At 47.4% G+C, this 144179-nt stretch overlaps 1 protein-coding gene across 6 annotated transcripts; it reads left to right on the top strand.

Annotated features, from left to right (window-relative positions):
• The first annotated feature begins 84106 nt into the window (after positions 1–84106).
• LOC134945009 (ras guanine nucleotide exchange factor F-like) lies at positions 84107–138778 on the top strand. 6 transcript variants are annotated; one of them, XM_063933989.1, is made up of 10 exons: positions 84107–84337; positions 84969–85193; positions 86403–86520; positions 105928–106168; positions 114189–114268; positions 119705–119783; positions 126165–126205; positions 126299–126419; positions 128919–129105; positions 136442–138778. In XM_063933989.1, exons 4-10 carry the CDS (start codon positions 106006–106008, stop codon positions 137049–137051), a joined length of 1281 nt encoding a protein of 426 aa, XP_063790059.1. In that variant the 5' UTR covers positions 84107–84337; positions 84969–85193; positions 86403–86520; positions 105928–106005; the 3' UTR covers positions 137052–138778. The 6 variants fall into 6 exon arrangements, with proteins under 6 accessions (XP_063790059.1, XP_063790063.1, XP_063790058.1 ...); XM_063933993.1 differs by having other exon boundaries at positions 86400–86520; positions 126302–126419; XM_063933988.1 differs by having other exon boundaries at positions 86400–86520.
• Positions 138779–144179: the final 5401 nt, after the last annotated feature.

Genomic DNA, 144179 nt, shown 5'->3' with positions numbered 1-144179 from the left:
GAGGTGGAGGAGGGAGCCACAGCAGCGCTGTGTTATTGGGGAGAAGTCGCATAAGTTTTACTTTGAACCGCCTGGCAGCTTCCTGGGTGGCAGGTTCGAATATGATACATCGTATGCGGTCCTTTTGCATACGATATATGGTATGCGATCCCAGCCATGCCCACGGGATCCGGCATATCTATAGTGCAGTACTTCCTATCTAAGGGCTCCGATCCGATGCTCACGGGACTGAACATCGGATCGGAAGTAAAACACATGCGATTTGCCCGTGTTCATCTGATTTATAGTCCTGAAAGGTCGGAATCGGATGAAATCGGGCAAAATCACACTAGTGTATGGGCACCTTTAGTTACATATATTTGTAAATATATGGCAAGCCACCAGGCACCTGACAAGGCTCCTGTGATTACTGGTGGTCCCTAATAATTAAAAGACGAAAACAGTGGCCCAACACCGCTGGCCCGCCCCCTCTTGCCCAGCGAACGCCTCTGCCTGTCAATCAGGCAGAGGCGATCGCTGGGCTGAGCTGCCGATCGCATCTCTGGCATGCGCCGGCACACTGTGTTGCCTGCACATGCGCAGTTCAGATCTGATCACCCACTGTGCGAAAACACACAGCAGCGATCAGGTCTGAATTAGCCCCAATGTTGGACTCATCAACCCAAGAGGTTAGTCTCTCAGATAACAAAATATAATCAATGCGAGACAGCGTGGCATGAGCTGCAGATAAGCATGTACTGTATATTTTCTATCAACTGGATGAAAAGACCTACAAACACTAATCAAACGAAGGTCAGAGGCTAAACGGGGAATACCAATAGATAGGGAGCAATAGGATTTAGCTGACGGACGCTGATGGTCCATATAATCGAAGGCAACAATATTGAAATCCTCCCCACCACAAGTAACGAGGAATCCATGAAGGGACTAAGCTTGAAGAAAGGGTTTGTCAGTTCCGCACTAGCTGTGTACTGTAAAGCCACAAATAAATATAGTAGAATCTGAAAATAACCAATATAAATAGTGCTAATGCCCAATTCTTTAGATAGCACCTTATCTATTGGTGGTGCTCCCAAAAAAACTTTTGTAGTTTAACTACACATAAAGAGGAAAGGACAAGACAAAAGAAATCCTTTTTGGGAGCACTCTTATTGAAATTAGTAATGATAATCAATCAGTATACAGTGAGATAATGTAATGATGGATGATCTAAAACTTAACTTTTATTCTGTTCCATTAAAATATCGACCTATATGGTCCAAAGTATATTTAAAATGTCTAATTAATTATTCAAATTAGAAATAGAAAAAACTGTGAAATATAGGATGGGTTGAGAGTAAGCAGAATAGAACTGCTCCACCAGTGTTTAACACATGAAAATGTAGGTGATCATCTCGATGATATCCACAGTGCCTGGTATTCCTAAGCGGTGCCCCTTCAAAGTACTAGCCAGGTCTATCCTATCAGCTTCCGGGGTATAGGATCGGGCTACTCTCAGGATAGTACGACCTTGAATGGTAAAGATGATATATGAAGGAAGAGAGAACCCACTTCTGCTATCTGTACTCTGCCTGTTATACGTCACTAGATGAATTGGCCCCAGGCTTTTCCAGATGAGAGAGTGTTGGAAAGGAGAACTGTTACCAGTTTCTAAGTGGAGTAGATCAGAAATTAATTATTCTACTTCCACTTAAGATAAGGCAGAAAAGAGAAAGAAAACACTTCTGCTTTCTGTTGTGACAGCCAAATGTACGCTGATAAGGGCAAAACCCTTGCCAGCACAGCTGTCAGCCAGACGAGAGAGTGCTGAGAAGAGATAAAGTTCCAGTAAAATATGGAAATAAACAGGAATTTAATCTCCTCCTATGCTCCTCTATCAATATGCATAGGGGTATTGAAAATCAATTAGAGTTCACATACTTTAGGTGTGTTAATATCCTGAGTATTATTTAATTAATCAACATATGCTAATATTTTGGTTGAGAAATAATTAAACAGGAATGGTATACTGTAATGATTAAATATACAAAAAAATCTAATAAAGTTCACACACTTTGGTTATGTTTTACCCTGAGTATTAATTAATCAATCAACATGTACTAGTGATTATATTGAGACAGAGATGGCACATTGTGGTAGTTTTCACACGATTATTATCACCTAAAACATCTAAGATAAGTGTAAGCAGACATATTTCTGATCTCTCACATTGGAACTATTAAAAGAAACAATGTTGCAGAAAAATTCTCCCGTAGTAAATCTACAAATTCAGTTAGTGAGTATATTAGATTTGTAACAATTCAGCAGTGGGGCAAAAAAAGAGAGAGAACTACATCCTAAACTTGTAACAAAAGGAGAGGTCCCAAGTGTGAATAGTTATGTAAGCTCTTTTAATAGCACACTATAATACACTAATTAATTCAAAAATAGTTCACTTATATTCATTATATCGCCAGATATTGCAATAAAAGTATCATCAAACTTTGTTATACTAATTGGTACCCAAAATTTTTTTTTTATCCTTTGCTAACACAAGAAATACAAGAAATCAGCAAGTTCAATTTAATTTAAACAGTTATAAAAGGTAAAGAATCCACATATATATAGAAAAGTCATGCAGCATGAATATCAGGTGTAGCAAAGTCTTTTGATAGCATAAGCGTGCAAGGTGTCTGCCAATTCACTTATAAAATCTCATTGATTAATATATTGAACCTGTGGCTGTTCAAACATGAAAATAAACCACATAGCTGAAAATAATATACATCACATGAATCAAGTGCAACAATGTATCTCATAAGCATACAAAGATTATTATGCAGTAAATGCACCTTTTTAATGCTTTCGTTTTTATGCATTAAATGAAGACAACAGTGAGTAATTTAGAATAATGAGGATGCTGAACAAAACATGTTAATGAGATATTTTAACTCATGCACCTCAATGGTTTATCATATAAGGTGGGGGAAGAGAAGGGAGAGAGGGGGAGATGTGATGAATAGGGCTGTGGAAAAAATCTGTTTAAAGGTATAATACAAGATTAATCAGTCATATATCCAGCCCGATTTCAATGCCGGCATCACTCAATCCCCTCCAAAATTCTGACCCGGCCTGCTCCCACCTCCCCTCGCGTACCGTTCACCCTGTAGCGGGACACAAGGTACACAGGAATCCCCGTTGGTAATCCCCAAGCGTCAATGCACAGCGCACGGCAAGGGGAAAAGGTGGGGGGGGGGCTTGGGGGGGAGAAGGGAAAGTGGAGACCGTGGGTATTTTGTTTAGATATAAACCAAAGTGTAATCAAACGCCGCTCCAGCAGTTTATGGATGCCGGCGTTACTCTTTCATCTCCGTACATCCTACCCAGCCCGTTCCTGCTTTCCCCACACAACTCATACGTGTCTCACTGTTAGGTGCTACGGCCACCCGAAATCGAAGCGGGGAGCGTGGCCGTACGACGTCCCTTGATGACGTCAGTCCGGGTCCCTACGTACGTTTCACCGACAGGCTTGTTCACGGGAGCCTCAATCATACTAGCCCAGCCACAGCTTTATATAGGGCTAAGTAAATGAATAATGATTATCAAAGTTAGAACAATTTTACTGTTGGAGTTTAGTCTATTCTAAAATAATGGGCAGTCCTCCCAATACCGGAGTAATACAATTAATAAACACTGAATCTAAACTATTAATTTGGTATGTAGGTCTAAATAATTTCCTTAATGAGTTAATAAATTAATAATTTAAATTATGCTTGGCAGGTGAGTCTAGGTGTAGTAGACCCAGAAACCGAACAAAAAAGGAGATCACGCAATTAGGTAGATCTACTACCATATATTGTTGAAAATAAATTAAGAGGTTATAAAAAGGGTTTTTTTTAAAATATGGAAAATGTATATGCGGAAAATACACCAGCAGATGAGTTAATAATAAAGAGAGTATTTGCTGATAGAACTGTATGGATATATGCATGACCATCTGTACAAATGGCAATCTCCACATAGTTGCATCTGTAAATATATCAATTTCATATTTATCCAAATAATTTGAGAAATTATTTAAACAATTTAATATTTTAATAAATAATGATATATTGTTAACTGAGTAATTATATATTTAATTGGTGACTAAGGACATACGTGAAAATTGATATCATTCAAAAGGAATGTGTTAGTGAATATAAAGGGAAAATGATGATATAATAATATATATTAATTGTGGGTGATTTCACCCAAAATGAAATTCATTACCAAGGTAGTGGCTAGGTGATGTGAAAAGATGGTAGGTAATGGATAGAAGTAGAAATATATATATGATAATAATACTGTGAGAACATTGCTATTAGGACTGTGTAAAAATGTATGTAAAAAATATATGCAAGTGTGGCTTAATAAGTGCATAAATAATACCGATACCAAAATGAGAAAGAGTATAAGGGAGAAAAAAAAAAAAGAAAAAAAATATATATATATATGAAAATACATATGTGAAAGTGATAAAATTGGAAAAAGGAGGAAAGAAATAGAGAGGGTGTAAGTGAAAAAGGTGTAGATGTTGATAGTCATTTAAAGAGATATCAGAATGAATCAACGTGAAGTAGGAGTAATCATTAGAATGGGAGCATCATCAATCACGTGGTGCGCATCGGCCAATAGAACTGACTCAAACTACTACAGTCACATGTCCCATCATAATGCATAATGAGGATCTGATTAAGATATTAGTATATGGATATTGGAAAAGAAACTTATTTCTCAGAATTGGCTGGGTATATTATGGGAACGTATTGAGTGTATGGGTAACCATGACGATAGCAGTGAATTGTGGGACTTTAAAATAACAAACAATTATGTGTATGGGACGCTTTTTGTCCAATAGGAACGATTTACTAAGAGCCTATTGGATGAATGACCTGAGGACATGTGATCGCCGGCCACGTGATCGCAAGTTAAAGACTGGAGATGCCAGTCATGTGGTCGCGGGTCGCGTGATCTCCGGTCACGTGATCGCGGCACAGACTGGGAATACTGATGATGGGACATGTGACTGTAGTAGTTTGAGTCAGTTCTATTGGGCGGTGCGCACCACGTGATGGATGATGCTTTGGTAACGTGACCGCACTGACTGATGGGACATATGACTGTAGTAGTTGGAGTCATCTGAAACAGCTCTATTGGCCGGTGCGTGCCACGTGACGGATGATGTTTTTGTCACGTGACCGCACTGACCTTGGCCACTAGAGCCTATACAGCATCTAACAGGAAGTTGAGACAAAGAAGCTTGCTGGATATTGATATGTCTATTCCCCTACCTTCTAAGAAGGGTAATTATACTTTTAGGTAAAAAATAATATACATCTAAAATACTATTAAAACCACTCATTTTTTTAGTAATAAAGATATGGATTTAAATAGGTTTGCCTCCTCTATTGAAATATGTTTTTGAAATTGGATTTTGATTCAACTTATATGTAAGTAAGATTGCAGACAGGTGATGTAAGACAAATCAATCATGAGCCCTATATAAGGGGTAACTGTGGTAGAGAGTATCCACCTTTGATAAAGCTGCCCCTGGGAGACAGCGAAACGCGTAAGAACCTACCCGTTGGACCTGTGGACACTATACCAGACCATTTGGACGGTGGACTCTTTACAGCCAGAGACTCTTTCTACATATCCATCCTATTGCTTTACGGAGGACTTTTACATTTCCCACAACTGGTGCGCTGGAAACTGTGCCTTGCTGGACCATCACCAGGGAATCCTTCAATACCACCTCCAGGACTGGTAACTATTTGTGGAAAGACAGTCGCTTGCATTTGGCTTAGGAAAATTAAGATCCACCAACCACTGGATATATAAATATTGTGTCCTTACCAGGTCTCTACTTGGATACTTTACAGTCAGCATTGTTTTTAATATTTTTAATATGTGGATTTTACTATTCTGATTGCTTCCATTTTTTAGCATTTTTATTATTTTTTATTGTATTAAATTACTGATTGATCTTCACACCTGCCTGCATAGATTAATCAATAGCGCTGTTAGCAGTACTTCTGGTACAACTGTTTTCTGTTTAGTTTGGATTGACTATCCAATTTTAGACAGCTGCTTAGGTAAAACAGCTCTATCGAGCACGAGGTACACCCACTCCTTCGAGTGAGGGGAATTTGTTAACCAATTGCTACAATACACATAGTCCATACCACGCTGCTGCTATGAGCTGCTTTTGAAAATAGGACCACTAGGAGGCAAACCTATCTTTCCAAGTGGGGGGGAGGGGATAAAGAATGTTCAAATATGACTAAAGATGAAAATCCAGAATTAAAAGGAGATTTTTACAAACTGGAAGATCTTATAAAAATGGAAACAAAAAACTGGTTAGATGCTGTTAATTTACAGAAATATTCAGATGCTAAAATGATCCCTAGAGGGCTGCGTATTACTAAACCATCTATCTTTGGTGATAATAAAGATTACCAAGATAAATGGGAGAATATTCTAGATGAGTGCTCATATGCATTAATAGAACTGGTGATCAAATATAGGGATGAGAAAGTAAAAGCATTAGAAAAAGATATTGAACTAGTAAAGCATAAAATAGAACCATTAAGTGCTACTACAGAGTTTAAAATGAGAGATCAATATATAACAGATAGAATATTAAAATTTGAGTGTGAGGTCACTGATAATAAATCCAAAAAATTTAAAAGGGATTTGGAAGACTATCAAAGAGGTGAGGTTTACACTTATAATAAGAAGAAAACCACTAGACGTTTTAATGAGCAAGTTCCATCCAGGCCCATTACAGACACCAATAGATATCAGTCCCAGAGACAACAATATCAGTCAGAATCTTTTAATGATGATAATAGAAGGAATACGAGATGGAGAAATATTGATAAATCTCCATCAAAGACTGAAATGGAAACCCATACACAGGTGACCAGTAGAAGACCAGTTGGAAGTGAAGAAAACTTCACCGATCCTGGAGCAAGACCTAAAACTGACTTAAGATCAGGACCATTAAAAAGAACAGATAGACAGGAATCTTTTTTAGAACAACGGACAAACAGATATCGAGACTGGGGAACAAATACAGACGAACAACGCCACCCCCCCAAAAGAAGTCGCTATTTAAGTGCCGCGGAAAAAGAGGAGGGAAAAAGGAGAAATACAAAGTTTTAAATAAACAGAAAATAGACAAGTTAGCATCATCTATACATAATTTATCATCAAAAAAGTTATCCAAAAATGATACTCTGTTGTTAATTAAAGGGTTAAAATTTTCCTCCTCGACAGGGCCAAATTTGTTCGATCTATTTGTCGAACTCAATAGATGTGTACGTTCCTTGTGTAGGAAAAGGTATTTCGCTAAAAAGAGATTGAATAGATTAGGAGATGATGCGGAACAGATTCTGTTAGACTCCTTGGATGAGCCATTCATCCAGATGCTTAAAGAACTAGAAGTAGAGGGCGCTGTAGAGGACCCTCACACAACACAAAAAATATTTGATATCAATTTAGATAGAAGTAAATTCAAGTTAAAATCAGAATTTTTTTCAATTTCATCAAAGAGTAGTTCCATCGAAAGTTTCTATTAGACAACTCTAGATAGTTTCAGGTCAATGTGCACGACTGATGCCAATAAAACTGTTAAGACAGGTAATCTTAATAAATGGGAGAGAAAGGCACTCCATAAACTAAGTAAAGATACCTCACTGATCATTAAGCAGGCCGACAAAGGCGGCGGCCTGGTTATTCAGGATCGAAGTGATTATATTAAGGAAGCCTTAAGGCAATTGGAGGATGAAAATTTAAATATAAAATTAAGCAAGGATCCCACGTTAGATTTTAAATTAGAACTTAAACATTTATTAGAGAGAGCAGAATCTGCAGGCACAATCTCCAAGGAAGAGTATTGGTTTTTGTTTCCCTTATTTCCGGTTACTCCTATTTATTATCATCTTCCAAAAATCCATAAATCTCTCATCTATCCCCCAGGTTGCCCTATCATATCCGGTATTCAATCACTTACATCCAAGTTATCTTTTTTTGTAGATAGTTTTCTCCAACCACGAGTGTCTCGGCTACGATCTCATATCCGAGACACTACGCATTTTCTGCAGTTAGTTCATAAAATAAAGTGGAAACCTACATATTCGTTTTTGACACTTGATGTCCAAAGTTTATATACAAACATTTCCCATTCGATGGGGTTGCAAGTCATAGAGGACAAATTGAGAACGGATGGTGATCTGACTGAGACGCAAGTTCAGTTACTTTTAGACTCCATCTCTTTCATTTTGAAACATAATTATTTTCTCTTTTCAAAAACGTATTATCTCCAAATGATGGGGACGGCCATGGGGACCAGGTTCGCGCCGAGCTATGCCAATCTCTACATGGGTCAGGTCGAGGACCGACTAGTGTGGGGGAACCCGTTTGGCGCGAACTTGGTCCTCTATGGCCGTTTCATTTATGATCTTTTTTCCATCTGGGATGGATATTATAACTCGGCTGCTCAATTTGTGTCCTATCTTAATATGAATTCATTTAATTTGCAGTTTACTTTTAATTTTCATCAATCTATCATAAACTATCTGGATATCACCTTGGAGATTGTGAATGGAGAATTACAAACCTCCAATCATGTGAAAGAAGTAGGGAAGAATGCCTACCTGAATTATACCAGTGCTCATTATGCCCCTTGGAAAAGAAATATTCCAAGGGGACAGTTACAACGATTAAGACGTAACTGGTCAGAACATACAGTATTTTTTAAACAGGCATCGGAGATGGTAGAGTCCTTTAAAATGCGCAATTACCCTGAAGATTTGTTACAGGACGCATTGAGAGACGTAGAAAAGATGAATAGGAAAGATTTGCTGCAGAAAAATATAGTAATGGTGAAGGAGAATCGAGATAGGGAGTTAACAGATATCCTCTTTATTTCTAAATATAATAATAAATCAAATGAGATAAAGAAAATAATTCAACATAACTATCCAATACTAAAACAAGATCCGATCTTACGAGAGATCATCCCGAATAATCCTAGGGTGGTCTTTAAGAAGAATAGATCTCTAAAAGTCACCCTTGCTCCGAGCCTTATGAAAGAAGTCCCATTGACAATAAATACTAATAAGAAGATGTGGTTACCATCAAGACCACAGGGCTTCTATAAGTGTAATAAGGCAAGATGTTTGACATGTGGGCATGTGATGAATCGAACAAAGAATGCGAAATGTTCACTTGACGGAACAAGTTTCACACTGAAGGAGTTTATGAACTGTGAAACTAGTTGGGTCATCTATTTATTGCAATGTCAATGCAATTTATGTTATGTAGGGAGAACAACCCATAAAATTAAATTAAGATTTTTAGAACATCGAAGAAACATCATAAATAAAAAAAATAATCACAGTGTTTTAAGACACTTCTTCGAATGCCATCTGAGTAATCCAGATTCATTAAAACTAATGTAATAGAAACAAATGGATGTGGCACCACGTGGCGCTAGTTTATACCCTCAAATTAAAAGACCTTACACAATGGAGTCTGATTTGTTCTCATAGATGGTAAGGTTCATATGATGCATACAGATTTCTAAAATGCAAAAGAACACACAACCATAGTGCAACTCTGTTTTAACACCAAACACGCTTAAATTTGTATGGTCCCTTAATGGATGGCTTAAAAAGAAACAAGGCAATAGTGCAGATTTAATAAAAAATGCACTCACAAACATTGAATAAAAATCAACATGTAGAGGATCAGATAGACGTTAGTGCACTATTGCCTTGTTTCTTTTTAAGCCATCCATTAAGGAGTCTTGTTCCATTGAGTGATAGCGGCTATCTCAACACCTCTGATTATCTACATGCAATATCAAAACCGCCTTATGTGAGTGGGATCATACAAATTGAAGCGTGTTTGGTGTTAAAACAGAGTTGCACTATGGTTGTGTGTTCTTTTGCATTTTAGAAATCTGTATGCATCATATGAACCTTACCATCTATGAGAACAAATCAGACTCCATTGTGTAAGGTCTTTTAATTTGAGGGTATAAACTAGCGCCACGTGGTGCCACATCCATTTGTTTCTATTACATTTTTGTGAATCACGGTGAAAGGTTCCTTTGGTATCCAAGGGCTGCTATTAGTATTTAAGCGCACAAAGGGTCTATTTTTCTTTGTTCAATTAAAACTAATGTGTTTAGAACACATCAAAGAAACACAAAGGGGAGGGGATAGATTTAATAGGTTACAAAGACAAGAGATCCATTGGATTTTTAAAATGAATACACTCCATCCATATGGACTAAATGAAGGAATGGAATTAAACGCAGTGATCTAATAGTTAGAAATATTGAAGGGTGATTAATTATATACATACTCCCTACTGATATAATTGATACTGGAAGAACGAAATACAAATTATTGTGTGCAATACTATCTAACAGCTAAGAGAATTGTTTAAAGGTGTATTATATGAGGGAATTATGTCTGATATGGGATACAGAATGAGTTGAGAAGGATCCTGTGATCATTGTGATATAAAGATTCTTTTGAAATATAAACATGTGTATAACATCTGAGAAATATTGAGTTAAAATGTTATTGATATATACATGATAGCATTAATAATGTTATAACCTCTCAAATTCTATTTGAAACTGTATGATAAAAATGTATCTCTGTTTATTAGACTGTATGCATAATGAGGATCTGATTAAGATATTAGTATATGGATATTGGAAAAGAAACGTATTTCTCAGAATTGGCTGGGTACATTATGGGAACGTATTGAGTGTATGGGTAACCATGACGATAGCAGTGAATTGTGGGACTTTAAAATAACAAACAATTATGTGTATGGGACGCTTTTTGTCCAATAGGAACGATTTACTAAGCCTATTGGATGAATGACCTGAGGACATGTGATCGCCGGCCACGTGATCGCAAGTCAGAGACTGGAGATGCCGGTCATGTGGTCACGTGATCGCGGGACAGACTGGGAATACTGATGATGGGACATGTAACTGTAGTAGTTTGAGTCAGTTCTATTGGCCGGTGCGCACCACGTGACAGATGATGCTTAGGTCACGTGACCGCACTGACTGATGGGACATATGACTGTAGTAGTTGGAGTCATCTGAAACAGCTCTATTGGCCGGTGCGTGCCACGTGACGGATGATGTTTTTGTAACGTGACCGCGCTGACCTTGGCCACTAGAGCCAATACAGCATCTAACAGGAAGTTGAGACAAAGAAGCTTGCTGGATATTGATATGTCTATTCCCCTACCTTCTAAGAAGGGTAATTATACTTTTAGGTAAAAAATAATATACATCTAAAATACTATTAAAAACACTCGTTTTTTAGTAATAAAGATATGGATTTAAATAGGTTTGCCTCCTCTATTGAAATATGTTTTTGAAATTGGATTTTGATTCAACTTATATGTAAGTAAGATTGCAGACAGGTGATGTAAGACAAATCAATCATGAGCCCTATATAAGGGGTAACTGTGGTAGAGAGTATCCACCTTTGATAAAGCTGCCCCTGGAAGACAGCGAAACGCGTAAGAACCTACCCGTTGGACCTGTGGACACTATACCAGACCATTTGGACGGTGGACTCTTTACAGCCAGAGACTCTTTCTACATATTCATCCTATTGCTTTATGGAGGACTTTTACATTTCCTACAACTGGTGCGCTGGAAACTGTGCCTTGCTGGACCATCGCCAGGGAATCCTTCAATACCACCTCCAGGACTGGTAACTATATGTGGAAAGACAGTCGCTTGCATTTGGCTGTTAGGAGTACTTCTGGTACAACTATTAGAATGAGTTGGCCTGACTCATTAAATGCTGCCCGGCTCTGCGTAGTGCGCCGGCGCATGCCTGACGGCCGAAGGCCATTGCAGGGCTGCGATCGCTTCTGCCTGATTGACAGGCAGAGGCGATCGCTGGGCGGGAGGGGGCGGAACGGCGGCATTTGGCCGTCATCTCGTAGTCGCGGTCCGACCAACGCAGGTTTGCCCGGACCAAACGGGGGGTGGGCCGAAGCGGCTGCGTGACGTCACACGCAGCCGCTGCGGACCGGGGAACGAGGAGTAGCTCCCGGCCAGCACGCTAAAGCTGCGCTGGTTGGGAGCTACTCTTGAAGTGCAAAGGCATCGCCGCTGTGCGATGCCTTGGCACTTCTGCGGGGGAGGGCCGGCACTGACATGCGGAGCGGAATAGCCCTGTGCAAGGCGTCCCCCGCATGTCAGGGAAGATGATCGGAATGACCCCCCATAGTTACATATACTCTGTAGTGTGCAGGAGAGGAGTCCTCACTCCCCCCCCCCCCTTTCCATTTTATACTCCTCTCACCATGCTGCAGACCCCACTTGGAGGAGAGACTGTGCTCCTGCTGGTAATTGAAGGTGTGTTTCCCTTCCGGACCAACTGTTATCTGTGTGTAGCCAGCCCAGGTCAGTCCATGCAGGGCATTGTGGAGTCAGGGATGTAGTGTAGGCTATAGCGGGGTCAGGAATGCAGTGTAGGCTACAGTGGGTTCCAGGATGTAGTGCAGGCTAAAGTGGGTTCCAGGATGTAGTGTAGGCTACAGTGGGGTCTAGAATGTATTGTAGGCTACAATGGGATCAGGGATGTATTGAAGGGTACAGTGGGGTCAGGGATGTAGTGTAGGATACAATGGGATCAGGGATGTATTGAAGGGTACAGTGGGGTCAGGGATGTAGTGTAGGCTATAGTGGGATCAGGGATATAGAGTAGGCTATAGTGGAGTCAGGGATGCAGTGTAGGATACAATGGGGTCAGGGATGTAGTGTAGGATACAGTGGGATCAGGGATATAGGGGGTGTAGGTTACAGTGGAATCACCGGGGTGCAGTGTAGGATACAGTGTGGTCAGGTATGGTGTGTAGGATACAGTGGGGGTTACAGGGGTGTAGTGTAGGCTATAGTGTGATCAGGGACATAGAGTAGGCTATAGTAGAGTCAGAGATGTAGTGTTGGATTCAATGGGGTCAGGGATGTAGTGTAGGCTACAGTGGGATCAGGGATGTAGTGAAGGGTACAGTGGGGTCACGGATGTAGTGTAGGCTGTAGTGGGATCAGAGATGTAGAGTAGGCTATAGTGGGGTCAGGAATGTAGTGTAGGTTACAGTGGAGTCAGAGATGTAGTGTAGGCTACAGTGGGATCAGGGATGTAAGGTAAGAGACATTGGGGTCAGGGATGTAGTGTAGGTTACGATGGGGTCCGGGATGTAGTGTAGGATACAGTGGGGTAAGGGATCTAGTGAAGGGTACATTGGGGTCAGGGATGCAGTGCAGGCTATAGTGGAGTCAGGGATGCAGTGCAGGCTACAGTGGGTTCCAGGATGTAGTGTAAGCTAAAGTGGGTTCAGGGATATAGTGCAGGATATAGTGGGGTCAGTGATGCAGTGTAGGCTATAGTGGGGCCAGGGATGCAGTGCAGGATATAGTTGGGTCAGGGATGCAGTGTAGGCTATAGTGGGGTCAGGGATGAGGTGTAGGGAATAGAGGGGTCTAGGATGTGGTGTATGGTATAGTGGGGTCAGGGATGTGGTGTAGGGTATAGTGGGTCAGGGATGTAGTGTAGGATATAGTGGGGTCTGGGATGCAGTGTAGGCTACAGTGGTGTCAGGGATGAGGTGTAGGGAATAGAGGGGTCTATTTAGAATAGGAACATAAGTAAATACAAACCTTGACAGACAAATCCAAATCAGGGATAGAGGACCCCTGCAACCCATCATGCAAGTAAGCAAACAAACGTCCAGTTGCATGAGTGAATATAATAAAATAAAAAATAAAGAAACATTAAAAGTGTAGTGGCACAACAAAAATGTAACGGAAAGATGGACACCAGGGAGCCACAGCAACCAATGAACATCCCACAGTAGCAACCCATATGGGGAAAGAGTGACATGAAAAACTGATACCGTCAGATGTGTATATACTGGAAATAGTCCGACCAGCGCCACCAAGAAAAATGCGAACAAACAGTAAAGAAATAAAACAGCAACCTAAAAAGTGAATGGATTAAGATGTACTTTATTCCTCTCTGAGCTTAAATAAATATCCCCTAAATGCGTTTAGAATTGTGAAAAATGAGAAGAGTTGGAAGCATCATATCAGTATACTGTAGGTATATGCTAAAGATTCTTCTGTTTCCTATAGAAATCTCTATTACTGTAGGTCACAGAATAAATATCTCCATGCTTACCAAACTGCTTGAGTCATTGGGCCTAATTCAGACATGATCATAGCACCAAATTTGTTAGCAGATGGGCAAAACCATGTCGGTCATTCCGAGTTGATCGCTCGCTGCCAATTTTCGCAGCGCAGCGATCAGGTTAAAAAATGGAAAAACTGCGCATGCATATGCACCGCAATGCGCACGCGCGTCGTATGGGTACAAACAGCATTGGTGCTGTGCAATGCTTCTAGCGACGAGTCCATTCGCACAGCCGATTGCAAAGAGATTGACAGGAAGAGGGCGTTTATGGGTGTCAACTGACCGTTTTCTGGGAGTGGTAGGGAAAATGCAGGCATGACCAGGCATTTGCAGGGTGGGTATCTGATGTCAATTCCGGGACCTCCGACGCTAGAATCATCGCACAGGATAAGTAACTACAGGGCTGGTCTTGTTTTGCACAAGATGTGTTTGTGTCGCTCGGCTGCACATGCGATCACACACTTGCAAAGCGAAAATACACTCCCCCGTGGGCGGCGACAATGTGTTTGCACGGCTGCTGAAAGTAGCTAGTGAGCGATCAACTCGGAATGAGGGCCCATGTGCACTGCAGGTGGGGCAGATATAAAATGTGCAGAGAGAGTTTTGGGTGGGTTATATTGTTTCTGTGCAGGATAAATACTGCCTGCTTTATTTTCTCTAATGTCCTAGTGGATACTGGGGAATAGCATATCACCATGGGGTATAGATCGGGTCCATTGGAGCCTGGCACTTTAAGAAATCAATAGTGCTGGCTCCTCCCCTCTATGCCCCTTCTAGCAGACTCAGTTTAGAAAATGCGCCCAAAACGTCGAGTGCATTCTGTTGCTCTCCAGAGAGTTTTCTAAAGAAATTTCTTTTCGTTTGTTATTTTCAGGCCGCACTGGTTGGCAACCAGTCTGCCTGCATCGTGGGACTTGTGGGGAGGGGGGAGGGGGGGGGGGGGGGACACCGAACCAACTTCCTAAAGAGTTATCCCTGCTGACATGACATTGAGCTCTTGACGTGATGTTTCTCATACCCCTCGGGTGTGAGCCCACGCCGGCAGCTTGTCGCCACCCCTAACAGATGCCGAAGATACACGGTGCGGTGTGTTTCACCGGGGACCCGGTTAGCGGGTCCCTGGTGCAAATTGGTGGCATGAAGGGACAGTAATCACCCAACTACAGGTCGCGGTGCCCAGACTGGCAGCATAGTAAACGAGGGTTGCGTGCTCTCATTTTACACACTTAATGGAGAAAGCCAGTATAAAAATATAATGCAGGGACCGCGCCATTATGGGGACGGGGCATCCTGGAGAGTGGGACCAGAGGCTAAATGGCGCCATTTCCTGCCACTGCGCCTGCTGATACAGGCTGCATGCAGAGACTGCTCCTCCACAGGACCCACTGGATCACCACTGTAACTTGTGCCAGGGGGGTTATAGTGAAGGGGGGAGCTCATAATCAGCGGTTCTACCGCTGTGTGGAAAATGACACATAGAAGACACCCAGTAGGGTGCTGCTTGGTCTCTCTGTGTCACTCCATTCAGGGTAGTCTGGGATGTGTGCATATCTCACTAATACTGCACTGAGTTATCATACTAACTGTGGCCCTCCTTCTGAGTTGTTCGATCGCTAGCTGCTTTTATCAGCAGTGCAAACGCTAAGCCGCCACCCTCTGGGAGTGTATCTTAGCTTAGCGGAAGTACGAACGAAAGGATCGCAGCGCTGCTACAAAAAAAAATTGTGCAGCTTCAGAGTAGCTGCAGACCTACTCCTACCTTGCGATCACTTCAGACTATTTAGTTCCTGTTTTGACGTCAGAAACACGCCCTGCGTTCGGCCAGCCACTCCCCCTTTTCCCCAGCCACTCCTGCGTTTTTATCTGGCACGCCTGCCTTTTTTTACACACTCCCCGAAAACGGTCAGTTACCACCCAGAAACACCCACTTCCTGTCAATCACTCAACGATCAGCAGTGCGACTGTAAAGCGTCGCTAGAGCTTGTGTAAAACTGCACCAGCTTTTGTGAAAGTACCTTGCACGTGCGCAGTGCGCACCATACGCATACCCAGAAGTGCCGATTTTCAGCCTGATTGCTGTGCTGTGAACAACGGCAGCTAGCGATCAACTCGGAATGACCCCCCGTGTGTTTTCTGCTCAAGCATGTCTGCAAATAAGTCTGTGTGTACTTTATGCAAGGCTAGGTTTTCACCTACCTCACAGGAGTCCCTTATGTGTACCCAATACTCAATTCCTTCACAGGGTAATAATGTGCAGGAACCTGAGTGGATGGAATTATTTAAAACTATGATTTTCCAGTTTTAATTCAGAGTTAGCTACGGCTAAACAAGAAAGACAGACCCTGAAACAAACTATGGACATGTTTATGGTAGCTGCTGCAGACCACAGACAGGCTCTTCAGCCCCCCCTGTTGGTGTCTCATAAAAACACCCTCAATTATTACAATCTGACTCTGATTCTGAACTACTAGAGTTTGAGGAAGGAGAGGCTGAGGTGGACGAGGATAATTCCCTGTTCCCAGATGTTGAGGCCCTCATTTATGCCATTAGAGTGGTGCTCAATATCCCTGATAAGGAGGAAGAACAGAGGAATTGTTTTTTAATGTGATACCAAAGTCCTCTGCAACCTTCCCGGTTTCTAAGGAATTAGATTCCCTGGCTAAGGCCGCATGGATAAATCCTGACAAAAAATGTATTACCCCTAAACGGGTGTTAAATTCAAATTCTGGGAAACCCCACCGATAGTGGATACTTCTGTGTCCATGCTGTCACGCAAGACTGTTTTACCTGTATCTGGGGCTGTTTCCCTTAAAGACCCAGCTGATCGCAAGATTGAAACCACTCTTAAATCAAGTTACTCTGCAGCGGGTGTAGCCCAACGCCCTATGTGTATGTGGCTGGATTTCTAGAGCCATGGTAAAATGGTCTGATGAGATTCTGAAGGGGCTGCTTACCTTGCCTCAGGAAGAGATAGTTACATTACTACAACACATCCAAGATGCTGCAAACTTTAGGAGTGAGGCTGTTAAGGAACTTGGTTTCATTAATGGCCGTACCACCGCAATGGCAGTATCGGCTCGTAGAGCCCTGTGGCTGCGACACTGGTCAAAATATGCTGATTCTAAAAAAGGGGTTGAGAACCTTCCTTTTACAGGTGATGCCTTGTTTGGGGGAAGAGCTGAATAAGTGGATATCTCAGGCAACTGCAGGTAAATCTACATATCTGCCCCTAACTTGGACCCTCCTTGCAGTCCTTTCGGGTGGCCAGATTCAGAGGCAAAGCCAGAGGTGCCTCCAATGCTGCTAGAGGATCTCATGGTAAGTCACGTAAACCAGCAGCTCCTGGACCTGTGGACTAGGCCTCAGGATCCTCTTCCACAAATCACTCCGCGTGATGGTTGGCCCCAGCAGGAAGGCGACTTTCAGGTAGGTGCGCGCCTTCAACATTTTGCCCACATTTGGGCAGAGTCCTGCCGGGGTCCTTGGGTGAGGTACCTTATATCCCAAGGATACCGGCTGGAATTCCAGGAACTCCCTCCTCTCAGATTCTTCAGGTCAGGCTTACCTGCTTCACAGGAAGCAAGGGTTACCTTACAGCAGGCAGTGCAAAAGCTGCTTTCTACAGGAGTTACTGTTCCAGTGCCTCCTCAACTGCACACAAAGGGGTTTTACTCAAGTCTCTTTGTGGTTTTGAAGCCGGATGGCTCTGTACAACCGATCTTGAACCTCAATTCCCTGAACCTGTATCTTCGGGTGTTCAAATTCAAGATGGAAACTCTAAGAGCAGTGAAAAAGAATCTGGAGGAGGGGGTTTCTGGTCTCCACACAGAGTGAAGGAGGGGGGAACGCAGGCTGAGAGACACAGAGTAGAGGAGGGAGGGATGCAGGCTGAGAGACACAGAGTGAAAGAGGGGGGATGCAGGCTGAGAGACACAGACTGAAGGAGGGGGAGACTCAGGTTGAGAGACACAGAGTGAATGGGGGGGATTGCAGGCTGAGAGACAGAGTGAAGGAGGGGGCACAGGCTGAGAAACACAGAGTGATGGAGAGGCACAGGCTGAGAGACACAGAGTGACGGAGAGGCACAGGCTGAGAGACAGAGTGAAAAAGGGGGGACGCAGGCAGAGAGACACAGTGAGGGGGGGGGGTCAAGCTGAAAGATGCTGAGTGAATGGGGGGCAGGCTGAGAGTAGCAGGGGGAGATGACGGTGTGACTGAGAGACGCTGGGGGGAGATGGCGTTGTGGCTGAGAGTAGCAGGGGGAGATGATGGTGTGGCTGGGAGACAGCGGGAAGAACATGATGTTGTGGCTGGGAGCCGCAGGGGCGAAGATAATGGTGTGACTGAGAGATGCAGAGCAAAGATAATGGTGTAGCTGAGAGACACAGGGTGTAGAAGGTAACACAGCATGAATCTGGTTGAATCTCTGTTGTATGATGATGACTTTGGTTACATTCCTACACAAACAGGCATCTTCCATGTGATTTCCTACAGTACGGATGGTGTAATGGTTAGCATTACTGCCTCACAGCAATGAGGTCATGGGTTCGATTCCCACCATGGCCCTAACTGTGTGGAGTTTGTATATTCTCCCCGTACTTGCGTGGGTTTCCTCCTGGTACTCCGGTTTCCTCCCACAATCCAAAAATAAACTGGTAGGTTAATTAGCCCAACAAATTAACCCTAGCGTGACGGTGTGTGTACATGTGGTAGGGAATATAGATTGTAAGCTCCACTAGGGCAGGGACTGATGTGAGTAGCCAAATATTCTCTGTAAAGCGCTACGGAATATGTGTGCGCTATATAAATAACTAGTAATAAATAAATAATAAATTAATAGTGAATACCGACTGAAGACGCTGTATGACCAGGGAGGATAAATTTCTTCAGAAGTTCCCCCTTGCGAGAAACCATCATATAGGTAAGGTGCATATGAAATGTTCTCATAGTGACGATAAAGGTTGCATGTCATGGTGACATGCCCCATTTTCAGCGGCCATGCCTCTTCTGACGTACACGCGCTGACACCTATACGTACACCAACATACACACGCTGACACCTATAAATACACAATGACATACACACGCTGACACCTATACATACACTGACATACACATGCTAACATCTATACATACATGCTGACACCCATCCATACACTGACATAAATTGACACCTATATGTTCACTTACATACACATGCTGACATCTATATGTACACTGACATACGCACATTGACTGACACCTATACATACACATGCTGACACCTATACATACACACTGACACCTATACATACACTGTTATACACACGCTACCAGCTATACATACACCGACGTACACTAGCTGACACCTATACGTACACTGAAGTAAACACACTGACACCTATACATACACATGCTGACACCTCTACACTGACATGTACACGCTGACACCTATACATACACACTGACATCCACACGCTAACACCTATACATATACACTGACATCCACACGCTAACACCTATACATATACACTGACATACACATGCTGGCACCTATACATACACTGACATAAGTTGACACCTATACGTACACTGATGTACACACGCTGACACCTATAAGTACACATTGACATATACCCGCTGACACCTATACGCACACACTGACATACACCCACTGCCAACTATACGTACACACTGACATATACCCACTGCCAACTATACGTACACACTGACATACACCCGCTGGCACCTATACGTAGACACTGACATCCACCAGCTGACACCTATACATACCCACTGACATACACACAATGGCACCTATACATACACTGACATAAGTTGACACCTATATGTACACTGATGTACGCACACTGACACCTATACATACACTGACATACGCATGCTGACACCTATATGTACACCGAAATACGCACGCTGACACATATACATACACACTGACACACACCTGCTGACATCTATACGTGCACACTGACATACACCCGCTGACACTTATATGTAAACACTGACATACACCTGCTGACACCTATACATACACACGCTGACACCTATACGTACACCGATGTACACACACTGACACCTATATGTACACCAGCTGACACCTATACGTACACACTGACATCCACACTAACACCTATACATACACACTGACATTAACACGTTGAAACCTATACATACACACTGACATCCACACGCTGGCACCTATACATACACTGACATAAGTTGACACCTATATGTACACTGAGACCCATATGTACACTGACGTATGCATGCTGACACCTATACATACACTGACATACGCAAGCTGACACCTATACGTAGACACCGACATACACCCGCTGACACCTATACGTACACACTGACATCCACCCGCTGACACCTATACATAGACACTGACATCCACACGCTGACACCTATACATACACTGACATACACCCGCTGACACCTATACATACACACTGACATACACCCTCTGACACCTATACATTGACATCCACCCGCTGACACCTATACGTACACTCTGACATCCACCCGCTGACACCTATCCGTAGACACTGACATCCACCCGCTGACACCTATACGTAGACATTGACATCCACCCGCTGACACTATATGTACACACTGAAATCCAGCCGCTGACACCTATACGTAGACACTGACATCCACCCACTGAGACCTACATGTACACACTGACAGCGACCCACTGACACCTATACGTACACACTGACATCCACCCGCTGACACCTATACGTACACTAACATACTCGCGCAACCACCTGTACGTACGCGCTGATCTATATGGACAAACATTGCATGGTGATAAAGTACCAACCAATCAGCTCCTGTCATTTATCAAACACAGGGCAGATGTATTAACCTGGTGAAGGGATAAAAGCAAATTATACTTACCGATAATTTAATTTCTTTAAAATACTTCATGGCAACCATTACTCTGGGATTGTATCCCATCCTCCTAATATTAGACAGGTAGTTTTTTCAACAGCTAGGTACCGCCCTCTCTGGGTATAAAGTGCCACTCCTCCTCTTCCTCCCTAGTCTTTTGAGTGTCTCCTTACCGATAATTCCTATGAATAAACTTAAGGGAGGGAATATTGTAGGCTACCATGAAGTATCTTGAAGAAATGAAATTATCGGTAAGTATAATTTGCTTTTTTCTTCTGCGGTACTTCATGGCAGCCATTACTCTGGGATATACCAACGCTCAATATAGGGAGGCTAACAAATCAGAAAAGAAACCACGGTTTAATGCTGAATAGTAATAACTATTTATTCCAAAGCCCCCTTAAGGATCTGCTTCCCAAAATGGGCGTCTACAACATCCAACGCATAATGAATAGAAAACGTATGTATGGATAACCAGGTAGCTGCTGCACATATGTCTTTTGCCAATACTCGAGCCTTCTTAGCCCATGAAGCTGCCATAGCCCTGGTAGAGTGCGCCTCTAGTTCTCCCGCAACTGCACAACCACTTTCCTCATATACAAATGTTAACAGTTCTCTAATTCATCTGGAAATGGTCTGCTTAGTGGGTGTGTCACCTCTCTTTGGTCCTGAATATAGCACAAACAGATGTTTGGTCTTCTGAAACTCCTTCACTCTTTCAAGACAGCTCGGGTTAAATTTAAATTGTGCATCCTTTCCTCTTCCTTGTTCTGTGGTTCTGGATAAAAAGGATGGTAACACAATTTCCTGATTCAAATGAAATTCTGATACAGGTTGAGTCTCCCTTATCCAAAATGCTTGGGACCAGAGGTATTTTGGATATCGGATTTTTCCGTATTTTGGAATAATTGCATACCACAATGAGATATCATGGTGATGGGACCTCAAGCTAAGCACAGGATGCATTTATGTTACATATACACCTTATACACACAGCCTGATGGTAATTTTAGCCAATATTTTTTATAACTTCTGTGCATTAAACAAAGTGTGTGTACATTCACACAATTCATTTATGTTTCATATACACCTTAAACACAAAGCCTGAAGGTCATTTAATACAATATTTTTAATAACTTTATGTATTAAACAAAGTTTGTGTACATTGAGCCATCAAAAAACAAAGGTTTCACTATCTCACTCTCACTCAAAAAAATAAGATTTTAAACCTACCGGTAAATCTATTTCTCCTAGTCCGTAGAGGATGCTGGGGACTCCGTAAGGACCATGGGGTATAGACGGGCTCCACAGGAGATAGGGCACCTAAAAAGAACTTTGACTATGGGTGTGCACTGGCTCCTCCCTCTATGCCCCTCCTCCAGACCTCAGTTAGAGAACTGTGCCCAGAGGAGATGGACAATACAAGGCAGGATTTAGCAATCCAAGGGCAAGATTCATACCAGCCCACACCAATCATACCATGTAACCTGGAACATACATAACCAGTTAACAGTATGAACAAACGACAGTAACGGTCCAAGACCTATTCCAACTGTAACATAACCCTTATGTAAGCAACAACTATATACAAGCCTTGCAGAGTTTCCGCACTGGGACGGGCGCCCAGCATCCTCTACGGACTAGGAGAAATAGATTTACCGGTAGGTTTAAAATCTTATTTTCTCTTACGTCCTAGAGGATGCTGGGGACTCCGTAAGGACCATGGGGTTTATACCAAAGCATCCAATCGGGCGGGAGAGTGCGTATGACTCTGCAGCACGGACTGAGCAAACGCTAGGTCCTCATCAGCCAGGGTATCAAACTTGTAGAATTTAGCAAAAGTGTTTGACCCCGACCAAGTCGCAGCTCGGCAAAGCTGTAATGCCGAGACGCCTCGGGCAGCCGCCCAAAAAGAGCCCACCTTCCTAGTGGAATGGGCCTTAACCGAATTTGGTACCGGCAATCCAGACGGAGAATGAGCCTGCTGAATCGTATTACAGATCCAGCGAGCAATAGTCGGCTTCGAAGCAGGTGCGCCAATCTTATTAGCAGCATACAGGACAAACAGAGCCTCTGTTTTACTAATTTTAGCCGTTCTGGCTACATAAATCTTTAAGGCCCTGACTACATCCAGGGATCTGGAATCCTCCAGGTCACTTGTAGCCACAGGCACCACAATAGGTTGATTCATATGGAACGAAAAAACCACTTTAGGCAAAAATTGCGGACGTGTCCTCAATTCAGCTCGATCCACATGAAAAATCAAGTAGGGGCTCTTGTGTGACAAAGCAGCCAATTCAGACACTCGCCTTGCAGATGCCAAGGCCAACAGCATGACCACCTTCCAGGTAAGAAATTTCAACTCAACCTTGTTAAGCGGTTCAAACCAGTGTGATTTTAGGAACTGCAACACCACGTTCAGGTCCCATGGTGCCACTGGAGGCACAAAAGGGGGCTGAATATGCAGCACTCCCTTTACAAACGTCTGGACTTCTGGAAGAGAAGCCAATTCCTTCTGAAAGAAAATCGAGAGGGCCGAAATCTGTACCTTAACAGAGCCTAATTTCAGGCCTATATCCACTCCTGTCTGTAGGAAGTGGAGAAAACGACCCAGATGAAAATCTTCCGTAGGTGCATTCTTGGTCTCACACCAAAACACATACTTTCGCCAGATACGGTGATAATGCTTAACCGTCACCTCCTTCCTAGCCTTTATTAAAGTAGGGATGACCTCTTCCGGAATCCCCTTTTTCGCTAGGATTCAGCGTTCAACCGCCATGCCGTCAAACGTAGCCGCGGTAAGTCTTGAAATACACAGGGCCCCTGTTGCAACAGGTCTTCCCTCAGGGGAAGAGGCCAGGGATCTCCTGTAGCATCTCTTGTAGATCTGAGTACCAGGCCCTTCGAGCCCGGCCAGGCTCGGACAACGAGTATTGTCTGTACGTTTCTTTGCCTTATGATCCTCAACACTTTTGTGATGAGAGGAAGAGGAGGAAACACGTAGACCGATTTGAACCCCCAAGGTGTTATCAGAGCATCTACTGCCACTGCCTGAGGGTCCCGAGACCTGGCACAGTACCTCCAAAGTTTTTTGTTGAGGCGTGACGCCATCATGTCTATTTGAGGAGTTCCCCAAAGACGTGTTATGTCTGCAAAGACTTCTTGATGAAGACCCCACTTTCCTGGATAGAGATCGTGTCTGCTGAGGAAGTCTGCTTCCCAGTTGTCCACTCCCGGAATGAAGACAGCCGACAGAGCGCTTACATGATTTTCCGCCCAGCGAAGAATCCTTGTGGCTTCCGCCATCGCGACTCTGCCTTGGCAGTACACATGAGCCACTGCTGTGACATTGTCTGATTGAATCAGAACCAGTAGGTTTCGAAGAAGACTCTCCGCTTGTCGAAGGCCGTAGTAAATGGCCCTGAGTTCCAACACATTGATGTGTAGACAGGACTCGTGGTCTGACCAAAGACCCTGAAAATTTTTTCCCTGTGTGACCGCTCCCCATCCTCGGAGGCTCGCGTCCATGTTAACCAGGATCCAATCCTGAATTCCGAACCTGCGACCCTCCAGCAGGTGAGCACTTTGCAACCACCACAGGAGAGACACTCTGGCCCCTGGGGACAGAGTTATTTTCCGATGTAAGTGCAGATGGGACCCGGACCACTTGTCCAGAAGGTCCCATTGAAAAGTCCTTGCATGGAACCTTCCGAAGGGAATGGCCTCGTAGGCCGCCAACATTTTTCCCAGAACTCGCGTGCATTGGTGAACTGACACCCTTTTCGGTTTTAGCAGGTCTCTGACCATATTCTGGATGTCCTGGGCTTTCTCTATTGGGAGGAAGACCTTCATTTGTTCCGTATCCAGTATCATACCTAGGAACGGTAGTCGGGTTGTCGGAATCAACTGTGACTTCGGTAGATTTAGAATCCAACCGTGTTCCTGAAGCACTCTCAGATAGAGCGCCACACTGCTCAGCAATTTCTCCCTTGATCTCGCTTTTATCAGGAGATCGTCCAAGTATGGGATAATTGTGACTCCATGCTTGCGCAGGACCACCATCATTTTTGCCATTATCTTGGTGAAAATCCTCGGGGCCGTGGAAAGTCCAAACAGCAACGTCTGAAATTGGTAATGACAATCCTGTACAGCGAATCTCAGGTATTCCTGATGGGGGGCATAAATGGGGACATGAAGGTACACATCCTTTATGTCCAGAGACACCATAAACTCCCCCTCCTCCATGTTGGCTATTATCGCTCTGAGTGATTCCATTTTGAATTTGAATCTTTTTATGTACAGGTTTAGGGATTTCAGATTCAAAATAGGTCTGACTGAACCGTCCGGTTTCGGGACCACAAATATTGTTGAGTAGTAACCTCTTCCCTGCTGGTGCAGGGGAACCTTGATTATCACTTGCTGTATACACAGCGTTTGAATTGCAGCTAACACTACATCCCTTTCCGATGTGGAAGCTGGTAGGGCCGATTTGAAAAATCGGCGCAGGGGCACCTCCTCGAATTCCAATTTGTAACCCTGGGAAACTATTTCCAACACCCAGGGATTCAGGTCTGAACTGACCCAGGCCTGACTGAAAAGTCGAAGACGTGCCCCCACCGGTGCAGACTCCCTCAGGGGAGCCCCAGCGTCATGCTGTGGGTTTTGGAGCAGCTGGGGAGGACTTTTGTTCCTGGGCACCTGCCGAAGCAGGTGCTCTTTTGCCTCTGCCCTTACCTCTGGCGAGGAAAGAGGATCCCCGACCTCTTCTGGACTTGTGCGACCGAAAGGACTGCATCTGATAGGGTGTTACTTTCTTTTGCTGTTGGGGAATATATGGTAAAAAATTTGATTTACCTGCTGTAGCTGTGGAAACCAGGTCCGTCAGCCCATCCCCAAACAATACATCACCCTTATAGGGTAGTACTTCCATATGTTTTTTGGAATCCGCATCACCCGTCCATTGGCGAGTCCATAAGGATCTTCTCGCTGAGATAGATATGGCATTGGCCCTAGAAGCTAGCAATCCAATGTCCCTTTGAGCATCCCTCATAAATAAGACTGCGTCTTTTATGTGGGCTAGAGTTAAGAACATAGTATCCTTATCCATATTATCAAATTGATCTGTCAGCTCATCTGTCCAAGCTGCAATTGCGCTACACACCCATGCCGACGCAATTGTCGGTCTTAGCACAGCACCCGTATGAGAATAAATACACTTTTAGGTAGTTTCTTGCCTGCGATCTGCAGGGTCCTTAAGGGCCGCTGTGTCAGGAGACAGTAGCGCCACTTTCTTGGACAAGCGCGTCAGGGCCTTGTCCACAGTGGGGGATGATTCCCAAATCTCCCTGTCCTGCTTAGGGAAGGGGTATGCCATATAAATTCTTTTGGGGATCTGCGGTCTCTTTTCCGGAGTCTCCCAAGCTTTTCCAAAGAAATCATTTAATTCATGAGATGCGGGAAAATTAATAATCTGTTTCTTTCCCCTAAACATGTGTACCCTTTTGTCGGGGACCGAGGGTTCATCCTCAATATGTAACACATCCCTTATTGCCACAATCATACACTGAATGGTTTTGGTCACCCTAGGGTGCAATTTTACTTCGTCGTAGTCGACACTGGAGTCAGAATCCGTGTCGGTAGTAGTGTCTTGTGTTAAGGGACGCTTTTGAGACCCCGATGGGCCCTGTGAGTCGGTCCAATCCGAGGATTGACCCCCTGATGTCCCCCCATATTCAGCCTTATCAAGCCTTTTATGTAAAGATGCCACACTTGCATTCAACATATGCCACATGTCCATCCAATCCGGAGTCGGCACAACCGACGGGGACACACCACTCATTTGCTCCACCTCCTCCTTGGAGAAGCCTTCCGCCTCAGACATGTCGACACACACGTACCGACACCCCCCACACACACAGGGATTAACCTATAAGGGGACAAAACCCCAACCAGGCCCTTAGGAGAGACAGAGGGAGAGTATGCCAGCACACACCAGCGCTTAAAAAACACTGGAAAAAATATGACCAGATAGCGCTTTTTTATATATAATATACCAATTCCCACTCACTGCGTCGCTAATGTGCCCCCCTCCTCTCTTTTCCAGCCTGTGAAGTTCAGCAGGGGAGAGACCAGGGAGCCAGCGTTCATGCATGCAGCTTCTGTGGAGAAAATGGCGCTGGTTAGTGCTGAGGATCAAGCCCCGCCCACCCGACGGCGGGCTTCGGTCCCAGTGACTTTTCTATTAAAATGGCGGGGGATCTTAGATTTACTGCCTCCGCAGCCTAATCTATCTGAATTTGCCCAAAAGTGAGGAATATTGCTGCCCAGGGCGCCCCCCCTGCGCCTTGCACCCTTCAGTGCTGCTCTGTGTGTGTGACTGGGAGCAATGGCGCGCAGCTTACCGCTGCGCGCCTTACCTCATGAAGATCTGATGTCTTCTGCCTTCTCATCCGGCTTCTATCTTCGGCATCTGTGAGGAGGACGGCGGCGCGGCTCCGGGACGAACCCCAGGTGAGACCTGTGTTCCGACTCCCTCTGGAGCTAATGGTGTCCAGTAGCCTTAGAAGCAGTGCCCAACTTGACAAGCCAGCTCTGCTTCTCTCTCCTCGGTCCCACGATGCAGGGAGCCTGTTGCCAACAGGACTCCTTGAAAATAAAAAACCTAACAAAATTCTTTTTCAACAGAAAACTCTGGAGAGCTCTCTGCAGTGCACCCATTCTCCTCTGGGCACAAGATCTAACTGAGGTCTGGAGGAGGGGCATAGAGGGAGGAGCCAGTGCACACCCATAGTCAAAGTTCTTTTTAGGTGCCCTATCTCCTGCGGAGCCCGTCTATACCCCATGGTCCTTACGGAGTCCCCAGCATCCTCTAGGACGTAAGAGAAAAGTCCGTATTTCGGAATATTCCGTATTTCGGAATATTTGGATATGGGATACTCAACCTGTACTACTTTAGGTAGGAAACTCGAATTGGTTCTAAGAAAGATTCTGTCCGGATAGAAATTTAAATACGGTTCTTCTAACCATAGGGCCTGTAACTCACCAACTCTCCTGGCTGACGTAATAGCCAGCAGAAAAACCACTTTCCATGTTAATAATTTCATTGAAATCTCCGGTAATGGCTCAAAAGGTGGTGCCATTAAGGCATTTAACACCAAATTCAGGTCCCATGGCGCAAGGATTGATCTAACTCGAGGACATATCCTTTTTATCGCCTGAAAAAATTTCTTTATGAAATGATCTTCTGCAATCTCTGCTCTAGGAACACACTGAGCGCTGCTATTTGGACTTTGATAGTTGATACCGCCAGACCTCTTTCAAAGCCCTCGAACAGGAACTGCAGGACTTGAGACGTATCTGCTTTTTGAGCGTCGAACTTCGAATTAGACCAGGAAATAAAAGTTCTCCAAACTCTATAATACACATCTGATGATACCTTCTTTCTTGCTTGAATTAATAAATTAATGACTTGCTCAGACAGGCCCTTTTTCTTGAGCAATTGCCGTTCAATTTCCAAATGAAGCTGCTGAAGATTTGGATGTATCAACGGTCCTTGGTGTAGCAGATCCTTCCTCAGAGGCAGTCTCCAAGGTCCCTGTACCGCCATCCTCATTACTGAGGGAAACCAGACTCTCTTTGGCCAGAAAGGAAGAACTATTATGACCTTTGCCTTCTCTTCCCTGATCTGCTTTATAACATGGGCAATCATAGGGAATGGAGGAAACACATAAGCCAGCTTGAAATTCCATGGAAGAGAGAAGGCATCTACTCCCCCTGTTCTTGGTAGATAATATCGGGAGAAAAACAGGGGCACCTTTGCATTGATATGTGTGGCCATCAGATCCACTTGAGGTTGCCCAAACCTCTGAACAATGTCCTGGAACACTACACTGTTTAACTCCCATTCTCCTGCTAGCACCTGTTGTCTGCTGAGGAAATCTGCTACCACATTGTTTGCTCCTGGAACATGCAGGACTGACAAAGTTTGGAGATGCCTTTCTGCCCATTGAAGTATTCTTGACACTTTCGTCATTAGCACCTGACTCCTGGTGCCTACTTGTTGATTCAGGTAGGCCACTACTGTTACATTGTCCGAAAATACCTTGAGATGGTTCCCACGTAATTGATCCTGGAAATATATTATTGCATTCCATACCGCCCTCATCTCTCTGTGATTTGAAGACAGTCTTCTCTCCTTCTGATCCCATTGTCCTTGGCAATTTTGCTGCAACAAATGTGCTCCCCAACCTACTGCATTTGTGTCTGTTGTTAGCACCAGGCACTGATGACCTGCCAAAGATGTGTTTCTTTTGGTCAGTTCCGCCTCCAACCACCAATCTAGGGACTGCTTTGTCTCTTGACACAACCTTATCCTGTAGTTCAGAGAAAAGCCTTTCCGATTGAAACCGAGAATGTCCAGCTGTATCTTCCTCATTCTCCATCTTGCCCAAGGGACTACATCTATGGTGGACACCATCATTCCTAGAAGACTCATCGCTTGACGTAACGTTATCGTGTTGCACATCCTCACCAGAGCTGCCAGTTCCTGAATTTTTCTGCACCTTTTTTCTGAGAGACTTATTACATAACCACCTGTACTCCCAGGAACTGAATCTTTTGTCCTGGCTCTAACTGGCTCTTCTCCCAGTTTATTAACCAGCCATGATTCTGAAGTACCTGTAGCGTCATGTCCAACGCCTCCGCCACTCCTCTTTTTGATCCTCCGCATACCAGCAGGTCGTCAAGATACGACCAAATTGCCACCTGTTGCTTTCTTATGACCGGCAGAAGCGATGTAAGAATCTTTGTAACTATCCTTGGAGATGTCTTCAGACCAAACTGGAGGCAAGTAAACTAGTGATGAGCAAGTTCGGTTCCTCGGAATCCGAACCCGCCCGAACTTCACCTTTTTTTTACACGGGTCCGAGCGACTCGGATCCTCCCGCCTTGCTCGGTTAACCCGAGCGCGCCCGAACGTCATCATCCCGCTGTCGGATTCTCGCGAGACTCGGATTCTATATAAGGAGCCGCGCGTCGCCGCCATTTTCACACGTGCATTGAGATTGATAGGGAGAGGACGTGGCTGGCGTCCTCTCCGTAATAGAAAAGACTAAGAGTGACATTGTTATAATTGTGGGGAGGATTGGGGACGGGGAGCAGCTGTTAGGGAGTACAGTGCAGGGTTTTGATTATACCACCAGTGAGTTTAATCCTTTGTTTCTCTGCCTGAAAAAAACGCTCCGACCACCATATCTGTGCTCACTCAGTGTGCTGCACTGCTGCATGATATATCTGTGCTGAGTGCACTGCTCACACTGCCTAATTGTGGGGACTGGGGAGCAGTTATAGCAGGAGTACAGTGCACAGTTTTGCTGACAGTGACCACCAGTCCAGTATTCGTTTGTCTGCCTGAAAAACACTCCTGTGTATTTTTTTTTCTTCATACTAGTTTGTTTAGCAGTCTGCTGACAGTGTCCACCAGGTCCGTTATACAGGATATTATATAAGCAGCAGTACGGTAGGCCACGGCTGTACCTACCTCTGTGTCGTCAGTGCACTCGCCGTCCATAAGTAATATAATACTATACTATCCATCCATCTACATTGTATACCTGTGGTGTTTTTTTTTTCTTTCTTCATACTAGTTTAGCAGTCTGCTGACAGTGTCCACCAGGTCCGTTATACAGTATATTATATAAGCAGCAGTACGGTAGGCCACGGCTGTACCTACCTCTGTGTCGTCAGTGCACTCGTCGTCCATAAGTAATATAATACTATACTATCCATCCATCTACATTGTATACCTGTGGTGTTTTTTTTTTTCTTTCTTCATACTAGTTTAGCAGTCTGCTGACAGTGTCCACCAGGTCCGTTATACAGTATATTATACATATATAAGCAGCAGTACGGTAGGCCACGGCTGTACCTACCTCTGTGTCGTCAGTGCACTCGTCGTCCATAAGTAATATAATACTATACTATCCATCCATCTACATTGTATACCTGTGGTGTTTTTTTTTTCTTTCTTCATACTAGTTCAGCAGTCTGCTGACAGTGTCCACCAGGTCCGTTATACAGTATATTATATAAGCAGCAGTACGGTAGGCCACGGCTGTACCTACCTCTGTGTCGTCACTCGTCGTCCATAAGTATAAGTAATACTATACTATCCATCCATCTACATTGTATACCTGTGGTGTTTTTTCTTTCTTCATACTAGTTTAGCAGTCTGCTGACAGTGTCCACCAGGTCCGTTATACAGTATATTATATATATATATATATATATATATATATAAGCAGCAGTACGGTAGGCCACGGCTGTACCTACCTCTGTGTCGTCACTCGTCGTCCATAAGTATAAGTAATACTATACTATCCATCCATCTACATCAGTGTTTCCCAACCTCGGTCCTCAAGGCACACTAACAGTCCTGGTTTTAGTGATATCCAGGCTTAAACACAGGTGACTTAATTAGTACCTCAGTTATTTTGATTTAACCATATGTGCTGAAGCCTGGATATCACTAAAACCTGCACTGTTGGTGTGCCTTGAGGACCGTGGTTGGGAATGCCTGATCTACATTGTATACCTGTGGTGTTTTTTCTTTCTTCATACTAGTTTAGCAGTCTGCTGACAGTGTCCACCAGGTCCGTTATACAGTATATTATATATATATATATATATATATATATAAGCAGCAGTACGGTAGGCCACGGCTGTACCTACCTCTGTGTCGTCACTCGTCGTCCATAAGTATAAGTAATAATAGTATACTATCCACCCATCTACATTGTATACCTGTGGTGTTTTTTTTTCTTTCTTCATACTAGTTTAGCAGTCTGCTGACAGTGTCCACCAGGTCCGTTATACAGTATATTATATATATATAAGCAGCAGTACGGTAGGCCACGGCTGTACCTACCTCTGTGTCGTCAGTGCACTCGTCGTCCATAAGTAATATAATACTATACTATCCATCCATCTACATTGTATACCTGTGGTGTTTTTTTTTCTTTCTTCATACTAGTTTAGCAGTCTGCTGACAGTGTCCACCAGGTCCGTTATACAGTATATTATATAAGCAGCAGTACGGTAGGCCACGGCTGTACCTACCTCTGTGTCGTCACTCGTCGTCCATAAGTATAAGTAATAATAGTATACTATCCACCCATCTACATTGTATACCTGTGGTGTTTTTTTTTTCTTTCTTCATACTAGTTTAGCAGTCTGCTAACAGTGTCCACCAGGTCCGTTATACAGTATATTATATAAGCAGCAGTACGGTAGGCCACGGCTGTACCTACCTCTGTGTCGTCACTCGTCGTCCATAAGTATAAGTAATAATAGTATACTATCCACCCATCTACATTGTATACCTGTGGTGTTTTTTTTTTTCTTTCTTCATACTAGTTTAGCAGTCTGCTGACAGTGTCCACCAGGTCCGTTATACAGTATATTATATATATATATAAGCAGCAGTACGGTAGGCCACGGCTGTACCTACCTCTGTGTCGTCACTCGTCGTCCATAAGTATAAGTAATAATAGTATACTATCCACCCATTTACATTGTATACCTGTGGTGGCTTTTAGTTGTGCGCAAAATATGGAGAACAAAAATGTGGAGGTTAAAAAAATAGGGAAAGATCAAGATCCACTTCCACCTTGTGCTGAAGCTGCTGCCACTAGTCATGGCCGAGACGATGAAATGCCATCAACATCGTCTGCCAAGGCCGATGCCCAATGTCATAGTACAGAGCATGTAAAATCCAAAACACAAAAGATCAGTAAAAAAATGACCCAAAAATCAAAATTAAAAGCGTCTGAGGAGAAGCGTAAACTTGCCAATATGCCATTTACGACATGGAGTGGCAAGGAACGGCTGAGGCCCTGGCCTATGTTCATGGCTAGTGGTTCAGCTTCACATGAGGATGGAAGCACTCATCCTCTCGCTAGAAAAAAGAAAAGACTTGCGGCAAAAGCACAGCAAAGAACTGTGCGTTCTTCGAAATCCCAAATCCCAAAGGAGAGTCCAATTGTGTCGGTTGCGATGCCTGACCTTCCCAACACTGGACGGGAAGAGCTTGCGCCTTCCACCATTTGCACGCCTCCTGCAAGTGTTGAAAGGAGCACCCGCAGTCCAGTTCCTGATAGTGAAATTGAAGATGTCAGTGTTGAAGTACACCAGGATGAGGATATGGGTGTTGCTTGGGCTGGGGAGGAAATTGACAAGGAGGATTCTGATGGTGAGGTGGTTTGTTTAAGTCAGGCACCCGGGGAGACACCTGTTGTCCGTGGGAGGAATATGGCCATTGACATGCCTGGTGAAAATACCAAAAAAATCAGCTCTTCAGTGTGGAAGTATTTCAACAGAAATGCGGACAACGGGTGTCAAGCCGTGTGTTGCCTTTGTCAAGCTGTAATAAGTAGGGGTAAGGACGTTAACCACCTCGGAACATCCTCCCTTATACGTCACCTGCAGCGCATTCATAATAAGTCAGTGACAAGTTCAAAAACTTTGGGCGACAGCGGAAGCAGTCCACTGACCAGTAAATCCCTTCCTCTTGTAACCAAGCTCGCGCAAACCACACCACCAACTCCCTCAGTGTCAATTTCCTCCTTACCCAGGAAAGCCAATAGTCCTGCAGGCCATGTCACTGGCAAGTCTGACGAGTCCTCTCCTGCCTGGGATTCCTCCGATGCATCCTTGAGTGTAACGCCTACTGCTGCTGGCGCTGCTGTTGTTGCTGCTGGGAGTCGATCGTCATCCCAGAGGGGAAGTCGGAAGACCACTTGTACTACTTCCAGTAAGCAATTGACTGTCCAACAGTCCTTTGCGAGGAAGATGAAATATCACAGCAGTCATCCTGTTGTAAAGCGGATAACTGAGGCCTTGACAACTATGTTGGTGTTAGACGTGCGTCCGGTATCCGCCGTTAGTTCACAGGGAACTAGACAATTTCTTGAGGTAGTGTGCCCCCGTTACCAAATACCATCTAGGTTCCACTTCTCTAGGCAGGCGATACCGAGAATGTACACGGACGTCAGAAAAAGACTCACCAGTGTCCTAAAAAATGCAGTTGTACCCAATGTCCACTTAACCACGGACATGTGGACAAGTGGAGCAGGGCAGACTCAGGACTACATGACTGTGACAGCCCACTGGGTAGATGTATTGCCTCCTGCTGCAAGAACAGCAGCGGCGGCACCAGTAGCAGCATCTCGCAAACGCCAACTCGTTCCTAGGCAGGCTACGCTTTGTATCACCACTTTCCAGAATACGCACACAGCTGACAACCTCTTACGGCAACTGAGGAAGATCATCGCAGAATGGCTTACCCCAATTGGACTCTCCTGGGGATTTGTGGCATCGGACAACGCCAGCAATATTGTGCGTGCATTACATCTGGGCAAATTCCAGCACGTCCCATGTTTTGCACATACCTTGAATTTGGTGGTGCAGAATTATTTAAAAAACGAGAGGGGCGTGCAAGAGATGCTGTCGGTGGCCAGAAGAATTGCGGGCCACTTTCGGCGTACAGGCACCGCGTACAGAAGACTGGAGCACCACCAAAAAAACCTGAACCTGTCCTGCCATCATCTGAAGCAAGAGGTGGTAACGAGGTGGAATTCAACCCTCTATATGCTTCAGAGGATGGAGGAGCAGCAAAAGGCCATTCAAGCCTATACATCTGCCCACGATATAGGCAAAGGAGGTGGAATGCACCTGTCTCAAGCGCAGTGGAGAATAATTTCAACGTTGTGCAAGGTTCTGCTGCCCTTTGAACTTGCCACACGTGAAGTCAGTTCAGACACTGCCAGCCTGAGTCAGGTCATTCAGGTCATTCCCCTCATCAGGCTTTTGCAGAAGAAGCTGGAGGCATTGAAGGAGGAGCTAAAACAGAGCGATTCCGCTAGGCATGTGGGACTTGTGGATGGAGCCCTTCATTCGCTTAACCAGGATTCACGTGTGGTCAATCTGTTGAAATAAGAGCACTACATTTTGGCCACCGTGCTCGATCCTAGATTTAAAACCTACGTTGGATCTCTCTTTCCGGCAGACACAAGTCTGCAGGGGTTCAAAGAACTGCTGGTGACAAAATTGTCAAGTCAAGCGGAATGTGACCTGTCAACATCTCCTCCTTCACATTCTCCCGCAACTGGGGGTGCGAGGAAAAGGCTACGAATTCCGAGCCCACCCGCTGGCGGTGATGCAGGGCAGTCTGGAGCGACTGCTGATGCTGACATCTGGTCCGGACTGAAGGACCTGCCAACGATTACTGACATGTCGTCTACTGTCACTGCATATGATTCTCTCACCATTGAAAGAATGGTGGAGGATTATATGAGTGACCGCATCCAAGTAGGCACGTCAGACAGTCCGTACGTATACTGGCAGGAAAAAGAGGCAATTTGGAGGCCCTTGCACAAACTGGCTTTATTCTACCTAAGTTGCCCTCCCTCCAGTGTGTACTCCGAAAGAGTGTTTAGTGCCGCCGCTCACCTTGTCAGCAATCGGCGTACGAGGTTACTTCCAGAAAATGTGGAGAAGATGATGTTCATTAAAATGAATTATAATCAATTCCTCCATGGAGACATTCACCAGCAGCAATTGCCTCCAGAAAGTACACGGGGATCTGAGATGGTGGATTCCAGTGGGGACGAATTAATAATCTGTGAGGAGGGGGATGTACACAGTGAAAGGGGTGATGAATCGGACGATGATGATGAGGTGGACATCTTGCCTCCGTAGAGCCAGTTTGTGCAAGGAGAGATTGATTGCTTCTTTTTTGGTGGGGGCCCAAACCAACCAGTCATTTCAGTCACAGTCGTGTGGCAGACCCTGTCACTGAAATGATGGGTTCGTTAAAGTGTGCATGTCCTGTTTATACAACATAAGGGTGGGTGGGAGGGCCCAAGGACAATTCCATCTTGCACCTCTTTTTTCTTTCATTTTTATTTGCGTCATGTGCTGTTTGGGGAGTATTTTTTGGAAGGGCCATCCTGCGTGACACTGCAGTGCCACTCCTAGATGGGCCAGGTGTTTGTGTCGGCCACTAGGGTCGCTTAGCTTACTCACACAGCTACCTCATTGCGCCTCTTTTTTTCTTTGCGTCATGTGCTGTTTGGGGAGGGGAGTATTTTTTGGAAGGGCCATCCTGCGTGACATTGCAGTGCCACTCCTAGATGGGACAGGTGTTTGTGTCGGCCACTAGGGTCGCTTAGCTTACTCACACAGCTACCTCATTGCGCCTCTTTTTTTCTTTGCGTCATGCGCTGTTTGGGGAGGGGAGTATTTTTTGGAAGGGCCATCCTGCGTGACACTGCAGTGCCACTCCTAGAAGGGCCAGGTGTTTGTGTCGGCCACTAGGGTCGCTTAGCTTACTCACACAGCTACCTCATTGCGACTCTTTTTTTCTTTGCGTCATGTGCTGTTTGGGGAGGGGAGTATTTTTTGGAAGGGCCATCCTGCGTGACACTGCAGTGCCACTCCTAGATGGGCCAGGTGTTTGTGTCGGCCACTAGGGTCGCTTAGCTTACTCACACAGCTACCTCATTGCGCCTCTTTTTTTCTTTGCGTCATGTGCTGTTTGGGGAGGGAAGTATTTTTTGGAAGGGCTATCCTGCGTGACACTGCAGTGCCACTCCTAGATGGGCCAGGTGTTTGTGTCGGCCACTAGGGTCGCTTAGCTTACTCACACAGCTACCTCATTGCGCCTCTTTTTTTCTTTGCGTCATGTGCTGTTTGGGGAGGGGAGTATTTTTTGGAAGGGCCATCCTGCGTGACACTGCAGTGCCACTCCTAGATGGGCCAGGTGTTTGTGTCGGCCACTAGGGTCGCTTAGCTTACTCACACAGCTACCTCATTGCGCCTCTTTTTTTCTTTGCGTCATGTGCTGTTTGGGGAGTATTTTTTGGAAGGGCCATCCTGCGTGACACTGCAGTGCCACTCCTAGATGGGCCAGGTGTTTGTGTCGGCCACTAGGGTCGCTTAGCTTACTCACACAGCTACCTCATTGCGCCTCTTTTTTTCTTTGCGTCATGTGCTGTTTGGGGAGTATTTTTTGGAAGGGCCATCCTGCCTGACACTGCAGTGCCACTCCTAGATGGGCCAGGTGTTTGTGTCGGCCACTAGGGTCGCTTAGCTTACTCACACAGCTACCTCATTGCGCCTCTTTTTTTCTTTGCGTCATGTGCTGTTTGGGGAGGGGAGTATTTTTTGGAAGGGCCATCCTGCGTGACACTGCAGTGCCACTCCTAGATGGGCCAGGTGTTTGTGTCGGCCACTTGGGTCGCTTAGCTTAGCCATCCAGCGACCTCGGTGCAAATTTTAGGACTAAAAATAATATTGTGAGGTGTGAGGTGTTCAGAATAGACTGAAAATGAGTGTAAATTATGGTTATTGAGGTTAATAATACTATGGGATCAAAATGACCCCCAAATTCAATGATTTAAGCTGTTTTTTAGGGTTTTTTGAAAAAAACACCCAAATCCAAAACACACCCGAATCCGACAAAAAAAAATCGGTGAGGTTTTGCCAAAACGCGTTCGAACCCAAAACACGGCGGCGGAACCGAACCCAAAACCAAAACACAAAACCCGAAAAATGTCCGGTGCACATCACTAAAGTAAACTGAAAATGCTTCCCAAGCACGCAGAATCTTAGATACTTTCTGTGATGACTGGCTACAGGTACATGAAAATAAGCGTTCTTTAGGTCTATGAACCCCATAAAATCTTCTCTCTTTACCACTGTCAGAATTGACTTTAGGGTTTCCATATGTAATTTTCCTGTTTCTATAAATTTGTTGAGCCGTCTGAGGTCTAGGATAGTTCTGAATTCCCCAGAGGGTTTCTTTACTAGAAATATTCTGGAATAGAATCCGTTTCCTATCTGCAACTTTGGGACAGTTTCCACTGCTTTTGCCTTGATCAGTTTTTTTAAACTGTCCTTTAGGGCTTTCAGCTCTGGAAACAGAGATGGTGTTTCTGATATTAGAAATTTGTTCTTGTCTGGAACCACCGAAAATTCTATCCTGTATCTGTTGGCTATGACATCCAACACCCATGTATCTTGAATTGATTCTCTCCAACGATTGATGAACTCCCGAAGTCTGCCCCCTACTGGAAAGGAGTCCAGAACCCCACAATAGTCATTGTCTCCGACCACCTCTTCTGTAAGACTGACGAAAGGACTGTCGATTCGTCCCCGACGAATATCTGCCTGTGTAACCACGGCCTGGTCTGTAGCCCCTGGCCTCCTTAAATTGTTGCCTGGAGGAAGGAATTGGAAATCTATTTCTCCTAACTTGAGGTAATTTTGCTGACTTACCGCCTGACATTTTCTGTATAATGGCCTCCAATTTATTGCCAAATAATAATAATCCTTCATATGGTAAGGACACCAATCTATTTTTGAGTGCATATCTGCTGCCCAAGACCGAAGCCACAGAGCTCTCCTTGCCATAATTTCTGCTGCCATAGACTTCGCATCAAAATTCAGAACATCTAAAGAAGCCTCACACAGATATTCTATCCCTTTCATCATTATATTTAGATTTCTTAAGAGATACAGTCTTGAAACTTTCTCTTCTAAGCCTGTAGACATTGCTGACCCCCAGACTCTCAATGCTCTGGATACTGATGCAACCGCCACACCTGATTTCAATGAAACTGCTGAAGACATATGTAGTTTCTTTACAGCACTTTCCATCCGTTTATCCATACCGTCTTTTAGAACTGCTCCATCCTCCAACAGAATGGTAGTTTTTGAAACTACCTCAGCAACTGCGGCATCAATTTTAGGCACCGTACAGCAATAAGCAACTTGTTCATCCTCAATAGGAAACATACGGTCAATATTTTTAATATTACCGAGCCTCTTGTCAATATTCTGCCATTCTTTACTCACAATATTTTTCAAAGCCTTGTGAACTGGAAAACATCTAGTCTTTTTTGAACATTCTGCAAACAGTACGTCTTCATCAAATTTTCCTTCAGGTTCTTTATAATTCATAGTTTTATAGATATTCTTCAATAGACTGTCCACAAGCTCTAAATTAAATTTCCTATCATCCTCTTGTATTTCCTCTGAGTCTGCACTAGAAAGCATTTGATACTCGTCATCATAATTACAATCATGTGAGACTGAATCCTCCACAGAATCAATGCTAGCTAGAGACCTAGATCTCTTACTTCCTTGCAACTGAAGGTGCATACACATGGAGAGATTTTAACTATGAGAGATTTTGACTGAGCGTTTTCCCTTGAACTGGCTGTAGGAGATTTTGACTAACTTTACCAGCGATTTTGGCTATGGGCGATTTTGGCTAACTCATTAAAGCAAGGAGATGCTTTTTCTTTTCCAGCAACCTAGCCAACATTGAGTTGCCTGCACAGTCTCTTTTTAGCAGCGATAGCTACCTGGCGGGGACCCGCATCGCTATCGCTGGCTGTGTACACACAGAGCGATATGCACTAACTTTCTGAGCGATTTTGACTATATAGTCAAAATCTCTCAGCTATATCGCTCCGTGTGTATGGACCTTAAGACAGCGGTTGATTGGTAACAAATTATTTCTTCATCCATTCCTTTAAGTCAGGGGTGGGTAACCTTTTTTCTAGCAAGGGCCATTTGGATATTTATAAAATCCTTCGGGGGCCATACAAAAATTATCAACTTAATAATTAGCCTGCCCCCAGTAGATATGCCCCCAGTCAATAGTTATGCCCCCAGTCAGTAGTTATGCCCCCAGTAGATATACCCCCAGTCAGTTGTTATGCCCCAGTAGATATGCCCCCAGTAAGTATGCCCCCAGTCACTTGTTATGCCCCATTAGATATGCCCCGTCACTTGTTATGTCCCATTAGATATGCCACCAGTCAGTTGTTATGCCCCATTAGATATGCCCCCTAGTAAAGATGCTTACACACACACACATATTAAAAAAAAAAAACCACAATATTCACCAGCCCTGCTCCTGCTTCCGGACCGCTGCCCTCCGCCTGGACGCTCGCTCCTCAGAACTATGGGAGAGAAGTCATGACATCTCTCCCATAACACCGCACAGCAGAACACGCACACTGCCAGAGCCGGAAGCCGGAGCTCAGGAGTGAGCTCCTGCCTCCGGGTGCTACTGAGGGTAAGAAGCCAGGCGCCCACTAGTAATAAAATCTCAGAGGGCGACCGGCTAGGTGAGCCTGGCCGGGCCGGGTCAAGTGGCACTGCGGGCCTTATACGGCCCTCGGGCCTCAGGTTCCCCACCCCTGCTTTAAGTCTTGTATCTATCTGGACTGATTAGAATTACTGGCCTCACTTCTAGTACAATCCTCACAGAACTTCGTATTTTCCACAGCAGAAAAAATCTTATCACAGGCAGCACATTGAATCTCCTTATGCTTCTTCTTACATATCCTCTTCTTAGGTGGAGACACACTAAAATATTATAAAATTGATATTAAAACCTACCCTATTACTAAAACATATCACTGTATATGCCCTCTATGAGGACTTACCTCTATAGGGCAATACTCAGCTTTGGGGGAGAAGGCTCCTTTTCCATATTGTTACTGCTGGTATGCATAAACCTGCCCAGACATCCGAGGAGAACTGCAGTCTGCTCCTCCAGTGTGCAGTGCCGTTTTTTAAACTGCTCTACTCCATAGAGCCTCCGGCGTATGCGAAGACCGTCCCTCTAAGCACTCTGGGACGTCTGCCATCCAGCACTTCCACCCGCCAGCCGCCGCCTCCAGGCTCTCTACTCAATTCCACCCACCTGCGTCCCCCTTCCTCTAGCCGCCATTCCGCCCGCACAGCCGCACTTCCGGTCCCGGACTCGGCTCACTGGCGCGGTGGAATAGAGAGAGCAAAAGGCACAGGGGAAAGACTATGTGGCGCCACGGTGCAGCGGACAGCAGAGCGACCTTACCTGAAAGCAGCAGCCGCGGACAGACACCTTAAGCTGTAAGTGGGGACTTACCTTCACCGCCCCTAGCACACTTTGCCAGTCTCCCCAGGGGGCCACCCTCTTCCAGCATAGCAATAATAAATGCAATACCTGGGAACATTAGAGGTAAGCCCGCACACAAAATATCAAACTCTACACTGTCCTACTAGGAGACCGGAAAAAAGATTAGGGAGGAAGAGGAGGAGTGGCACTTTATACCCAGAGTGGGCGGTACCTAGCTATTGAAAAAACTACCTGTCTAATATTAGGAGGATGGGATACAATCCCAGAGTAATGGCTGCCATGAAGTACCGCAGAAGAAAAATAAGTTAAAAACCAGTGATAAACGCAAGGTGATAACGCACCAGCCAATCATTATGGATTTGAAAAAATGACGGTTAGGAGCTGACAGGAGCTGACTGGCTGGTGCGTTATCACCTTGTGCTTATCACTGATTTATCACTTCTTTATCTCTTCTCCAGGCTTAATACATCTGCCATTGTAACATGGCAGTTAGGAGCTGATTGGCTGGTACTTTATGACTGTGCAATTTATCACTCTCCAAGGCTTGATAAATCTGGGGAACACCCTGTTAACGTTTCTTCAGCAAGTTTGCGAAGGGGAGACATACACATTTAAACATTTATGTGTGTCATGGTGTCTCCATAAACGTAATTTGTCTAGTTTTCAAAAGTATTGGTATATAAGCAAAAAGTAACTCAATGAGTGTGTGTATAAAGATCAGAGGGTAAATTTACTAAGGTGGGAGGTTTTTTTAAAACTGGTGATGTTGCTCAAAGCAACCAATCAGATTCTACTTAACAGTTATCTAGCTGCTTCTAAAAGATAATCGATGGAATCTGATTGGTTGCTCATCACCAGTTCTAAAAAACTCCCACCTTAGTAAATTTACACCAGGGTGTACCAATAATAGGATTTTAGTACCTACCGGTAAATCCTTTTCTCTTAGTCCGTAGAGGATGCTGGGGACTCCGTAAGGACCATGGGGTATAGACGGATCCGCAGGAGCCTGGGCACACTATAAAGACTTAAACAGGGTGTGAACTGGCTCCTCCCTCTATGCCCCTCCTCCAGACCTCAGTTAGAAAACTGTGCCCAGGAGAGATGGACATTACGAGGAAAGAATTTATAAACACGGTGAGTGTCATACCAGCTCACACCACGAACATACCGCAGAACGTGGCATTCCACAGAAAACCAGCCTACGGCATGAAATTACACAGCCACATGCTGAGAGAATATGTACAGGAATAGAGATTTTTACACTGCGCTCACCCCCGGTTTCTAATTGTGCATGTATATGCACTAGTGCAATAAATGATGAAATGTTTGAATGCGTTTCAAAATTATATTTATTTTAAATACAATAACTGATTGTCCAGAATTCGCATATATGCGTGAATGAGCTCTGTTTGGCTATAATAAGCCTTTGCTAGTTGTGCAGGAGCACGCTTGCTTCTAAATATGATTAAATGAAGTCCATAAGCAAAATGATAATAATAAATGGATTGGGGAAAAAATAAAAAAGGTAAAAAAAAAGGTCTATTTGTTAAGCTGCAGGCCGCGGCGTCCCGCTGGTCTGTACGAATTTAGTGCACTTGTTATGATGACATGCCGTCACTGATGCTCAAGCATAAGTGGAGATTACATGAGAGAGAAAGGGACTCCGGACTGGTCTTACCTCCCCCTGCTCCTGCCGCCGTCACTGTGACTGTGTTCGGTCACAAGCCGGAGGCTGGTCAGCCTGGGTTCGGTGCCTGTCTTGGGGGGGGGGGGGGAGATGCACGCACTGCGACCGCTCTCAGAGCAGTTCGTTGCTGCACTCCCTCTGCCTACAGAGACTCACCTTAGTTCTCCTTCTACGCTGCTGGCTGTGTCAGTGGCAGGCTGTCTCCTTGATGTTTTCTCCGTCGTCCGTGACCCGCAGACACTTCCTGGTCTTCAGTCACGTGACCGGGTTCAGTCTCTGGTTCCGCTTAGTCTACTTGATCGTGCCGCTGTTGTGGATGGTGTTAGGGAAATGCTACAACGCGTTTCGGCCCTTGGGGGCCTTCCTCTGGGAGAAAAAGTTTTTTCTCCTGCACAACTAGCAAAGGCTAATTATAGCCAAACAGAGCTCATTCACGCATATATGCAAATTCTGGACAATCAGTTATTGTATTTAAAATAAATATAATTTTGAAACGCATTCAAACATTTAATCATTTATTGCACTAGTGCATATACATGCACAATTAGAAACCGGGGGTGAGCGCAGTGTAAAAATCTCTATTCCTGTACCATTTATTCTAACAAGTAGGACCAACTTGTTAACACCAGCAGCACTCCCCGTAACGTAGTTTATTTCTGTGCGCAGTCCACCCAATTCTTTAACATTTGAGAGAATATGTAGCACAACCTGTGTGCCAATCCAACCAATAACAAGACACCGCCTGCCATGGCAAGAACAACGTCAGTGTTATGCACACCAGTGCCTGCAGGAAAGTACTGGTGTCAGAACTGTTATGCACTCCAGTGTCTGCAGGAATGTACTGGTGTTTGAACTGTTATGCAAAACAAATGGACTCACAGACAAACTGGGGAATATGACATAACGTACACAGAAGGTAATAGGGTAACAAAATACACACAAAGTGAACAGAGAAGCCCAGAGGCTAAGGAACTGGGTATCTCCCTTGTATTAGAACTGCACAGATGGAAAAAGCAAGATGTTGTGTCTTAATACGTAGAGAACCTGAAATGCTGTTGCTAAGGGCAACAGCAAAACCCTAAAGGGTTACCAACGGGTGTGGCAGTAAACTCCTTGGTCAGAGATGGAATGATAGACACAAGGAGAGTCTCCACAATCCTATTTCTCACTTGCAGTGCACAGGTTTTAGCTTACTGCCACTAAACTGACCCCTGACACCTAGCACAGTGAGACAGGATTAGACAGGCAAGTCTTAGAATACAGCCGCAAACTTGCTAAGTTCACAGAGTAGTAACAGAACCCCAGCAAGCTAAACGACTGACTCCAGTCTTACTGCTAGGTCTGGATTGGCAGAGTGTAATACCAAATCCCCAGGCCTATTTGCAGTAAGCAACAAACAAATACAAAGCTACACAGTACTGGCTAACTTTCATGAACTGACTAACCAACAAAGATTCAGCAGCATCTGCTTACCCTGAAAAGAGGCCTTATAAAGCAGGTGCTGTCCACGCCCCACTCAGACCTCACAGACTGTGAGCACAAAAACCAGCACCGGATCCCCTGCCGTGCACAGAGCCTATAACCACTGCACAGCAAAAGACCCGAACCGGAGTATCAGCTGCGCTCAGGTTACTCCACTAGCACTTGTCTCCCGGTTGCCATGACGACGTGGCAGCACAGGGCAGGAGACCCTAACAGTACCCCCCCTCTGACGAGGGGTCAAAGAACCCCTACCACCGGGTTTATCGGGGAACTGCGAGAAGAAAGAGCGTATCAGTCTGGGGGCATGAAGATCACAACTGCGCACCCACGACCGCTCCTCCGGGCCATACCCCTTCCAGTGCACCAAAAATGACAGCCGACCCCGAACCACCTTGGAGTCAAGAATCCTTTCAACAACAAACTCCCTCTGGCCACGTATCAGAAGAGGGGAAGGTCTTCCACTGGAAGAAGGATTACTAATCGCCCGTTTTAAAAGGGAACAATGAAATGTTTTATTGATACCCAAAGAACGGGGCAGATCTAACTGAAATGCCACCGGATTGATAACCCTGGTGATCTTATAAGGGCCGATGAACCGGGGCCCTAACTTATGAGATGGCTGTCTCAACTTCAAATTCTTGGTAGACAACCAGACGAAGTCTCCTAATTTGAAGCTGCAGGGTCTTTTCCGCTTATCAAAAACCCTTTTGGTCACTAATGACACAGACACAAGGGCTTTCTTCACTTTCCGCCAAATACCTCTAAGGACCGAAACCACAGAGGAACCACCAGGCGTGGAGTCCAGGGGGTCAAAAGAATTGGCTTTAGGATGATGCCCATACACACAAAGGAAGGGAGAGATCCCTGTAGCAGAGTGAGCCGCGTTGTTATAGGCAAACTCCGCCATGGACAGATGAGCAACCCAGTCAGTCTGACACTTGGAGACATAACACCTGAGGAACTGCTCCAAGGACTGGTTCACCCTTTCAGTCTGCCCATTAGACTGCGGATGGTAGCCTGACGACAAGCTGACAGAAATCTGGAGATCGGAACAAAATGCCCTCCAGAATTTGGCCACAAACTGGGATCCGCGGTCAGAGACCACATCAAGTGGCAACCCGTGGAGACGCACAACATGCAGCATAAATAATTCAGACAGGCGTCTGGCTGATGGCAGCCCAACCAGTGGAACGAAGTGCGCCATCTTCGAAAACCTGTCAACGACAACCCAGATGGCTGTCATCCCCGAGGATTTGGGCAAGTCCACCACAAAATCCATTGAAATGTGGGTCCATGGCTTAGATGGGGTAGAGAGTGGATGTAATGGGCCAACAGGAACCCCTCTAGGAGTCTTATTTCGGGCACAGATGTCACATGCCCGAACCCACTGATCCACATCCTTAGCCACCGAGGGCCACCACACCGCCCTAGATAGCAACTCCCGAGTTCTGGCAATACCCGGGTGACCTGCCGACTTCTTGGCATGGAATTCCAGGAACACTCGCTGTCTTAACCTAGGAGGCACAAACAAAAGACCTACCGGAAGGTCTGGAGGAGCCTGCTCCTGTGCTCTAAGGACTAATGATAAGAGGTCCTGGGTAATGCCCACTTTAATACATGATGGGGAAACAATGGGCAACGGCTCCTCGGTGGTCTCCTGGATTGGAGCAAAACTCAGCGAGAGCGCATCAGCCTTGATGTTTTTTGACCCAGGGCGATATGTTATCAAAAAATTAAAGCGAGCAAAAAACAAAGCCCATCGTGCCTGCCTGGCATTGAGACGCTTCGCTGACTCTAAATATGCCAGATTCTTATGGTCAGTGAGAATTGAGACCACAAACTTAGCCCCCTCAAGCCAGTGTCTCCACTCCTCGAGTGCATCCTTAATAGCCAACAATTCCCGGTTACCCACGTCATAATTCATCTCGGCAGGCGAAAATTTACGGGAAAAGTAAGCACAGGGATGAAGGCGATTATCAGACACTCCCATCTGAGAAAGCACTGCCCCAATACCCATCTCAGAGGCATCCACCTCCACCACAAAAGGACGCTCTGGATCTGGGTGTCGCAGCACCTTGGCCGAAACAAATGCCCTTTTGAGACGGGCAAAAGCCGCTTTAGCCTCACAAGACCAGTGAGCAACATCCGCCCCTTTCTTAGTGAGTGCCACCAAGGGCGCCACTATAGACGAAAATCCAGCGATAAATCGTCTATAAAAATTCGCAAAGCCCAGGAAACGCTGAAGCGCCTTCAAACTAGTGGGCTGCACCCAATCCAGGACTGCCTGTACCTTGGAACCCTCCATTTGGAAACCTTCTGGGGAGATAATATATCCTAGAAATGCGATTTGCTGAACTTCAAATTCGCACTTCTCCAGCTTTGCCCCAAGCCGGTGGTCTCTGAGTTTCTGGAGGACTAAGCGTACATGCTTCCGATGTTCCTCCAGGGAATGGGAGAAGATTAGGATGTCATCTAAGTATACAACTAAGAATCTATCCAAATATTCCCTGAGCACATCATTCATGAAATCCTGGAAGACTGCCGGGGCATTACAGAGCCCAAAAGGCATCACCAAATATTCATAATGCCCTGAGTGGGTATTAAAGGCAGTCTTCCATTCATCCCCCTCTCTTATTCGGATTAGATTGTACGCACCGCGTAGGTCAATCTTAGAAAAAATGGTGGCAGTACGAAGCTGATCAAACAAGACCGAAATGAGAGGCAGTGGGTATGAGTTTTTAATCGTGATACGGTTCAATTCCCTGAAGTCGATGCAGGGTCGCAACGAACCGTCCTTTTTACCCACGAAGAAGAACCCCGACCCAACTGGAGACTGTGAAGGTCTGATAAATCCCTTAGCCAAGTTCTCCTGAATGTACTCTGCCATAGCCTGAGTCTCAGGACGTGACAGGGAGTACAACCTACTCTTGGGAAGCTTAGCATTTGGCAACAAATCAATGGCACAGTCATAGGGGCGATGGGGAGGTAGTACCTCTGCAACTTTTTTGGAGAACACGTCCGCAAAATCTGCATAACACCCTGGCAATCCTGGCAAACTTAGCTGCGAGAGCCTGACTGGAAGGCTCAAGCAACTCCTGAAACAATCAGTACCCCAACTAAGAATCTCCCCAGAGACCCAGTCAAATTGAGGATTGTGGGCCCTTAACCAGGGTAACCCCAACACCAATGGGGCAAAAGTACAGACAGTCACATAAAAGGACAATTTTTCAGAGTGTGTGGCTCCAATAAACAAAGAAATCTGGCTAGTGCAAGAGGTAATTTTACCTTGGGATAATGGTTCCCCGTTTAACCCACAAATCTCAATTTCCGATGCCAAGGGTACTAAGGGAACAGAGTGTTTCAGGGCGAATTGGCGGTCCATAAAAACCCCGTCGGCCCCACTGTCCACAAAGGCCTCAGTCTTGACAGTTTGACCGAGGATCTTCAAGGTCACCGGAATGATAAAAGTCTTCTTGGGAAATTCTGACTTCTGGCCTGACAGGATATTTCCCATCACCCTCAGGCCCTGAAGTTTTCCGGCTTTTCTGGGCATGATACTACCACATGACCTTTATTCCCACAGTACAAACACAACCCCTGCTGTCTCCTCCGCGTCTTCTCACGCGAGGAGAGGCGGGTAGCCCCAATCTGCATAGGCTCCTCAGAAAATTCCTCAGAGTCTGAGGTTCCCTTGGGAAGGAAGGAAATCTCAGTCTCCCTTTCAAGCCTACGCTCTCTCAGCCGTCTATCCACCCGGATGGATAACTGCATGAGCTGATCCAAGCTATCAGGCAAGGGATATTGTACCAGTTGGTCCTTTATCTGGTTAGAAAGACCTCTTCGGTACTGGTGTCTCAGGGCTGGGTCATTCCACTGGGTATCATGGGCCAACCTCCGAAACTCCGTACAGTAAACCTCAACTGGCCTTCGACCTTGCTTAAGGATCGAAATCTGAGCCTCGGCTGAGGCCGTCTTGTCAGGGTCATCATACAACATGCCCAGTGCCGTAAAAAAAGCATCAACACTTTTAAGCGACGGACAGTCAGGCTGCAACCCATATGCCCAGACCTGTGGGTCTCCTTGTAGCAAGGAAATCACTATGCCCACCCGCTGAATCTCCGACCCAGAAGACTGAGGCCTAAGCCGGAAGTATAGCTTGCAGCTCTCCTTGAAACAAAAGAACTGCGAGCGATCTCCAGAAAAACGATCCGGGAGATTTACTTTCGGCTCCTTAACCCCTGCAGGTGCTGCTGCTGCGGGAGCTCCGCCAGCAGCCTGGGAGGTGTGCATTTTAATGGACAAATCATTAAATTGTCGAGTCAGGACCTGCACCTGATCGACCACCTGTTGCAACGTATTTTGAGGGGTATGCTCCATATTCCCACAAAATTTCAACAGGAGTATTAGGCTGCTGAATATGTTATGCACACCAGTGCCTGCAGGAAAGTACTGGTGTCAGAACTGTTATGCACTCCAGTGTCTGCAGGAATGTACTGGTGTTTGAACTGTTATGCAAAACAAATGGACTCACAGACAAACTGGGGAATATGACATAACGTACACAGAAGGTAATAGGGTAACAAAATACACACAAAGTGAACAGAGAAGCCCAGAGGCTAAGGAACTGGGTATCTCCCTTGTATTAGAACTGCACAGATGGAAAAAGCAAGATGTTGTGTCTTAATACGTAGAGAACCTGAAATGCTGTTGCTAAGGGCAACAGCAAAACCCTAAAGGGTTACCAACGGGTGTGGCAGTAAACTCCTTGGTCAGAGATGGAATGATAGACACAAGGAGAGTCTCCACAATCCTATTTCTCACTTGCAGTGCACAGGTTTTAGCTTACTGCCACTAAACTGACCCCTGACACCTAGCACAGTGAGACAGGATTAGACAGGCAAGTCTTAGAATACAGCCGCAAACTTGCTAAGTTCACAGAGTAGTAACAGAACCCCAGCAAGCTAAACGACTGACTCCAGTCTTACTGCTAGGTCTGGATTGGCAGAGTGTAATACCAAATCCCCAGGCCTATTTGCAGTAAGCAACAAACAAATACAAAGCTACACAGTACTGGCTAACTTTCATGAACTGACTAACCAACAAAGATTCAGCAGCATCTGCTTACCCTGAAAAGAGGCCTTATAAAGCAGGTGCTGTCCACGCCCCACTCAGACCTCACAGACTGTGAGCACAAAAACCAGCACCGGATCCCCTGCCGTGCACAGAGCCTATAACCACTGCACAGCAAAAGACCCGAACCGGAGTATCAGCTGCGCTCAGGTTACTCCACTAGCACTTGTCTCCCGGTTGCCATGACGACGTGGCAGCACAGGGCAGGAGACCCTAACAGTCAGCAACAGTCTGACAGAGAAGAAACACCACTAGAGTGTAATCAAAACAATAACTGCAGACACAGTACGCACTGGGACAGGCGCCCAGCATCCTCTACGGACTAAGAGAAAAGGATTTAACGGTAGGTACTAAAATCCTATTTTCTCATACGTCCTAGAGAATGCTGGGGACTCCGTAAGGACCATGGGGATTATACCAAAGCTCCAAAACGGGCGGGAGAGTGCGGATGACTCTGCAGCACCGATTGAGCAAACATGAGGTCCTCAGCAGCCAGGGTATCAAACTTGCAGAATTTTGCAGAAGTGTTTGAACCCGAGCAAGTATCCACTCGGCAAAGTTGAACCTCCGAGCCTCCTCGGGCATTCGCCCACGAAAAAAACCATCTTCCCAGTAGAACGGGTCTCCACCGACTTCGGTGATGGCAATCCAGCCGAAGAAAGAACATGCCAAATAGCATCACAGATCCAGCGTGTAACAGACTGCATAACACAGTCACCCAAACCATGCTGGGAACATACCAGACAACAGAGCCTCTGGTTCTCCCAACTGAGCCAAATTGGCGACCTAAATATTCAAATCCCTGGCGACATCGAGAGAATTTGAAACAGCTAATGCCTAAGTAATCAGCGGCATCAAAATAGACAGATTTCTGTGAAACCCAGAAACCACTCTTGGCCAAACTACTAACCAAGTTCTCAATTCCTCCCTATCCACATGAAAGATCAAACAAGGCTCTTGTGAGACAAAACCACCACTTCCGACACCCGCCTTGCGGATGTCAAAGCCAAGAGCATGACCACTTTCCAAGAGAGAAATTTTTGTAAAGAAATTATTAGGCCAAACTGCACTGAAATGGAGCCCAACTTTAGGCTTGTATCCACACCGGTCCGTAAAGTATGGACAAGAACGACCTAGCTGAAAACCTCCCATAGGAGCCTTCCTGGATACACACCAAACACATAGTTACGCCAGCTACGGAGGTAAAGCTTAGCCTTTACTTCTTTCTTAGCCAGAAAAATTGAGGAAACGACGTCACTGGGAACATCCCTTTCGGCTTAGGATATGGCATTCAACCGCCACGACGTCAGACGCATCCGCGGTAAGTCTTGCAACACGCCCTGATCCTGTTGTAACAGATCCTCACGTATAGGAAGAGGGCAGGAATCTTCTATGAGTAAGACATGAAAAACTGGATAGCAAACCCTCCTTGGCTAGACCGGATCCACGAGGATCGCCTGAACCTCTGTTCATCTCATGTTTATCACCGTCAGAAAAAGTGAAAGCAGAGAGGCCACATAGACCGACTAAAAACACCCACGGTGACACGAGGGTGTCCACAGCTATAGCTTGAGCGTCCCTTGATCTGGAACAATATCCCTGAGGCCTCTCGTTGAGGCGAGACGCCAACGTATCCAATTGCGACATTCCTCCAAAACTTGTCACGTCTGTGAAAACTTCTCGATGATGACTGAATGTCTCCCGGATGGAGATCGCGTCAGCAGAGGAAATCAATTTCTCCGTCATTCACCTCCGGAACGAAGACTGCTAATATAGCGTTTACCAGACTTTCCACCCAACGGCAAAACTGTGCATCTTCTGTCATTGCCGCTTTGCTCCTTGATCCGCCATAGCGGTTTACTTACGCCACTGCTGACAAGTTGTCTAGTAGAACTAACACGGGCAGAACATGAAAAATACGTTTGTCGAAACTAACTCTCAATTCAAGAAAGCTTATAGCAGACAAGCTTTCCAACATGACCTTATCTCCTGGAAATACGTCCCTTGCAAGTACTGCTCCTCCGTCTCGGAGATCTGTATGCACGGCCACCAGGATCTACACCCGGAACCCGAACCTTCATCCCCCTAGAAGGAGAGAACCGAGCAGACACCACAGGAGCGATGTCCTGGCCGTTAGGATTATATTCAGGTGCAGGTGAGACCCGGACCACATTTCCAACCGGTCTCTGAAAAGCCACTCTGGCATTAGACCTGCTCACCAAAAAAGGCCTCTTAGGCCGCACCCAACCGGTTCAGTAACGGAACACATTGATGAAGTGTCACAGTAAAGCCGATCCAACTCTGAATCTTCAGACACTCTTTTCACATGGAAAAACCCCAAACCTTAACCGGTCATTATCTACTCTGAAACCCACCTCCAACATCTGTGTCGTTGGAAACAACAGCCAATCCCTGTGTTGAAGAACAGTCAGACAGAAACAACGATATGCACCTTTATACAGGGACAACCGGACAATGTCCTGATCCTGACGCACCTCTGTATGGCGTCGCGTACTATCTTCCCTTCTAGAGCGGAACGGCAAGAACTATTAGAAAAAACAGCAAGGGGAAACAACCGTAACTCAGAATGTTCCCCTTTGGATTCTATAAATAACCCACAGGTCCTATTCTATTCCTGGACCAACTGAAAATTAGTAGACGAGTGCCCACCGGAGTGGGGACCAGCCCTATAGACTCAGCGACAAGTGGTGGATGTGGAGGAAACAGAAAACGACATCCACTACTGCGAACCTAACAAGGCTGCAGAACTCTTACCTTTTCACCTTCCACTGTCTGCACAGAAAAGGAAAAAAGAACGGTATCGAACCGGTTAAAACGACTGCATCCCACAAAAGAAATGCGTCACCAACCGTTGTGAAGGAGGCTAACTCACGAATTTAGACTTACCAGTGGTATCCGCCGAGATTGACTGAACAGAGGCCACACTGAACAGCTGTATACCTCCCTCCAGTATCACTCCGAGACATCCTCAGCATTTTTCCGGTCACACCTCCTGCTGTCACGTGGCAGCCTGCTGTAATGTTATAAGGTAGAATCAACATAGGCAAGCCTACCCACACTGGTTCTATCGGATGGTTTCCCGAATACAACACTCCCTCAAGTGCATACAGTGCAAATAAGTTCAAAGTATAGAAATAAAATTTCACTTAGCTGCCTGTGTATGATCCTTTTCGACCGGGCTCTGCGTCGACCAGGAGTTGACTGTCATCATTTTCTCTCCGCGTTGTGAAGAGAATAATATTCGGACTCCTTGAGAGGATCGAAAACCAACTCGTCACGGCCAATCTAGAGCTTAATCAACAGAGCGACCAGCACATGATAAGAATACCATTATTTCAGCATTCATGGATATACATCATGTAATACACAATAGAACACACATATCCTAACCATGCATATATAAACCTATATCTACATATATACACATATAGATATAACCTATACGCAAGCGGATTGTCCAGACCCGTCAGGTCCCTAGTGACAGTAATGTGTTGTGAATGTGTATGACCATGTACTGACATGCCCCCGATGTGGATCTACCAGGAACGTTATGGTCGACAGAAACTTAGTAAATGTCGACAGCAAGGAATAATAAGCGGGCAAAAAATAATAATCGTGGAACCCCAAGGGGTCCAAGGGAAGCATATAATACAATTTTGATAACACTCCCCCCACATATACCTATAAATATACATATATATACAGGTACAAGGCAATAACAGCCTGATAACTTTTTTACCCAGGAAATACCGTTGATGCCGACAGGGCATCCACAAACAACTGTATCTTCCCTATCGTGTTTACTGCTTTAAGCACACAAAACACCAACCTGCTAATACTTAATTTTCCGAATCAAGTACCGCCATGCGCCGGCGAAGCCGACAGTTATCCCCACAGCAGCTCGGGACAAAGCCCTCACACCTGCCGACATATGTCGACTAACGGATAGTGGGTAAACAAACAGGGAAACAGTGAATTTATGTATTACAACAAGAATTATGCGTCCATTATCAAACATAATGCTATATGACCCCCATATAGCATTAAACACTGTGCCCCCCTCCATCTTACTATACAGCAAGTCCTGGCTGGGATCTGAGGAAAAATAAGAATTTACTTACCGATAATTCTATTTCTCATAGTCCGTAGTGGATGCTGGGAACTCCGTAAGGACCATGGGGAATAGCGGCTCCGCAGGAGACTGGGCACAAAAGTAAAGCTTTAGGACTACCTGGTGTGCACTGGCTCCTCCCCCTATGACCCTCCTCCAAGCCTCAGTTAGGATACTGTGCCCGGACGAGCATACACAATAAGGAAGGATTTATGAATCCCGGGTAAGACTCATACCAGCCACACCAATCACACCGTACAACCTGTGATCTGAACCCAGTTAACAGCATGATAACAGAGGAGCCTCTGGAAAGATGGCTCACAACCACAATAACCCGATTTTTGTAACAATAACTATGTACAAGTATTGCAGACAATCCGCACTTGGGATGGGCGCCCAGCATCCACTACGGACTATGAGAAATAGAATTATCGGTAAGTAAATTCTTATTTTCTCTGACGTCCTAGTGGATGCTGGGAACTCCGTAAGGACCATGGGGATTATACCAAAGCTCCCAAACGGGCGGGAGAGTGCGGATGACTCTGCAGCATCGAATGAGAGAACTCCAGGTCCTCCTCAGCCAGGGTATCAAATTTGTAGAATTTAGCAAACGTGTTTGCCCCTGACCAAGTAGCTGCTCGGCAAAGTTGTAAAGCCGAGACCCCTCGGGCAGCCGCCCAAGATGAGCCCACTTTCCGTGTGGAATGGGCTTTTACAGATTTTGGCTGTGGCAGGCCTGCCACAGAATGTGCAAGCTGAATTGTGCTACAAATCCAACGAGCAATAGTCTGCTTAGAAGCAGGAGCACCCAGCTTGTTGGGTGCATACAGGATAAACAGCGAGTCAGATTTTCTGACTCCAGCCGTCCTGGAAACATATACTTTCAGGGCCCTGACTACGTCCAGCAACTTGGAGTCCTCCAAGTCCCTAGTAGCCGCAGGTACCACAATAGGCTGGTTCAAGTGAAACGCTGAAACCACCTTAGGGAGAAATTGAGGATGAGTCCTCAATTCCGCCCTGTCTGAATGGAAGATCAGATAAGGGCCTTTACAGGATAAAGCCCGCCAATTCTGACACGCGCCTGGCCGAGGCCAGGGCCAACAACATGACCACTTTCCATGTGAGATATTTTAACTCCACAGATTCAAGTGGTTCAAACCAATGTGACTTTAGGAACCCCAAAACTACATTGAGATCCCAAGGTGCCACTGGAGGCACAAAAGGAGGCTGTATATGCAGTACCCCTTTTACAAACGTCTGAACTTCAGGAACTGAAGCTAGTTCTTTCTGGAAGAAAATTGACAGGGCCGAAATTTGAACCTTAATGGACCCCAATTTTAGGCACATAGACACTCCTGTTTACAGGAAATGCAGGAATCGACCTAGTTGAAAATTCCTCCATCGGGGCCTTACTGGCCTCGCACCCCGCAACATATTTTCGCCAAATGCGGTGATAATGCTTTGCGGTTACATCCTTCCTGGCTTGATCAGGGTAGGGATGACTTCATCCGGAATGCCTTTTTCCTTCAGGATCCGGCGTTCAACCGCCCTGCCGTTAAACGCAGCCGCGGTAAGTCTTGGAATAGACAGGGTCCTTGCTGGAGCAGGTCCCTTCTTAGAGGTAGAGGCCACGGGTCCTCCGTGAGCATCTCTTGAAGTTCCGGGTACCAAGTCCTTCTTGGCCAATCCGGAGCCACGAGTATAGTTCTTACTCCCCTCCGTCTTATAATTCTCAGTACTTTTGGTATGAGAGGAAGAGGAGGGAACACATACACTGACTGGTACACCCACGGTGTTACCAGAGCGTCCACAGCTATTGCCTGAGGGTCCCTTGACCTGGCGCAATACCTGTCCAATTTTTTGTTTAGGCGGGACGCCATCATGTCCACCTTTGGTTTTTCCCAATGGTTTACAATCATGTGGAAGACTTCTGGGTGAAGTCCCCACTCTCCCGGGTGGAGGCCGTGCCTGCTGAGGAAGTCTGCTTCCCAGTTGTCCACTCCCGGAATGAATACTGCTGACAGTGCTATCACATGATTTTCCGCCCAGCGAAGAATCCTTGCAGCTTCTGCCATTGACTGCTTCTTGTGCCACCCTGTCTGTTTACGTGGGTGACTGCCGTGATGTTGTCCGACTGGATCAGCACCGGCTGACCTTGAAGCAGAGGTCTTGCTAAGCTGAGAGCATTGTAAATGGCCCTTAGCTCCAGGATATTTATGTGAAATGATGTCTCCAGGCTTGACCATAAGCCCTGGAAATTTCTTCCCTGTGTGACTGCTCCTCAGCCTCGCAGGCTGGCATCCGAGGTCACCAGGACCCAGTCCTGAATGCCGAATCTGCGGCCCTCTAGAAGATGAGCACTCTGCAACCACCACAGGAGGGACACCCTTGTCCTTGGTGACCGGGTTATCCGCTGATGCATCTTAAGATGCGACCCGGACCATTTGTCCAGCAGGTCCCACTGGAAAGTTCTTGCGTGGAATCTGCCGAATGGCTTTGCTTCGTAGGAAGCCACCATTTTTCCCAGAACCCTTGTACATTGATGCACTGAGACTTGGCTCGGTTTTAGGAGGTTCCTGACTAGCTCGGATAACTCCCTGGCTCTCTCCTCCGGGAGAAACACCTTTTTCTGAACTGTGTCCAGAATCATCCCTAGGAACAGAAGACGAGTCGTCGGAACCAGCTGCGATTTTGGAATATTGAGAATCCAACCGTGCTGTCGCAACACTACCTGAGATAGTGCTACACCGACCTCCAACTGTTCCCAGGATCTTACCCTTATCAGGAGATCGTCCAAGTAAGGGATAACTAAAACTCCCTTCCTTCGAAGGAGTATCATCATTTCGGCCATTACCTTGGTAAAGACCCGGGGTGCCGTGGACCATCCAAACGGCAGCGTCTGAAACTGATAGTGACAGTTCTGTACCACAAACCTGAGGTACCCTTGGTGAGAAGGGTAAATTTGGACATGAAGGTAAGCATCCTTGATGTCCAGAGACACCATGTAGTCCCCTTCTCTTGAATTTGAACCTCTGTATGTAAGTGTTCAAAGATTTTAGATTTAAAATCGGTCTCACCGAGCCGTCCGGCTTCGGTACCACAACAGTGTGGAGTAATACCCCTTTCCCTGTTGCAGGAGGGGTACCTTGATTATCACCTGCTGGGAATACAGCTTGTGAATGGCTTCCAAAACTGCCTCCCTGTCTGCTTGTAAAGCCCCAGCGTCATGCTGAGGGCTTGGCAGAGGCGGGAGAGGGCTTCTGTTCCTGGGAACTGGCTGATTTCTGCAGCCGTTTTCCTCTCCCTCTGTCACGGGGCAGAAATGAGGAACCTTTTGCCCACGTGCCCTTATGGGAACGAAAGGACTGCGCCTGATAATACGGCGTCTTCTTATGTTGAGAGGCGACCTGGGGTAAAAACGTGGATTTCCCAGCTGTTGCCGTGGCCACCAGGTCTGAAAGACCGACCCCAAATAACTCCTCCCCTTTATAAGGCAATACTTCCATATGCCATTTGGAATCCGCATCACCTGACCACTGTCGTGTCCATAACCCTCTTCTGGCAGAAATGGACAGCGCACTTACTCTTGATGCCAGTCGGCAAATATCCCGCTGTGCATCACACATATATAGAAATGCATCTTTTAAATGCTCTACAGGCAATAATATACTGTCCCTATCTAGGGTATCAATATTTTCAGTCAGGGAATCCGACCACGCCAACCCAGCACTGCACATCCAGGCTGAGGCGATTGCTGGTCGCAGTATAACACCAGTATGTGTGTAAATACATTTTAGGATACCCTCCTGCTTTCTATCAGCAGGATCCTTAAGGGCGGCCATCTCAGGAGAGGGTAGAGCCCTTGTTTTGACAAGCGTGTGAGCGCTTTATCCACCCTAGGGGGTATTTCCCAACGCACCCTAACCTCTGGCGGGAAAGGATATAATGCCAATAACTTTTTAGAAATTATCAGTTTTTTATCGGGGGAAACCCACGCTTCATCACACACCTCATTTAATTTCTCAGATTCAGGAAAACTACAGGTAGTTTTTCCTCACCGAACATAATACCCCTATTGGTGGTACTCGTATTATCAGAAATGTGTAAAACATTTTTCATTGCCTCAATCATGTAACGTGTGGCCCTACTGGAAGTCATATTTGTCTCTTCACCGTCGACACTGGAGTCAGTATCCGTGTCGGCGTCTGTATTTGCCATCTGAGGTAACGGGCGCTTTAGAGCCCCTGACGGCCTATGAGACGTCTGGACAGGCACAAGCTGAGTAGCCGGCTGTCTCATGTCAATCACTGTCTTTTGTAAAGAGCTGACACTGTCATGTAATTCCTTCCAGCAGTTCATCCACTCAGGTGTCGACCCCCTAGGGGGTGACATCCCTATTACAGGCAATTTGCTCCGCCTCCACATCATTTTCCTCCTCATACATGTCGACACAAACGTACCGACACACAGCACACACACAGGGAATGCTCTGATAGAGGACAGGACCCCACTAGCCCTTTGGGGAGACAGAGGGAGAGTTTGCCAGCACACACCAGAGCGCTATATATATACAGGGATAACCTTATATAAGTGTTTTTCCCCTTATAGCTGCTGTATTGTTTATACTGCGCCTAATTAGTGCCCCCCTCTCTTTTTTAACCCTTTCTGTAGTGTAGTGACTGCAGGGGAGAGCCAGGGAGCTTCCCTCCAACGGAGCTGTGAGGGAAAATGGCGCCAGTGTGCTGAGGAGATAGGCTCCGCCCCCTTCTCGGCGGCCTTTTCTCCCGTTTTTCAGTGTAATCTGGCAGGGGTTAAAATTCATCCATATAGCCCTGGGGGCTATATGTGATGTATTTTCGCCAGCCAAGGTGATTTTATTGCTGCTCAGGGCGCCCCCCCCTAGCGCCCTGCACCCTCAGTGACCGAAGTGTGAAGTGTGCTGAAGAGCAATGGTGCACAGCTGCAGTGCTGTGCGCTACCTTGGTGAAGACAGGATGTCTTCTGCCGCCGATTTTCCGGACCTCTTCTTGCTTCTGGCTCTGTAAGGGGGCCGGCGGCGCGGCTCTGGGACCGGACTCCATGGCTGGGCCTGTGTTCGATCCCTCTGGAGCTAATGGTGTCCAGTAGCCTAAGAAGCCCAATCCACTCTGCACGCAGGTGAGTTCGCTTCTTCTCCCCTTAGTCCCTCGATGCAGTGAGCCTGTTGCCAGCAGGACTCACTGAAAATAAAAAACCTAAAACTAAACTTTTCACTAAGCAGCTCAGGAGAGCCCCTAGTGTGCACCCTTCTCGTTCGGGCACAAAAATCTAACTGAGGCTTGGAGGAGGGTCAGAGGGGGAGGAGCCAGTGCACACCAGGTAGTCCTAAAGCTTTACTTTTGTGCCCAGTCTCCTGCGGAGCCGCTATTCCCCATGATCCTTACGGAGTTCCCAGCATCCACTAGGACGTCAGAGAAATGGAGCTGACTCTTCTGTGAGGGCTAAGCTCCGCCCCTTCCCGGCGCGCTCTAGCCCATTAACATAAATATACAGGCTGGACTTGTATATAGTGTAGATACACTATATACCATCAAACCTGCCGTTCAGGGCGCCCCCCCCCCTGCGCCCTGCACCCAAGTAACTCGTTGGTGTGTGGGAGCACCGGCGCGGCGCGCTACCGCCGCTATGACTGGCAGTATCGCGCGCGGCGCCGGGGGCTCATATTACAGTATATGCTGCCCAGGGCGCCCCTCCAGGCGCCCTGCACCCATGGATGCTGGCGGCGGGGGAGAAAAAAGGCGCGCAGTGCGCTAACACGCGCTGGCGGGGGTCCGGGACACGGAGCCCCGGCAGCGCCAGCATAAACACTCTAGTGCTGCTCATATCGTGTGCGGCGCCGGGGCTCACATTATAACATATACTGCCCAGGGCGCCCCCCCCCCGGCGCCCTGCACCCATGGAAGCCGGCGGCGGGGGAGAAAAAGGTGCGCAGTGCGCTAATACACGCTGGCGGGGTCCGGGACACGGAGCCCCGGCAGCGCCAGCATAAACACATCAGCCCTGTAACACTGCTCAGGGCGCTCCCCCCCCCCAGCGCCCTGCAGCCATGGAAGCCTGTGCCGGGGGGTCAATGGCGCGTAGCGCGCTCAAACATGCTGGCGGGGGAAGAAGACACGGTGCCCAGGCACCGAACACACTTCTAAAGCCAGTCTTATGAAAACAACAGTGACCTGCCGCCCAGGGCGCTCCCCCCCCTGCGCCCTGCACCCAAGTAACTCGTTGGTGTGTGGGAGCACCGGCGCGGCGCGCTACCGCCGCTATGACTGGCGGTATCGCGCGCGGCGCCGGGGGCTCATATTACAGTATATGCTGCCCAGGGCACCCCTCCAGGCGCCCTGCACCCATGGATGCCGGCGGCGGGGGAGAAAAAAGGCACGCAGTGCGCTAACACGCGCTGGCGGGGGTCCGGGACACGGAGCCCCGGCAGCGCCAGCATAAACACTCTAGTGCTGCTCATATCGTGTGCGGCGCCGGGGCTCACATAATATATACTGCCCAGGGCGCCCCCCCCCCCGGCGCCCTGCACCCATGGAAGCCGGCGGCATGGGAGAAAAAGGTGCGCAGTGCGCTAATACACGCTGGCAGGGTCCGGGACACGGAGCCCCGGCAGCGCCAGCATAAACACATCAGCCCTGTAACACTGCTCAGGGCGCTCCCCCCCCCCAGCGCCCTGCAGCCATGGAAGCCTGTGCCGGGGGGTCAATGGCGCGTAGCGCGCTCAAACATGCTGGCGGGGGAAGAAGACACGGTGCCCAGGCACCGAACACACTTTTAAAGCCAGTCATATGAAAACAACAGTAACCTGCCGCCCAGGGCACTCCCCCCCCAGCGCCCTTCACCCTGTGAGTGCCGTTGTGTGGGAGCATGGAGCGCAGCGCGACCGCTGTACCTCCGTCACTGAAGTCTTCTGCCGTCACTGAAGTCTTCTTTTCTTCCAATACTCACCCGGCTTCTTTCTTCAGGCTTCTGTGAGGGGATTGACGGCGCGGCTCCGGGAACAAGCAGCTAGGCGCACTAAGTGATCGAACCCTCTGGAGCTAATGGTGTCCAGTAGCCGAGAAGCAGAGCCCTTAAACTAAGAAGAAGAAGGTCCTGCTTCTCTCCCCTCACTCCCACGCTGCAGGGAGCCTGTAGCCAGCAGGTCTGCCTGAAAATAACAAATCTAACAAAGTATTTCAGAGAAACTCAGGAGAGCTCCCCTAGTGTGTGACCCATCACTCCTGGGCACAAAGTCTAACTGAGGTCTGGAGGAGGGGCATAGAGGGAGGAGCCAGTTCACACCCTGTTTAAGTCTTTATAGTGTGCCCAGGCTCCTGCGGATCCGTCTATACCCCATGGTCCTTACGGAGTCCCCAGCATCCTCTAGGACGTATGAGAAAGTAAGTTTCAGGTTAAATCATCAAAGGTTAATTAGCGTAGATGAGAACATTCATAGAAAAAAGTGTGTCTGTTCGCAGTGACTGTAACAACATATGCAAATGAGTAATCACTGTAAACTGAATACACAAAATGCATTACTAATACAGGTTGAGTATCCCATATCCAAAAATTCCGATATACGGAATATTCCGAAATACGGAATTTTTTGAGTGAGAGTGAGATAGTGAAACCTTTGTTTTCTGATGGCACAATGTACACAAACTTTGTTTAATACACAAAGTTATTAAAAAATATTGTATTAAATGACCTTCAGGCTGTGTGTATTAGGTGTATATGAAACATAAATGACTTGTGTGAATGTACGCCCACTTTGTTTAATGCACAGAGGCCCTCATTCCGAGTTGTTCGCTCGCAAGGCGATTTTAGCAGAGTTGCTCACGCTAAGCCGCCGCCTACTGGGAGTGTATCTTAGCATCTTAAAATTGCGAACGATGTATTCGCAATATTGCGATTACAAACTACTTAGCAGTTTCAGAGTAGCTCCACACTTACTCGGCATTTGCGATCAGTTCAGTGCTTGTCGTTCCTGGTTTGACGTCACAAACACACCCAGCGTTCGCCCAGACACTCCCCCGTTTCCCCGGCCACTCCTGCGTTTTTTCCGGAAACGGTAGCGTTTTTTCCCGCACGCCCATAAAACGGCCTGTTTCCGCCCAGTAACACCCATTTCCTGTCAATCACACTACGATCGCCGGAGCGATGAAAAAGCCGTGAGTAAAAATACTATCTCCATTGTAAAATTACTTGGCGCAGTCGCAGTGCGAATATTGCGCATGCGTACTAAGCGGAATTTCACTGCGATGCGATGAAAAATACAGAGCGAACGACTCGGAATGAGGGCCAGAGTTTTTCAAAATATTGGCTAAAATTACCATCAGGCTGTGTATATATAAGGTGTATATGTAACATAAATGCATTCTGTGCTTAGATTTAGGTCCCATCACCATGATATCTCATTATGGTATGCAATTATTCCAAAATACGGAAAAATCCAATATCCAAAATACTTCTGGTCCCAAGCGTTTTGGATAAGGGATACTCAACCTGTATAGGTAAACTGGTATACACCTCTGTTCCTGGATTGTGTACACTTCAGCGTTATTATCCTAGTAATCACCAATCCTGTGGGGTACACTCAGACCATATAGCTGAGACTGAGTAAAGAGATATAGATGGAGTATGTAGCACGGTCATGCCATTATATTAAGGCTGAATCAAATAAACTGAATTCTCCTATAGGGAACTTCTGAGATGGGGCATGGTGTTTGAGGGGCTACACCTCAAAAGTGATTGGACGTACTGAGCTGAAATTTGTCAAGGACGCGTAAAATCTTCACCCGGAGCTGCATACCAAATTAATTACAAATGAGTAATTGGGAGTAATCTAAAGTTGAAACTGTCAGTTTTTTTTCTGCTACTTCCTGTTTGGCTAATTTGACAGTTTTCTAATGTAGTCTATGGGGGGATTTTTGGGAAGGCATAGCTCAGGGTAGAGGAGGAATTAAGACTTGTTTTCTTTTTTTGTTAGGTAGAGTTTGTCACAGTGTAGGCCCTTTGGGGTTAAAGTTTTTCAGAAAGTTACAGTTTTTTTTTTTAATGTAGTAAAATATGCCCCATTTTAAAGATGAGGCATTTCAATTTGTTGCGCCTGTGCAGTGACTGCCAGCAGGGGGTGTACTCAGTGTATAGCTTCACTTGAATTCACTAACATGGCCAACTTTCCCCACATTACATTTTTATTTTGTACAGTGGAGGTGAACAGCGTGAACTACGTATGTCTCAGTTGTACAGTGAGGCAGTTTTGGGGCTGGTGGGGCATAGTGTGACAGTAATTAGCCCCGGCACCGCTCACATTAATGAGTTTTCACTGTCCGGTTCGAGCGGTGCCAGAGGCACAGCCAGTACCTCATCATGCTGCTGCTGTACATCTCTCTCCCCCCTCCCTACCTAGTCTGCTTCTGTGCTGTCAGCAGCCTGAAATAGCTCCCTCTCTCTCCCTCCATCAGCCGCCGTCGGCTATCTATCCGCTGCTCCCAGCACCAGGAACACAGGCTGTCTTTCCCCCGCCTCCGGATAGTGGTCACAGCCTGCTGCCGCCTTCCTCCTCCTTGCATCAGCAGCAGAGGCGTTGCTAGTGTTTTTGGAGCCCAGGGCAAGATGGAAAATGGCGCCCCCCGAAAAAAAAAAATAAGATTTTACTTACCGATAAATTTATTTCTCGTAGTCCGTAGTGGATGCTGGGACTCCGTCAGGACCATGGGGATTAGCGGCTCCGCAGGAGACAGGGCACAAAAATAAAGCTTTAGGATCAGGTGGTGTGCACTGGCTCCTCCCCCTATGACCCTCCTCCAAGCCTCAGTTAGGATACTGTGCCCGGACGAGCGTACACAATAAGGAAGGATTTTGAATCCCGGGTAAGACTCATACCAGCCACACCAATCACACCGTACAACTTGTGATCTGAACCCAGTTAACAGTATGACAAACGTAGGAGCCTCTGAACAGACGGCTCACAACAATAACAACCCGATTTTTTTGTAACAATAACTATGTACAAGTATTGCAGACAATCCGCACTTGGGATGGGCGCCCAGCATCCACTACGGACTACGAGAAATAGATTTATCGGTAAGTAAAATCTTATTTTCTCTGACGTCCTAGTGGATGCTGGGACTCCGTCAGGACCATGGGGATTATACCAAAGCTCCCAAACGGGCGGGAGAGTGCGGATGACTCTGCAGCACCGAATGAGAGAACTCCAGGTCCTCTTTAGCCAGGGTATCAAATTTGTAGAATTTTACAAACGTGTTCTCCCCCGACCACGTAGCTGCTCGGCAGAGTTGTAATGCCGAGACCCCTCGGGCAGCCGCCCAGGATGAGCCCACCTTCCTTGTGGAATGGGCCTTGACAGATTTAGGCTGTGGCAGGCCTGCCACAGAATGTGCAAGTTGAATTGTGCTACAAATCCAACGAGCAATCGTCTGCTTAGAAGCAGGAGCACCCAGCTTGTTGGGTGCATACAGTATAAACAGCGAGTCAGATTTTCTGACTCCAGCCGTCCTTGAAATATATATTTTCAATGCCCGGACAACGTCCAGCAACTTGGAATCCTCCAAATCGCTAGTAGCCGCAGGCACCACAATAGGCTGGTTCAGGTGAAACGCTGACACCACCTTAGGCAGAAACTGAGGACGCGTCCGCAGTTCTGCCCTGTCCGAATGGAAAATCAGATATGGGCTTTTATACGATAAAGCCGCCAATTCTGATACTCTCCTGGCTGAAGCCAGGGCCAGTAGCATGGTTACTTTCCACGTAAGATATTTCAAATCCACCGATTTGAGTGGCTCAAACCAATGGGATTTGAGAAAATCCAAAACTACATTAAGGTCCCACGGAGCCACTGGGGGCACAACCGGGGGCTGTATATGTAGTACTCCTTTTACAAAAGTCTGGACTTCAGGAACTGAAGCCAATTCTTTCTGGAAGAAAATCGACAGGGCCGAAATTTGAACCTTAATGGACCCCAATTTGAGGCCCATAGACAATCCTGTTTGCAGGAAATGTAGGAATCGACCCAGTTGAAATTCCTCCGTGGGGGCCTTCCTGGCCTCACACCACGCAACATATTTTCTCCAAATGCGGTGATAATGTTGTGCAGTCACCTCCTTCCTGGCTTTTACCAGTGTAGGAATGACCTCTTCCGGAATGCCTTTTTCCCTTAGAATTCGGCGTTCAACCGCCATGCCGTCAAACGCAGCCGCGGTAAGTCTTGGAATAGACACGGTCCCTGCTGAAGCAGGTCCCGTCTTAGAGGTAGAGGCCACGGATCTTCCGTGAGCATCTCCTGAAGTTCCGGGTACCAAGTTCTTCTTGGCCAATCCGGAGCCACGAGTATCGTTCTTACTCCCCTTTGCCGTATAATTCTCAGTACTTTTGGTATGAGAGGCAGAGGAGGAAACACATACACTGACTGGAATACCCACGGTGTTACCAGAGCGTCCACAGCTATTGCCTGAGGGTCTCTTGACCTGGTGCAATACCTGTCCAGTTTTTTGTTGAGGCGAGACGCCATCATATCCACCTTTGGTTTTTCCCAACGGTTCACAATCATGTGGAAGACTTCTGGATGAAGTCCCCACTCTCCCGGGTGTAGATCGTGTCTGCTGAGGAAGTCTGCTTCCCAGTTGTCCACTCCCGGAATGAACACTGCTGACAGTGCTATCACATGATCTTCCGCCCAGCGAAGAATCCTTGCAGCTTCTGCCATTGCTCTCCTGCTTCTTGTGCCGCCCTGTCTGTTTACGTGGGCGACTGCCGTGATGTTGTCCGACTGGATCAACACCGGCTGACCCTGAAGCAGGGGTTTTGCCAGGCTTAGAGCATTGTAAATCGCTCTTAGCTCCAGTATATTTATGTGAAGAGACATCTCCAGGCTTGACCATACTCCCTGGAAGTTTCTTCCCTGTGTGACCGCTCCCCAGCCTCTCAGACTGGCATCCGTGGTCACCAGGACCCAGTCCTGTATGCCGAATCTGCGGCCCTCTAACAGATGAGCACTCTGCAACCACCACAGAAGAGACACCCTTGTCCGTGGCGATAAGGTTATCCGCTGATGCATCTGCAGATGCGATCTGGACCATTTGTCCAGCAGATCCCACTGAAAAGTTTGTGCGTGGAATCTGCCGAATGGAATCGCTTCGTAAGAAGCCACCATCTTTCCCAGGACTCTTGTGCATTGATGCACAGACACTTTTCCTGGTTTTAGGAGGTTCCTGACAAGTACGGATAACTCCCTGGCTTTCTCCTCCGGAAGAAACACCTTTTCCTGAACCGTGTCCAGAATCATTCCCAGGAACAGCAGACGTGTCGTCGGGTTCAATTGAGATTTTGGAAAATTCAGAATCCACCCGTGCTGTTGCAGCACTACTTGGGTTAGTGCTACTACGTCTTCCAGCTGTTCTCTGGACCTTGCCCTTATCAGGAGATCGTCCAAGTAAGGGATAATTAATACGCCTTTTCTTCACAGAAGAAACATCATCTCGGCCATTACCTTGGTAAAGACCCGAGGTGCCGTGGACAATCCAAACGGCAGCGTCTGAAACTGATAATGACAGTTTTGCACCACGAACCTGAGGTACCCTTGGTGTGAAGGGCAAATTGGGACATGCAGGTAAGCATCCTTGATGTCCAGGGACACCATAAAGTCCCCTTCTTCCAGATTCGCTATCACTGCTCTGAGTGACTCCATCTTGAACTTGAATTTTTGTATGTACAGGTTCAAAGATTTCAGATTTAGAATAGGTCTTACCGAGCCGTCCGGCTTCGGTACCACAAATAGCGTGGAGTAATACCCCTTTCCCTGTTGTAGGAGGGGTACCTTGACTATCACCTGCTGAGAAAACAGCTTGTGAATGGCTTCCAATACCGTCGCCCTGTCTGCGGGAGACGTTGGCAAAGCAGACTTTAGGAACCGGCGAGGGGGAGACTTCTCGAATTCCAACCTGTAACCCTGAGATACTACCTGCAGGATCCAGGGGTCCACCTGTGAGCAAGCCCACTGCGCGCTGAAATTCTTGAGTCGACCCCCCACCGCTCCTGAGTCCGCTTGTAAAGCCCCAGCGTCATGCTGAGGGCTTTGCAGAACCCGGGGAGGGCTTCTGTTCCTGGGAAGGAGCTGCTTGCTGCCCTCTCTTCCCCTTTCCTCTGCCTCGGGGCAGATATGACTGTCCTTTTGCCCGCTTGTTCTTATAGGACCGAAAGGACTGCGGCTGAAAAGACGGTGTCTTTTTCTGTTGGGAGGGGGTCTGAGGTAAAAAGGTGGATTTCCCGGCAGTTGCCGTGGCCACCAGATCCGATAGACCCACGCCAAATAATTCCTCCCCTTTATACGGCAATACTTCCATATGCCGTTTGGAATCCGCATCACCTGACCACTGTCGCGTCCATAAACTTCTTCTGGCAGATATGGACATCGCACTTACTCTCGATGCCAGAGTGCAAATATCCCTCTGAGCATCTCGCATATAAAGAAAAGCATCCTTTAATTGCTCTAAAGTCAATAAAATACTGTCCCTATCCAGGGTATCAATATTTTCAGTCAGGGAATCCGACCAGACCACCCCAGCACTGCACATCCAGGCTGAGGCGATGGCTGGTCACAGTATAACACCAGTATGTGTGTATATACTTTTTAGGGTAGTTTCCAGCCTCCTATCAGCTGGATCCTTGAGGGCGGCCGTATCAGGAGACGGTAACGCCACTTGTTTTGATAAGCGTGTGAGCGCCTTATCCACCCTAGGGGGTGTTTCCCAGCGCGCCCTAACCTCTGGCGGGAAAGGGTATAATGCCAATAACTTTTTGGAAATTAGCACTTTTCTATCTGGGTTAACCCACGCTTCATCACATACATCATTCAATTCCTCTGATTCAGGAAAAACTACAGGTAGTTTTTTCACACCCCACATAATACCCCTTTTTGTGGTACTTGCAGTATCAGAGATATGTAAAGCCTCCTTCATTGCCGTGATCATATAACGTGTGGCCCTACTGGAAAATAAGTTTGTTTCTTCACCGTCGACACTAGATTCAGTGTCCGTGTCTGGGTCTGTGTCGACCGACTGAGGTAAAGGGCGTTTCTCTAACGTCCTAAGTGGATGCTGGGGACTCCGTCAGGACCATGGGGAATAGCGGCTCCGCAGGAGACAGGGCACAAAAATAAAGCTTTAGGATTAGGTGGTGTGTACTGGCTCCTCCCCCTATGACCCTCCTCCAAGCCTCAGTTAGATTTTTGTGCCCGGCCGAGAAGGGTGCAATCTAGGTGGCTCTCCTGAGCTGCTTAGAATAAAAGTTTAGTTTAGGTTTTTTTATTTTCAGTGAGTCCTGCTGGCAATAGGCTCACTGCATCGTGGGACTAAGGGGAGAAGAAACGGACTCACCTGAGTGCAGAGTGGATCGGGTTTCTTAGGCTACTGGACATTAGCTCCAGAGGGACGATCACAGGTTCAGCCTGGATGGGTCACCGGAGCCGCGCCGCCGTCCCCCTTACAGAGCCAGAAGAGACGAAGAGGTCCGGTGAAATCGGCGGCAGAAGACATCCTGTCTTCAGTCTAAGGTAGCGCACAGCACCGCAGCTGTGCGCCATTGCTCTCAGCACACTTCACACTCCGGTCACTGAGGGTGCAGTGCGCTGGGGGGGAGCGCCCTGAGACGCAATATAACAGTATATACCTTAGGTGGCAAAAAGAATACATCACATATAGCTCCTGGGCTATATGGATGTATTTTAATCCCCTGCCATTTGTACACAAAAAAGCGGGAGATAAGGACGTCGTGAAGGGGCGGAGCCTATCTCCTCAGCACACAAGCGCCATTTTCCCTCACAGCTCCGCTGGAAGGACGGCTCCCTGACTCTCCCCTGCAGTCCTGCTTCAGAATCAGGGTAAAAAAGAGAAGGGGGGGCATTTTTGGCAGCAAATAACGATAATAACAGCAGCTATAAGGGAATAACACTTATATAAGGTTATCCCTGTATATATATATATAGCGCTGGGTGTGTGCTGGCAGACTCTCCCTCTGTCTCTCCAAAGGGCTAAGTGGGGTCCTGTCCTCTATCAGAGCATTCCCGGTGTGTGTGCTGTGTCGGTACGCGTGTGTCGACATGTATGAGAAGGAAAATGATGTGGAGGCGGAGCAGTTGCCTGTGTTGGTGATGTCACCCCCTAGGGAGTCGACACCTGACTGGATGATTGTATTTAAACAATTAAGTGATAATGTCAGCAATTTGCAAAAAACTGTTGACGACATGAGACAGCCGGCAAATCAATTAGTGCCTGTCCAGGCGTCTCAGACACCGTCAGGGGCGCTAAAACGCCCGTTACCTCAGTGGGTCGACACAGACCCTGACACAGATACTGAGTCTAGTGTCGACGGTGACGAGACAAACGTAATGTTCAGTAGGGCCACACGTTACATGATCACGGCAATGAAAGAGGCATTGAACCTTTCTGACACTACAAGTACCACAAAGAAGGGTATTATGTGGGGTGAGAAAAAACTACCAATAGTTTTTCCTGAGTCAGAGGAAATAAATGAGGTGTGTGAAAAAGCGTGGGTTTCCCCCGATAAAAAACAGCTAATTTCTAAAAAATTATTAGCATTATATCCCTTCCCGCCAGAGGTTAGGGCGCGTTGGGAAACACCCCCTAGGGTAGATAAGGCGCTCACACGTTTATCTAAACAAGTAGCGTTACCGTCTCCTGATACGGCCACCCTCAAAGAACCAGCTGATAGAAGGCTGGAAAATATCCTAAAAAGTATATACACACATACTGGTGTTATACTGCGACCAGCAATCGCCTCAGCCTGGATGTGCAGTGCTGGAGTCGCATGGTCGGATTCCCTGACTGAGAATATTGATACCCTGGATAGGGACAATATTTTGTTAACTATAGAATATTTAAAGGATGCATTACTATATATGCGTGATGCACAGAGGGATATTTGCACCCTGGCATCAAGAGTAAGTGCTATGTCCATCTCTGCCAGAAGAGCGTTATGGACGCGACAGTGGTCAGGGGATGCGGATTCCAAACGGCACATGGAAGTATTGCCGTATAAAGGGGAGGAGTTATTTGGGGCTGGTCTATCGGACCTGGTGGCCACGGCAACGGCTGGAAAATCCACCTTTTTACCCCAGGTCACTCCACATCAGCAGAAAAAGACACCGTCTTTTCAAACTCAGTCCTTTCGTTCCCATAAGTACAAGCGAGCAAAAGGCCACTCTTTTCTGCCCCGGGGCAGAGGAAGAGGAAAAAGACTGCACCATGCAGCCGCTTCACAGGAGCAGAAGCCCTCCCCTGCTTCTGCCAAGTCTTCAGCATGACGCTGGGGCTTTACAAGCAGACTCAGATATGGTGGGGGCCCGTCTCAAGAATTTCAACGCGCAGTGGGCTCACTCGCAAGTGGATCCCTGGATTCTACAGGTAGTATCGCAAGGGTACAAACTGGAATTCGAGGCATTTCCCCATCGTCGGTTCCTGAAGTCTGCTTTACCAAAGTCTCCCTCCGACAGGGAGGCAGTTTTGGAAGCCATTCACAAGCTGTATTCCCAGCAGGTGATAATCAAGGTACCCCTCCTACAACAGGGAAAGGGGTATTATTCCACACTATTTGTGGTACCGAAGCCGGACGGCTCGGTAAGACCTATTCTAAATCTGAAATCTTTGAACCTGTACATACAAAAATTCAAGTTCAAGATGGAGTCACTCAGAGCAGTGATAGCGAATCTGGAAGAAGGGGACTTTATGGTGTCCCTGGACATAAAGGATGCTTACCTGCATGTCCCAATTTGCCCTTCACATCAAGGGTACCTCAGGTTCGTGGTGCAAAACTGTCATTATCAGTTTCAGACGCTGCCGTTTGGATTGTCCACGGCACCTCGGGTCTTTACCAAGGTAATGGCCGAAATGATGTTTCTTCTACGAAGAAAAGGCGTATTAATTATCCCTTACTTGGACGATCTCCTGATAAGGGCAAGGTCCAGGGAACAGCTGGGGGACGTAGTAGTACTAACCCAAATAGTGCTGCAACAGCACGGGTGGATTCTGAATTTTCCAAAATCTCAATTGACCCCGACGACACGTCTGCTGTTCCTGGGAATGATTCTGGCCACGGTTCAGAAAAAGGTGTTTCTTCCGGAGGAGAAAGCCAAGGAGTTATCCGAACTTGTCAGGAACCTCCTAAAACCAGGGAAAGTGTCTGTGCATCAATGCACAAGAGTCCTGGGAAAGATGGTGGCTTCTTACGAAGCGATTCCATTCGGCAGATTCCACGCACGAACTTTTCAGTGGGATCTGCTGGACAAATGGTCCGGATCACATCTGCAGATGCATCAGCGGATAACCTTATCGCCACGGACAAGGGTGTCTCTTCTGTGGTGGTTGCAGAGTGCTCATCTGTTAGAGGGCCGCAGATTCGGCATACAGGACTGGGTCCTGGTGACCACGGATGCCAGTCTGAGAGGCTGGGGAGCGGTCACACAGGGAAGAAACTTCCAGGGAGTATGGTCAAGCCTGGAGATGTCTCTTCACATAAATATACTGGAGCTAAGAGCGATTTACAATGCTCTAAGTCTGGCAAAACCCCTGCTTCAGGGTCAGCCGGTGTTGATCCAGTCAGACAACATCACGGCAGTCGCCCACGTAAACAGACAGGGCGGCACAAGAAGCAGGACAGCAATGGCAGAAGCTGCAAGGATTCTTCGCTGGGCGGAAGATCATGTGATAGCACTGTCAGCAGTATTCATTCCGGGAGTGGACAACTGGGAAGCAGACTTCCTCAGCAGACACGATCTGCACCCGGGAGAGTGGGGACTTCATCCAGAAGTCTTCCACATGATTGTGAACCGTTGGGAAAAACCAATGGTGGATATGATGGCGTCCCGCCTCAACAAAAAACTGGACAGGTATTGCGCCAGGTCAAGAGACCCTCAGGCAATAGCTGTGGAAGCTCTGGTAACACCGTGGGTGTTCCAGTCAGTGTATGTGTTCCCTCCTCTGCCTCTCATACCAAAAGTACTGAGAATTATACGGCAAAAGGGAGTAAGAACGATACTAGTGGCTCCGGATTGGCCAAGAAGAACTTGGTACCCGGAACTTCAAGAGATGCTCACGGAGGATCCGTGGCCTCTACCTCTAAGACGGGACCTGCTTCAGCAGGGACCGTGTCTATTCCAAGACTTACCGCGGCTGCGTTTGACGGCATGGCGGTTGAACGCCGAATTCTAAGGGAAAAAGGCATTCCGGAAGAGGTCATTCCTACACTGGTAAAAGCCAGGAAGGAGGTGACTGCACAACATTATCACCGCATTTGGAGGAAATATGTTGCGTGGTGTGAGGCCAGGAAGGCCCCCACGGAGGAATTTCAACTGGGTCGATTCCTACATTTCCTGCAAACAGGATTGTCTATGGGCCTCAAATTGGGGTCCATTAAGGTTCAAATTTCGGCCCTGTCGATTTTCTTCCAGAAAGAATTGGCTTCAGTTCCTGAAGTCCAGACTTTTGTAAAAGGAGTACTACATATACAGCCCCCGGTTGTGCCCCCAGTGGCACCGTGGGATCTTAATGTAGTCTTGGATTTTCTCAAATCCCATTGGTTTGAGCCGCTGAAATCGGTGGAGTTGAAGTATCTTACATGGAAAGTAACCATGCTACTGGCCCTGGCTTCAGCCAGGAGAGTATCAGAATTGGCGGCTTTATCATATAAGAGCCCATATCTGATTTTCCATACGGACAGGGCAGAACTGCGGACGCGTCCTCATTTTCTGCCTAAGGTGGTGTCAGCGTTTCACCTGAACCAGCCTATTGTGGTGCCTGCGGCTACTAACGATTTGGAGGATTCCAAGTTGTTGGACGTGGTCCGGGCGTTGAAAATATATATTTCAAGAACGGCGGGAGTCAGAAAGTCTGACTCACTGTTTATATTGTATGCACCCAACAAGATGGGTGCTCCTGCTTCTAAGCAGACGATTGCTCGTTGGATTTGTAGCACAATTCAACTTGCACATTCTGTGGCAGGCTTGCCACAACCTAAATCTGTCAAGGCCCATTCCACAAGGAAAGTGGGCTCATCCTGGGCGGCTGCCCGGGGGGTCTCGGCATTACAACTCTACCGAGCTGCTACTTGGTCAGGGGCAAACACGTTTGCAAAATTCTACAAATTTGATACCCTGGCTGAGGAGGACCTTGAGTTCTCTCATTCGGTGCTGCAGAGTCATCCGCACTCTCCCGCCCGTTTGGGAGCTTTGGTATAATCCCCATGGTCCTGACGGAGTCCCCAGCATCCACTTAGGACGTTAGAGAAAATAAGAATTTACTTACCGATAATTCTATTTCTCGTAGTCCGTAGTGGATGCTGGGCGCCCATCCCAAGTGCGGATTGTCTGCAATACTTGTACATAGTTATTGTTACAAACAAATTTGGGTTGTTATTGTTGTGAGCCGTCTGTTCAGAGGCTCCTACGTTTGTCATACTGTTAACTGGGTTCAGATCACAAGTTATACGGTGTGATTGGTGTGGCTGGTATGAGTCTTACCCGGGATTCAATATCCTTCCTTATTGTTTACGCTCGTCCGGGCACAGTATCCTAACTGAGGCTTGGAGGAGGGTCATAGGGGAGGAGCCAGTACACACCACCTAATCCTAAAGCTTTATTTTTGTGCCCTGTCTCCTGCGGAGCCGCTATTCCCCATGGTCCTGACGGAGTCCCCAGCATCCACTACGGACTACGAGAAATAGAATTATCGGTAAGTAAATTCTTATTTTTACAGCCCCTGACGGTGTCTGAGACGCCTGGGCAGGTACTAACTGGTTTGCCGGCCGTCTCATGTCGTCAACTGATTTTTGTAATGTGCTGACATTATCACGTAATTCCATAAACAAAGCCATCCATTCCGGTGTCGACTCCCTGGGGGGTGACATCACCATTACCGGCAATTGCTCTGCCTCCACACCAACATCGTCCTCATACATGTCGACACACACGTACCGACACACAGCAGACACACAGGGAATGCTCTATTGAAGACAGGACCCCACTAGCCCTTTGGGGAGACAGAGGGAGAGTTTGCCAGCACACACCCAAGCGCTATAATATATATGGGAACAACCCTATATAAGTGTTGTATCCTTATAGCAGCTTAAATATAGTAATATCGCCAAAAAAAGTGCCCCCCCCCTCTCTGTTTTACCCTGTTTCTGTAGTGCAGTGCAGGGGAGAGTCCTGGGAGCCTTCCTCACAGCGGAGCTGAGCAGGAAAATGGCGCTGTGTGCTGAGGAGAATAAGCCCCGCCCCCTATTTCGGCGGGCTCTTCTCCCGGAGTTTGTGAGATCTGGCAGGGGTTAAATACATCCATATAGCCTCAAGGGCTATATGTGATGTATTTTTAGCCATAAGAAAGGTATTATACATTGCTGCCCAGGGCGCCCCCCCCCCCAGCGCCCTGCACCCTCAGTGACCGCTGTGTGAAGTGTGCTGACAACAATGGCGCACAGCTGCAGTGCTGTGCGCTACCTCATGAAGACGTAAAAGTCTTCTGCCGCCTGTTTCTGGACCTCTTCAATCTTCGGCATCTGCAAGGGGGGTCGGCGGCGCGGCTCCGGGACCGGACTCCATGGCTGGGCCTGTGTTCGATCCCTCTGGAGCTAATGGTGTCCAGTAGCCTAAGAAGCCAATCCATCCTGCACGCAGGTGAGTTCACTTCTCTCCCCTAAGTCCCTCGATGCAGTGAGCCTGTTGCCAGCAGGACTCACTGAAAATAAAAAACCTAAAAACTTTTTCTAAGCAGCTCTTTAGGAGAGCCACCTAGATTGCACCCTGCTCGGACGGGCACAAAAACCTAACTGAGGCTTGGAGGAGGGTCATAGGGGGAGGAGCAAGTGCACACCACCTGATCCTAAAGCTTTATTTTTGTGCCCTGTCTCCTGCGGAGCCGCTAATCCCCATGGTCCTGACGGAGTCCCAGCATCCACTAGGACGTCGGAGAAAAAAAAAAAAACTAGCAAAAGAAGCATGCGCGCCGAAAAATGGGCGTGGCCACACCCCCAGAAGGTGTGTGGTCATGCACCAAAAGGGGTGTGGCCACTGAAAATGGCCCACAGTGCCAGTTACATTGCCCCACAGTGCCAGATACAATGCCCCACAGTGCCAGATACATGCCCCACAGTGCCAGATACATGCCCCACAGTGCCAGATACATGCCCCACAGTGCCAGATACATGCCCCACAGTGCCAGATACATTGCCAGATACATTGCCCCACAGTGCCAGTTACATTGCCCCACAGTGCCAGTTACATTGCCCCACAGTGCCAGTTACATTGCCCCACAGTGCCAGATACATTGCCCCACTGTGCCAAATACATTGCCCCACTGTGCCAGATACATGCCCCGCTGTGTCAGATACATTGCCCCGCTGTGCCAGATACATACCCCGCTGTGCCAGATACATGCCCCGCTGTGCCAGATACATTGCCCCGCTGTGCCAGATACATTGCCCCACAGTGCCAGATACATGCCCCACATTGCCAGTTACATTGCCCCACAATGCCAGATACATTGCCCCACTGTGCCAGATACATTGCCCCACTGTGCCAGATACATTGCCCCACTGTGCCAGATACATGCCCCACAGTGCCAGATACATGCCCCACAGTGCCAGATACATGCCCCACAGTGCCAGATACATTGCCAGATACATTGCCCCACAGTGCCAGTTACATTGCCCCACAGTGCCAGTTACATTGCCCCACAGTGCCAGTTACATTGCCCCACAGTGCCAGTTACATTGCCCCACAGTGCCAGTTACATTGCCCCACAGTGCCAGATACATTGCCCCACTGTGCCAAATACATTGCCCCACTGTGCCAGATACATGCCCCGCTGTGCCAGATACATTGCCCCACAGTGCCAGATACATACCCCGCTGTGCCAGATACATTGCCCCGCTGTGCCAGATACATTGCCCCACAGTGCCAGATACATGCCCCACATTGCCAGTTACATTGCCCCACAATGCCAGTTACATTGCCCCACTGTGCCAGATACATTGCCCCACTGTGCCAGATACATTGCCCCACTGTGCCAGATACATTGCCCCACTGTGCCAGATACATTGCCCCACAGTGCCAGACACATACCCCGCTGTGCCAGATACATGCCCCGCTGTGCCAGATACATGCCGCGCTGTGCCAGATACATTGCCCCACAGTGCCAGATACATGCCCCACATTGCCAGTTACATTGCCCCACAGTGCCAGTTACATTGCCCCACAGTGCCAGATACATTGCCCCACTGTGCCAGATACATTCCCCACTGTGCCCCACTGTGCCAGATACATGCCCCACTGTGCCAGATACATGCCCCACTGTGCCAGATACATGCCCCACTGTGCCAGATACATGCCCCACTGTGCCAGATACATTGCCCCACAGTGCCAGATACATGCCCCTCAGTGCCAGATACATTTCCTTACTGTGCCAGATACATTGCCCCACTGTGTCAGATACATGCCCCACTGTGCCAGATACATGCCCCACTGTGCGCCCCCCCTCCCCCGGTCACTCACCTGCTGTTGTGTCTGTGAGGGGAGGAGAGCGCAGCGCCTCCCCTTCCACTCACCGCTCCCGGTCTCCGGCGGCTGTGTGGCGCCGGTTCGTCAGCCAATCAGAGCTTGCGGACCGGCAGCCAATCAGGAGCCGGTCCGCAAGCTCTGATTGGCTAACGCCGGAGACCGGACACGCAGCGCTGCTGGCAGCGCTGTTAGTGCTCTGGCGGCGGTGAGGGGAGGGAGAGACGCTGCGCTCTCCTCCCCTCACATTTCGGCGTGATGGGGGCGAGTGGGGCATGATGCCCTGGCAGCCGGCGGCGCCCCCCTCTCCTGGGCCTGCCAAGGCGCCCAGGGCACGTGCCACACTCACCCTACCCTTGTTACGCCTCTGATCAGCAGCCAGCTTTTACTCCCCTGCTCCCAGCACACTGGCTGTCTTTCCCCCGCCTCCAGCTTCAGTCACAGGCTGCTACCGCCTCTCCCTGCCTGCATCAGCCGATGCTGGATTTCTTTCTTCCGCTCCCAGCACCAGGCACACTAGTGGTTCTCCCCCTCCTCCGGCCTCAGGTACAGGCTGCTGCCGACTGCCCCCTCCCTGCATTATCCGCAAAGGCAGCAAAGTATTTTGACCAAAGTTAAAAGTATAAACAATTCTGTTTGGTAAATAAAATTATTTTTGCATTTTGCACAGAACAGTGATGTTATACATTTTCATTAAACATTTAAAAAATCAAATGTTTATTCTTACAGTGAAATATTACATTTCTGAATTTAAAGAATAAATTGAAAAAAAAGCTATGACATTCCATAGACAAAAAACCTTACGGTTTCACATGTCCCATTAAGGCTTCTTACACATGATCTGGCATTTCAGAAACCTGTTGTAACTCTTCCACTCAAATTCCAAAAAGCAATGAAATTCCGATCATTAAATGGACGTGTTTCTTGCGCAATACAGATATGGTATGCCATCACAGCCTGTGGGTAAGTGCAGATTCAGCACTCTCAGAGTGAGATTGCTGTCACTCACACAATGGTGGCGCTACTAATTCACAGATTTGTGTGCTCATTGGAATACACACATGCAGTCTATGCAACTGAAGGTCTGAGCAGAAGAAAAAGCTGCTCGGATGAGGTACCAGTGGTGTTGACTGGAGGGAGGAGACAGAGCAGTGTGGATGGGGACAGAAATGCGTGGATAGGGGGAAGACTGAGCAGCACTGATGGATGGTCAAAGCAACACAGACCCGAAACCCATCAGAATGTCAACGCTGAAATCCCGACAGCCGGCAACCTAAACGTAAGTAATGTATAGAGGGTGGGTTAGGGTTAGACGAGAGGGGGTAACATACTTATTGCCCCCGTGTCGGGATTTCAAACATCGGGATGCTGGCAACGGTATTGTAACCACCGGCATCCCTTCCAGCGGTCAAACATACTGAACCCACACCATGTTAATGCAGAAATAGTGTAACTGTAATCAATAATGAACAGCAATAAAAAAAAATGTTCACCAAACCTGTGTAATGGTATCACAGCACAATAATTGTCAAACAGCAGTCAGTTTATGGGGTATACATAATCACCCCTCCATCCAGGACAAAGTTAGACAGTACCATTTTGTTGTATTCACACCATCCGCATGGTGCACTCCATGTTTTTATACAATTGCATTATTATGGATAGGTATACAGTGTTGTTCTATTTTAGTTATTTTTTTCTATTGCTATGAAGCTCAGTCGTATAGAATAAACATATTTATTAAATTTGCGCTTTCCTCTTTTACCATTTTAGTTAACTCACTTCTCTCCCGTGCACAGAAACAGGAACACTTGCCGCACACAGCAGCAACTACCCCGAGGCTGCGTTACACAGAAGCAAGAATCTCATCATTCGTCACTGCCTGCAGCAGTCACATGACCTGATGACATGAGAAGTAGTTTTGCAATTACCATGACGCCCTCACGATGGTACATGGAGATGCAATGTCTCCGCTCTCTGCTAGGTGGCGGCCAATCATGGTTACTGAATTGATAACATTATTTGCAGCAGTTGACTCAGTTGAGCCCAGACCTGTACACCCAACGGAGACCACTGAAGTCTGGTCAGTGCCTGTGTGAGAGGTGCGGCTGCTGTGTGGTGGTGCCTGCTGCCGTGCAGGTGTAGACTCGGTACTCACCAGGCGCCGCTCTCTCTCACCTTCAGGTACCGGAACCTTCAACGGACCTGGAAATCTACAGTCGGATCCGGACACGGCGATTCCCTCTCGGAGCTGACCGACGACCGAGCTGAGGAGAGAATAATATACCTTAAAGGGGGTATCGACCCTTCCTCCTCTGGAACAGGGGATACCCCAGGGGTGACCGCGACCTTCACCGGTTGGGTGAATGGTCATCACCGGCACGAAGCCTCAGCCACCCAGATTTCACACACTCGCGCTCTCGCACGTAGTGTGATGAAAAGGATTCTCACGTCCGTGAGCAATCCCGATTCCGGCGCTCGGGGACAGACCAGGGACAAACGCACACAGATGTTACTCACCGTCAGTTTCGCACTGCGAACGTCTTCTTCTCTTACAGGTCCCTGTAAGGAGGTAAACAAACAAGCAAACAGCCGTGCAGGGCCTAACTCTAACCTAGTGTCACACCCTATACTAACTACAACGGCAGAGCCCTCGAACTAGCTCTGTGGGTGTGGTGCAACAAAACTAAACACACTTAACGAGCTCACACTTTGCCCCGCACGGTAACATACATCACGATACACAATGCAAGCGACGGTACGGTCCCTTTAGTTACCCGACTCAGAACACCCAGTAGTGGGGGCCGCACAGCTCACCCACCTACCGTACTCTCTCCTTAGGGCTCAGGCCGAGCGGGCCTGCCTACCTAACACCTCAGGGTGGCCTGGGCCTAGTGCCCGGTGCCACCTTTATTCAAATCGGGGGCACTTGTTCACTGGGCCTAGCGCCCCCTAACTGCACACAGGCCGGAGGCCTGACTTCGCCCACGGGCCTAGCGCCCGCCTAACTTGCTGCCCGTTGGGTGACCTGGGCCTTGTGCCCAGGGTCACCTTATATGTACCTACTGCCAAAATACACTAGGGCCTAGCGCCCTCTAATGCCCCACAGGCCTATCGCCTGATATGCCCCCGGGCCTAGTGCCCGCCTAACTGGTGCCCGTTGGGTGACCTGGGCCTAATGCCCAGGGTCACCTTAATGTACCCCTAATTGGCCACGGGCCTGGAGGGCCCGACTAAACGCCCCCACGGGCCAGGAGGGCCCGACTATGTGCCCACGGGCCAGGAGGGCCCGACTATGTGCCCACGGGCCGGGAGGGCCCGACTACGTGCCCACAGGCCGGGAGGGCCTGACTGTGCCCACGGGCCTAATGCCCGAACACCCGGTGGTCTAGGGAGGAGAGAAGGGGGCACCTTAGAAGGGCCTACCTGCGGTGGAGAAGGCTGCAGTGGGGAACTGCACAGCTCAATTGCTTCCCACCACTGCAGCGCTTCTCGGCCTGGATGAACTCTTCTGCCGCTGGCCCGTCCTGGCCAGCGGCGCCGCCGTCTCCTCGCCGCGTCCAGCCGCCGCTGGACATCTTCTTCCCGGAGCCCGACGTCTTCCGGCCTCTTCAGCGGCCACCGGAGCTCCTCTTCCCACGGCCGTCGTCTTCTCCTCGGCGCCGGACTATCTTCCGCGCTCCGGCGCGCCGACGACCTTCTCCGCTGCTCCCGCCCGTCCTCTTCGCCGCTCTTCGGCGCAGCCTTTTCTTCAGGCTCCCGCCCGGCGTCTGACGTCAGACGCCGGGGGCGGGGCCTATGACGCGGCGAGCGCCGATTGGCTCGCCGCGCCCCTCTCCGATTGGCTGCCGCTCCGGGAGCCGCGATTGGCTCCCGGAGGGCGCCAAGATTCAAACGCCCCTGCAGTCTCTTGTCCGGTGCAGGGAAAAAGGTAATCCCTGCACCGGACACCCGCCGCCGCCACACACTGACAGGCGCTGGGGACAGACAAGCTGTCCCCGCGCTGTCAGAGACATTGTCCCGCAGGGGACACAGGCGCCCTGGCTGCTGCAGCTGGAATGTGTCCTGTAAAACAGGACACATTCCCACATTTCCCCCCCCCCTTTTTCCTTTGTAGTCCCTACAAAGATCTCCACGACGTCCATCGTCCGCGGGTCAGGGAATTCCAAGGTCCTTCCGGCGAGGGTGCATTCGGGGGCCCAGCCTGGACCAGCTGTGACCCCACATCCTTCCTCCTCCAGCTCCGGGTTCCTCTTACGTCCTGACCTCCATCGGCGGATCCTCTGGGGGAGTGGCATCTCCTCACGGTCGCTTGACGTTGGCCACCATGGGGAATCTTCTTCCACGGGGACAACAGTCACCCACTCTTGACCTTCGATATCATCTGTGGCATCGTCCCTGTCTTCAGGGGGTGGTACCGACCACCACCCAACAGCGGAATCCTCCGGGGCATCTGTTTCCTTCCGGGCAACAACCACCATCTGTCGCATCTCCTCGTGGGGCATCTCCAAAGGTCCCATGTCTTCCTCTGGAACGGGTCCTCCCACGGCATTACGATCCTCTCCCCGTACGTCCGTCCAACTCGGTACTTCCGGCAGGTATTGCTCCAGGACTATCTTCTCCTCTTCATGGAGGGCATTCAATTGGGAGCACGACTCCACCCGATCCTGCCAGTCACTCTCGTCGGCGCTTCCGATGCCAGAGTCGTCCTCCATCTGTTCTTGGAGGGATTCGTCGGCGGACAGCTCACCGTAGTCCGAGTCCTCCTCCGATATCTGGACTGGGGTATTACTTTCCTCCTCAGCGTACTTCTTCGCTTCCGCTGGCACCTCTGCTTCCTCAGCGTACTCCTTCGCTTCCGCTGGATTCTTTACCTCCTCAGCGTACTCCTTCGCTTCCGCTGGCACCTCTGCTTCCTCAGCGTACTCCTTCGCTTCCGCTGGCATCTCTTGGTACCCAGGACACTCCTGTTCCGCACGTCCTGGTCGTGGACGGTTCCATCGCGGGGAGATTCCGGACATCTCCGTCACTGGGTCTTCACGCTTTTCTTCGCAGCGTGGTCTCTTCACCTCCCAGTCGTCCACCTCCGCCTTATGCGGGAAAGGATTCTGCCTTACTGGGGTCACTTTCTTGGGACAGAGTAGGTCCGCAGCATCTTCCCAGGGGCACTCACTGGCCGCATGTCCTGGTCGCCGACACTTCCAACAAGGGAGGGCCACTGCCGCCTTCTCCAAGACGGGTTCCTGGTCCACCTCCTTCACTGGGGAATCTTCACCCGTTGGTTCCGGCTCAGAGGAAATGGGTACCTGCGAACTACCTTCAAGCAGGGTCTTCCGCTCCATTTCCCTGGTTTCCTCCTCCCATCTCTGGGCGCGACCATCCGCAATCATCCGGTCTTCATTCCACGGACAATCGGGAAGCGCATGTCCTCTCGCCTCGCAGAGCGCACACACAGGCTCTGCAGCCACCCGGTCCCAAAGCTGCTGACGAGACTCCGTCATCTGCTTCACCGTGGCCTCGTAGTCCGTCCTGTCTTCTGTCCATGGACATTCCAGGAGCCGATGTCGGGGATCTCCACAGTTTTCACACCAGGAATCAACCTCGTCTTGGCTCAACTCTTCGTCCCAGGGACAACTGTTGTGCTCATGCCCGTAGTTTCCGCAGAGCAAACACCAGGACTCCTTCGTCGCTTGGCCCTTCTGACGTCTTCGGTCCGCTTCCTGGACCACCTTCTTTGGGGACGTCTCTCGCCAAGTACACTCGCTGGCAAAGTGCCCTGTTTGCCGACATTTCTTGCAGGGCGTCACAGCGGCCTTCTTGCGCCCCTTCTCCCGGCGCTCTTCTTTTCCACGCTGGATCGACAGCTGCACCATCTTCAGGATGTCTGCCCCAGACACCGTCACCCAGTCGCTCTGGTCCGCACACATCCGGGGGTGAGTCTTCTCCGGAGCCGTCCGCAGGGAGGTCTTCTTGGTGGCGTTCCACATCGTGTCCGTGATCCGGTCTCTTTTATCCTGCCGACTACGCCAAGTGTGAGAGGTGCGGCTGCTGTGAGGTGGTGCCTGCTGCCGTGCAGGTGTAGACTCGGTACTCACCAGGCGCCGCTCTCTCTCTCACCTTCAGGTACCGGAACCTTCAACGGACCTGGAAATCTTCAGTCGGATCCGGACACGGCGATTCCCTCTCGGAGCTGACCGACGACCGAGCTGAGGAGAGAATAATATACCTTAAAGGGGGTATCGACCCTTCTTCCTCTGGAACAGGGGATACCCCAGGGGTGACCGTGACCTTCACCGGTTGGGTGAATGGTCATCACCGGCACGAAGCCTCAGCCACCCAGATTTCACACACTCGCGCTCTCGCACGTAGTGTGATGAAAAGGATTCTCACGTCCGTGAGCAATCCCGATTCCGGCGCTCAGGGACAGACGGGACAAACGCACACAGATGTTACTCACCGTCCGTTTCGCACTGCGAACGTCTTCTTCTCTTACAGGTCCCTGTAAGGAGGTAAACAAACAAGCAAACAGCCGTGCAGGGCCTAACTCTAACCTAGTGTCACACCCTATACTAACTACAACGGCAGAGCCCTCGAACTAGCTCTGTGGGTGTGGTGCAACAAAACTAAACACACTTAACGAGCTCACACTTTGCCCCGCACGGTAACATACATCACGATACACAATGCAAGCGACGGTACGGTCCCTTTAGTTACCCGACTCAGAACACCCAGTAGTGGGGGCCGCACAGCTCACCCACCTACCGTACTCTCTCCTTAGGGCTCAGGCCGAGCGGGCCTGCCTACCTAACACCTCAGGGTGGCCTGGGCCTAGTGCCCGGTGCCACCTTTATTCACCTCGGGGGCACTTGTTCACTGGGCCTAGCGCCCCCTAACTGCACACAGGCCGGAGGCCTGACTTCGCCCACGGGCCTAGCGCCCGCCTAACTTGCTGCCCGTTGGGTGACCTGGGCCTTGTGCCCAGGGTCACCTTATATGTACCTACTGCCAAAATACACTAGGGCCTAGCGCCCTCTAATGCCCCACAGGCCTATCGCCTGATATGCCCCCGGGCCTAGTGCCCGCCTAACTGGTGCCCGTTGGGTGACCTGGGCCTAATGCCCAGGGTCACCTTAATGTACCCCTAATTGGCCACGGGCCAGGAGGGCCCGACTATGTGCCCACGGGCCAGGAGGGCCCGACTATGTGCCCACGGGCCAGGAGGGCCCGACTATGTGCCCACGGGCCAGGAGGGCCCGACTATGTGCCCACGGGCCAGGAGGGCCCGACTATGTGCCCACGGGCCAGGAGGGCCCGACTATGTGCCCACGGGCCGGGAGGGCCCGACCACGTGCCCACAGGCCGGGAGGGCCTGACTGTGCCCACGGGCCTAATACCCGAACACCCGGTGCTCTAGGGAGGAGAGAAGGGGGCACCTTAGAAGGGCCTACCTGCGGTGGAGAAGGCTGCAGTGGGGAACTGCACAGCTCAATTGCTTCCCACCACTGCAGCGCTTCTCGGCCTGGATGAACTCTTCTGCCGCTGGCCCGTCCTGGCCAGCGGCGCCGCCGTCTCCTCGCCGCGTCCAGCCGCCGCTGGACATCTTCTTCCCGGAGCCCGACGTCTTCCGGCCTCTTCAGCGGCCACCGGAGCTCCTCTTCCCACGGCCGTCGTCTTCTCCTCGGCGCCGGACTATCTTCCGCGCTCCGGCGCGCCGACGACCTTCTCCGCTGCTCCCGCCCGTCCTCTTCGCCGCTCTTCGGCGCGGCCTTTTCTTCAGGCTCCCGCCCGGCGTCTGACGTCAGACGCCGGGGGCGGGGCCTATGACGCGGCGAGCGCCGATTGGCTCGCCGCGCCCCTCTCCGATTGGCTGCCGCTCCGGGAGCCGCGATTGGCTCCCGGAGGGCGCCAAGATTCAAACGCCCCTGCAGTCTCTTGTCCGGTGCAGGGAAAAAGGTAATCCCTGCACCGGACACCCGCCGCCGCCACACACTGACAGGCGCTGGGGACAGACAAGCTGTCCCCGCGCTGTCAGAGACATTGTCCCGCAGGGGACACAGGCGCCCTGGCTGCTGCAGCTGGAATGTGTCCTGTAAAACAGGACACATTCCCACACCTGCATCCGGAAGATCTAGGACCCGTACTTGTATACCCGGGCGGCCTGGTGAGTGACCCTGCACTGTCATGTCAGAGAACGCATGAATCAATGTGGATAGATACTGGGGTCCTCTAACTAATGTCGCACCCATGCATGTACCATATTAGTACTGGGGTTTAACATCACATTGCTATACTGTATGTATGATTTGAAGGGGTCTGTATCATATCAGTATACTGGAGTGTTATAGTTAATGTTACATATCACACCTATGTATCCTGTATAATAAGGCTAAAGCTGCTCCTCGGCTCTATAGAGGGAAGTAAAGTGTTTTGTGTACTGGGGGCCACTAGAAGGTGCCTGACAGAGCAATTTAAGTGTTGCTCCGTCTGGGCGTGCACAGCAGCCTGTGCTGACACTACTTTTATGTTGTTGTCATTTTGACGGGCTGGTATCTAGTATGTATCATATTAGTATACTGGGATCTTATATGTAATATAACATATCACCAGGGCCGTAACTAGGGTAGTGCGGATGGTGTTTGACCCACAGCACATTTGCCAATCTGGGATTCAGCAGGTACTACACAGCAGGCTCAAGCCCAGTACAGGAGGAATGAGTAGGCACAGCCCCTTTTATCACATCAAGGCAGAGACAGGAGCAGCACCCTATCAGTAATCTCTTTCCACATAACCAGGAAGTGGGGAGCTGCATAGTATCTCCAGTCCATACACTCTTGGCATTCATCGGGACCCAGGAGCATGGAGAGGAGGCTCTGATAAGACTACACTCTGCTACACTTACCTGGGAACACTGCAGGGGAGCAGCACTGAAGCCTGACACTCTAAACAGCGCAGCCTGCAGACACCTCGGACTATGGAGAGGCATTGTTAACCCTGCACTGACCACAGCACACAGTGACGTAAGGAAAAGAGGTTTAACTAGAGATTACAAACTGCAGCTGACCATCCTATCCAGTATTGTGACACACTACAGTCTGGAGACTCACAAGCAGGCACCTAAATAAGCACTTGTTTGTGTAACACACTTGTTTAGCACGCATGTGGCCTAAAATGAACGTTGTTAGGGTTCTATTCATGAAACAGTGAAAAGAGTGGAGAAGTGAGCCTGTGGCAAAGTTGCCTATGGCAACCAATCAGCTGCTCTGTACAATTGTAAATTATAAGTGTTACTTCACTGCGGATTGGTTGCCATGGGCAACTTCTCTCCTGGGTCTCACTTCTCCACAATTTTTACTGCTGCATAAATAGACCTAATGAGAGAATATTGCTAAAGTGCATAGTGAAACGCCATATATTGACATTTGACAAGCTGGTTTTATTGATTCATTGTATGGTTTTATCATTTATTTGTTTTGTTTTATGATAGATGAATGTATGCATTTTTATGTTTATAAGTGTCTGTACTGTTGAACAATACGTATATTATGGGCTCTGCTATCTGGTGTTAGTAAACCAAAAAAGTAAGCAAGTGGACAAAACCATGTTGCACTGCAGGTGGGGCAGATGTAACATGTACAGAGAGATTTGGGTGGGTTATTTTGTTTCTGTGCAGGGTAAATAATGGCTGCTTTATTATTACACTGCAATTTAGATTTCCGTTTGAACACACTCCACCCAAATCTATTACTCTCTGTGCACATGTTACATTCTGCCCCATTTGCAGTGCAACATGGTTTTGCCCAATTGCTTATTTTTTTTGGTTTGGTAACAACTCTGAATAACCACCTTTGTGTTATGACATTACACTGGGTCAGAGACTACTAACATAATAAAAGTGCATAGAGACACTCTATTTATAGATTACATTTATTACATTACACCAATTCATATTCTAGTCATAATTCATATTACACCAATGTATAGAGACACCTGCATCACATTATTATATTACACTGATCTATGCAGAAGTCGTTTAACTGTATTTTTACGTTTTACTGATTGCAAATTTACATTATGTAATTTCACTAATAGATACAGTATGTTACATTATTTCTGACATTACTTCAGTTCTTGCACAATTCTACAGTAATATACCGTAATTACAGCAAACTCTGTTCTGTTAAATGTAATTCATGTTTTCTCCATTCACATCTCTTATTTTCCAGCAGTAAATCACAATCCTCAGGGTTGGGAAAACTACCAATAGGAATACCTGTCAAAGTGCCAGAAGTGTCATATGACTGATTACACTGCTCTCTGCGGTCATTCAGATAAGATGCTGTTTAGGTAAGAGTTAGAAACGTGAAATGCTTGATGTGGCTTATTCATTGCTGTTATCTGTACACACCTCACATTCCTGAGATCCACTGCAGACATAACTTTTAAAAATACATTCTTTATTGCCATAAGGCACCATATTGGCCAACAGAGGACCTTCAAATATTTATTTTCTGCTGTGTCCCAATGCTGCTGTTGGTGTGTCCTTTTACTGATGATATACAGTACACACTTATTAATAGACTGACTTCAGTGCTCCGAGACAGCTGTCCTAGATATAATTCCATAGACAGAAAGACTTTTGGTATAACATGTCTGCTAAAACCTTTTACACTTTACAATCTAAAATTTCTAAAGAATATTGTTTATTGGCCTAACATATATGAAAAAGTTTTTTTATGTTAATATAGTCCATAAACTGTATTTAGGTGGAGATTTTAACATAGTGGCTTCTCCATTTCTAGACAGAATAGGTGTATCTGCTAGTACTCAAAGGTATGCCAACTTTGGCTAATCAGCTGGGTCTCCTGGATATCTGGAGGGTACGCCATCAAGCCGATTTGCAGTACTCCTGTTACTCCTACACACACAATATGTTCTCTAGATTGGATTACGTTTACCTTTCCAATTTGTCCCCAAAAGTTATGCCATTGAGCTCAACATTATTTCTCTGACGTCCTAGTGGATGCTGGGAACTCCGTAAGGACCATGGGGAATAGCGGCTCCGCAGGAGACTGGGCACAAAAGTAAAGCTTTAGGACTACCTGGTGTGCCCTGGCTCCTCCCCCTATGACCCTCCTCCAAGCCTCAGTTAGATTTTTGTGCCCGACCGAGCTGGGTGCCATCTAGGGGGCTCTCCTGAGCTTCTTAGGAAAAGTTAGTTTTAGGTTTTTTATTTTCAGTGAGACCTGCTGGCAACAGGCTCACTGCATCGAGGGACTAAGGGGAGAAGAAGCGAACCTGCCTGCTTGCAGCCAGCTTGGGCTTCTTAGGCTACTGGACACCATTAGCTCCAGAGGGACCGAACACAGGCCCAGCCTCGGAGTCCGGTCCCAGAGCCGCGCCGCCGGCCCCCTTACAGAGCCAGAAGCAAGAAGAAGTCCGGAAAATCGGCGGCAGAAGACATCAGTCTTCACCAAGGTAGCGCACAGCACTGCAGCTGTGCGCCATTGCTCCTCATGCACACCACACGCTCCGGTCACTGATGGGTGCAGGGCGCTGGGGGGGGGGGGCGCCCTGAGCAGCAATATGAACACCTTGGCTGGCTAAAATACATCACATATAACCCCCAGGGCTATATGGATGTATATTAACCCCTGCCAGATTCCTGAAAAAAGCGGGAGAAAAGTCCGCCGAGAAGGGGGCGGAGCCTATCTCCTCAGCACACTGGCGCCATTTTCCCTCACAGCTCCGCTGGAAGGACGTCTCCCTGACTCTCCCCTGCAGTCCTGCACTACAGAAAAGGGTAAAACAAGAGGGGGGGGGCACTAATTAGGCGCAGTATAATATAAACAGCAGCTATAAGGGGAAAAACACTCTGTATAGTGTTATCCCAACATATATATAGCGCTCTGGTGTGTGCTGGCATACTCTCCCTCTGTCTCCCCAAAGGGCTAGTGGGGTCCTGTCCTCTATCAAAGCATTCCCTGTGTGTGTGCTGTGTGTCGGTACGACTGTGTCGACATGTATGAGGAGGAAAATGATGTGGAGGCGGAGCAATTGCCTATAATGGAGATGTCACCCCCTAGGGAGTCGACACCTGAGTGGATGGGCTTATGGAAGGAATTACGTGAAAGTGTCAGCTCTTTACAAAAGACGGTTGATGACATGAGACAGCTGGCTACTCAGCTTGTGCCTGTCCAGGCGTCTCAAAGACCATCAGGGGCTCTAAAACGCCCGCTACCTCAGGTGGCAGATACAGACGCCGACACGGATACTGACTCCAGTGTCGACGATGAAGAGATGAATGTGACTTCCAGTAGGGCCACACGTTACATGATTGAGGCAATGAAAAATGTTTTACACGTTTCTGATAGTACAAGTACCACTAAAAAGGGTATTATGTTTGGTGAGAAAAAACTACCTGTAGTTTTTCCTGCATCTGAGGAATTAAATGAAGTGTGTGATGAAGCGTGGGTTTCTCCCGATAAAAAACTGATAATCCCTAAAAGGTTATTGGCATCATACCCCTTCCCGCCAGAGGATAGGGCACGTTGGGAAACACCCCCTAGGGTGGATAAAGCGCTCACACGCTTGTCTAAACAGGTGGCACTACCGTCTCCTGATACGGCCGCCCTTAAGGAACCTGCTGACAGAAAGCAGGAGAATATCCTAAAATGTATATACACTCACACGGGTGTTATACTGCGACCAGCAATCGCCTCAGCCTGGATGTGCAGTGCTGGGGTGGCGTGGTCGGATTCCCTGACTGAAAATATTGATACCCTGGATAGGGACAGTATATTACTGACTATAGAGCATTTAAAAGATGCATTTTTATATATGCGTGATGCACAGAGGGATATTTGCCGACTGGCATCAAGAGTAAGTGCGCTGTCCATATCTGCCAGAAGAGGGTTATGGACGCGGCAGTGGTCAGGTGATGCTGATTCCAAAAGGCATATGGAAGTATTGCCTTATAAAGGGGAGGAGTTATTTGGGGTAGGTCTATCGGACCTAGTGTCCACGGCAACTGCTGGGAAATCCACATTTTTACCCCAGGTAGCCTCTCAACATAAGAAGACGCCGTATTATCAGGTGCAGTCCTTTCGGCCCCATAAGGGCAAGCGGGCAAAAGGCTCCTCATTTCTGCCCCGTGGCAGAGGGAGAGGAAAAAGGCTGCAGCAAACAGCCAGTTCCCAGGAACAGAAGCCCTCTCCCGCTTCTGCCAAGTCCTCAGCATGACGCTGGGGCTCTACAAGCGGACTCAGGCACGGTGGGGGCCCGTCTCAAGAATTTCAGCGCGCAGTGGGCTCACTCACAAGTGGACCCCTGGATCCTTCAGGTGGTATCTCAGGGGTACAAATTGGAATTCGAGACGTCTCCCCCCCCGCCGTTTCCTAAAGTCTGCCTTACCGACGTCTCCCTCCGACAGGGAGGCGGTATTGGAAGCCATTCACAAGCTGTATTCTCAGCAGGTGATAATCAAGGTACCCCTCCTGCAACAGGGAAAGGGGTATTATTCCACGCTGTTTGTGGTACCGAAGCCGGATGGCTCGGTGAGACCTATTTTAAATCTAAAATCTTTGAACACTTACATACAGAGGTTCAAATTCAAGATGGAGTCACTCAGAGTGGTGATCGCGAACCTGGAAGAAGGGGATTATATGGTGTCTCTGGACATCAAGGATGCTTACCTCCATGTCCCAATTTACCCTTCTCACCAAGGGTACCTCAGGTTTGTGGTACAGAACTGCCACTATCAGTTTCAGACGCTGCCGTTTGGATTGTCCACGGCGCCCCGGGTCTTTACCAAAGTAATGGCCGAAATGATGATACTCCTTCGAAGGAAAGGAGTTTTAATTATCCCTTACTTGGACGATCTCCTGATAAGGGCAAGATCCGAGGAACAGTTGGTAGTCGGAGTAGCACTATCTCAAGTAGTGCTGCGGCAGCACAGTTGGATTCTCAATATCCCAAAATCGCAGCTGATCCCGACGACACGTCTTCTATTCCTAGGGATGATCCTGGACACAGTCCAGAAAAAGGTGTTTCTCCCGGAAGAGAAAGCCAGAGAGTTATCCGAGCTAGTCAGAAACCTCCTAAAACCAGGCCAAGTATCAGTGCATCAATGCACAAGGGTCCTGGGAAAAATGGTGGCTTCCTACGAAGCAATCCCATTCGGCAGATTCCACGCAAGAACATTCCAGTGGGACCTGCTGGACAAATGGTCCGGATCGCATCTTCAGATGCATCGGCGGATAACCCTGTCCCCAAGGACAAGGGTGTCTCTCCTGTGGTGGTTGCAGAGTGCTCATCTTCTAGAGGGCCGCAGATTCGGCATTCAGGACTGGGTCCTGGTGACCACAGATGCCAGCCTGCGAGGCTGGGGAGCAGTCACACAGGGAAGAAACTTCCAGGGCTTGTGGTCAAGCCTGGAGACATCACTTCACATAAATATCCTGGAGTTAAGAGCCATTTACAATGCTCTGAGCCAAGCAAGACCTCTGCTTCAAGGTCAGCCGGTGCTGATCCAGTCGGACAACATCACGGCAGTCGCCCACGTAAACAGACAGGGCGGCACAAGAAGCAGGAGGGCAATGGCAGAAGCTGCAAGGATTCTTCGCTGGGCGGAAAATCATGTGATAGCACTGTCAGCAGTGTTCATTCCGGGAGTGGACAACTGGGAAGCAGACTTCCTCAGCAGGCACGACCTCCACCCGGGAGAGTGGGGACTTCACCCAGAAGTCTTCCACATGATTGTAAACCGTTGGGAAAAACCAAAGGTGGACATGATGGCGTCCCGCCTCAACAAAAAACTGGACAGGTATTGCGCCAGGTCAAGGGACCCTCAAGCAATAGCTGTGGACGCTCTGGTAACACCGTGGGTGTACCAGTCAGTGTATGTGTTCCCTCCTCTGCCTCTCATACCCAAAGTGCTGAGGATTATACGGCGGGAAGGAGTAAGACCTATTCTCGTGGCTCCGGATTGGCCAAGAAGGACTTGGTACCCGGAACTTCAAGAAATGCTCACAGAGGACCCGTGGCCTCTACCTCTGAGAAGGGACCTGCTCCAGCAGGGACCCTGTCTGTTCCAAGACTTACCGCGGCTGCGTTTGACGGCATGGCGGTTGAACGCCGGATCCTAAAGGAAAAAGGCATTCCAGACGAAGTCATCCCTACTTTGATAAAAGCCAGAAAGGATGTAACCGCAAAGCATTATCACCGCATCTGGCGGAAATATGTTGCGTGGTGCGAGGCCAAAAAGGCCCCGACGGAGGAATTTCAACTGGGTCGATTCCTGCATTTCCTGCAAAGAGGGGTGTCTATGGGCCTAAAATTAGGATCCATTAAGGTCCAGATTTCGGCCCTGTCGATTTTCTTTCAGAGAGAACTGGCTTCAGTGCCTGAAGTCCAGACGTTTGTTAAGGGAGTGCTACATATACAGCCTCCTTTTGTGCCTCCAGTGGCACCCTGTGATCTGAATGTTGTTTTGGGTTTCCTAAAATCACATTGGTTTGAACCACTCAACACTGTGGACTTAAAATATCTCACATGGAAAGTGGTCATGCTGTTGGCCCTGGCTTCAGCCAGGCGTGTGTCAGAATTGGCGGCTTTATCCTGTAAAAGCCCTTACCTGATTTTTCATACGGACAGGGCAGAATTGAGGACTCGTCCTCAATTTCTCCCAAAGGTGGTTTCAGCGTTTCATCTGAACCAGCCTATTGTGGTACCTGCGGCTACTAAGGACTTGGAGGACTCCAAGTTGCTGGACGTTGTCAGGGCCCTGAAAATATATGTTTCCAGGACGGCTGGAGTCAGAAAATCTGACTCGCTATTTATCCTGTACGCACCCAACAAGCTGGGTGCTCCTGCTTCTAAGCAGACTATTGCTCGCTGGATTTGTAGTACAATTCAGCTTGCGCATTCTGTGGCAGGCCTGCCACAGCCAAAATCTGTAAAAGCCCACTCCACAAGGAAGGTGGGCTCATCTTGGGCGGCTGCCCGAGGGGTCTCGGCTTTACAACTTTGCCGAGCTGCTACTTGGTCAGGGTCAAATACTTTTGTGAAATTTTACAAATTTGACACTCTGGCTGAGGAGGACCTGGAGTTTTCTCACTCTGTGCTGCAGAGTCATCCGCACTCTCCCGTCCGTTTGGGAGCTTTGGTATAATCCCCATGGTCCTTGCGGAGTTCCCAGCATCCACTAGGACGTCAGAGAAAATAAGAATTTACTTACCGATAATTCTATTTCTCGTAGTCCGTAGTGGATGCTGGGCGCCCATCCCAAGTGCGGATTATCTGCAATACTTGTACATGGTTATTGTTAACAAATCGGGTTATTGTTGTTGTGAGCCATCTTTCCAGAGGCTCCTCTGTTATCATGCTGTTAACTGGGTTCATATCACAAGTTGTACGGTGTGATTGGTGTGGCTGGTATGAGTCTTACCCGGGATTCAAAATCCTTCCTTATTGTGTACGCTCGTCCGGGCACAGTATCCTAACTGAGGCTTGGAGGAGGGTCATAGGGGGAGGAGCCAGTGCACACCAGGTAGTCCTAAAGCTTTTCTTTTGTGCCCAGTCTCCTGCGGAGCCGCTATTCCCCATGGTCCTTACGGAGTTCCCAGCATCCACTACGGACTACGAGAAATAGAATTATCGGTAAGTAAATTCTTATTTTTTTTCTGGTATGGCAAAAAACCTAGCTGACTCTGTTGAACCTCCTAATAACCCTTATGCATGTGAACACGCATGAACCCGGTATTTTTGTAAGTGTGAATGCAAACTAGAGATGTGCACTTGAAATTTTTCGGGTTTTGGTTTTGGGTTCGGTTCCGCGGCCGTGTTTTGGGTTCGACCGCGTTTTGGCAAAACCTCACCGAATTTTTTTTGTCGGATTCGGGTGTGTTTTGGATTCGGGTGTTTTTTTCAAAAAACACTAAAAAACAGCTTAAATCATAGAATTTGGGGGTCATTTTGATCCCAAAGTATTATTAACCTCAAAAACCATAATTTCCACTCATTTTCAGTCTATTCTGAACACCTCACACCTCACAATATTTTTAGTCCTAAAATTTGCACCGAGGTCGCTGGATGACTAAGCTAAGCGACCCTAGTGGCCGACACAAACACCTGGCCCATCTAGGAGTGGCACTGCAGTGTCACGCAGGATGGCCCTTCCAAAAAACACTCCCCAAACAGCACATGACGCAAAGAAAAAAAGAGGCGCAATGAGGTAGCTGTGTGAGTAAGATAAGCGACCCTAGTGGCCGACACAAACACCTGGCCCATCTAGGAGTGGCACTGCAGTGTCACGCAGGATGGCCCTTCCAAAAAACACTCCCCAAACAGCACATGACGCAAAGAAAAATGAAAGAAAAAAGAGGTGCAAGATGGAATTGTCCTTGGGCCCTCCCACCCACCCTTATGTTGTATAAACAGGACATGCATACTTTAACCAACCCATCATTTCAGTGACAGGGTCTGCCACACGACTGTGACTGAAATGACGGGTTGGTTTGGACCCCCACCAAAAAAGAAGCAATTAATCTCTCCTTGCACAAACTGGCTCTACAGAGGCAAGATGTCCACCTCATCATCATCCTCCGATATATCACCGTGTACATCCCCCTCCTCACAGATTATCAATTCGTCCCCACTGGAATCCACCATCTCAGCTCCCTGTGTACTTTGTGGAGGCAATTGCTGCTGGTCAATGTCTCCACGGAGGAATTGATTATAATTCATTTTAATGAACATCATCTTCTCCACATTTTCTGGAAGTAACCTCGTACGCCGATTGCTGACAAGGTGAGCCGCGGCACTAAACACTCTTTCGGAGTACACACTTGTGGGAGGGCAACTTAGGTAGAATAAAGCCAGTTTGTGCAAGGGCCTCCAAATTGCCTCTTTTTCCTGCCAGTATAAGTACGGACTGTCTGACGTGCCTACTTGGATGCGGTCACTCATATAATCCTCCACCATTCTTTCAATGGGGAGAGAATCATATGCAGTGCCAGTAGACGACATGTTCGTAATCGTTGGCAGGTCCTTCAGTCCGGACCAGATGTCAGCATCAGCAGTCGCTCCAGACTGCCCTGCATCACCGCCAGCGGGTGGGCTCGGAATTCTGAGCCTTTTCCTCGCACCCCCAGTTGCAGGAGAATGTGAAGGAGGAGATGTTGACAGGTCGCGTTCCGCTTGACTTGACAATTTTCTCACCAGCAGGTCTTTGAACCCCAGCAGACTTGTGTGTGCCGGAAAGAGAGATCCAAGGTAGGTTTTAAATCTAGGATCGAGCACGGTGGCCAAAATGTAGTGCTCTGATTTCAACAGATTGACCACCCGTGAATCCTTGTTAAGCGAATTAAGGGCTCCATCCACAAGTCCCACATGCCTAGCGGAATCGCTCTGTGTTAGCTCCTCCTTCAATGTCTCCAGCTTCTTCTGCAAAAGCCTGATAAGGGGAATGACCTGACTCAGGCTGGCAGTGTCTGAACTGACTTCACGTGTGGCAAGTTCAAAGGGCAGCAGAACCTTGCAAAACGTTGAAATCATTCTCCACTGCGCTTGAGACAGGTGCATTCCACCTCCTATATCGTGCTCAATTGTATAGGCTTGAATGGTCTTTTGCTGCTCCTCCAACCTCTGAAGCATATATAGGGTTGAATTCCACCTCGTTACCACTTCTTGCTTCAGATGATGGCAGGGCAGGTTCAGGCGTTTTTGGTGGTGCTCCAGTCTTCTGTACGTGGTGCCTGTACGCCGAAAGTGTCCCGCAATTCTTCTGGCCACCGACAGCATCTCTTGCACGCCCCTCTCGTTTTTTAAATAATTCTGCACCACCAAATTCAAGGTATGTGCAAAACATGGGACGTGCTGGAATTTGCCCATATTTAATGCACACACAATATTGCTGGCGCTGTCCGATGCCACAAATCCACAGGAGAGTCCAATTGGGGTAAGCCATTCCGCGATGATCTTCCTCAGTTGCCGTAAGAGGTTTTCAGCTGTGTGCGTATTCTGGAAACCGGTGATACAAAGCGTAGCCTGCCTAGGAAAGAGTTGGCGTTTGCGAGATGCTGCTACTGGTGCCGCCACTGCTGTTCTTGCGGCGGGAGTCCATACATCTACCCAGTGGGCTGTCACAGTCATATAGTCCTGACCCTGCCCTGCTCCACTTGTCCACATGTCCGTGGTTAAGTGGACATTGGGTACAACTGCATTTTTTAGGACACTGGTGAGTCTTTTTCTGACGTCCGTGTACATTCTCGGTATCGCCTGCCTAGAGAAGTGGAACCTAGATGGTATTTGGTAACGGGGGCACACTACCTCAAGAAATTGTCTAGTTCCCTGTGAACTAACGGCGGATACCGGACGCACGTCTAACACCAACATAGTTGTCAAGGCCTCAGTTATCCGCTTTGCAACAGGATGACTGCTGTGATATTTCATCTTCCTCGCAAAGGACTGTTGGACAGTCAATTGCTTGGTGGAAGTAGTAAAAGTGGGCTTACGACTTCCCCTCTGGGATGACCATCGACTCCCAGCAGCAACAACAGCAGCGCCAGCAGCAGTAGGCGTTACACGCAAGGATGCATCGGAGGAATCCCAGGCAGGAGAGGACTCGTCAGAATTGCCAGTGACATGGCCTGCAGGACTATTGGCATTCCTGGGGAAGGAGGAAATTGACACTGAGGGAGTTGGTGGGGTGGTTTGCGTGAGCTTGGTTACAAGAGGAAGGGATTTACTGGTCAGTGGACTGCTTCCGCTGTCGCCCAAAGTTTTTGAACTTGTCACTGACTTATTATGAATGCGCTGCAGGTGACGTATAAGGGAGGATGTTCCGAGGTGGTTAACGTCCTTATCCCTACTTATTACAGCTTGACAAAGGCAACACACGGCTTGACAAATGTTGTCCGCATTTCTGTTGAAACACTTCCACACCGAAGAGCTGATTTTTTTGGTATTTTGACCAGGCATGTCAATGGCCATATTCCTCCCACGGACAACAGGTGTCTCCCCGGGTGCCTGACTTAAACAAACCACCTCACCATCAGAATCCTCCTTGTCAATTTCCTCCCCAGCGCCAGCAACACCCATATCCTCCTCATCCTGGTGTACTTCAACACTGACATCTTCAATCTGACTATCAGGAACTGGACTGCGGGTGCTCCTTCCAGCACTTGCAGGGGGCGTGCAAATGGTGGAAGGCGCATGCTCTTCACGTCCAGTGTTGGGAAGGTCAGGCATCGCAACCGACACAATTGGACTCTCCTTGTGGATTTGGGATTTCGAAGAACGCACAGTTCTTTGCTGTGCTTTTGCCAGCTTGAGTCTTTTCATTTTTCTAGCGAGAGGCTGAGTGCTTCCATCCTCATGTGAAGCTGAACCACTAGCCATGAACATAGGCCAGGGCCTCAGCCGTTCCTTGCCACTCCGTATGGTAAATGGCATATTGGCAAGTTTACGCTTCTCCTCCGACAATTTTATTTTAGATTTTTGAGTCCTTTTTTTACTGATATTTGGTGTTTTGGATTTTACATGCTCTGTACTATTACATTGGGCATCGGCCTTGGCAGACGACGTTGCTGGCATTTCATCGTCTCGGCCATGACTAGTGGCAGCAGCTTCAGCACGAGGTGGAAGTCGATCTTGATCTTTCCCTATTTTTGGAACCTCAACATTTTTGTTCTCCATATTTTAATAGGCACAACTAAAAGGCACCTCAGGTAAACAATGGAGATGGATGGATACTAGTATACTTATGGATGACGAGCGACTGCCGACACAGAGGTAGCTACAGCCGTGGACTACCGTACTGTGTCTGCTGCTAATATAGACTGGATGATATTGAGATAAAATTAAAATATATATATATATAACACACTAGTACTGCAGCCGGACAGGTATATATTATGTAATGACGGACCTGCTGGACACTGTCTATCAGCACTGCAGACTCCTAAAGTAAGCTACTAGTATCAAGAAGATAGAAAGAAAAAAAAACCACGGGTAGGTGGTATACAATTATGGATGGACGAGCGACTGCCGACACAGAGGTAGCTACAGCCGTGGACTACCGTACTGTGTCTGCTGCTAATATAGACTGGATGATAATGAGATAAAATTAAAATATATATATATATATATATATATATATATATATATATCACACTAGTACTGCAGCCGGACAGGTATATATTATGTAATGACGGACCTGCTGGACACTGTCTGTCAGACTCAGCACTGCAGACTCCTAAAGTAAGCTACTAGTATCAAGAAGATAGAAAAAAAAAAAACCACGGGTAGGTGGTATACAATTATGGATGGACGAGCGACTGCCGACACAGAGGTAGCTACAGCCGTGGACTACCGTACTGTGTCTGCTGCTAATATAGACTGGATGATAATGAGATAAAATTAAAATATATATATATCACACTAGTACTGCAGCCGGACAGGTATATATTATGTAATGACGGACCTGCTGGACACTGTCTGCAGAATGCGTTTATAAAAACACCACACGACGAGTGTTTAACTTTTTCAGGCAGACAATCACAATATACTGGTGGTCAGCAGACAATCACAATACTGGTGGTCAGTGGTCACTGGTCAGTCACACTGGCAGTGGCACTCTGGCAGCAAAAGTGTGCACTGTACTTAAAATATGTACTCCTGCTATAACTGCTCCCCAGTCTCCCCCACAATTAAGCTGTGTGAGCAGTGAGCACTCAGCACAGTCAGATAATGATATACAGTATTACATATGATGCAGCACACTGGGCTGAGCACAGATATGGTATGTGACTGTGTCACACTGTGTATCGTTTTTTTTCAGGCAGAGAACGGATTAATTAAACTGGTGGTCACTGGTCACACTATCAGCAGCAAGTAGTACTCCTCCTAATAATATGCTCCCCAAAATTTGTGTCTCTCTCTAGTACTCTAGTCTAAACGGAGAGGACGCCAGCCACGTCCTCTCCCTATCAATCTCAATGCACGTGTGAAAATGGCGGCGACGCGCGGCTCCTTATATAGAATCCGAGTCTCGCGATAGAATACGAGCCTCGCGAGAATCCGACAGCGGGATGATGACGTTCGGGCGCGCTTGGGTTAACCGAGCAAGGCGGGAAGATCCGAGTCGCTCGGCCCCGTGTAAAAAAACCTGAAGTTCGGGCGGGTTCGGATTCCGAGGAACCGAACCCGCTCATCTCTAATGCAAACTATCCAGGACTAAATCCGGGTCCACGATTACCAGGGTCGGGCTGAGAACAGGGAATTTGCTTGCTTGCTAGACACGGCAAGTTCCGGTGGCTCATATCTTAAAGGTGTAATAGAGGGTGTTCCAATGGGTGTGGTTCATCAAATCGACAGTATCTAGGTCGACAATGTTTAGGTCGACCACTATAGGTCGACAGTCACTAGGTCGACATGGATGGAAGGTCGACAGGGTTTCTAGGTCGACATGTGCTAGGTCGACAGGTCTAAAGGTCGACATGAGGAATTTTTTATTTTTTTGGTGTAGTTTTCTTCGTAGAGTGACCGGGATCCCAAATTAGTGCACCGCTTCGCTCGCCATACTTCGGGCATGGTGCCTTCGCTCAGCTACCGCTTCGCTCGGCACACTTTACCGTTCCAATCGTAGTCCACGTGGATCGTTAAGTATGAAAAATTAAAAAAAAGAAAAAAAATGTGAAAAACTCATGTCGACCTTTAGACCTGTCGACCTAGCACATGTCGACCTAGAAACCCTGTCAACCTTCCATCCATGTCGACCTAGTGACTGTCGACCTATAGTGGTCGACCTAAACATTGTCGACCTAGATACTGTCGATCTTCAGACCGGATCCCGTTCCAATATAGTGGCACTTAATGATGAACGGTCTATCGCTCACTTAAATGGCAAAGATGTAGCGGACATCTTTTTCCAATATTATCAAACCCTTTATTCACAAGAACCTATATATTTGACTAGGAAAGTTTTGAAACCTTGTTTCTCTTCCACAAACCACACCAGTACACTTGGAAATCTTAACCCCGACTACCACATCTGAGGTAGCCCAAGCTATTAAAGCTTTTAAACCCACTGAAATCCCTTGGCCCTGATGGCCTTAGCGGAGAGTTCTTTGAAAATATTATGCCCTTGTGTAGTAGACACTCTTACTAATTTCTCTAATTCTATAATTGATTCTGGGTCCCTTCCTTTACATTTCAGTTCCTCGATTGTGAAGGTCCTACTGCAACATGAACAATATTCTCCTACAGACTTATATCTTTGCTTTAATGTGGCTATAAATTGTTCACAAAAGGTTTGGCTGAACATCTATAGATGATCCTGCCATGGGTTATACACCCAGTCCAAACTGGCTTCATATGGGTCCTTAGCTCTATTAAGAAAGTTCTTGCAATATTGCAGTCACTTAACACGTCCTCATCAGTGGCCCCCAGGTTCCTCTTATCCCTATGCCTGGACACTAGAAAATCTTTTGACTTGTTACCTGGGACCAAATATTTGAGACACTCCACTGCTTTGGTTTTCTGGACCCATTTACTCGCCTTCTAGTTATGCTCAGGGCCATAACTAGGGTGGTGCGGCCAGTGCAGTCACACAGACCAGGATGCCCTTGGGACGGAACCAGCTCTGCTTAGACACCATAGATCCCGGGCTCCTGCGGACAGCAGGTCATTCACAGCGGCATTTACATCCTCAGCAGGAGCGCGCACCAGACTGGCGGGGGAAGGATGTCTTCTTGCCGACATGCTGGGATGAGCAGCACAAATAGGCACTAAGAACTAGGCGTAACACATGGGCGCTGAGCTGAGGAAGCGGGGTTGTCGAATCTTTGGAAGAGATTTGGTATTTATACAATCATCAAGCAAGCCTGGCAGTGTACAACTAGTGCAGTGCCTCCATGCATTGCGGGGAGACCGGAAATCCACATATAGGGACTAATTCAGATGTGGACGGAGTTGCTGTCGCTGCTGCTTGCTTCCTTGGTCGTCTGTGTGAACATTGCGACCAATGATTGCGATGCTGGATACCAGCTTGCAACGTCTGTCAAAGTGCTGGGATCGCAGCTACATAAAGTACAGCTGCTAATAGGATACTGCTCCAAATATCTAAATATATTAGTTTTGTCAAATGATGGTACTTGAAAGTACTGTAGCTACTATTACCCAATCCAGCGGCGTCTTAACAGCAGTGTAGGACCCTGGACACAGCAATGTACTGGGCCCCCTACCCATACTCCAGCGGTAGGGGTGGGGGGTGATATCAGTGCAGCTTTGATGTCCCGCGGGCGGTAGGGGGTGTTCTATCTTCCGCTCAGCATGTAGGACCTGGAACAGTAATTTCTGCTAATTACTCCTTTACTGCACAGATGGGGCTAAACTGTAGAAGGGGGCATTGGGCTGAATAAAGAAGCCCTGATACATGACTTCCAGAGTGGTAGGGGGTGTTTAATACTTAGGGGAGGGGTGGATAGTGGAGTGGGCTTAATATTTATAATTTTCCAGTGGGAGGGCAGCTTGCTTGATTGCAGACATCTCAAGTTCCTGAAAATATATTTCTTAGCTTTGAAAGGGATAAAAAAAACTAGAGAGTCCCACCTTTCAGAAGGTTCTGGGGACTTGGGGATCAGAGTTCAGGAGCCAGAACAATTCACCAACGAAAATCTAAAACTGCATATTAGGCATGTGGAGCTGGAGCAGGGACCAGCTGCTGGAAAGCTGATATCTCTGGTTCTGGGCATAGAGGAGACAAGCTGCCAGTGTCCACCAAAAGGGGAGAGTCGCAGCTCTTGGCTTATACCCTCAGAAATACTGTAAGTCGGATAGAACCCGAGATATCAGGCTGGGAAGAGCAATTAACAGGCTTGGTTGGGGACCACTGCTTTCAAGTCGGATATCTTCGGTTCCCCCCGGGCCGATTTTCAAAACTCTGGTACCCCTGGAAAGAGGGGACCCTCAGCTATCAGCCTAGGGCCCTTATACTCCTGGGGCCCTTGGGCAAGAGCCCATTGAGTCGATACGAAAAAACAGCCCTGACCCAATCCACATGCATTCCTATACTGGGCACTAGGTCAGGGTAGATGGCTAATGTTGGAATTTAACCACGTTTTGCAATCTGTATTGCAGCTTTTATGACTGACACAAAGGTGATTATTGTGATGACACAATTTAGTCCCTGTAGCTGCAAACAGTGACAGACTGATGACAGGGGACTCGCATAGCCTAGCATATCTGAATTCAATTGCATTATAGCTGTGATCCACCAAGACACAGGGGAGCTTCCCCCCTCCACTCCCCAAGCTTCGCAGACTACATAAAAATGTAATGACAAATCCATTAATCAGAAATAACAGTGAAATACTGTAAATCCCAAAATGGTTTACTGTTCAATTGCCATTTGTTTGTTTTGATTATAGAAAGAAAGGTGTTAAAATATGGCATCAGTTTTCTCAAAAAGAAAAAACAAATTAGATAATTAAAACTGGAAATAGAGTTGTGATAATGGGTCTAATATGTACAGAAACAAATCCTGTCCCCGACTACACAACTGAACCCAATAATGGCATATAAACACTGTTTACTTAATTTAATTTTTTTTTCTGAATTTCTCAATAAGAAATTTTGTCCTAAGTTAGCCGTGAAAAATATTCTGATACTCTAGGGCGCCGTTATTCCCAAACATTTAGGAACTACTGTCCTAGGAGTTGAAGCAAATCGTTTCTGTAATGCTGCTGCTATGAGGGGTTCCCAACACTCTTTAACAAAATTGAATTAATGAATTAATGATCAAGCAAATTAACACCCACAAATGAGATATTAAGAATTTATGATGCCTCAGCACTGAGGCATCACAAGCTATTAATATCTAATTTGTGAGTGTTAATACCTTTTTTAAGCAAATACAATAAAGAATGATTTTAGAGTTTCAGTTTGTATGGGATTGTGTGCACCCATCTCTTAATGGATTGCCTTTATCTTTTTTCTGTTATCTGTTCATATTTAAATAACTGGATAGCACCTAATTGGTGCATTCTTAATGAAGCAAATCAATACTAGAGACTCCCTTAAAATTGATTATACACACTATTCTTAGTGTGGGTATCCTTCATTGTTTTGAATAAGCTTTGTGGTCCCATTTTCAAAGCTGGTGAACTTCCGCCACAAGAAACTGCACTGGGCGGGACTATGATGACAAAATTCAGCACAAATCACATCACCTGCCTCCCCGTACAGCCCACTTTGAAGGATGGCTAAGGGTGCTGGCAGCTGAGAAGAGGGTGAGGCGGCTCCCGGAGACTTGCCTGTCCTTCCAGGGGGCCCAACGCGCCACCTGATTTTCAGGAGCCTCCCGGCCGATCTGGGAGTGTAGGCCAGTATGTGTTAATTGCCTTAAATTGGAAGCAGTCTGCTGCACCTTCCACTGCTTATACGGAGCATATCACTGCCCTGCGTGACTAAATAGTAAAGTTTCATGAAGTCTGGACCCTGTGGTTCTCTCATTTTAATCTTGCCGGTGATTTTTGAGCTGTTACCTTATCTTTGTATTCGACAACCTGGGGATACATTGTTGCCTGGGGAAACTCCACCCTGTACACTCAATCTCGTTTGTCAAGGACTGAAGGGAAATCGCTTTTTCTACCAAATTGTTCATCTTCACATCTTCTGGTGTGTACAGGCCTTTGCAGCGCAGCGATCAGATAGTCGCCACCTATCGGGGAATGTATTTTCGCTTTGCAAGTGTGCGAATGGCTTTAGCAGCCGAACGGTACAAAAACGTTTTTTGCAGTCTGAGTAGCTCTGGACTTGCTCAGCCGCTGCGATCACTTCAGTTTTTTTGGTCCCGGAATTGACGTCAGACACCCGCCCTGCAAACGCTTGGACACGCCTGCGTTTTTCCAAACGGTCAATTGACACCCATAAACGCCCTCTTTCTGTCAATCACCTTGCGATCGGCTGTGTGAATGGATTCTTCGTTAAATCCATCGCCCAGCACCGATCCTCTTTGTAGCCGTACCACGCGCCTGCGCATTGTGGTGCATACGCATGCGCAGTTTTGTTGAGTTTTGACCTGAACGCAGCGCTGCAAAAAAAGCTAGCGTGCGATCAGGTCAGAATGACCCCCTTAGTGCAGATGGTTGCTGTTGAACTTCAAAGATGCAACCTTCACACTTTCACCTGAGGCTGTATAGTGGATATTGGTGTTTGGTGGGGGAGAGGGGAAGGGTAGGTTGAAGTTTTGCCTAGGGTGCCAGGAAAGCTTGCAGCGGCCCGGATTATAAGCAATTATCAATTTGCATCATTCTTCAAAATCTAGCTATAATTGTTGCTAAAAATTGATACATCATTATACAGGAAAATTGTTTTCAAAGACTGTCTAAACGAGCTTTTTAATTTGTATATAACTATCTTGTTGTTATTGCTATTCTACTGTGATTTTTAGATGTGTTTTGTTATATAATTCACCATTAAAATGTTTTATGTCTATAACACATATTGTAGTAATTAGTGTAACCAGCCCAGTTTCTTATGCTGTATATTTGTGTGTATGTGTGGCATTTGTGGTCACGTTTTTGTGTGAGTAGAATCTCAGAAGATCATGGGTCCTCCAGCACAGCAAAGACCCAAAACGCACATCCAAGAGCACAAAATAATCATAGAAAAATGAAGAAGAAAAAAAAGAAGACTTTTTTTGAATAGGGCCGTGACTAGGGTGGTGTGAACGGTGCATAGCCCAAAGCGCTCTTGCCATGTGGGCGCACTGTCGCATACGCTTGTGTATGTACCACCGATGTAGCTGCCTACCCCTTTTTGGTCTGCTTCCCTTCCCGTCCTGCAGTGTATCTTTGCACTGTGATGATCGAGGAAGTTCCCTCCTGGCACAGCAAGCTCCAAGAGTGAGTTCCTGCAGCATAAAGGAAGGAGCAGCCAGAGCTCACTCTCCTCTGCCTTCTCCAAGCAGTGTCCCGTTTCATCCTGGGACACAGTGTGAGTATCTACACTGGCAGCCAGCACACATTGTTAACTGTTACCTGCCTGGCTCTTATCTAGTACTGACAGCTCCATGCACACACGGCTGTAACTACTGTATCCTCACATGCAGTCAGAGCATCATCACCATACAGACTGAATATTATCAGTATGAACTTGAATTGAACTGCCTTCGTATTCAGCTAATGAGAGACTTTTGTCCATGTTTTTACCTCACCATGGGGGTAATTCCAAGTTGATCGCAGCGGGATTTTTGTTAGCAATTGGGCAAAATCATGTGCACTGCAGGGGAGGCAGATATAACATGTGCAGAGAGAGTTAGATTTGGGTGGGGTGTGTTCAAACTGTGTTCTGCAGAGCAGAGCAGCGGGTGATCAAAGGCTCTCCCAACTGCCCCCCCCGCCCGCGGGACACTGCTGCCCGCGGGTGGGACAGTTGGGAGGTATGAGAACATGCACAGCAGGCACTTCCAGGGAGTGTTTGGGGAGGGGGGAGGGGGGGGGTAGTCTATAATAATTGATGTGTGTGTCTGTTGCGTGTATGTATATGCTATGTGTATAGATGCATGCTGTGTGCATGTTTGAGAGTGTGCTGTACATATGCTTATGTATATGTACAGATGTGCTGTGTATATATATAGTACAGGTGAATCACTGCACTGCACATAAGGATTTTTAAATGCAGACTTTACTTTCTCAACATTAAGGGGTCAACCATGCCCCATTGTCAGGATAAATATACAAACTAAAATACCTTTTGTATATTTATCCTGATGACGGGGCAGAGTTGAATCCAAAATATTGAGCAAAGTACAGTCTGCATTTAAAAATCCTGACGTGCCGTGATATATACTGTACATATATTATACATATACACTGTGCGTATGCAGTGTGTGTGTGTATGTGTATATATATATATATATATATATATATGTGTTTGTGTGTGTGTATGATAAATATATATATATAAAATGCATGACATATATGTATGGAAACCCCCCACAAAAGTCCTGCGTTGGCCACTGTGGGGGAACACTGCCGACTAGGAATTTGGTGAGTAGCCCTTGGGCTACGATGGGCTACCCCCATTTTCTCCAGAATGCATGTTGGTAAATTCGGGCAGCATCTCACCCCCATAGAAACCTAACGGGGATTCGGCTGCCAGCTGGAATGGAGGATCGCATACCTGCTGCGTAGGGAGGCCTTTTTTCAGTCCTTGGATGCAGGATTGAAAAATGATCACTCCTGGGAGTGGGTTGATGGTTTTAAAATTAAATTCTTCAATGAAGAAACAAAGCTTCAACAAATTGCAATGGAAGAGTGGGAGAAATTACCAGCAGATGGGTGCAAGAAGCTTATAGATGGCTGCAATAAACACTTGGAGGAAGCAGTCAATGTTGCCAAAGGGTGTGCAACCAAATAATAAGAAGGCTGCCTTTAGGACAGGCCAGGTCATCTTTTATCTGTGACCTTACTACATGTAATGTAAGGAATTTTTTTTATCTTGTTCATAACTTTGGACATCTTAATAAAATATTCTGATGACAAAGTTGATACATTTCCATTTATTTCTGAAGATATTGTACAGTTTGTTCTTAAAGTTGTAGAGTGCCAATAATATTGACCAGGACTTTATTGATGGCAGATTCATATATTCCGGGCTTTAGCCGCAGCTTTGGTGCAAGCATATATGTAGTAGGTGTATTCATTGTACCCTGTTTTCTAATAGGTTTCCTTTTATTTTGTCTTCCAGAGATGTCTGTACTATTATGTGACAACAGGGGTCAGTGCTGGTGGGCACATACGCAAGGACACAAAAAGAACGACTAGTATGATCAATGGAAGTGCAGACTGTGCGTGGGAGCCCATGTCGCGGAGGGAGAGGTTCCCATGTGACCGTTTTAAACATGCCGGAGTTTTATATAATGGTTTTGTGTACATTCATGGTGGTCGGCAGGATTATCTGCTTGGGGATTTTTGGAGGTACAATATAGGTGAGATCTTTACTTCTATTATGTTATGTTTTCATACTGTATGTCTAAAAGTTTGTCAGACACATTGGGCGGTATCCTATAAGCAGTTTTTCCCGATATTTCACCAATTTTTTTTTTATTTTTTTTTCGGGCTATCCAATTATGTCACCTATAAAAAATGCCTTTTCTCCCAAAAACAAACAGGTTCAGTGAAACCTTTGTGTTTTCTTGAGAAACAACCCCGTATTCGCGAGTCGCGGCTTATCAGGGCATATAGGATAGACCATAGTGAAACCTTTAGCCGTGGTAATTTTACCGTGGCTAATAGGAAACCGCCCATAGGGGCTAATTCAGACCTGATCGCTAGCAGTCGATCTTTGCACTGCTGCGATCAGATAGTCGCCGTCCACAGGGGGAGTGTATTTTAGCTGTGCAAGTGTGCAAACACGTGTAGAAGAGCTGTACAAACAGATCTTGTGCAGTCTCTGCGCAGCCCAGGACTTACTCAGACGCTGCGATTACATCAGCCTGTCCGGGACCGGAATTGACGTCAGGAACCAGGATGTAGTCAGTTTACCTCCAATCAAAATCCCGACACCAATTGACCGATGGTCAAAATCCCGACAAGGTCAAAATCCCGACATGGACAAAATATCGACATTTAAAATACCGACAAGGTCAAAATACCGACATGTAAAATGTCGACAGGTCAACATACCGACATGAGTTTTTCATGATTTTTTTCATTGAAATCGACTTGTGGACCCGGAGGGGGAATATAATAGTGCGCGAGGCACCGTGCCCGAAGCATGGCGAGCGGACGCGGTACACTTTTTATATGGTGTCCATGTTGACTTATGTCGACATACACACAAAAAACCAACAAAAACCGCATGTCGGTATTTTGACCTATCCGGCATTTTACATGTCGGGATTTTGACCTTGTCGGTATTTTAAATGTCGGTATTTTGCCCATGTCGGGATTTTGACCTTGTCGGTATTTTAAATGTCGGTATTTTGCCCATGTCGGGATTTTGACCTTGTCGGGATTTTGACCATCGGTCAATTGGTGTCGGGATTTTGATTGGAGGTATTTCATACCGATCCCCAGGAACCCTCCCTGCAAACGCATGGACACACCAAACATTCAGTTGCCACCCACAAATGCCTTCTTCCTGTCAGTCTCCTTGTGAATGCCTGTGCGAATGGATCCTTTGCACAAACCCATCGCTGTACCCGTGTGACGCGCCTGCGCATTGCGGTGCACATGCATGCACAGTTTAGACCTGGTCGCCCGCTTTACGAAAACGCAGCCTAGTGATCAGGTCTGAATTACCCCCATTGTCCGTTCCTGTTTCGTATATGCTACATTCAGTATGCATAGTGCCTTAGAACACGCATCGCATAGCCCCATATAGCTTTGAATGAATGCTCTTCATCTGAGGAGAAAGGTAGATGTCCTTTGAGGCCACACAGACTTAGTGTGTGATGGGAGAGAGAGAGCTTAAAATCATGTAATTTAGCCACTATTTCTGCTGCGGGGTACACTGGGCTCCACAAGGAAAGACATAGGGGTGTAGAGTAGGATCTTGATCCGAGGTACCAACAGGCTCAAAAGCTTTGACTGTTCCCAGAATGCATAGCGCCGCCACCTCTATAACCCCGCCACCCTGCACAGGAGCTCAGTTTTGTAGTTGGTGCCGCAGATAGCAGGCACATAACAGAGGGGCTGCTCTGGGCAGCCCTAAGAAGAGCTTTTTTGAGAAGAAAAGTGAAGACTTCAAGGGCTGTAGCAGTGTGTACATGTCTAGTGACATTCACTGCTACAGCTCCATCTCTACCCAGCGGCGCTGTACACTCCCGAGCCCTGGTTGCCGGGTAACTACAGCAGGAAGCTCCGGTTTTCTTCTGGTCAGGCACACACGACGGGAGCTCTCCGGGATCGCGTGGCCGCGCTTCGGGAGGTGGTAAGTGGGTCTTGCTCGCTCGACCCGTACTTTATCGCGATCCGGCGCGGTCGGTGGGAGGCGGGCCGCGCGCGCTGGCGGTGGACACTGTGGCAGTACAGGCGATCCCACTAGGTCACCAGGGCATGGGTGCAGGTCAGGTTTTCCCTTAAAACCTTTTTATGTGTAGCCCGCAGTACCTGGTGGTTTTGCCAGCAGAGGGGATAAGGCTTAGACCTGGAGCCCCAGCCCCAGGGCGCCATTTCCAGCAAATGTTCCCGCCCTGGAGCTGCATATCTGACTCTCCCTCACTCCCTGTCAGTGTCTGGGTGCCATTTCTCTCAGCTACACTGTTCCTGGGACTGCTTGGGCAAATCCTCCTGTGTAAAGCCGCCTGGTTGTCAGCGCTGTGACTTTACATGACACTTAAGTATTCTACCTGCCTTTTAGACAGTGTTAGTAAAGAACGAGTGCATTTAGTCAGGGTTCTCTGGTACAAGTACCCTGTGATATACATCCAGTTCTTACTGTGCAGTGTTATATCTATTGACTACATGGCTATATATATGCTGGTCCAGTGCAGTATTATTGTTAGTAATAACCTCTGCATTGTATAACTGTGACTATATGTGTGTGCATTAGCTTGCTGAGTGGTTTCCATTTCGTGTCTCTCACTCAACTTGCTATCCCTATATTCTATAACCTGAGGGGGCTTGGTGCTTCAGGTTTTATAATTATATAGGATTTTCACAACATATACTTTAATATGTATTTTTCTCTGTGATTTTAGTCACTATATCTCTCCTGTATCTCTGCTTGTGCTGACTACACTGCACAGGGGTTTAGGTAAGAGGTATTGTGCTGCTGACAATTGTACGGTGTTACCTGATACTGCAAGTTATATCATGTCTGCTTCTGAGGGTAACGGTTCTGGGGCTGAACACACTGCCGGTGTTGCTGAAGCCACAGATCTCTATGAGGAGACTATAGCAGCTGTGGGCTCTGGTTCTGGGGGCTCCTTGCCCCCCAGTGGGTCTGTGGCAATGGGGGTACATAATGACCCACCGTGGGCTACTTTCTCCACGCTTCTACATACGCTAGTTACTAAACTAACACCCCCTATGGGACCTCCTATGCCGGTGCAACCGTATGTGGTCCCCACAGCTAACCCGCCGTGGGCGGATAATTTGTCTGCTCAATTGAAGAAGTTGAACCAGTCCTTGACTTCTAAAAAGTCTGACCCTCGCTCGCCTAAGACCAAGGGGTCCTCTTAGCGAGCTCTTATCTCCTCACAATCCACTGCTGTCACTGACACCTCATCTGATGAAGATGGTGCTTACACTGACCCCACAGATTCTGACACAGATACGGCTGATGGGCAGGGTAGTTCACATGTGGATGTTCCTGATCTTTTGGAGGCTATTAAGTTAATTTTACAGATTACGGATGATCCCGAGCCATCCGCCCCTCCTAAGAAACCAGATAGGTTCAAGCGTCAGTAGGTGGTTAAACAGGTTTTACCTCACTCTGACCACCTAGTGGATATACGTCAGGAACCCTGGGGAAACCTGGGTAAGAAGTTTGTGCCTCAAAAGAAGATGCTGGCTCGCTATCCCCTCGCGCCAGAGCTGTCTAAAAATTGGGAAACGCCTCCTCCAGTAGACTCGCATGTGGCTAGGATGGTGGTTTCCTCAGCTCTACCTGTCACTACCGTCACGTCTCTAAAAGAGCCTACGGATAAACGTGTGGAGGGTTGTCTGAAAGCGATTTACCCCCTCACGGGTGCTGCACAAAGGCCCACTATTGCAGCAACATGGGCTGCAGAGGCTATTGAAGCATGGGCCCTAGAGTTAGAAGCTGAAATCTCTTCTGACCATGCTAGACCATGCTTGTCATATATTGTCACAGCTTCTCACTATATTAAAGAGGCGGCTTCTGATGCCGGTATCCTAGTTGCCAAGGCCTCTACTAAATCAGTCCTGGCTCGCCGGATATTGTGGCTGAGATCCTGGTCTGTGGATCTGGACTCTAGAAAAACCCTGGATGTACTCTGTTTGGGGAGGACTTACATAAGATAGTGGCTGATTTGGCTACTGCCAAAACTGCCTGTCTGCCAAGTACCGCTCCTTCTGTGTCGAAGGCTAAAGGTACTTCCTTTCTCCCCTTGCGTCCTTCAGGTAAAGCAAAAGGTCAGGCGTACAACAAGTAGGCCCGCACTTCCAAACCTGGTAAGCCGAAGATCAAAAGGGCCTGAGCTGCCCGTCAGCCAGCTTCCAAGACCGATAAGCCTGCCGCATGACGGGGCGGGCCTCCACCTGGGGGATCTCAGGGTGGGGGGTCGGCTTCTAGGGTATACCCAGGAATGATTGAAGACCACTTCAGATGCCTGGGTACGGGAAGTCGTCACTCGAGGTTACGCCATAGCCTTCAAAAACCGACCCCCTCATCGATTTTGCTGGACAGACAAAGACAAACACTCTACATTCGGTGGTACAGACCCTCCTGGATACAGGAGTCGTAGTACAGGTGCCTCTTGCTCAGAGGGGCCGGGGGTACTATTCTCCGCTGTTTTAGGTCCCGAAACCGAATGGGTCCTCCCGGCCCATTCTCAACCCCAAGGCATTGAACAGGTTTGTGAAAGTTTCCAAGTTCCGTATGGAAACCCTTCGCTCTATAGTTCTGGCCTTGGAACCTAGGGACTACATGGTCTCCCTGGACATATAGGATGCTTACCTGCATATTCCTATATCAGTGTCACATCAGCAATACCTGAGGTTTGCGATTGGCAACCTCCATTACCAGTTTCGGACGTTACTTTTTGGTTTAACTCCGGCTGCGCGAGTCTTCACCAAAGTTATGGCGGTGCTGACGGTGGTACTCCGCCGTCAAGGGGTCAGGATACTGCCGTATCTGGACGACTTGTTAATCCTGGCAAATTCCCCAGAACTTCTCCTACGTCATCTGGATATGACTGTCCAGTTTCTACAAACCCACGGGTGGCTCATCAACTGGAAGAAATCCTCCCTGGTCCCTGCTCAGAGCATGGTGCACCTGGTAGCGCTATTGGACACTCACAACCAGCGGTTGTTCTTGTCTCGGGAGAAAGTCCTGAAGCTTCAGGACAGGATTCGTTGCTTCCTTTCTCGTCCGCAAGTGTTGATGCATTCGGCGATGCAGGTGCTGGGCCTCATGGTGTCAGCATTCGACATGGTGGAGTATGCTCAATTCCATTCTCGCCCCCTCCAGAGGCTGATTCTAGCCAAGTGGGACGGCCTGCCTCACCGGATCAGGTCTCGCATGATCTCATTGAATCCGGAGGTCCGTCTGTCGCTGCACTGGTGGCTCCAGGACCAACGATTGTGCAGGGACCGTCCCTTCTGGATATCTGACTGGGTCCTGTTGACGACAGATGCCAGTCTAAGAGGTTGGGGCGCGGTGATGGAGCAACACTCCCTTCAGGGTCGGTGGACCAAGGAGGAATCTCTCCTCTCGATCAACATTCTGGAATTGCGAGCGGTCTTCAATGCGTTGAACCTGACCCAGCATTTAATTCAGAACCGTCCTGTTCAAGTACAGTTGGACAACGCCACCACAGTGGCTTACATAAATCATCAAGGCGGCACTCGATGCCGTTTGGCAATGAAGGAAGTCTCACGGATTCTACATTGGGTGGAACACCATCTACCGGCCATATCGGCAATATTCATTCCGGGAGTCCTGAATTGGGAAGTGGACTTTCTCAGTCGTCAGGACGTACATGCCGGAGAGTGGGGCTTCCATCCAGAAGTGTTTCAACTCCTAGTGGAAAAGTGGGGCCTTGCAGACGTAGATCTGATGGCGTCTGGACACAATCACAAGGTTCCGGTCTTCGGAGCAAGGACAAGGGATCCTCAAGCAGCATTCGTGGATGCGCTGGCGGTGCCGTGGACGTTTCGGCTGCCGTACGTGTTCCCTCTGGTGTCACTCCTGCCCAGGGTAATTTGGAATTTCAAGCAAGAAAGAGGAATTCTGCTTCTCATAGCTCCAGCGTGGCCCAGACGGCACTGGTTCTCCGACCTGCAGGGCCTATCGTCAGAGCGTCCAATTCTACTTCCACAACGCCCAGACCTCCTCGTTCAGGGCCCCTGTGTCTACCAGGACCTAGCCCGGTTGTCTTTGACGGCGTGGCTCTTGAAGCTTCCGTCTTGAGGGCTAAAGGGTTTTCTGAGGCGGTCATTAAAACTATGTTGCGGGCGGGAAACCGGCTTCTGCTCGGATTTACTATAGGGTCTTGTATTCTTACTTTGTTTGGGGCGCATCTAACCATTATGACGCTTCCAAGTTTAGTATAGCCAAGCTGTTGGCCTTTCTTCAGCAGGGCCTGGACTTAGGGCTGCGTCTGGCCTCCCTCAAGGTTCAAATATCTGCCTTGTCGGTGTGGTTTCAGAGAAAGATTGCGACCTTAACTGATGTGCATACCTTTACTCAGGGCGTGTTGCGTATCCAACCTCCCTATGTCCTGCCTGTGGCTCCTTGGGACTTGTCGGTGGTTTTGGAGGCGTTACAAGAATCTCCGTTTGAACTTCTTGGTTCAGCTGATCTTAAGTGGCTTTCCCTTTAAGGTGGTGTTTCTGCTGGCTATTGCTTCAGCTAGAAGAGTGTCTGATTTGGGTGCCTTGTCTAGTAGTTCCTCATATCTGATATTTCACCGTAACCGGGTGGTTCTTAGGACTCGTCCCGGATATTTACCTAAGGTGGTTTCTTCGTTCCACCTTTAACCAGGAGATTTTGGTTCCGGCACTTGTTTCTCCTGATCTGTCTCCCAAAGAGCGGTCTTTGGATGTGGTACGGGCTCTCCGTATCTATGTGAAGAGAACTGCTTCTTTGGATTTCACAAACGGGGCTGGCCTGCTCGCAAGCAAACTTTGGCCAGATGGATTAGAATGGTGATTGCACGTGCTTCTGTGAGGGCTGGTCTATCAGCTCCTGCTCACATTATGGCCCATTCTACTCGGTCTGTTGGACCTTCTTGGGCGGCCCGCCGTGGTGCGACCCTTGAAAAATTGTGTAAGGCGGCTACGTGGTCCTCTGTGAACACGTTCATAAGGTTCTATGCCTTCGATACTGCCGCTTCCCAGGATGCTTCCTTTGGACGCCGGGTTCTTGTGCCCACTACAGTGCGCCCCCTCCCATAAGGAACTGCTTTAGGACATCCCCTATGTCTTTCCTTGTGGAGCCCAGTGTACACCGCAGCAGAAAACGAGTTTTATGGTAAGAACTTACCTTTGTTAAAACTCTTTCTGCGAGGTACACTGGGCTCCACAAGGCGCCCACCCTGAAGCACTTAGCTTCTTTGGGTTGGTATGGCATTAGCCGCTGACACTTCTCCTGTCGTGAGAGTGTGGTGTATGTGGCTACTAACCTTTGTCGTCTCTTTTCCTGCTACTGCATTGGGCTGGTTAACTAAAAACTGAGCTCCTGTGCAGGGAAGCGGGGTTATAGTGGAGGCGGCGCTATGCATTCTGGGAACAGTCAAAGCTTTTGAGCCTGTTGGTGCCTCGGATCAAGATCCTACTCTACACCCCTATGTCTTTCCTTGTGGAGCCCAGTGTACCTCGCAGAAAGAGTTTTAACAAAGTTAGTTCTTACCATAAAACTCATTATACATGTTTTATATCCTCAGACTCTACTTGTATAATATAACAAGTAGAGCCTGAGGAAAGTAATAAGGCTAGTTGTGGGTCCATACTGCACATAGCTGTTATATGACCATGGTGTCTGGGAAGTACATGTTGGTACTCTTTTATTCTGGACTTTCCCAGATTGGAGCGTGCCAAGCATTTTCCACAAATAGAGCTTTATAAGCTGCTGTGTCCTCATTTACACCAGAAAAGAAATGTAGAAGTTGGTGAATTGGGGCCTGCGGGGAGTATGAAAGATACAATCTAGGTATACTCTGGGTTAGACATTCACTATGCAATTCATAGTAAACAGTTTTGCAGACCTTTTGCATCCTTTTGTGAAGTCTTGTGTTGGCTAACCAGAATGTTACACTCCTCAAAAGTGGAATAGTTTGCTCTCCGTACCTCCACTCATTGATTCTATTCTTGTTGTAGCCGTCGGCCAATGGGAGCAGCTTCCAAGCAGCAGACAAGCTCCGGATAAGCTGGAAGGACACTCCATGGTAGCTCATGAGGTGAATAGATCGTTCTTTATGTGATATGAATAGTTCTTTAGGAGGAAAGTATGTTGCAGGGTGTTAAGTATTATCACTAAGCAAGATCTGATTAGTATCCAGTAACCAATTCATGATCAATATTGTCTATGAATCAGGAATAAAATGTTTTAAAGATACAACTGTATTAAAATTATATTCAGACTCTACTCGCCGAGAACAATTGGACACAATCTGATACTTTTAGATGATGCCTATAACATGAAGAATTGCAATCCTTTGTAGTGTTTCTGTTTGCTGTTCTTTTAACTTTTTCTTTTTTAGAACTATAGCTGGAATGTCTCTTTTTTTCAGAAGTTCCAAAAACATTATTGGGGTTTATTTACTTAATAATAATAATAATAATAATAATATTAATATTATTATTATTATTATTATTTTTCAGTTTATATTAGATTTAGGGTGGGATCCAATAACAGTCGATCCATTTTTGGTGGGTGAAAACGGCCGGATTTTTAAACCTAAGCTCCTAATGGGGGATGCAACCCCGTTACTCCAGTCTTCTTTAGGTACCTATGGAGTTGGGCAAGTTTTTGAGGGGCTGCTCTGAAGCACTTGTTGTAGATTAGTTTAAATACTTCAGGATCGCAGATTGTTCCTCAATTTTGAAAAGTCACACCTAATTCGTTGTCAGCACCTTCTCCAGTGAGTGTTCTTGCCGAAGTCCAAGCACTGGTTCAGTAGACCTTGGTAATGACAGTACTGTCAGTGCCTTGTCTGACAATCTTCTTGAGCATGAAGCTGTTGGGCCCGATGGTCTCTATTTGCGGGAATTCCAGTGGGAAATTCTCCAAAATTGGACAGCATTCCTCTTGTCTCAGTTTCTCGTTCTGTCAGACAACGCTCTTCAATCTCTCCATTGGTTGCTGGTTTCCAATCATCTCCAGGGACAATCCTTTGTCACACCGCATTGGGTCTTTGTGACCATGGACGCAATTCTCTTAGGATTAAGTGCTGTTCGGCTCCAGGGCCTTTGGTTACTGCCAGTAATGGCTCTGTCGACAATGTGCTCTAGCCTTTCTGGCTCTCTTTGAAGCCAAGTCTGTCCTGGACGGCCAGCCAGTTCGTATTCAGTCTGAAAAACGCCACGGCAGTGGTATGTGTAAATCATCAAGGAGGCACAAAGAGCATTACAGCAATGGCAGAGGCAGCCCGAACTCTTTCCTGAGCAGAGGAATTTGTTCCAGCACTCTCAGCGGTATTCATACCGGAAGTGGAAAATTGGGAAGCAGACTTCCTCAACAGAACCATTTTTCTCCCAGGGGAGTGATCTCTCAATCCAGAGGTCTTACAACAGTTAGTTTGGAAGTGGGGCCTTCCGCAGGTGGATCTCATTGCCTCTTGGCACAAATTCAAGGTTCCACAGTTTGTTGCAAGATCTAAAGACCCGCTAGCTTTTGCAGTGGATGCCATGACAATTTTAGGGGGCTTTCATCTAGCATATCTCTTTCCTCTGACCCCAATATTGACTCGGGTACTGAAGCGCATCAAGGATAAACAGGTGACTGTAATCCTACTGGATTCAGACTGGCCACGCAGGTCATGATACACCAATATTCTCAAAATGTGGGCAGGTCCTGAGTGGAATTTTCCACTTCATCCAGAACTGCTACAACAAGGTCCATTTCTACACGAGGACCTTCCTCGGTTGGCTTTGACGGCCTGACTTTTGAAACTGAGATTTTGAAAGCTAAAGGTTTCTCAGTCTCGGTAGTCCACACTATGCTGGAAACCGGTTTCTTCACGCAACTACCACAGACTATGGAAATGCCTAGTCTTGTGGTGTGAATAGAGACGGGTTCATACATCCCAGTTAAACCTCTCTCATTTTTTTGGGCCTTCCTTCAGGGGAGTTTGGAAGTCGGTTTAAAACTTTGCTCTTTGAAAGTAAAAATTTTGGCCCCATCAATATATTTCCAGTAGCATGTAGCCCTACATCCAGAGGCTCAAACCTTTTTACAGGGTTTGATGCATATTCTACGCATTTCGTCAGCTGTTAGGACCAGCTTAAGATCACACGGTGCTATCGGTTCTCAAACAGGTTTCATTTGAGCCTTTGGATTCAGCGGATTTTCAGTTTGTTACATGGAAGCTGGTCTTCCTTATGGCTAGTTCCTCTTTACCAAGTTGGGTGCTTTGTCTTCCTTATGGCTAGTGCTGTGTTTCCGTGTTGGGGGCTTTGTTTTGAAAGCTGCCTTTTCTTCTCTTCCATGGTGATTGAGTAGTTCTCCGTACGGTTCCTACATTCCAGCCAAAAGTGGTTTCTGCTCTCCACTTAAACCAGGAAATTGTCTTTCTGGTTTTTCCTTCAGTGACTTCCTGAGACCGGGATGATCTGGCTCTACTAAACATAGTTTGAGCCCTGCAGATTTACTTGAACAAGACTTCTGTCTGCCACACGGAATCTCTGCTTGTTAAAAGCAGACCATTACGCGTTGGATCCACTCGGTCATCACTCAAGCCTATATTAGTGCAGGACGACAGCACTAATATAGACTTCCTTGGCAGCGCGACATGGGGCTTCGCGGAACAGGTCTGTTGTGCGGCTACCTGGTCCTCTGTCCACACATTTTCACTGTTTTTATGCTTTTGCCTTTAGCAACACCCACTTTCAGTATACAGTTCTCCGGTAAGGCTGCCTGAGAGTTCCATCCTCTGGGGGCTGCTGTTGCAAACTTTGGTAAATAAGGTTGTATTATTCTGCCTGTCCTTCCAGAGTTACTGCTGATGTAATTGGGGATGGTTGTAACCAGGGGTAAGTTTATTGGATCTGCCACTAGAGAGTAAATATAAAACTTTGCTTTCCCTGCCACGTTAGGTGAGTTTACTGTAACTCGTACCATTTGTATTGTAGGTCTTCTGTACTTTGTTTTGGCTAATGGCATATTTCAGCTTTTGTCACATAATCAAGCTCTGCAAAATCTGTCATTCAGTTTCTTATAGGCCCTACACACTGGGCGATAACACTGAAAGATATGAACGATCTCGTTCATTATTGAATATCGTACATATCTTTCAGTGTGTATGCACCAACAATGAACGATGGCGGCCCAGCGCTTGTTCATCGTTGGGGCCGGTTCGTTTATGCATGCATGTCGATATGAACAATCTCGTCCATAATAGCATGCAGGGCTATGGGGCCAGGTGGCGGAGGAGTGAAGAAACTTCACTGCCCTCGTCACCCCCCACACCCCGCTGCCAGGTCATCCGTCGGCCGTATCGGCTGTCGGGCACCTCGGCGGCCAGTCAGCCTGTGTGTAGGGCCCATCAGTGTCTGACGTCTGAGAACTGCTAATGATGATTGGAATTACATGGCTGCTTTTTAATCTAATCCCTAACAAAAATAGTAATTTATCTCAAGCTTGTGTGATCCCTAGTGACCATAACAGTTCTTTATAAGTATAACTTAGAAATGTTACTATGACAGGCTGAGTTGGGCCACCAGGTGGCTGTAATGCAGAAAGTAATTTTGATAGTGGATGTGGCACCAGGTGCTGGTGATGTTAGAAGTTGCCTTGTCCTTTCCTGCAGCCTTCATATCATACAGTTTATGCCTGTAGCAGATTTCTTTGTTACAGGTTACTGTAGCAGAGAAGATTGAGCAATAGATGGGAAATTCCACCCCTGGAAGTACTTGTGTATATCACACAAGTCCTAGGTAGACATTCTTTAACTGATTGTAAAAATAGCACAAATGTGTTTGTGTGTGGCTTTTTTTTTTTTTTTTTTTACTTAATTGAATTACAACTAATATGATATACAGCACAGCTGGCGACCATAATACAAATAGTCAATCAAGACTACACAAATTTAAGTGCATATAGTTAATAGTAGTATTTTCCCTGTTTGTCCACTAAGGGGCACAGAAGAGAAGCTACGCTGGGTTATAGGTGGTGAGGGAGCAAGCATGCACCAAAGAAGTTAACTTTGTCTACCCAGCATGCTCAGTCTACCTCTCCCCAATACCCAGCTCCCTGGACTGGGCCCGCTAGTTTTCCTTTGGTGCTGGCAGAAGCGGGCACCATTTCAAGGGGGGCAGCTCCCCCCAGGTTACTTATTTCTTTTATCTATTTGAGCAGCAGTACAGGCGTCCAGTGGATGCCCATGCCGCCGCTCCGACACCCAGCGATGGCGGCATCAACACCTGCGACTGTATCAGAGACTTCTGCCGTGGGGGACCCCATACAGGGCAGCTTGGTTTAATATGAGCCAGGAGATAGTGGTTCCTGCCTTTGCAGGGGGTTCTTCTGAGGCAACTTTCCTGAATGTTGTCTGGGCTCTCCGTATTTACGTGGGTAGCACTCTGGAAATCAGAAGGTCGGATTCCCTGTTCGTCCTCTATGATTCTCACAAACGGGGCTGGCCGGCGTTCAAGGAGACCTTGGCCAGATGGCACGGTTTCACTATTCGCCAGGCGAAGCTCTCTGTTCCTGCAGGGATTACAGTGCACTCCACTCATTTAGTGGGTGCCTCTTGGGCTGCTAGCCGTGGTGTCTCTGTGGAACAACTCTGCAAGGTGGCCACTTGGTCTTCTGTCCAGACTTTCATCAGGTTTTATGCCTTTGACACTTTTGCATCGGCTGACACAGCCTTTGGGCGTAATGTCCTCCACGCAGTCCGAGCGGGAGTCACCCATGAGGGGACAGCTTTAGGATATGCCAGCGTAGCTTTTCTCCTGTGCCCCGTAGTGGACAAAGAGGGAAAGTGGGATTTATGATCTTACCTTAATAAATCCTTTTCCTGGAGTCCATAGGGGGCACAGGACACCCTCCCTGACACACCTGACTTGCAGGATCCTTTCCTATACTAGTGAGTATGTGGCCGGTTATTTGATGTGTCTGGTTTTGTGTATGTGTTGGTCTTCCTTCCTTTCTCTTCATTTTCCGCTCCTATCTTGGGCTTGTTAAACCAAACTGGCGGGATTTAGGGGAGAGGAAGGCTGGGCGGGGTAGAAAACCTCTTTGGTGCCTGCTCCCTCACCGCCTGTAACCCAGCGTAGCTTCTTTCCTGTGCCCCCCTATGGACTCTAGGAAAAGGATTTATCAAGGTAAGACCATAAATCCTATTTTTGTATTGTTTAAAACATGTTCTAAATGTGTGCTCCTCCCTTTCTGTCTTGTACAACCTGCTAACAAATACTAATGAATAATAATAGCTGTACCATAGGTACTTTCATGCAGACATGTAAAAAGGTGAAAGAAATGATATGGCTACCATACTGTAAATGTTCTGTTTTAATGCTAGTTGTGTTTAATAAATAAAAACAATTCTCATTTAATGTAGTTATGAGCTATTTCTTCACAAACTGAATTAATTCTTTCTTTTGTAGGCTGCTCATAATCAGAATATATGTAGGAATATATTATTTTGTAGCTAAATATTTCTTGTGCATTGCAGGGTGTCCTGTATGTGTTCGGAGGAATGGTGGATTTTGGGGCAAACAGACAGGATACTCCGTTGTGGATGTATGGCATCGGTAAGTGATCTAATTTCTCTTATACTAATCTGTAATGTGTGATACAGGCACTAAGATGATATGTTTGGTTTAGATGTTGACAGTGGAAGGAATCCCCTATAATGATCTGTAAATTGGTTTTCTCTTACGTCCTAGAGGATGCTGGGGACTCCGTAAGGACCATGGGATAGACGGGCCCCGCAGGAGACATGGGCACTTTAAGAAAGACTTTAGGTCTGGGTGTGCATTGGCTCCTCCCTCTATGCCCCTCCTCCAGACCTCAGTTTGATACTGTGCCCAGTGGAGACTGGGTGCTTTTCAGAGAGCTCACCTGAGCTTTCTGACAGAAAGTATATTTGTTAGGTTTTTTATTTTCAGGGAGCCTGCTGGCAACAGACTCCCTGCATCGAGGGACTGAGGGGAGAGAAGCAGACCTACTTCTGTGAGTTTCAAGGCTCTGCTTCTTAGGCTACTGGACACCATTGGCTCCAGAGGGAGTCAGAACACAGGTCTCACCCTGGAGTTCGTCCCGGAGCCGCGCCGCCGTCCTCCTCACAGAGCCGGAAGATAGAAGCCGGGTGAGTATGAGAAGAAAAGAAGACTTCAGAGGCGGCAGAAGACTTCATGATCTTCATTGAGGTAACGCACAGCGGTGAAGCTGTGCGCCATTGCTCCCATACACTTCACACACGGCAGTCACTGTAAGGGTGCAGGGCGCAGGGGGGGCGCCCTGGGCAGCATATAAACCTCTTTTCTGGCAAAAATAGTATATATACAGCTGACCACTGTGTGTGTGCGTGTGTGTGTGTGTGTGTGTGTGTGTGTGTGTGTGTGTGTGTGTGTATGTATATATATATATATATATATATATATATATATAAGCCCCCGCCAGTTTTCAGTATATTTGAGTGGGACAGAAGCCCGCCGCCGAGGGGGCGGGGCTTCTCCATCAGCACTCACCAGCGCCATTTTCTCCACAGCACAGCTGAGAGGAAGCTCTCCGGACTCTCCCCTGCTTATACCACGGTTAAAGAGGGTTTTAAAGAAGGGGGGGGGGCACATAATTAGGCGCATATATACATTTATACACAGCGCTACTGGGTCAACATATGTTTATTGTGTTTTTTCCTGGGTCATATAGCGCTGGGGTGTGTGCTGGCATACTCTCTCTCTGTCTCTCCAAAGGGCCTTGTGGGGGAACTGTCTTCAGATAAGAGGATTCCCTGAGTGTGTGGTGTGTCGGTACGCGTGTGTCGACATGTCTGAGGTAAAAGGCTCTACTAGGGAGGAGGGGGAACAAATAAATGTGGTGTCTCCGTCGACAACGCCGACACCTGACTGGATGGATATGTGGAATGTTTTAAGTGCTAATGTAAATTTATTGCACAAAAGATGAGAAGGAACAGCCAGGGAGTCAACCCATGTCTGTCCCTATGTCGCAGGGGCCCTCAGGGTCTCAAATGCGCCCACTATCCCAAATAATAGTCACAGATACCGACACAGATTCTGACTCCAGTGTCGACTACGATGATGCAAAGTTACAGCCAAAATTAACTAAAAGTATTCAATATATGATCATTGTAATAAAAGATGATTTGCATATCAAACCCCCTGTCCCTGACACAAGGGTACACATGTATAGGGTAAAGAAACCTGAGGTAAACTTTCCCCCATCTCATGAACAAGTTATTGAAAAGGCTTGGAAATCTCCAGCCAAGAAACTGCAGATTCCCAAAAATGGATTCTTTCCCGACTAAGGACAGGATACGGTGAGAATCTTCTCCAAGAGGGAAAAAAGCTTGGACACGCTTATCCAAAAAAGGTAGCGCTGCCATTATGGCTACCCTCAGGGATCCTGCTGATCGCAGACAGCAGGCTACCTGGAAGTCCATTTACACAATCTTGTACCTTACTCAACCCGGCGTTAGTGTCGGCTTGAGTTTTAGCGCTGTAGCAGCAAGGATAGGTACCTTATCGACGGAAATTAATAACCTGGATAAGGATACCGTTTTATAGACCCTGGGTCATATTAAAGATGCTGTCTTATATATGAGAAATGCTCAAAGAGACATTGGCCTACTGAGTTCTAGAAATCAACGCTATGTCGATTTGTGCTAGACGAGTCCTATGGACCCGGCAATGGATAGAAGGCATATGGAGGTTTTACCTTACAAGGGTGAGGAATTGGTTGGGGAAGGTCTCTCGGACCTGGTCTCCACAACTACTGCAACTGAATAAAATTTTTGCCATGTATTTCCTCACAGCCTAAGGAAGCACCACATTATCACATGCGGTCCTTTCGGTTATATAGAAACAAGAGAGTACGAAGATAGTCTTTTCTTGCCAGAGGTAAGGTCAGGGAAAACAAGCTGCCAACCACAGCTAGTTCCCAGGAGCAGAAGTCCTCCCCGGCCTCTATAAAATCCACAGCGTGATGCAGGAACTCCGCTGAGGGAGTCCGCCACAGGGGGGGCACGTCTTCGACTGGTCAGCCACATCTGGGTTCACTCACAGGTGGATCCCGGGGCAATACAAATTATTTCCCAGGATTACAAGCTGGAATTCGAACAAGTCTCTCCTCGCCGGTTTCTCAAATCGGCCTTAACAGCTTCTCCCTCAGAAAGGGAGCTACTGTTAAATGCAATTCACAAAGTGTATCATTAACAGGTGATGGTCAAAGTTCCCCTACTTCTACATGAGAAGGGGTAGTAAATCAACCTTGTTAGTCGTCCCGAAACCGGACGGTTCGGTCAGACCCGTTTTACATTTAAAATCCTTGAACCTATACTTGAAAAGGTTCAAGTTCAAGGTGCAATCGCTCGGAGCGGTCATCGCCAGCCTAGAAAGGGGGAGATTTTATGGTATCCCTGGACATAAAGGATGCATACCTTCATGTTCCCATATATCCACCTCATCAGGCGTACCTAAGATTTGCGGTACAGGTTGTCATTACCAGGGCTTTCCACCGAGGATTTTCACCAAGGTAATGGCGGAAATGATGGTGCTCCTGCGCAAGCAGGATGTCGCAATTATCCCGTACTTGGACGATCTCCTCATAAAAGCGAGATCAAGAGAGTAGTTACTAAACAGCGTATCACTTTCACTGAAGGTGTTACAGCAACACAGCTGTTTTCTCAATATCCCGAGGTCGCAGTTGATTCCTACAACTGGTCTGACTTTCTTGGGCATGATTCTGGATACGGTTCAGAAAAGGGTTTATCTTCAGATAGAAAAGGCTCAGGAACTCATGACTCTGGTCAGGAACCTATTGAAGCCAAAACAGATGTCCGTGCATTACTGCACTCGAGTCCTGGAAAAGATGGTGGCGTCATACAAAGCCTTCCAATGGGACCTACTGGCAAGTGGTCCGAATCACATCTACAGATTCATCAGTTGATCGCCCTGTCCCCCAGGGCCAGGGTATCTCTCCTGTGATGGTGCTCACCTTCTAGGGGGCCGCAGGTTCGGCATTCAGGACTGGATTCTGGTGACCACGGACGCGAGCCTCCGAGGTTGGGGAGCAGTCACATAGGGGAAAAAACTTCCAGGGTCTTGGGTCAAGTCAAGAGACTTGTCGTCACATCAATGTCCTGGAGCTGAGGGCCATATACACCACACCGCCTTTCGTCAATCGGAGACCTTGCTTCGCGACTTACCAATTCTGATCCAATCAGACAACATCACCGCAGTGGCTCATGTAAACCGCCAGGGTGGCACAAGGAGCGGAGTGGCAAGAAGCCACCAGGATTCTTCGCTGGGCGAAAAATCATGTAAGCGCACTGTCAGCAGTGTTCATTCCAGGAGTGGACAACTGGGAAGCAGACTTCCTCAGCAGACACGACCTGCATCCAGGAGTGGGGACTTCATCAGGAAGTCTTCACACAGATTGCAAGTCAGTAGGGACTGCCCCAAATAGACATGAGGACGTCCCGCCTCAACAAAAAGCTGAAAAGGTACCCTCAGACGGTAGCTGTGGACGCCCTAGTGACACCGTGGGTGTTCCAGTCGGTCTATGTGTTTCCTCCTCTTCCTCTCATCCCAAAGGTGTTGAGAATAATAAGAAAAAGAGGAGTGCAGACAATTCTCATTGTTCCAGATTGGCCACGAAGGGCCTGATATCCGGATCTGCAGGAGATGCTCACAGAAGATCAGTGGCATCTTCCTCTAAGACAGGACCTGTTGCAACAGGGGCCCTGTCTGTTCCAAGACTTACCGCGGCTGCGTTTGACGGCATGGAGGTTGAACGCCGGATCCTAGCGGAAAAAGGCATTCCGGATGAGGTCATTCCTACGCTGATAAAGGCTAAGAAAGACGTGACAACTAAACATTATCACCGTATATGGGGAAAATATGTTTCTTGGTGTGAGGCCAGGAATACTCCTACGGAAGAATTCCATCTGGGCCGTTTTCCTTCACTTCCTACAAACTGGAGTGAATTTGGGCCTAGAATTAGGCTTCATTAAGGTTCAGATTTCGGCCTTATCCAATTTCTTTAAAAAAGAATTGGCTTCTCTCCCAGAAGTACAGACTTTTGTGAAGGGAGTGCTGCATATACAGCCTCCTTTTGTACCTCCGGTGGCGCCTTGGGACCTTAACGTGGTGTTGAGTTTCCTTAAGGCGCACTGTTTTGAACCACTTAAAATGGTGGAGTGAAAATATCTCACTTGAAAGGTGGTCATGTTGTTAGCCTTTGCTTCGGCTGGGCGAGTGTCGGAATTGGCGGCTTTGTCTCCTAAAAAGCCCCTATCTGGTTTTCCATATGGATAGAGCGGAATTGCGGACCCGTCCTCAATTCTTGCCTAAGGTGGTGTCATCTTTTCATATGAACCAACCTATTGTGGTGCCTGTGGCTACGCGTGACTTGGAGGATTCCGAGTCCCTTGATGTAATCAGGGTTTTAAAAAATTTACGTAGCCAGAACGGCTAGAGTCATAAAAAACAGAAGCACTGTTTGTCCTGTATGCAGCCAACAAGGTTGGTGCTCCTGCTTCAAAGCAGACTATTGCTTACTGGATCTGTAACACGATTCAGCGAGCGTGAAACGGCTGGATTGCCGTTACCTAAATTGGTCAAGGCCCATTCCACTAGGAAGGTGGGCTCTTCTTGGGCGGCTGCCCGAGGGGTCTCGGCACTACAGCTGTGCCGAGTGGCTACTTTGTCGGGTTCAAACACCTTGCAAGGTTTTATAAGTTTGATACCCTGGTTTAGGAGGACCTCCTGTTTGCTCAATCGGTGCTGCAGTCAGCCGCACTATCCCTCCCGTTTTTGGAGCTTTGGTATAAACTCCATGGTCCTTACGGAGTCCCCAGCATCCTCTAGGACGTAAGAGAAAATAAGATTTTAAACCTACCGGTAAATCTTTTTCTCGTAGTCCGTAGAGGATGCTGGGCGCCCGTCCCAAGTGCGGACTACTACTGCAAGACTTGTATATAGTTTTGCTTACATAAGGGTTATGTTATAGTTTTCATCGGTCTTGGACTGATGCAATGTTGTTTTCATACTGTTAACTGGGTAGTATATCACAAGTTATACGTGTGATTGGTGTGGCTGGTATGAATCTTGCCCTTGGATTAACAAAAATCCTTTCCTCTTACTGTCCGTCTCCTCTGGGCACAGTTTCTCTAACTGAGGTCTGGAGGAGGGGCATAGAGGAAGGAGCCAGTGCACAGCCAGATCTAAAGTCTTTCTTAAAGTGCCCATGTCTCCTGCGGAGCCCGTCTATCCCATGGTCCTTACGGAGTCCCCAGCATCCTCTACGGACTACGAGAAAAAGATTTACCGGTAGGTTTAAAATCTTATTATTTATTGGGAGATTGATTGTAAAGCTGCCTAGGATGATGCTTATTAATTAGTGAGGCAGTGGGTGATTCTGAGCCTCTTGTTCTTAGCCCAGAGGAAGCCGGGGTACTTGTACTCGAAGCTCACGGTTATCAGGCGTTGTATCTAAACATAATATTTACAAATTGTTATACTTTCTAAATATGACATTATTATAATATGCTAAATAGTCCCTATATTACTGCACTGATTTTACAATTCCAAAGATAAAATCTTGCTACGGATTAAATAATTTAGTTTAAAAAGAACCCCCTTAGAAGTGTGCCAGTCACATGCAGGCAGCGGAGGCTGTCTCTTTCTCTTTGTCGGAGGACAACACATAGATTAGAACATTACTGAGGTACATGTTGCCGGTCACATTTTTGTTTTTGTGAATATGGGTCAAGCCAATAAAATGAAATGCCTGCCTCTGGCATGTGTGAGTGACTTACTGACTTAAACATCATTTATGTCTGTAGGTCTGTTTACTGTGTTTGGAAACTTATTAAAGAATAACAGAATATTGTGTGCCAAGTGAATTAGGGAATTCTACATATTATATATTCTTATCTTGTTATTTATCAGAGACAAGAAAGTGGTATGAATTCAAGCCTCTTGAAGGACAGGTGATTATATATATTTTTCTGGACTATATGGTGCAGTTCCTGGGGGGCGGGGTAAGAGATTGACAGATTTGTTTGTTACTGTCTGTGTTTCAGAAGACCAGGCCAACAAACCGGAAGGGTCACAGTGCAGTCGTATACCAGTCTGGCATGTTCATCTACGGAGGCTACTTTGATATTGAGGGGGCAGTGGAAGAATTCTGGGTGTTTTATTTTGGTAATATTGCTGAATACTTATTGTGTGTAAAATGAAGGCACTGTACCCACATTTTCTCTCTCTCTCTCTCCAATCACTTTTATAACCATTAATGTATTTTTTTTATTATATCTATATATCTATGGACCTATTGCAAATAGAAATGAAGCAAATCAACATATCTGGCCAAAAACACCCAGTTATTTCATCACGTAAATCATTTACTGTGTAGGAGCAACAATTTTCCACATATTTGCCCTTTATGCAGGTTGAGCTGCAATGTCCTGCTCTTATGTATTCTTGAAATGTTTGCTTTCAAACTGTAGAGTAATATTTTATTTTTTGACAGGAATGTATTGTTGGGAACTTTGTTGATAATAACATAAAGCAAATGAGATGTGTGTGTGTGTGTGTGTGTGTGTGTGTGTGTGTGTGTGTGTGTGTGTATGTGTATGTGTATGTACATGTGTATGTGTATGTATGTGTGTGTGCGTGTGTCTATATATATATATATATATATATATATATATATATATATATATCTTAGATGTCTTCTTGACACCGAATCGAAAATATTTGTCTGAGAGTAGGAGCTAAATGTGGGTTGCCCACCATCCATGTTTATATAGAGGTTGAGACTTACCAGAATCAGACACGAGAAAGATGTACAAGTATATTGACTTCTGACACAGTATAAATTGAACAATGGTTTCCAGATGATTCCTATGCACGGATAGAATTTAGAATGGTGGAATATGATCATTTATATAGCGCTCTATCTCCAATAGGACTCAAGGTGCTTAATAGGTAGTAAGAACATGGGCCCTCATTCCGAGATGTTCGCTCGTTGCCGATTTTCGCTATGCTGCGATTTGTTGCAAATTGCACATGCGCAAGGCACGCAGGGCGCATGCGCTTAGTTATTTAACTAAAAACGTAGCAGTTTTGCTGTGGATCCTGCGGCGCTTTTCAGTCGCACTGCAGATCGTTGAATGATTGACAGGAAAGGGGCGTTTCTGGGAGGTAACTGAGCGTTTTCCGGGAGTGTGCTAAAAAACGCAGGCGTGTCAAAGAATTATTTAGTAGCAATTCTGCTAATCTTTCGTTCGCTATTCTGCTAAGCTAAGATGCGCTTCCAGAGAGCGGCGGCCTAGCGTGTGCAATGCTGCTAAAAGCAGCTAGCGAGCGATCAACTCGGAATGAGGGCCATGATACAGAGATTAGCACTGAACTGAACATGAGAAGGAAGGGTTAGTTTTGGATTAAAAACGGTAACCATGTTAAGATAATACAGAGGTGATGCAGCCATTTTGGGTTATCAGATGCAGGATTTTTCATCCTACCCACAATCCCCACAATTTTCATCCATATGTGGCAGCCATTTCAGGTACATTAAATAAGTAGCATGGCGATTACACTAGTAGTAGTAGTTTATGGTAGAAATGTCCCCTGTAGGACTGAGACCGGTCCTGGTGTTCAGCCCTCTCACTTTGAGAGGTGGTCCTGGTGTACTCTGCTGGAGGGGAAGGTCCGGTTTTGGTGCTCTCAGGGAGAGCTGAGGGCAGCTGTGGAGGTTGGGTGCTGATCGGAAGGGTCACTGGTAACACGAGAGGCAGCCATGGTCAGCAACTGTTGGCTGCAGCTGTGGCCAGAAGAGCAGCTCACACACTCGAGAGCTGTCCCGTGCAGCCTCCTCAGGACCCCGATGGTCAGTAGAGCAGGGGCAATGCTGGACCAACAAGTGAGAACTGATACTCCCTGCAGAGATGCCAGAGTAGGGGCCTGTGGAAGCAGTAAAGGGAGGCAGGGGTTTTCCTGGCTGGAAGGCCCCACTCAGGCAGGCTTTATAGGAGCTTCATCTCTCGGGTTCTTGTTGCGGCGGGTTCAGTGCCGCTCTCCGGTCCCGTTGGTTGTGGGAGGTCTTAGCCAGGCTTTCTGCTTGTGGCTTCTTCCAGTAAGCGGCTTGACCCAGCTACACATTGCCGCCAGCCGCCAGCCACCCCCCACCATGCACGGTGAGGCACAGACCACAGTGGCCCATACAAGGCATTGCAGATACTTGTAGGTGGGTGAGGATGATGCCATGCAGGCGACTCTAGATGATCTCGGGGGCCCAGTCGATTGGAAATTCTGGTTCTCTGAGTGGAGAACTCGCCAAGTGTGACTGTATCTAAAGTACATCTATAGTCAACTTGAAAAACATTAACAGAACGATGGTCACAACTATTTAGTAAAGATTTTGCATTTAGCATGTAGGTGACAATATAAAGAACTCTGTAGTATTTAGCATCTGTTCCTCCCAGTTATCAGGAAGGTGGGGACTTTTACCATCTGTAAGACATTGTATACCTGCCCTTCTCTGCTCATGGGCCAGTTCTTAAGACCCCAGCAAGTCTAGTTTTTGGAACTGCTGGGCGATGCAGTATAAGGAGCTACTGAGCTGCTGTTGTCTTCTGGGTGGAGTTTATTAACAGCAAGAAGTCCTATATTTATTTATTTTCTTGTTCCCCAATATATCAGATACACAGAAATGGTCGGCACTTAGTCCCCGCACACGTGGCCTTGGACCAGGCCCTCGCTATGGCCACTCCAGTGTCACATACAATGCTGCAATGTACCTGTTTGGGGGACTAAAGAATATGGCAGAACAGAATGATTTCTGGAGATTTGACTTCCGAAGACACAACTGGTCCAACATCAAAACCAGGCAAGTCCAGTAGCTGGAATAATTGGATAATCCAGAGGTTCTCAAACGTGGTCCTTATGGCATCCCAACAGTCCAGGTTTTAAGTAAATCCATGCTTGGCACAGGTGACTTAATTAGTACCTGAGTCAGTTTGATTAACCATCTGAGCCATGGCTTTACGTAAAACCTGGACCGTTGGGGTGCTTTGAGGATGACGTTTGGGAATCTGTGGGATAATCTGTTAAATACCCTAGAGGAGGAAACGCCATGTGAGCACCAATCAGGTGGATGGGGAAGGGGATACCAGGATTAATACCTGGTGTCTGTTTCTAACATACTATAGTATGTTCATGTTTGTTTATTGCCCTCCCTAGACCTCCTAAAGTTAATCTGCACCTATATTTGTGGGTTTGTGCATTCTCAAAAATGTAAAGTGAGGAAATCACAAAAAAAAATATTCTTGCATACTTTACAACCTCCTTTGTTAAATTGGATGTTGTATAGAAGATCTACAATGTCTAGTTCGACAATGTTTAGGTCAACCCCATATGGTCAACTTTGACAAAAGGTCGACCTATGAAAGGTCAACACAGGAAAAGGTCGACCAGTAACAAAAGGTCAACACAAAAAAGGTTAACACATCTTTCTCTGACGTCCTAGTGGATGCTGGGGACTCCGTAAGGACCATGGGGAATAGACAGGCTCCGCAGGAGACTGGGCACTCTATAGAAAGATTTAGGACTATCTGGTGTGCACTGGCTCCTCCCCCTATGACCCTCCTCCAAGCCTCAGTTAGATTTCTGTGCCCGGCTGAGCTGGATGCACACTAGGGGCTCTCCTGAGCTCCTAGCAGAAAGTATAGTTTAGGTTTTTTATTTTCAGTGAGACCTGCTGGCAACAGGCTCACTGCAACGAGGGACTAAGGGGAGAAGAAGCGAACCTACCTAAGTGGTGGTAGCTTGGGCTTCTTAGGCTACTGGACACCATTAGCTCCAGAGGGATCGAACACAGGACCCGACCTCGTCGTCCGTTCCCGGAGCCGCGCCGCCGTCCCCCTTACAGAGCCAGAAACAAGAAGGTGGTCCGGAAAATCGGCGGCTGAAGACTTCTGTCTTCTCCAAGGTAGCGCACAGCACTGCAGCTGTGCACCATTGCTCCTCATGCACACCACACACTGCGGTCGCTGATGGGTGCAGGGCGCTGGGGGGGGGGGTGCCCTGAGCAGCAATAATAACACCTTGGCTGGCAAAACTAACACCATATATAGCTCCAGAGGCTATATAGGTGTATATTAACCCCTGCCAGAAACGATAAAATAGCGGGAGAAAGCCCGCCGAAAAAGGGGCGGAGCCAACTCCCTCAGCACACTGGCGCCATTATTCCCTCACAGTTCCGCTGGAAGGAAGCTCCCTGGCTCTCCCCTGCAGTCCTGCACTACAGAAAGGGTAAAAAAGAGAGGGGGGGCACAATTTAGGCGCAGTATATATATTTATATAGGCAGCTATAGGGGAAAACACTCTGTATAGAGATATCCCTGTGTTATATAGCGCCCTGGTGTGTGCTGGCATACTCTCCCTCTGTCTCCCCAAAGGGCTTTGTGGGGTCCTGTCCTCTGTAAGAGCATTCGCTGTGTGTCGGTTCTGCTGTGTGTCGGTACTGCTGTGTCGACATGTATGATGAGGATAATGATGTGGAGGCGGAGCAAATGCCTGTGAATGTGATGTCACCCCCTGCGGGGTCGACACCAGTGTGGATGGACTTATGGAAGGAATTACGTGACAGTGTCAGCTCCTTACATAAAAGGTTTGACGACATACGACAGCCGGCTACTCAGCTTGTGCCTGTCCAAGCGTCTCAAATGTCATCAGGGGCTGTAAAACGCCCGCTACCTCAGATGACAGATACAAATGTCGACACGGATACCGACTCCAGTGTCGACGATGATGAGACGAGTGTACCCTCCAATAGATCCACCCGTTATATGATTGAGGCTATGAAAAATGTATTACACATTTCTGATGATACCCCAGGTACCACAAAAAAGGGTATTATGTTTGGTGAGAAAACTACCAGTAGTTTTTCCTGCATCTGACGAACTAAATGAGGTGTGTGAGGAAGCGTGGACTTCCCCAGATAAGAAATTGATCATTTCTAAACGGTTAGTGGCTGCGTACCCTTTCCCGCCAGAGGATAGGTCACGCTGGGAAACACCCCCTAGGGTAGATAAAGCGCTGACACGCTTATCAAAGAAGGTGGCACTACCGTCTCCGGATACGGCCGCCCTAAAATAACCTGCTGATAGAAAGCAGGAAAGTACCCTAAAAGCTATATACACACACACTGGCATTATATTGAGACCCGCTATTGCATCAGCGTGGATGTGCAGTGCTGCTGCTGCTGCGTGGTCAGACTCCCTGTCGGAAAACATTGATACCATGGATAGGGACAATATTTTGCTAACAATTGACCATATAAAAGACGCGGTCTTATACATGCGTGATGCACAGAGGGATATTTGCCGGCTGGCATAAAAAATAAGCGCTATGTCCATTGCCGCCAGACGGGGGTTATGGACTAGGCAATGGTCAGGTGATGCCGACTCCAAGCGGCACATGGAAGTTTTACCCTATAAAGGGGTGGAACTTTTTGGGGAAGGTCTTTCAGACCTCGTTTCCGCAGCTACTGCTGGGAAATCGACCTTTTTGCCACTGGCTACCCCACAGCAAAAGAAGGCACCGTATTATCAGGTACAGTCCTTTCGGCCCCAGAAAAATAAGCGGGCTAGAGGCTCATCCTTTCTGCCGAGGGGCAGAGGAAGGGGGAAAAAGCTGCAGCACACAGCTAGTTCCCAGGAGCAGAAGTCCTCCCCTGCGTCCGGTAAGTCCACAGCATGACGCTGGGGCTGCTCAGGCGGAATCGGGAACGGTGGGGGCACGTCTCAGGTTTTTCAGCACACAGTGGGCTCTCTCACAAGTGGATCCCTGGGTCCTTCAAGTAGTATCTCAGGGGTACAGGCTGGAATTCGAGACGTCTCCCCCCCGCCGTTTCCTAAAATCTGCCTTGCCGGCAACTCCCTCTGCCAGGGAGGCAGTGTTGGTGGCTATTCAAAAACTGTATTCACAGAAAGTGATTGTCAAGGTACCCCTCCTTCAGCAAGGAAAGGGTTACTACTCCACAATGTTTGTGGTACCGAAACCGGACGGTTCGGTGAGACCCATCTTAAATTTAAAAACCTTGAACACTTATATCAAAAGGTTCAAGTTCAAGATGGAATCGCTCAGGGCGGTTATTGCGAGCCTGGAGGAGGGGGATTACATGGTATCCCTGGACATCAAGGATGCGTACCTGCATGTCCCCATTTACCCTCCGCACCAGGAGTACCTCAGATTTGTGGTACAGGACTGTCACTATCAGTTCCAGATGCTGCCGTTTGGGTTATCCACGGCACCGAGGGTCTTTACCAAGGTAATGGCCGAAATGATTATACTCCTTCGCAAGAAGGGAGTTTTAATTATCCCGTACTTGGACGATCTCCTGATAAAGGCGAGGTCCAAAGAACAGTTGATAGTGGGGGTGGCACTTTCTCAGGAAGTGCTACAACAGCACGGCTGGATTCTGAACATTCCAAAGTCACAGCTGGTCCCGACGACACGTCTTCTGTTCCTGGGAATGATTCTGGACACAGACCAGAAAAGAGTGATTCTTCCACTGGAAAAAGCCGAGGAATTGTCATCTCTGGTCAGAGACATCCTAAAACCAGGAAAAGTGTCGGTACATCAATGCACACGAGTCCTGGGAAAAATAATAGCTTCATACGAAGCAATTCCATTCGGAAGGTTCCACGCAAGGACGTTCCAGTGGGACCTGTTGGACAAATGGTCCGGGTCCCATCTCCAGATGCAACAGCGGATAACCCTATCGGCCAGAACCAGGGTGTCACTGCTGTGGTGGCTGCAGAGGGCTCATCTACTAGAGGGCCGCAGATTCGGAATACAGGACTGGGTCCTGGTGACCACGGTTGCCAGCCTTCGGGGCTGGGGGGCAGTCACAAAGGGAAGAAATTTCCAAGGACTGTGGTCAAATCAGGAGATTTCTCTTCACATAAATATCCTGGAGCTAAGGGCCATTTTCAATGCCCTAAGCCAGGCAAGACCCCTGCTTCAAAACCAGCCGGTACTGATCCAGTCAGACAACATCACGGCGGTCGCCCATGTAAACAGACAGGGCGGCACGAGAAGCAGGATGGCGATGGCAGAAGCCACAAGGATTCTCAGATGGGCAGAGAATCATGTGTTAGCACTGACGGCAGTGTTCATTCTGCGAGTGGACAACTGGGAAGCAGACTTCCTAAGCAGGCACGACCTCCACCCGGGAGAATGGGGACTTCATCCAGAAGTCTTCCAAATGCTGGTCAACCGGTGGGAAAAACCACAGGTAGACATGATGGCGTCCCGCCTCAACAAGAAGTTGAAAAGATATTGCGCCCGGTCAAGAGACCATCAGGCGAAAGCGGTGGACGCTCTAGTGACACCATGGGTGTACCAGTCGGTTTATGTGTTTCCTCCTCTACCTCTCATACCCAAGGTACTGAGAATAATAAAAAGGCGAGGAGTGAAAACCATACTCGTGGTTCCGGATTGGCCAAGAAGAGCTTGGTACCCGGAACTTCAAGAGATGCTTACAGAGGACCCTTGGCCTCTGCCGCTCAGACAAGACCTGCTGCAGCAGGGACCCTGTCTGTTCCAAGACTTACCGCGGCTGCGTTTGACGGCATGGCGGTTGAACACCGGATCCTGAAGGAAAAGGGTATTCCGGAGGAAGTCATCCCTACCCTGATCAAAGCCAGGAAGGATGTCACCGCAAGACATTATCACCGCATTTGGCGAAAATATGTTGCTTGGTGTGAGGCCATGAAGGCCCCGACGGAGGAATTTCAACTGGGTCGATTCCTGCACTTCCTGCAAGCAGGGGTGACGTTGGGCCTCAAATTGGGGTCCATAAAGGTCCAGATTTCGGCTCTGTCGATTTTCTTCCAAAAAGAACTGGCTTCACTGCCCGAAGTTCAGACTTTTGTCAAAGGAGTACTGCATATTCAGCCTCCTTTTGTGCCCCCAGTGGCACCTTGGGATCTCAATGTGGTTTTGGCATTCCTGAAATCACATTGGTTCGAACCACTTAAGACTGTGGATTTAAAATATCTCACGTGGAAAGTGGTCATGCTGTTGGCCCTGGCGTCGGCCAGGCGGGTTTCAGAATTGGCGGCTTTGTCTTGTAAAAGCCCTTATCTGATTTTCCATATGGATAGGGCAGAATTGAGGACTCGTCCTCAGTTTCTCCCAAAGGTGGTCTCAGCTTTTCACTTGAACCAACCTATTGTGGTGCCTGCGGCTACTAGGGACTTGGAGGATTCCAAGTTGCTGGACGTAGTCAGGGCCCTAAAAATTTATATTTCCAGGACGTATCACCCACCAAGCTGGGTGCTCCTGCTTCTAAGCAGTCTATTGCGCGCTGGATTTGTAGCACTATTCAGCTGGCGCATTCTGCGGTAGGCTTACCGCAGCCTAAATCTGTAAAAGCCCATTCCACACGGAAGGTGGGCTCATCTTGGGCGGCTGCCCGAGGGGTCTCGGCTTTACAACTTTGCCGAGCAGCTACTTGGTCGGGGGCAAACACGTTTGCAAAATTCTACAAATTTGATACCCTGGCTGAGGAGGACCTGGAATTCTCTCATTCGGTGCTGCAGAGTCATCCGCACTCTCCCGCCCGTTTGGGAGCTTTGGTATAATCCCCATGGTCCTTACGGAGTCCCCAGCATCCACTAGGACGTCAGAGAAAATAAGAATTTACTCACCGGTAATTCTATTTCTCGTAGTCCGTAGTGGATGCTGGGCGCCCATCCCAAGTGCGGATTGTCTGCAATACCTGTACATAGTTATTGTTACAAATATCGGGTTTTGTTGTGAGCCATCTCTTCAGAGGCTCCATTTGTTATCATACTGTTAACCGGGGTTCCTATCACGTGTTACATGGTGTGATTGGTGTGGCTGGTATGAGTCTTACCCGGGATTCAAATATCCTTCCTTATTGTGTCAGCTCTTCCGGGCACAGTTCCTAACTGAGGCTTGGAGGAGGGTCATAGGGGGAGGAGCCAGTGCACACCAGATAGTCCTAAATCTTTCTATAGAGTGCCCAGTCTCCTGCGGAGCCGTCTATTCCCCATGGTCCTTACGGAGTCCCAGCATCCACTACGGACTACGAGAAATAGAATTACCGGTGAGTAAATTCTTATTTTTTTATTGTATTGGTGTTGTTTCCACCATCAGAGCACAGGGAACCCCAATTGGTATACCACGTCCCCTTGTATGGCGAGAAAGCTCCTGGCAAGGTGCCTTTCTCCGCTGCACCCTGGCACAGGTGGTTATTACCAATCGTAGTCCATGTGGATGATAAAGTATAAAAAAAGGTGTAAGAAAGACAATAAAAAAAAAAAAGAGTTGTGTCGACCATTGCCATGTCAACCATTTGAACCAGTCACCCTTTCATTGGTTGACCTTTTGTCCATGTCGACCTATTGACTGTTGACCTAGACATTGGAACCCTGTTAAACTGACATATACTCTTGTTTGTCTCATTTGTGGCTTAAATATGTCTTGTGCATGAGGAGGCAATGGGCTATATTATTTGTAAGGTTATTATTACAATGCAAGTGCTATCACATGGGACTACAATTGAAAGTATGGTGATTATTCCTGATATCTGGAGACATTGGAATGTATTGTTTTGTTCTTAAGCCAAAGGTTCCCAAACGCGGTCCTCAAGGCACCCCAATGGTCCAGGTTTTAAATGTATCCATGCTTGGACACAGGTGACTTAATTAGCACCTAAGTCAATTTGATTTAACCATCTGTGCTTGAGCCATGGCTATACCTAAATCCTGGACTGTTGGGGTGCCCTAAAGATTGCTTCAGATTGTCCTGTTGTAGAAACTTTTGCATGCAGCACGAATCTAGTTTGAAACTTGTGCTTCCCTGGAGGACTGGGTGCAGTTGAGCAAAAGAAGACACACTTGCCTAGCAATTTTCCACTTTTGTTTTTAAATCAACAAAATATGACTATGGCTGCACACTTTCCTTTCTTACACAGTGTAAAACGCTATAGTTGTAGAGGCAATTGCGTTTCACAGCCTGGATAGTTCTCAGTTTTACATGGAGCATCAGCAAAGATTGAGAATATGATTATCTGACTTTCAAGGTTTTTGTTTTATTTTTATTTTTTTGCAAGTGTGTATGTTTTATGGTCTAGCTTGCTGTCCTATGTTATGTCCTTTACAGAAACTGTTGATCTTTTATTTGAACAGCTCAACACCTCCTAGAATGGTTGGACATGCGTCAGTCATCCACCAAGGCTGTTTGTGGATTGTTGGGGGTGGTTTACCATCCCGCTCCCCAACCAATAATTTGTGGAAATACCATTTTACTTCTCGCTCGTGGAAGAAATTTTCCAAAGGGATGGAGATTGTGGACTGTGCAAAGATGTATCACTGTGTAATTGCAATGGGTTGCAAATCGAGGATTCAATCTACATTTCCTGGGGGGAGTGTTGATACTCCTGAGACTGATGTACATTATTCTCTGCAGACATGGGGTGCCAATAAAGTGGCATCAATTACTGACTCAGAGATAATAGAAATGAAAACCTTTAAAGAACGTCCAGTGAGCCCTGTATTATGTTCCTGCTCGTCAAAAGCTCAAATGGATGAGTGCCATCTTCTTGCCAGCTATGAGAATGAATCTTTCACTTACCATGGAGAAGAAACAGAAGCGGATTATCAGCAGACAGCCTTGGAGTGTAGGACACAGGCTGAGAGTCAGGATGTTTTACTAGTTATAGGAGGAAAACCTCTCGCCAAGCACTGTAAGATCTCAATGTGTCAAATTAAAATGGGGGTAATATCTGATGTTAATTAGCAATGCTCCCAGTATAAGGGACTTTGGTTACTGTGTAACAGTCGCAAAAACACTCCAGGAGATACGTATTGTAGAGATGTAGAGCCAATGTTTTAAAAGTAAAAATGCTACACATTATGCTTATGGTGATCAATATAGGGAACCTTTATACTGCAAACTGAAGTTCTGAGCTGCTTCCACACAGGAATTTACATCCTATGTACTGTCACCTCTATTATATTACAAGAATCACATATCTAGAGTGGACGTGACTGGCATTGGAGAAAGATGTATCGCCTAGTGTCAAAATGTTGGTGAAAAGAGAAACACTTATTCTTAAACAGTTGAGTTACAGCAAAGCATCACACCGCAATAGTATATTTTTGTTTTTTATTTTATGCTTCATGAAAAGGTTACTTAATGTATTCTATGGTAAATGAATCCAGCGAGGGCTACACTTCATTTTATGAGCTGTTACAAAATGGTGTAAACTGCATGGACTAAGAAAGCCAGAATAAACAGATATCGGGACAGTGTAAAACAGAATGACATTTCATACAGGGAGACCTACTCTGTCAGACAATTATCTAGAATTATGGATCCAGTAGACGGTCTGCTGATCTCCTTTACTGCTGCATAATCACTCGCCAACATTAAGTTTATTTTAGGTAGATAGATATTATTATTTAATATACATTTTGCACAACCTGGTGGCATCACAGGAAATGAAGGAACCTAAAGACCAGAGTGATAAAAAAAATAAAAAAAGCACACACAAAGAATGTAAAGAAACATTACAGGGATCATACATTTAAGACTTACAGTATACCTTAGATTTTGCATGTTGGCAGAATAATTTCTTTCAAAAGTAGAGTTTTATTATTCTTTGGAAATCCTGGTTTCTAGAGAAAATAATGTGAATATAAAGAAGTAATGTAGCTAGTGTATTTCTGACTGATGTGTTAAAAATGGAGATTAAATTACAAGAATGGTCTGCAAACATTCATCTAGTTTTGCAAATTTCTAAACCATTTTCTATTTTTCTCCTAGTTTCAGAATACAGCTGAATGTGTGCAATATATTGATTTTTTTTATAGTATTGTAAAATGTCTTGTCAATATTTTTATATAACCAAATGTTTTAAAGAGTCTTCCTTTTATATAACCAGAAATTTATATGCAATTTTGTGTTGTAATTAAATATTTTATAATATAATCTGCCATAACACAGAATGGTCTTTGATGTGCTTAATAACGTAACATTACAGATGTGGCATTTTAGACATTTGTTTTGTGATACACACTCCAGCATAATTTTTGCTATAGATCAGGGGTTAATCAGGAAAAGGGATTACTCTGCGCCAAAAGACACTATATAAAACCACAGTGTGCAGTCTGTCATGTGTAGTAATTGACTCAGTAAGACTTCAGATATATGTAACCACTTTTATATTTGGTCTGTTAAAAATAACAAAATTAAACACACACATATAACATATACTTTGTAACAATAAATTACTCTCTATGGAAGCAATGTAAATAATATACAATATATTTAAAACTAACTTGTTGGCTGTTTGGTTGGAATTAAATTACTTAACACTGGCGTCCCAGTGTCAAATTGAGTGAAAAAGTCCCGCAATGTAATAATGCAGTATCTTGATAAATGACTTACAGAAATTGCAGTGTATAATTACCCATGTGCTGGTTCCTGGAATAATTAAATGCAGGGTCCGTTTTGTAGAATAATGCACATATGCAGATAATCAATATGGTATAGAATTACCGTTCAAAAGGCAAAGCACACCCTGGTTGTTTACTTTGTCAGGAAGCCTCTAGGATTATTTCCACGTCGCGGGCAATGAACCTCACAGCGGAGGACAATGGTGAGTACCCGATGTAAGCAGGTGGAATCCTGGATGTAATTGAGGCAGCTATGAACAGCCGTGAGCGGTAATCAGCTGGTGCCCGCTGGCTTTGATGACGGTAAAAAGCCGTTAACGGTGAACGTTGCGGGATGCCGCCGGCTGTGAACACCTGTCAGAAGCCTCAAGCGGTGTTATCAGCGGGTAGTCGCCGGCTGGAGCGCCCGGTGTGCAGCGTGCAAAAGTGTACTGAGACTGTAAGGAGCAGTAGGTCCGCTCTATGGACAAGTTGAACCAAACAGAGAACCAAAGTGGAGTGGGCGTCAACGCGTTTAGTTTCCTAGGCAACTGGAGACTTCCTCAAGACGGATGCCTCCCCTCTCATTGATCCCGGATTTATACTTGTCTAATAACTCTATTCACAACGGCTGTGTCAATTTAGTAGATACTATCACTAATTTGGTGTGTTTATAAATAATAGAAGAAATATATATACACATCAACATAACTAATTATAAAGACCAAATTTGCATACATTTAAGCATATACTGAGTCAATCCACCAGAGTTGTTTTACACTTTATAACATTTTACTTCTGATTAATTAAGCCTAATTAACTTGTTTTGTCACTTAATCAGACAGCGTGCTTATTCTGCATTCCTGAATTGTCTAATTACTTTAGTGTTAAACATAAGTAGATTCATAGAAAGAGTGACCTTTTAGATGAAAACGGACCCTGCATTTAATTATTCCAGGAACCAGCACATGGGTAATTATACACTGCAATTTCTCTGACGTCCTAGTGGATGCTGGGAACTCCGTAAGGACCATGGGGAATAGCGGCTCCGCAGGAGTCTGGGCACAACTAAAAGAAAGCTTTTAGACTACCTGGTGTGCACTGGCTCCTCCCACTATGACCCTCCTCCAAGCCTCAGTTAGATTTTTGTGCCCGGCCGAGCTGGATGCACACTAGGGGCTCTCCTGAGCTCTTAGAAAGAAAGTATATTTTAGGTTTTTTATTTTACAGTGAGACCTGCTGGCAACAGGTTCACTGCAACGAGGGACTAAGGGGAGAAGAAGCGAACCTACCTGCTTGCAGCTAGCTTGGGCTTCTTAGGCTACTGGACACCATTAGCTCCAGAGGGATCAACCGCATGGAACTGGCCTTGGTGTTCGGTCCCGGAGCCGCGCCGCCGTCCCCCTTACAGAGCCAGAAGCAAGAAGAAGTCCGGAAAATCAGCGGCATGAAGACTTCTGTCTTCACCAAGGTAGCGCACAGCACTGCAGCTGTGCGCCATTGCTCCTCATACACACTTCATACTCCGGTCACTGAGGGTGCAGGGCGCTGGGGGGGGGGCGCCCTGAGCAGCAATAAAAACACCTTGGCTGGCAAAACAATCACAATATATAGCCCCAGAGGCTATATATGTGATAATTACTCCTGCCAGAATCCTTAAAAAAGCGGGAGAAAAGTCCGCGAAAAAGGGGCGGAGCTATCTCCCTCAGCACACTAGCGCCATTTCTCCCTCACAGCTCCGCTGGAAGGAAGCTCCCTGGCTCTCCCCTGCAGTCTACACTACAGAAAAGGGTAAAAAAGAGAGGGGGGGGCACTAAATTTAGGCGCAGTAAATATTATAGCAGCTATAGGGGACATAATTCAGTTAGTCCCTGCATTATTTAGCGCTCTGGTGTGTGCTGGCATACTCTCTCTCTGTCTCCCCAAAGGGCTTCTGTGGGGTCCTGTCCTCTGTTAGAGCATTCCCGGTGTGTCGGTACGGCTGTGTCGACATGTTTGATGAGGAAAATTATGTGGAGGCAGAGCAGATGCCTATAGAAGTGATGTCACCCCCTGCGGGGCAGACACCTGAGTGGATGGTTTTATGGAAGGAATTACGTGCAAGTGTCGACTCCTTACACAAAAAATTTGACGACATGCCAAATGCGGGACAGCCGGCTTCTCAGCTCGTGCCTGCCCAGGTGTCTCAAAGGCCATCAGGGGCTCTAAAACCCCTGCTACCTCAGATGGCAGACACAGATGTCGACACGGATACTGATACCAGTGTCGACGACGATGAGTCTAATCTAATGTCCACTAGGGCCATTCGTTGCATGATTAAGGCAATGAAGGAGGTATTACAAGGGTATTATGTTTGGGGAGAAAAAACTACCCGTAGTTTTTCCCCCATCTGAAGAATTAAATGAAGTGTGTGAAGAAGCGTGGGCTTTCCCCGATAAAAGATTGGTAATCCCTAAAAAATTGCTAATGGCGTTCCCTTTCCCGCCAGAGGATAGGTCACGTTGGGAAACAATTCCTAGGGTGGATAAAGCGCTCACACGTTTGTCTAAAAAGGTGGCACTTCCGTCTCCGGATACGGCCGCCCTAAAGGAGCCTGCGGATAGAAAGCAGGAGGCGATCCTGAAGTCTGTATATACACACTCAGGCATTATACTTAGACCAGCTATTGCGTCAGCATGGATGTGCAGTGCTGCCGCTGCATGGTCAGATTCCCTGTCAGAAAATATTGACACTCTATTCTCCTAACCATAGAGCATATAAAAGACTCAGTCTTATACATGAGAGATGCACAGAGGGAGATCTGCCGGCTGGCATCTAAAATAAGTGCATTGTCCATTTCTGCTAGGAGAGGCTTATGGACTCGGCAGTGGACAGGGGATGCAGATTCCAAAAGGCACATGGAAGTTTTGCCTTATAAGGGTGAGGAGTTATTCGGGGATGGTCTCTCGGACCTAGTTTCCACAGCGACAGCTGGGAAGTCAGCATTTTTACCCCAGGTTCCCTCACAGCCTAAAAAAGCGCCGTTTTATCAGGTACAGTCCTTTCGGACTCAGAGAAACAGGCGAGGAAAAGGCGGGTCCTTTCTGTCCAGAGGCAGAGGTAGGGGAAAAAGGCTGCAACAAACAGCAGGTTCCCAGGAGCAAAAGTCCTCCCCCGCTTCTTCCAAGTCCACCGCATGACGGTGGGGCTCCACAGGCGGAGCCAGGTACGGTGGGGGGCCGCCTCAAAAATTTCAGCGATCAGTGGGCTCGCTCACAGGTGGATCCCTGGATCTTGCAAGCAGTATCTCAGGGGTACAAGCTGGAATTCGAGGCGTCTCCCCCCCGCCGTTTCCTCAAATCTGCCTTGTCGACAACTCCCTCAGGCAGGGAGGCTGTGCTAGAGGCAATTCACAAGCTGTATTCTCAGCAGGTGATAGTCAAGGTGCCCCTACTTCAACAAGGACGGGGTTACTATTCCACACTGTTTGTGGTACCGAAACCGGACGGTTCGGTGAGACCCATTTTAAATTTGAAATCCTTGAACACATACATAAAAAAGTTCAAGTTCAAGATGGAATCGCTTAGGGCGGTTATTGCAAGCCTGGACGAGGGGGATTACATGGTATCCCTGGACATCAAGGATGCTTACCTGCATGTCCCCATTTATCATCCTCACCAGGAGTACCTCAGATTTGCGGTACAAAATTGCCATTACCAATTCCAGACGCTGCCGTTTGGACTGTCCACGGCACCGAGGGTGTTTACCAAGGTAATGGCGGAAATGATGATACTCCTACGAAAAAAGGGAGTTTTAATTATCCTGTACTTGGACGATCTCCTAATAAAGGCGAGATCCAGGGAGCAGTTGTTGGTAGGAGTAGCACTATCTCAGGAGGTGCTACACCAGCACGGTTGGATTCTGAATATTCCAAAGGCACAGCTGGTTCCGACGACACGTCTACTGTTCCTGGGAATGATTCTGGACACAGTCCAGAAAAAAGTGTTTCTCCGGGAGGAGAAAGCCAAGGAGCTGTCATCTCTAGTCAGAGACCTCCTGAAACCAAAACAGGTGTCGGTGCATCACTGCACGCGAGTCCTGGGAAAGATGGTGGCTTCTTACGAAGCAATTCCTTTCGGCAGGTTCCATGCCAGAATCTTTCAGTGGGACCTGTTGGACCAATGGTCCGGATCGCATCTTCAGATGCATCGGCTAATAACCCTGTCTCCAAGAACCAGGGTGTCTCTGCTGTGGTGGCTGCAGAGTGCTCATCTTCTCGAGGGCCGCAGATTCGGCATACAGGACTGGATCCTGGTGACCACGGATGCCAGCCTTCGCGGCTGGGGGGCAGTCACACAGGGAAGAAACTTCCAAGGACTATGGTCGAGTCAGGAGACTTCCCTACACATAAATATTCTAGAACTAAGGGCCATTTACAATGCCCTAAGTCAGGCAAAACCCCTGCTTCTACACCAGCTGGTACTGATCCAGTCACAACATCACGGCGGTCGCCCATGTAAACCGACAGGGCGGCACAAGAAGCAGGACGGCAATGGCAGAAGCCACAAGGATTCTCCGATGGGCGGAAAATCACGTGCTAGCACTGTCAGCAGTGTTCATTCCGGGAGTGGACAACTGGGAAGCAGACTTTCTCAGCAGGCACGACCTCCACCCGGGAGAGTGGGGACTTCATCCAGAAGTCTTCACACTGATTGTAAATCGTTGGGAACGGCCACAGGTGGACATGATGGCGTCCCGCCTAAACAAAAAACTGGAGAGATATTGCGCCAGGTCAAGGGACCCTCAGGTGATAGCGGTGGACGCTCTAGTGACACCGTGGGTGTACCAGTCAGTTTATGTGTTCCCTCCTCTGCCTCTCATACCAAAGGTACTGAGAATAATAAGAAAACGAGGAGTAAGGACAATACTCGTGGTTCCGGATTGGCCAAGAAGAGCTTGGTACCCGGAACTTCAAGAGATGATCTCAGAGGACCCATGGCCTCTGCCGCTCAGACAGGACCTGCTGCAGCAGGGGCCCTGTCTGTTCCAAGACTTACCGCGGCTGCGTTTGACGGCATGGCGGTTGAACGCCGGATCCTAAAGGAAAAGGGCATTCCGGAGGATGTCATTCCTACGCTGATTAAAGCCAGGAAAGATGTAACGGTAAAACATTATCACCGCATATGGCGGAAATATGTTGCTTGGTGTGAGGCCAATAAGGCCCCAACAAAGGAATTTCAGCTGGGTCGATTTCTGCACTTCCTACAGGCAGGAGTGACTATGGGCCTAAAATTAGGCTCCATTAAGGTACAGATATCGGCTCTGACGATTTTCTTCCAAAAAGAACTAGCTTCACTACCTGAAGTTTAGACATTTGTAAAAGGAGTGCTGCATATTCAGCCACCCTTTGTGCCTCCAGTGGCACCCTGGGATCTCAACGTGGTGTTGAATTTCCTAAAATCACATTGGTTTGAGCCACTAAAGACCGTGGATCTAAAATATCTCACGT

The sequence above is a fragment of the Pseudophryne corroboree genome, chromosome 7 (genome assembly GCF_028390025.1).
Source record: "Pseudophryne corroboree isolate aPseCor3 chromosome 7, aPseCor3.hap2, whole genome shotgun sequence".
Lineage (NCBI taxonomy): Eukaryota > Metazoa > Chordata > Amphibia > Anura > Myobatrachidae > Pseudophryne > Pseudophryne corroboree.
The sequence above is the reverse complement of the archived record's forward strand: the minus strand, read 5'-3'. Positions and strand labels throughout refer to the sequence as shown.

What these genes read in the sequence shown, in the direction of transcription:
- LOC134945009 (XM_063933991.1), top strand. Translation starts at nt 106,006, where the DNA reads ATGATCAATGGAAGTGCAGACTGTGCGTGGGAGCCCATGTCGCGGAGG. An exon ending in TCAAGCCTCTTGAAGGACAG is followed by an intron (nt 126,206 to 126,298) that starts GTGATTATATAT and finishes TCTGTGTTTCAG; the next exon opens with AAGACCAGGCCAACAAACCG. An exon ending in ATTCTGGGTGTTTTATTTTG is followed by an intron (nt 126,420 to 128,918) that starts GTAATATTGCTG and finishes CCAATATATCAG; the next exon opens with ATACACAGAAATGGTCGGCA.